Source organism: Hemiscyllium ocellatum, chromosome 13, assembly GCF_020745735.1.
Source record: "Hemiscyllium ocellatum isolate sHemOce1 chromosome 13, sHemOce1.pat.X.cur, whole genome shotgun sequence".
NCBI lineage: Eukaryota > Metazoa > Chordata > Chondrichthyes > Orectolobiformes > Hemiscylliidae > Hemiscyllium > Hemiscyllium ocellatum.
The window spans coordinates 40,810,916-40,919,089 of record NC_083413.1 but is presented as its reverse complement, the minus strand read 5'-3'; the positions used below and the strand labels follow the sequence as shown (position 1 = coordinate 40,919,089).

The following is a 108,174-nucleotide window of genomic DNA, read 5'->3' as shown; positions in this document are numbered from 1 at the left end:
TCAAAGTACCTTTAGCTGAAAATGGCATTTAAGTGCTATATTGTCTGGATCCTTACATTTTCTGTGATCTGAATAAAGACACACAATTTAAACAGTAACATCAGTTTCCACTCCAACCATCCTTATGCTATAACCCCCATTTAACCCTTTGTTCAGTTCTTGCCTGAGTCAACTCTAAACTGTGAGGCCAGTTACCTCAATAAATTTGAGCTCATTGCGGGACCAAAGACTTCAATAACACTGAGACATACCACACATATTTTCCTATCTCAACTTAATTGTTGTTCCTTGATTTCAGAATCGCATGTACTCAGCCACAAACTTCTGCTGTGGGTCTTCATGAGACTGAACAGGCCAATTTTAAACCCACAGATCTTTGAGCACGTGGTGCAGGGTGTCCCATGAGGTGTAGGATCTGTTCTCAGATTTACTTTTTTTCCTTCTTACTCTGTTGCTGCTCTGCCTCCTTGTTACATTGCTGTGACTCAAAGCATGATGCAGCTCGAAAAACTAATTGATGCTATTTTGAACTATTGGTAGCAAGCTCCTGGCAGTCATTAATGTCAATTTGTTTTTTTACCTCAAGAAAAGCTTCAGAATGTGTATGTAACATTATCTCTGACCCCTTGCTCCCAAGACACTGGACATTTGAAAGTTGTAGAAATAGGACCTTGTTGTGTGAGATTTTTTTTGCCATCTGAACACAGCATCCAATTCATTGTAATCGATGTTGGAGGAGGTTTGCATGAATGAATGTGGAGTTGGATCCAAAAAGGATGCTAGTGTTTGTTTGTTGGTCCCCAGTTTGATAATGGTGGATGCAGTGGAGACATTGCTGACAGGATTCCTCTATGCTCTTATGTGTTTCTGGTCCTCACATTTCAGGTCGAACAGCTGTAAAGGAATATGGTGATGCCAATTGCTCTGTACACCAGGACTTTTGTTGACATGAGGATGTTTTTGTTGTCAAGCATGTACTGCCTTAGTTTACAGAAGGCTGGTGCAGCTGATCTGGTGTTGACCCCTTTCTTCAATGGTGATTTTAATGAGAGAGGTGACTAACAAGGTATAGAAATGTTGAAGATACTTCAGAGTCCCTCCAATGTATTTGTGAAGTGAAATATTTAGACCATGTGTTGGTTTTGGCAACATTCAAGGACAGGCCAAATTTCTTGTATGCAGAATTGAAGAGCCTGGCAGTGATTTGAAAACCTGGTGCAAATGTAATGAGAAATGACACGACAGCTCAGTTTTGGCATGGAGTTGACTGAGGTTAAAGAATAAACAAATCAATAGAAGAATAGGTGAAGGAAGTCTACTTTTTTTTACTTTTTTCCAAGTTGCATCGATTTGTTTTGGAGGTTTTATTACTGCAAGGCCTCATGTGTTCTCTCACTGTATTTTGCCAAACTCGCACATCAATTACCCATCAACCCCACCCTTCCCTCCCAAACTGTCTCTCACATCCGATTTCTACACCATTTTACCAGAGGCTATTCCCAGAACAATGCATCACTCAGTGGATATCCACCCACAGACCAGCAGCCCTTGCACCCATGTCATCTTTGAAAGGCTGCTGTGCCAAGTGTTGACAATCTCACATTACCACTCACCAGTAATGTCACGGCACTGCAGCTAAACTGCCCATAACACCTCATTCTCCATCTTAATAGCTGTTGAATCATGCTACACAAGTTACCTGTCCTTAGTTATATCTTGTCTGAACACTCCCTCTATGTCAGTGCGGCCCTCTCCCCACTGTAGACTTGCACTGTGGCATTGTTTAGTAAGGGAACATGATGTAGATGCAAGCAGTTGGACAAATAGAAATACAAACATGAGTTTTATTTACAGAAAGGAAAAGACAATAGAAATGAACAAAGGTTGCACTCGATAGTTGTACTTCTTGAGATGGAATTGATAGGTAATGGAAAACCTCAGGGTCTCCTGGGCATCCCATACCCCTTCCGGCAGTGACCTCTCCCTGAGCAGGGAGCTCCTCATCGTCCTGACAGACCTGCTACTGCTCCAGGTCTTGCTGTCAGCTCTGGTCTTCCGGCATCCACCTTCACCTTCTTAGGTAGGCAGCAACATGCTACCAGTAGCAGGGCTCATCATTCTTGCTGGAAAAGACCTAATTTTGGAGCAGAAGAAAAAAAGGCTTTCTTAGCTTTTGGACGTGATGTGGGTGCCATGCTGACTGAGTGATACCACATGTCAGTGAAAAGGGACTATAACCCAACCTCACCCTTTCAACCTGACACCCACATCAAACCCTGAAGCTCACACTGCAGTCTGCACAGACAATCATTATACTTACATGAGGTCACTTTGGTGGAGACCCAATATTTGAGCTTCATACACAACTGTGCCCAAAGGGACCAACAGCTTCCCTTGACTGGAGTGAGAACTATCAACCACCAATTTCTGATATGGCTGGTTGATTAAATGAACACACACTTGCCACACAGGCAGCTGGCACGTGCTGTAGTCTCTGCGTGTCCTTCATCAAAATGCTTCCTCACCTCAACAAACCCCACTCAAACCCCTCAAAGGACTGTTCAGCACTGACAAGTAATCTGTATATCTGTGCTAAACAGCCCTTTAAACATTAGTGGTTAAAGCGTTTGACTCTGCCTGAAATGTCAATGTGCCAACTGGCAACGCAAGACAAGACATGAAAAGGCAGGCCAAAACTTGGCCTGGATTATGCGCGAATTCAGGCCAGCACAAAACTGAATGAGCACAAAGAGAATAAGCAAGCAGTCCTGAGATGTGGCCTGGTCCAGTTCTTGAGCTGGATGCCTGTTCACACATGTAAATGTAACCCTGCTGCAACCCATCTCAATGCTAGTTGTAAGTGTGCTCTGCACTGAACATCTCTGCCTTGTGTGTGGCCTGTCTATACATCAGAGGTGCCAATATGATCATGATGGGTTGGCAGACGCCAATTTCTGTAGATCAAGGTCAACGCATCTGGTACCCATGGACCGTGCCCTGAAATGTTGCTGCCTAGTGTCCAACACAGAGCTCATTTGGAGCAAACAGTGAGCTGAATTATTCAGGTACCTGCTCTGCTTTCCATGTTGAATTTTCTCAACAGCCAGCTTGTTTGACAAATTTTGATAAAGATTAATGAGGAGAATCGTGACGTTAACCAAGTGTTTATCAAGTGCTAATCCCGGTCAGTGTGCATCTCGCCACTGCCTAGCGAGAATTTCATAACTATGCTTGTGAAAAGCATCAAGGTGGAGTAAAAAGATCTCACATTGGGGTGGGTCTTACTGCACATATCGCTCGATTGTGCCATACACCTCCCCCAAGCCCCTGCCGCTCAGACCCGTGTAAGATTCCATCCTTTGAATCTCTGCAGCTGATTGTTATAAAACATCACAAAAAGACAACAAAGAGTTCAAGGCAGTTTAAACAATCGTAGTTATTTGTATGGACCAAACACAGATACCAAATTCCAAAGCAGATATTTTGAACAGATCAATAACTGTATTGACATTGGAAAAGTTTACATTGTTACAGTAAGTTATATTTTAGCATTTTTATTTAACAAATATACTGTAATGTTTAAAATATGTTAAAATAAGAAGATTAATGGGGACCTTAGAAGCCTGCAGTCTTCTTCCTGAACTAAAGCAATCTTACTCTCTTACTAAGTCTCTCTTTTCATTCAACAGAGGAGGGACCAGCTGCGTCATTCACTAGTGCAAAGTCAGTTTTCAGCAGGAAAGCAATGGCAAAAATGCAACTACTTAAAGATGTTGTTGGGCAAGACACTTTCAAAATAAACAACAAATATGATGACAAACACACACCTTTACCAGTTGATGAAATTGTTAAACGAGCAGAATTTCTGATTGGTCAGGAAGTGTCGTATGATTTGCTTGGAAATAACTGTGAACATTTTGTCACATTACTTCGTTACGGTGAGGGTGTATCTGATCAGGTACGAAAGTTGTTTGAAAAGCCTATTGCATGTATGATTATTTTGTACAATGCCAATATAATATACTCACTTCAGCTAAGAAGACAGATGTAAGGTGCAGAACTCAGACTGATGTAAGAATCATTGCTAATGCCAGTTTCCTTTGGGTTCTTTACTCCACACCTTCAGATTTGTGCAAACACAAAGGAACAGCCGAAATTAACTTTGCCAAAAAATTGCTATTCCTGAATGGGTATCACATTGAAAACTGTACATGAACAAAATGCTCATTAATTCACAAAGAAATTTTGATAAAATGATGTCTGTCAATTTCTAAATAGCTCCAAAGTTGGTTTTGAGAAGATTTGTAGCTCAAGTTTTGGATGTAGGTTTATTCACTGAGCTGCAAGGTTCATTTCTAGACATTTCGTTACCCTACTAGGTAACATCTTCAGTGGGCCTCAGGCGAAGCAATGCTGAAAATTCCTGCTTTCTACTTATATGTTTGGGTTTCTTTGGGTTGGTGACGTCATTTCCTGTGGTGATGTTATTTCCTGTGGTGAAGTCAATTCCTGTTTCTTTTCTCAGGGAGTGGTAGATGGAGTCTAACTCGATGTGTTTGTTGGTAGAGTTCCGGTTGGAATGCCATGCTTCTCAGAATTCTCGTGCGTGTCTTTGTTTGGCTTGTCCTAGGATGAACGTGTTGTCCCAGTCAAAGTGGTGTCCTTCCTCATCCGTATGTGACAATACTAGTGAGAGAGGGGCATGTCTTTTTATGGCTAGTTGGTGTTCATGTATCCTGGTGGTTTGTTTTCGTTCATGGTAGTCCACAAACCCACCAACACACTAAAACAGCAGCTAATGAACTTGAAAGACCCTTTGCAGACAACAAGTAAAACTAATGTCATTTACAAAATACCATGCAAGGACTGTTACAAACACTACATTGGACAAACAGGCAGAAAACTAGCCACCAGGATACATGAACACCAACCACTCACAAAACGACATGACCCTCTCTCACTGGTATCCTCACATACAATAAGGAAGGACACCACTTCGACTGGGACAAACATCCATCTTAGGACAAGCCAAACAGAGACATGCACGAGAATTCCTCGAAGGATGGCATTCCAACCAGAACTCTATCAATAAACACATCGAGTTAGACCCCCATCTACCACCCCCTGAGAAAAGGAACGGGAAGTGACATCACCACAGGAAATGACATCACCAACCCAAAGAAATCCAAATATATAAATAGAAAGCAGGAATTTTCAGCATTGCTTCGCATGAGGCCCACTGTTACCTAGTAGGGTAACAAAAGTTCTAGAAGTGAACTTTGCAGCTCAGTGAGCTCTGAAGTAGATGCCTCTCTCATAAAATGTTTTTGAACCACTATATAATGAAATGATTCTTTAATGTTTATTTTTTAGCATGTTATTGAATTAATGGATTCCCACAATAGCTGACCAGTTCTATTAATGTATTGTTAAATACATTTTTGTTTCCTCAGGCAAACAGAGCTAGAAGTGCCATTTCCTTTGTAACAGCTGCCGCTGGTGCCTTCTCACTGGTTGGACGAATTCAAAGTAGATCAAGGCACAGAAATTATTGAAAGTTGGAAAAGAATTAAGGGAAAGTAATTAAATATGAAAATTGAGACAAATCTAAAATAATTGAGCAAAAATATTACTTCACGTCTTTTGTTGCCATCTTTTCATAAGTTTTAAACCTTTATATTCAACCATCTTTAGCCAAATTGTTGATTTATTTTTTCGAGAAAAATATGGTAATTTTAAGTTTATCAAATCTTCTGTTATATAAAATTAACATGTTAATCCTAAAAATTTAATTGTATAAATTTTAATCAATATTTCCACACATTAATAAATGTTACTGCTGGATTCCATATTTTTGTATATTTAATAAGGTAGTGCACTGAAAACCTAATTTTGTTAGCTGATACGCAACATCAAGTTGTCAAATGTTTGTTTATAAGTAGAGCTATATGAAAAGGTGCCTCGTGTGTTACTATTTCATCCATGCTTCAAAATGCAAATATAGAAGTGAGATAGACAGACTTAAGCAAAAGGATAAAAAATGAGAAGGAAACTCATTGATTCAGTTCCAGAGAGAAAAAAAAAGAACAAAGGCCAGTAAAACGCAAAATAAAATTGAAGCATAGTTGTGGCACTTATCAAGTCTTGTGGTTCACTTTATGGCTAAGTGACACCATTACAATTCATATAATGTGAATAATCCGATGTAAACTGAAATGCAGGATAAAACAACGTGTCTCCCCTGTGGAGGGCTCTCTACGCGGGAGTCCTCCCCCTTTCTCTTGGGGATCTGGGGTGGAGGGTGCTGCATGCAACGGTCCCCTGCAACCGCAGATTGCGGTTGTTCACAGACTCCCAGCCCAACTGTTGGTTCTGTGGTGCTGTGGAGTCTGTGGACCATGTATATATTGGGTGTGTGGGCATGCACTCCCTTTCTGATTTTCTTAAAAACCTCCTCCTCTGATTTTGGTCGCACTTCAGTCCCACGCTCCTGATCTTTGGGCACCCGGTACGGAGGAGGGAGGGCAGGTCTGAAGACCTCCTCATGGGTCTGCTCCTGGGCCTGACCAAACTGGCCGGAGACAGGTCTAGGCAGTGGGCCATGGAGGGGGTCGTTAGGGCCGACTGCCTGCCCCTCTTCCGCGGTTACGTTAGAGCCCGGGTGTCCTTGGAGAAGGAGCACGCGGTGTCCACCAACACCCTGGAGTTGTTCAGGGAGAGGTGGGCGCCACAGGGAGTAGAGTGCATTATTCCCCTTCCAACCCTATTTTGATTTAGTCCCTGCCCTCCCCTTCACTGTTTGATCACACAGCATTGCCCTTTGATGTGAAGGGCACTGCTTGTCACAGGCCAGTCGGGCGTTTCCTTTCTTCTTGGTGGTGGAAATTGAATAAAGATTTGTGCACCTTGTGTCTTTCACTGTGTCCCACACCTGCACACACACACCATGGGTGCTGAGGAAAAAATAAGCAGTACCGCAGTTAGGCGGGAGTGTGGGGGTTCAAAAAAATAAACAGGAGATTCAGGGGTTCTGTTCACTCTGAAAGCTGGCTAAAAATGTAAAACAACGCATCATACAGGGATTGAAAGGAAAGGAGTGATATGATAAATTGGGAACTTTGAAGGAGTGGCAGCGCAGTCAGGATTGATGGAGCTGAGGAGAGAGTGAAATCTGGAATTGAGAGAAGGTAGAGAAAGTTATAAAAAGACGAAAAAAGACTATTGAAGAGGAATACAAATAAAGAAGATGTAGAGAGACAGATTAAGAGGTTCTCCCTTTGAAAGGAAAAAAGACCATGAATTTCTTTGTATGTGCTCTCACTCCATTACAAAATTGTGTGTCTAATTAGGAAAAGGGGACTACTTCTGATGAAACTACTAAAAACAAGAAAGGACAAATATTAAGAATAATGTTTGGGGATAATAATTTCTTTGAGACATTTGAGTCTGAAATGCCAGCTCATCTCTTGTGGCTGTAATTTAACCTATTGTAGAAAATTATACTAGGACAATACTGCGCTGAAATGTTCTACGTTGTATGAACATATATTTACAAAGGTGAAAGGATATTTACAATAAAGTAGCGCTCATGCCACCTTGTGGCCAATTGCTTCATGTACAGGTATGAATGTACTGAAGTACTTGATTCACAATTGCTTTTTGCTGACATTACCTTCCAAATGTAAGGGTTCAGAGATGACTTGGCAAAGGGAGTCCAAACTAAACCATGGAGTCTAAGAGGGCAGCCCCTTGAGACCTAATGCATATTAGCCAAATGGGATTTTACTAAAGGAGTCTTGAGAGCAGATGGATGTTATAGCAGCACTATACGGCTGTTGATGTGGTCAGTGACTGGCTTGCTCAGTCACCAATGGGGAGATCATATAGCATAAAATCATATAACTTGCAGAAACTGCTGATGAAGTTGTTTGTGACATATCAGAGTTAAGTGCAGAAAAACGCAACAGTTTTTGCATATCACAAACATGTTTAGAGGCAGATGCAGCGTGAGTATTGATTTTCAAAAGTACCAGATGAGGTCAAGATGCAGCAGAAGCTTTCTTGGAATGGAAGAAAATACGACATCCCATTACCACCAATATGGTCAGTCTGAAAATGGACGGATCATGGAAAAAAGTGGACTCAACCTGTGAGCCCACCTTCTGGGCAATAAGAGGTACTGAATACATTATCTTAACCACCCACCATACCTTGACCAAGATATGATTAGAGAGAAGGTAAAGGATAATCCAATTATAAATGGCATTGATTTAAAATTGAAACCATTAGCACAGCCAATGTTGGCAAGGAATGTAGCCTATGAGACATTTACCCTGAAGAGGGTATGCATGCCAGTACACACCCGAAGGAAGGAAGATGTATGTGGATGGGTGCAGCTCTGTGGTAGAAGGAGAAAGAAGACTGCTTGTGGGATCTACAACCCTGCTGAGGTACGTAGGGTTGGCTTCAATAATGCCCTCTAGCCCAGCAGTACTCAGCAGGCCAAACTGGAAGCAGTAACATATTTGGTCACCTATCTTCAAGAGTTCCAATGCTGTTCACAAGTTGTTCAAATTGATTGTTCACCTGGAACTTCTGTGCAGGGTACCTGACAAGTTGGGCCAGGAAAGGCTTTACCTCAGTAGAAGGAAAGTCTTTGGTCTTCACACCCATGGTGAAAGCTATATTGGAGGTAGAGACTAAGCCACAATATTTCATCCACAGGTGAAGGCATGTTCTAAGAAGGATGTCAGGTGGGAAAACAAGAAGGCTATTGAGTTGGCAAAAGAAGGGGGTAGAAAGCTAACTGCTGGGATCTTTACAAGTCAGGAATGGTGACAGCTGTATTAGTCAGAACAGAAACAGTGTCTGTACCACTACCATGGATCTAAAGGAAGTAAAATACAAAGACTTAATCATTGGGGCAGCACAGTGGCTCAGCAGGTAGCACTGCTGCCTCACAGTGCTAGGGATCCAGGTTTGATTCCAGTCTCGGGTGACTGTCTGTGTGGAGTTTGCACATTCTCTCCATGTCTGCATGGGTTTCCTCTGGGTGGTCTGGTTTCGTCCCACAATCCAAAGATGTGCAGGTTTGGTGAATTGGCCCTCATGTTCAGGGATGTGTAGGCTTGGTGCATTTTGACAAAGTATCTAATGACCAAAGCAAGGGTTCATCTTTTGCCTGGAGCTGAACAGCTGTTGGGTCTCCAGCGGTCCTCTGGGTGCCAGAGACTTCGTGTACATTTTGTCCTTGATCAGATGCAGAGTCATGTCAGGTAGGTACTGTCCAGATTGTGCTCGTGAGTCTAATGTAGAAAGTATACCCACCGAGGTGAAAGTGTCTGTGCAGGAAGAGGGTTCAAGTAAAAATTGTGCTGATACATCCTTTGAGGGGTCTATTGACTTCCTCTTCAGAGTTAGAGATAGAGAAGGAGTTGCCGGCCTATGGTGATAGCCAGAGGTTTGCTGGAGGTTGCTAAGGCCTGCATGAAACAAGAGAGGAAATTTGTTGTCCAAGAATAACTCTGTGGGTCTTATGGTCCAAAGGCTTAAGCAGATTAAGAATCAGTTCGCAGTGGTAGCATTTGGAGAGCAGTGCAGCACAGCACCATTGCAGTTAATTTCCTTACAAATTCTAGAGGAGGACTCAAGTGTGTAGGTCAATTTTGTGTCTATTCAAACAATCTCACTCTTAGCCTGGCTAAATAGAATTCTGTCTCATATGCTGTCTCACATCTGTCTAATCTTGTTCTGACATCTCACTGTTCATGCTATCTCCCACACCTAGCCCAATACATACAAAAAAAAACTTAAAACCTTTATGTACACATTGCTTACATTTCATTCTTGTATAATAAACAGCAATCTTCCATTCTAGATCTTTCTCTTATCCTGTCTATAGGAATCTGTTTTTACTCTATTTGATCTCAAGGTTGACACAAATCTTAGAGGGTACAAAGTTCCTCAGCAGTCATTTCTGCAAACATGGACCCTTTGGGTTTTAAAAGTTAATGCCTGATTAAATGTGCCTTACACTATGTAGCTTGTAAAGTTTTACCTTAGTCCTTTTATAGAGTCTTAGACTCATAGAGTCAAACAGCACAGAAACAAATCACTGACCAGACATCCCAATCTGACCTAATCCTATTTGCCAGCATTTGGCCCATATCACTCAATACCCTTTGTATTCATATACCCATCTAGATACCTTTTAAATGTTGTAATTGTACCAGTCTTCACCACTTCCTCCAGCAGCTCATTCCACTTGCATGCCATCCTTAGTGTGAAAAAGTTAATCCTCGGGTCATAGAGTCATAGAGATGTACAGCATGGAAACAGACCCTTCGGTCCAACCCATCCATGCCGACCAGATATCCCAACCCAATCTAGTCCCACCTGCCAGCACATGGCCCATATTCCTCCAAACCCTTCCTATTTATTTACCCATCCAAATGCCTCTTAAATGTTGCAATTGTACCAGCCTCCACCACATCCTCTGGTAGCTCATTTCATATTCATAGCACCCTCTGCATGAAAATGTTGTCCCTTAGGTCTCTTTTATATCATTCCCCTCTCACCCTAAACCTATGCCCCCTAGTTCTGGACTCCCCGACCCCAAGGAATAGACTTTACCTATTTACCCTATCCATGCCTCTCATAATTTTGTAAACCTCTATAAGGTCACCCCTCAGCCTCTGACATCCCAGGGAAAACAGCCCCAGCTTGTTCAGCCTCTTCTTGTAACTCAGATCCTCCAACCCTGGCAACATCCTTGTATATCTTTTCTGAACCCTTTCAAGTTTCACAACATCTTTCCGATAGGAAGGAGACCAGAATTGCATGCAATATTCCAACAGTGGCCTAACCAAGTCCTGTACAGCCCAACATGACCTCCCAACTCCTGTACTCAATACTCTGAACAATAAAGGAAAGCAGACCAAACGCCTTCTTCATTATCCTATCTACCGGCGACTCCACTTTCAAGGAGCTGTGAACCTGCACTCCAAGGTCTCTTTGTTCAGCAACAGTCCCGAGAACCTTACCATTAAATGTATAAGTCCTGCTAAGATTTGCTTTCCCAAAATGGAGCACCTTGCATTTATCTGAATTAAACTCCATCTGCCACTTCTCAGCCCATTGACCCATCTGGTCCAGATCCTGTAGTAATCTGAGGTAACTCTCTTCACTGTCCACTACACCTCCAATTTTGGTATCATCTGCAAACTTACTAACTATACCTCTTATGCTCACATCCAAATCATTTATGTAAATTATAAAAAGCATAGGGCCCAGCATCGATCTTTGTGGCACTCCACTGGTCACAGGCATCCAGTCTGAAAACAACCTTCCACCACCACCCTCAATCTTCTACCTTTGAGCCAGTTCAGTATCCAAATGGCTAGTTCTCCCTGTATTCCATGAGATCTAACCTTGCTAATCAGTTTCCCATGGGGAACCTTGTTGAACGCCTTACTGAAGTCCACATAGGTCACATCTACTGCTCTGCCCTCATCTATCTTCTTTGTTACTTCTTCAAAAAACTCAATCAAGTTTGTGAGACATGATTTCCCATGCACAAAGCCATGTTGACTATCCCGAATCAGTCCTTGCCTTTCCAAATACATGCACATCCTGTCCCCCAGGATTCCCTCCAACAACTTGCCCACCACCGAGGCCAGGCTCACTGGTCGATAGTTCCCTGGCTTGTCTTTACCACCTTTCTTAAATAGTGGCACCATGTTTGCCAACCTCCAGTCTTCCGGCACCTCACCTGTGACTATCGATGATACAAATATCTCAGCAAGATGCCCAGCGACCACTTCTCTAGCTTCCCACAGAGCTTTCGGGTACACCTGATCAGGTCCTGGGGATTTATCCACCTTTAACCATTTCAAGACACGTCCTTTTTAAATCTTGCCCCTCTCATCTTAATTCCATTGCTTTAGTATTGGACTCCCCTAAACTGGGGAAATGATCTTGGCTATTCATCCTATCTATCTGACACTCCAGGGAAAAATGCCCCAGCCTATTCAGCCTCTCACTATAATTCAGACCCTTCAGTCCCAGCAACAAACTTGTAAATCTTTCTGTACCATCTCAAATTTAATAACATCTTTCCGATAGAAGAACAATGATAATTGTATGTAGTATTCTAAACATGGCCTCACCAATGGCCTGTACAGCCACAACACAATGTCCCAACTCCTATACTCAATGTTCTGACCAATAAAGGAAATTGTACCAAACACCTTCTGAACCACTCTGCCTACCTAAGACTCCACTTTCAAGGAAATATGCACGTACATTCCTAGCTCTCTTTGTTTGACAACACTCCCCAGGACTCCATTATTAACTGTATAAGTCATGTCATGATTTGCCTTACCAAAATGCAACACCTCACATTTATCTAAATCAAACTGCATCTGCTACTCCTCAGTCCATTGGCGCAACTGATCAAGGTCCCATTGTACTCTGAGATAATTATCTTCACTGTCTACTATACCACCTATTTTGGTGTGGCCCCTTTGTTAAAAAAAAATTAGTTCATTACCACGATAGCACAATGACGCTTCATGGGTTGGTTGACTTATGAGGTCTTCACATGAGCTCTTCTCTGACCAAACTCAAAATGTTGTCCTCATAAGAAATGAGGAACCTGATGTCTACCCCACCCCCTGCCAACCTTGAATTTGTCAGCCAGACTGTAATTATATCCTGCAATGAGACTAAAGTAGGAATTGAATGTGATTGAAATTGATAGATGATCAGTTAATGATAATGCATGAGCAGGAGGTCTGATGAGGGGTCCCCAGTGAGTGAGTAGGATGTGCAGGAAGGGTTAGAAGTTCGGGAGGATGAGGTGGTGACAGCCTTCAATGCACATGATGCAGAAAACAGTGAGAGTTGTAGTGTATGAGCCTTTGTGAAAGTAGTTTGCAGTGACAGAGGTAGCCCTTTGAGTATGAGAAAGCACAGAGAGAAGATGATGATACTTCTTCTTGTGGAGCGCAGAAAATCATTGTCATTATTCTTGCTCTGCTGGGAGTCAGAAAAACTGAAGGGTTTGAAGATAGATAAATCACCTGGACCAGATGGACTCCACCCCAGAGTTCTAAGGGAGATAGTTGAAAAAATAAGGAGGCATTAGTGGTGATCCTTCAGGAATTGTTAGAATCAGGAAGGGTCCCAGATGACTGCAAAATTGCTAACGAGACATGCCTATTTAAAAAAGGAGTAAGGCAAAAGATAGAAAATTATAGAAAATTAGTATAACCTCAGTTGTGGGTGGAATCCATTGTGAAGGATGAGATTTCTGAATACTTGGAAGTGTCTGGTAAAATAGAGCAAAGTCAGCATGGCTTCATCAAGGGTAGGCCATGCCTGACAAATCTTCTCGAATTCTTTGAGTGAGCAGATTAGACCAAGGAGAGCTAATGGATGTTAACTACCTGGCTTTTGACAAGTAAAAAGTGAGGTCTGCAGATGCTGGAGATCAGAGCTGAAAATGTGTTGCTGGTTAAAGCACAGCAGGTTAGGCAGCATCCAAGGAACAGGAAATTCGACATTTCGGGCCAGATTCCTGATGAAGGGCTCTGGCCCGAAACGTCGAATTTCCTGTTCCTTGGATGCTGCCTAACCTGCTGTGCTTTAACCAGCAACACATTTTCGGCTTTTGACAAGTGCCATGCAGGAGGCTACTGTGTAAGATAAGGGCCAATGGTGTTAGAGGCAAGGTGGTAGCATGGATAGAAGCTTGGCTATCAGGCAGAAAGCCGAGACTGTGGATGAAGGAGTCCTTCTCAGGATGGCAGCAAGTGACAAGTGATGTTCCACAAGGCTCAGTGTTGGGACCACAACTTTTCATTTCATAGGTTAACGATCTAGATGTAGGAACTGAGGACACTCTGGCTAAGTTTGCAGATGATACAACGATAGGTAGTGGGGAAGGTAGCATTGAGGAGGAAGGAGGCTGCAGAAGGATTTGGACAGGTTAGGAGAGTGAGCAAAGAAGTAGCAGGTAGGTTACAATGTGGGAAAGTGTGAGGTCATGCACTTTGGTCGGAAGAATAGAGTCATTTTCTATGAAGAATAGAAGAAAATTCAGAAGTCTGAAATGCAAAGAGACTTGGGAATTCTTGTAAACTTGCAGGTTGAGTCAATAGTTAGGAAGGCAAATGGAATGATGGCATTAATTTTGAGAGGATTTGAATATAAAAGCAGGATGTACATCTGAGGCTTTATAAGGCTCTGTTCAGACCACATTTGGAGTATTGTGCACAGGTTTGGGCCCCATATCTCAGAAAGGATGCCCTGGCCTTGGAGTGTGTTCAGAGGAGGTTCACAAGAATGGTCCCAAGAATGAAAAGTATAACATATGAGGTTCATTTGAGGGCTCTGGGTCTCTACTCAATAGAGTTTAGAAGATGAGAGGGGAATCTAATTGAAACATACGAAATAATGAATGGCCTAGACAGAGTAAATGTTGGGAAGATGTTTCTACTGGTAGGAGAAACTAGGACCTGAGGGCACAGCCTTAGAGTAAAGGGAAGACCTTTTAGAACGGAGATAAGGAGAAACTTTGTCAGCTTGGTGTATTTATGGAATTCAGTGCCACAGGAGGCTGTGGAAAACAGACCATGGAGTATATTTAAGACTGAGATAGGTAGGTTCTTGTGTATCAAGGGGATCAAGAGTTATGGGGAGAAAGTGGGAGAATTGGGTTGAGAAATGTATCAGCCATGATCGAATGGCGGAGCAGACTTGATGGGCTGAATAGCCTAATTTCTGCTCTTGTGCCTTATGTCTAATGGTCATGCTTCACTCAGAACTCAGTACTGATCTGGGCTGCAATTTGTATCCAGATTGGCTGTGTCCGGTGCCTGTTTTGGTCAGGTGGGAAAAGAAGTGCCTTTCTCTCCACTATTTTGTCCACCAAGCCCTTCAAGTCCTTGTTCATAAAGCAGGAAGCAAGCTGTCCTTTCTTCTGGGCAATGTCATCATGTAGAGATTTGAACACTACAGTGTGATAGTTATTCCTGGCTTGCAGCATCAGAAATAGTTTGCTTTGAATATCAGAGGCATGTCTGCCAGAAGGCCTCAGCACTTTCATCACCGCGGCCACACAAAACCCTGAAGATGGCACCCACTGCCCAGATCATAAATAACAGATGGAGAGCAGAGGATTGCAAGAGAAGTATTGCCCTGAGCCATTGTGTACTAAATACTGTGAATCTTGTTTGACAAACTGAAAATGGGTAAATATTTCCTAAGGCGATTATACAAGTGTGCTATTAAGGTGTTAAAATATATCTTCTGCTACCACATTGAAAAAGGAAATCAGCACACATTCCATTGTTGGCACATGCACTATGCAGTTTACATCATCTTACGCTCTCATTGGCCATTGAATTTTCTCCACTTGCCACTTGCCTTGCTGCCCATCCCAGTCATGCTGACCCCATGCTCACTGCCCTGCATGCCAACCCCCTTGCTGGCTTACTCACCGCCTTCCTTCACTTCCTCCCCCACTTTACCTGATGGCTGGCATCAGGTGCAAACCAAGAAATAACACATGTTAACATTTTATTGCAACAATACTCTGTACTGGGATAGTTTACTGCCTGGGGCATGATAAATAAACTCTGCAAGTATAAAGATTAGGGATATATTAGCAACACAAACCTGTAAAAATGAAATGTATTATCAATTTAGAGATATTGAAATGAGGGAGTGAGTTATTGTTAACATTTATCTGCTTTCATTCATGAGCTTTTTGAGTGGCGTTTTACAGATATATACTGAATTTAGGATGCTGTTGTTGGCTATTATCACTCTGCATTGAGTCCGTATCAAGCTGTTAGCATTTCTATCAAAAGTGTTGGCTGGACCCAGACACTTTGGCTGGCAGTATACACTACTCATGTGTATTCTCTCCCTCACTCGCCTTAAACTAATTAACTAGGTTGTGAGTACATTGTGGTAAAAACAATGACTGCAGATGCTGGAAACAAGATTCTGGATTAGTGGTGCTGGAAGAGCACAGCAGTTCAGGCAGCATCCAAAGTGCAGCGAAATCGATGTTTTGAGCAAAAGCCCTTCATCAGGAATGATGAAGGACTTTTGCCTGAAACGTCGATTTCACTGCAATTTGGATGCTGCCTGAACTGCTGTGCTCTTCCAGCACCACTAATCCAGAATGTGAGTACCTTGTGCTAACATTCTGGTGGCCCCTGGCAGAATCTGTATTTGCTTTGCTGTCTCTCTCCATATTGTGGTCTGGTGGCCATCTTGTGTGTCAAGCGTCCAACTTATGGCTCAGCCGCCATTTGCGTGTCCGTGTGCTAGTGTCACCCTGCCCTGTGCCATCTCCCACTTCACTCAAGACCTATGTTCTTGGTGGAGTGGGAGGGGGAGTTGAAGTGTTTTGCCACGGGACATTGGGTTGGTTGGTGCGGGTGTCCAATAAGTGTTCTCTGAAACGATCTGCAAGTTGGCGTCCTGTCTCCCTGATGTAGAGGAGACCATATCGGGTGCAATGGATACAATAGATGACCTTTGTGAAGGTACGGGTACATTTCTGTTGCATGTGGAAGGATCCTTTGTAGACAGAAGTGAGAGGGGAGGTGTGGGCGCAGGTTATGCATTTCCTGCGGTGGTAGGGGAAGGTGCTGGGACTAAGGTGAGGGTTGGTGGTGGGGTGTGAATCCCTTGTCAGATCTACGATTGCCACCAACCCTCAGCCCACTCATGCCACCTTCCCCTGCCACTGCAAGAATTGCAAAACCTGCAGCCACACCTGGCCCCTCACCTCCGTCCAAGGCCCTAAAGAATCCTTTCACATCCAACAGAAATTTACCTGTACCTCCACAAAGTATATTTCAATGTTTTAATTAGATTCCCTACAGTGTGGAAACAGGCTCTTCAGCCCAACAAGCCCACACCGACCCTCCGAAGAGTAACCCACCCAGACCTGTTTCCCTCTGACTATAGGTATTAACATGCTAGACAACTTAGCATGGCTAATTCACCTAATCTGCACATCTTTGGATTGTGGGTGGAAACTGGAGCGCCTGGAGGAAACCCATGCAGACACGGGGAGAATGTACAAATTCCACACAGACAGTCACCCGAGGCTGGAATTGAACCTGGGTCCCTGGAGCTGTGAGGCTGCAATGCTAACCACTAAGCCACTGTGCTACCCTATACTCGTTGCACCCGATGTGGTCTCCTCTACGTCGGGGAGACAGGACGCCAACTTGCAGATCATTTCAGAGAACACCTGTGGGACACCCGCACCAACCAACCCCATTGCCCTGCGGTTGAACACTTCAACTCCCCCTCCCACTCCGCCAAGGACATGCAGATCCTGGGTCTTCTCCATCACCAAACCCTAACCATCTAACGCCTGGAGGAAGAACGCCTCATCTTCTGCCTTGTGACCATGCAACCATGTGGGATTAATGTGGATTTTACCAGTATCCTCATTTCTCCTCCCCCACGTTATCCCAGTCCCAAGCCTCCAACTCAGCACCACCCTCGTGATCTATCTATCTGTCTTTCCCATCCATCCGCTACACCCTCCTCTCTGACCTATCACTTTCATCCCCACTTTCACCTACCAAAAGTATTCTCAGCTACCTTCTCCCAGCCATACCCACCTCCCATTTATCTCTCAGCCCCCTGGCCCACAAGCCTCATTCCTGATGAAGGGCTTATGCCTGAAACATCAATTCTCCTGCCCCACGGATGCTGCTTGACCTGCTATGCTTTTCCCACATCACACTCTCGACTCTGATCTCCGGCATCTGCAGCCCTCACTTTCTTTGGGTCAACATAACAGGTAAGGATTGACAAGCTGACTTGCTTTCTTGAGAAAAGAAGGCCAAGAAGTTGCTTACAAGATGTTTTTAAAATGATAAAGTTCTGATAGAGTGGATAGCCCCTCCTCCTCCCTTCCATTCCTCTGACTGACCCTTTCTTCTAGCTACCAACCAGACTCATTCCTCCCATCGACCATCCAGGCCATACACTCTACCTGTGATCACCTAATCCAACCTCCCCACCTCACCCCTCTCCCTACCCACAACCTCCCCCTGCCCCCACCTTTATCTACAGCTCCCCTTACACCCACCCCTTGTCCTGGAGAAGGGTTACACCCAAAACATTGACTTCTCCATCTCTTGATGCTGCCTAACTTGCTGTGTTCTTCCAGCCTCCTGCTTGTCTATCTTGAATTCCAGCATCCACAATTTTTTGGTCCCTAACTTAGTTTCTGCTCGATCTGACAGATTTGTACATGCCTCCTCATCCTGTTGCTAAGAGCAATGAGTCAAGTAACTCTCTTTGATTCAGGGTTTGAAGGGAACCTAAACATCCATGAGCAAGAGGGTATATGATAGATTTAAAAGGGGGAAAATTGTGAGATAATTTAATTGAGTGAAGTATAAACACCTTATGATTGGTTAGGCTGAATACCCTTTTTCCTCTGCCATATATCCCATACAATAGTAATTGTAGGTGCAAATTAAGAATAAAGAACAAAGAAAATTAGAGCACAAGAACAGGCCTTTTGACCCTCCAAGCCTGCGCCAATCCAAGTCCTCTATCTCAACCTGTCACCTATTTCCAAGGATCTGTATCCCTCTGCACTCTGCCATTTCATGTATCTTAAATGATGCTTTCATGCCTCCATCACCTCCGCTTGCAACACATTCCAGGCCCCACCACCCTCTGCGTAAAGAACTTTCCACACATATCTTCCTTAAACTTTTCCCCTCTCACCTTGAACTCATGGCCCCTAGTAGTTGAGTCTCCCACCCTAGGGAAATGCTTCTTGCTATCTACTCTATTAATTCCTCTCATGATTTTGCAGACTTCAATCAGAACCCTCGCCACCTCCCCACCCCCACCTCAACTTCTGTTTTTCTCATGAAAATAATCCTAATCTACTCAACCTCTCTTCATAGCTAGCACCCTCCATAGCAGGGCAACATCCAGGTGAACTTCATCTGCACCCTCTTGAAAGCATCCACATCCTTTTGGTAATGTGGCGACCAGAACTATATGCAGTATTCCAAATGTGCCCAAACCAAAACCCTATACAACTGTAACAGGACCTGCCAACTCTTGTATTCAATACCCGTCTGATGATGGAAAGAATGCCAAATGCTTCCTTGACCACTCTATCAGTCTGTGTTGCCATCTTCAGGCTACAATGGACCTGAACACCCAGAACTATCTGTACACCCGTTTTCCCCAGGGCTTTTCCATTTATTACATAGTTCGCTCTTGAATTCGATCTTCTAAAATACATCACCTTGCATTTGCCCGTATTGAACTCCATTTTCCATTTCTCTTCCCAACTCTCCAATCTATTTATATTCTGCTGCAGTCTCTGACATTCCCATTCACTATCTGCTACTCTACTGATCTAAGTGTCATTTGCAAACTTGCTAATCAGACCACCTATACCTTCCTCCTGCATATCACAAGCAACTATGGTCCCAGCATGGATCCCTGTGGAACTCCACTGGTCAAAGTTCCCCATTTTCAGAAACTCCCTTCCACTATTGCTCTCTGTCTCCTGTTGCTCAGCCAGTTCTTTATCCATCTAGCTAGTACACCCCCATGTGACTTCACTTCCTCCATCAGCCTACCATGGGGAACTTAATCAAATGCCTTACTGAAGTCCATGTGTATGACATCTACAGCCCTCCTCTCTTCAATCAACTTTGTCATTTCCTCAAAGAATTCTGTTAAGTTTGTAAGACATGGCCTTCCCAGCACAAAACCATGCTGCCTATCACTGATAAGCCCAGTTTCTTCCAAATGTAAATAAATCCTATACCTCAGTATCTTCTCCAGCAGCTTCCCTACTACTGATGTCAAGCCCACTGGTCTACAATTACCTGGATAATCTTTGCTACCCTTCTTAAAAAAGGGGCGAACATCAGCAATTCTCCAGTCCTCCAGGACCATGCTGCAAAGATATCTCTTAAGGCGCCAGCTTTTTCCTCTCTTTATTCCCTCAGTGACCCATAATACTAGTTCTCTTACCCTCACAACAAGCAGCCCTCCACTCCCTCTGCTCCAATCCCAACCTCACCATCAAACCAGTGGATAAAGGGAGCGCAGTGGTAGTTTGGTGCACTGACCTCTACACCGTTGAAGCCAGATGCCAACTCAAAGACACCTCCTCCTACCGCCGCCTCGACCATGACCCCACCCCCCCCATCACCAAACCATCATCTCCCAGACCATACACAACCTCATCACCTCAGGAGATCTCCACCCACAGCTTCCAACCTCATAGTCTGGGAACCCTGCACCGCCTGATTCTACCTCCTTCCCAAGATCCACAAGTCTGACCACCCTGGCTGACCCATTGTCTCAGCTGCTCCTGCCTGACCGAACTCATCTCCATCTACCTGGATACTGTCCTATCCCCCCTAGTCCAGGAACACCCCACATACATTCGAGACACCACCCATACCCTCCACCTCCTCTAACACTTCCATTTCCCCGGCCCCCAACGGCTCATCTTCACCATGGACAGCCAATCCCTCTACACCTCCATCCACCATGACCAGGGCCTCCAAGCCCTCCGTTTCTTCCTCTCCCGACATCCCCAACAGGACCCTTCCACTGACACTCTCATTTGTTTGGCCGAACTGGTCCTCACCCTTAACATTTTCTCCTTCGAATCGTCCCACTTCCTCCAGACCAAAGGGGTAGCCATAGGCACCCATATGGGTCCCAGTAATGCCTGTCTCTTTGTTGGCTATGTAGAATAGTCCATCTTCCATAGTTACACAGGCACCACTTCCCACCTCTTCCTCTGCTACATTGATGACTGCATTGGTGCCACCTAGTGCTCCCGTGAGGATGTTGAGCAATTCATCAACTTCACCAACACATTCCGCCCTGACCTTAACTTCACCTGGACCATCTCCGATACCTCCCTCCCCTTCCTGGACCTCTCCATCTCCATCAATGACGACCCACTGAACACTGACATTTTTTTACAAACTCACCAACCCCCACAGCTACCTGGATTACATCTCTTCCCATCCTACCTCCTGCAAAAGTGCTATCTGATATTCCCAATTCTTCTGCCTCCACCGCATCTGCTCCCAGGAGGACCAGTTCCACCACAGAACACACCAGATGGCCTCCTTCTTTAAAGACCATAATTTCCCTTCCCACGTGGTTGAAGATGCCTTCCAACGCATCTCATCCACATCTCGCACCTCCGCCCTCAAACCGCACCCCTCCAACCGTAACAAGGACAGAACCCCCTTGGTGCTCACCTTCCACCCTACCAACCCTTCCACCCTATCATGCGCCGACATTTCCACCACCTCCAAACAGACCCCACCACTAGGGATATATTTCCCCCCACACCTCTTTCCGCTTTCCGCAAAGACCATTCCCTCCGTGACTACCTGGTCAGGTCCATGTCCCCCAACAACCCCCCCTTCCCTCCTGGCACCTTCCCCTGCCACCGCAGGAATTGCAAAACCTGCACCCACACTTCCTCCCTCACCTCCATCCAAGGCCCCAAAGCAATCTTCCACATCCATCAAAGTTTTACCTGCACATCCACCAATGTCATTACTGTATCCGTTGCTCCCGATGCGGTCTCCTCTACACCGGGGGAGACCAGACGCCTTCTTGCAAAGTGCTGTAGGGAACATCTCTGGGACACCCACACCAATGAACCCTGCCACTCTGTGGCCCAACATTTCAACTCCCCCTCCCATTCTGCCGAGGACATGCAAGTCCTGGGACTCCTCCACCGCCACTTCCTCACCGACGCCTGGAGGAAGAACGCCTCATCTTCTGCCTCGGAACATTTCAACCCCAGACCATCAATGTGGACTACACTCATTTCCACATTTCCCCTCCCCCCACCTTACCCCAGTTCCTACCTTCCAGCTCAGCACCATCCTCATGACCTGTCATACCTGCCAATCTTCCTTCACACTTATCTGCTCCACACTCCTCTCCAACCTATCACCTTCATCCCCACCTCCATCCACCTATTGTACTCTTGTTTACCTTCTCACCAGCCCCATCACCCTCCCATTTATCTCTCCACCCAGAGGCTCCCAGCCTCATTCCTGATGAAGGGCTTTTGCCCGAAACGTCGATTTTCCTGCTCCTCAGATGCTGCCTGACCTGCTATGCTTTTCCAGCACCACTCTAATCTGGACCTGGGGTCTTGTTCACCTTCATGCCTTTTAGAGTATCCAACACTTCCTCCCTCCTTTTGCCAATGTGACCTCGAATAATCAAACATATCCTTAACCTCAACATCCGTCATGCCCTCTCTTCGGCGAATACAAACACAAAATATTTATTAAGAATCTCACCCATTTTCGCTGACTCCACGCATAACTTTCTTCCTTTGTCGTTGAGTGGGCCAACCATTTCTCTAGTTATCCTCTTGCTCCTTATATATGAATAAAAGGCTCTGGGATTTTTCTTAACCCTATTTGCTAAAGATATTTCTTGACCCCTTTTACCCCTCTTAATTCCTTGTTTCAGATTAGTCCTACTTCCCTGATATTTTTCCAAAGCTTTGTCTATTTTCAGTCGCCTCAATCTAATGAATGCTTCCTTTTTCCTCTTAGCCGGTCTCACAATTTCACCTGCCATCCATGTTCCCTATCCCTCATTTTCACAGGGACATGTCTGTCCTGCACTCTAATCAACCTCTCTTTGAATGTCTCCCATATATCAAATGTCGATTTACCCTCAAACAACTGTTCCCAATCCACGTTCCCCAGCTCCTGCTGAATTTTGCTATAGTTGGTCTTACCCCAATTTCACACTCTTCCTTTAGAACCACTCTTGTCTTTGTCCATGAATATTCGAAAACTTATGGAATAGTGATCATTATTCCCAAAGTAATCTCCTACTGAAACTTCAACCAACTGGCTAGGCTCATTCCCAAACACCAAGTCCAGTATGGCCCCTTCCTGAGTTGGACTATTTATATTGCTCTATAAAACCTACTGGATGCTCCTTACAAAATCTGCTCCATCTAAACCAATGACACTAAGTAAATGCCAGTCAACGTTGGGAAAATTAAAAACTCCCACCACTACCACCCTGTTGCTCCTACATCTTTCCATAATCTGTCTACATATTTGAACCTCTATATCACGCTCGCTGTTGGGAGACCTGCCCCAACATTGTTACCGCACCCTTCCTATTTCTGAGCTCTGCCCATATTGCCTCATTATTCGAGTCTTCCATTGTGCCCTCCTTCAGCACAGCTGTGACATCCTCTCTGACTAGTAATGCAACTCCTCGACTCATTTTACCTCCCTCTCTATCCTGCCTGAAGCATCTATATCCTGGGATATTTAGTTGCCAATCTTGCCCTTCCATCAACTAAGTCTCAATAATAGCAATAACATCATACTCCCAGGTACTAATCCAAGCCCTAAGTTCATCTGCCTTACCTACTACACTTCCTGCATTAAAGCAAATGCACCTCAGACCACCTGTCCCTTTGCATTAATCATCTGTTCCCTACTTACTCTTCCCCTTAGTCACACAGACTATATTACTTATTTCCTTACAGGCTTTAGTTACTACTTCTTTACTGTCCACTAACCTCCACATTTGGTTCCCATCCCCCTACTACATTAGTTTAAACCCTCCCCAATAGCATTAACAAAAGCATCCCTGGGAAATTGGCTCCAGTCCTGCCCAGGTGTAGAGCATCTGTAATAGTCCCACCTCCCCCAGAACTGGTCTCAATGTTCCAACCCCCCGCACCATCTCTCAAACCACTCATTCATCCTGCCTATTCTTTCATTTCTAGTCTGACTGACATTTGAATATTTTGATTGGAAGCTGAATTGAGTTTGCCCAGATATGTTTCACTGCATCCTTTCAATAATTAAGATTAAATTAAGTTAACCAGGATAATTTGAAACCAGCATATTTCAGAGGTTTAAAATAAAGATTAATCAATGCTTCACTCAAATTACCAACCCCACCAATCCCTGCATCGTTCATCAAATGGAATCATTAGATTTAAAACAAAGTGTAATCAAATAGTTTTCATTATCAGATCAAATTCAACCTGTGAACTGCTAATAATTAATTTCCATCTCTCTCTGCTGACGTAGTTTACACCGCCATGTTATTATTCTGTGTGCCAAAAGACTTTACTTACCTATAGTTCCATTTTGTAAACCCCTCATCAATAATAAAATGTGAACATAGATGTAGTAGAGAAGAAAATTGAACAGGAACTTGAAAAAAATAGTGAATTAAATAAAAATACAAAGGGATTTTATTCTTTAAAATGACTGCTTTCATGTCTAAAATAACTCTGATTTGTACAATTTGCCCAGAAAAGCTACACTCATATATTCCAGAGGATTAATTATTAAAATAGTACACAAAGGGGACTACAGGGGCCATGTCAAGGAACCATGTGGAAATCTGGGGCCACGAGTAAAAATTCCCACTGGGCAGATGACCTGCATACAAACACCGGATCAAAATATTTCAGTATTTAACGATACTGGCAAAAGGGAGCAAGATAGACCCAGCAGATTTGTTACAACATAAATACTGACAGCTGTAGTCTCAGTTTACAAATTACCAACCATTCAACAATGCAGAAACTTAGAAACATGGGGAAGAATAATTTAACATTTAAAAAAAAACTTCTTTGGTATGAACATCATACCAAGGCCAGCATTTTCTGGTCATCCCTAACTCCCATTTGATAGTAATTGGGTAGCAATATTTGAACTGCTACAGTCCATATGGGTAAACTGAGTGACTATTTCAGGGGACAGTTTCAGAGCTGACCATATTACTATGGGTCTGGAGTCACCTATAGGCCAGATCAGGTAAAATGTCAGATTATCTCCCCTGAAGAAATATTCATGAAGTTAATGGGCTTTTACAATAATTCTCTTGCTTTGTGTCATTATTAATGGAGCAAGCAATTCATTCAATATTTAATTATTTGAGTGTGTATTAAAATTGCTCACCATAGAATGAAGATCCATGACATTAAAGGAACAATTTGCTTGAAGGAGGAAGATAACTGATGCAGAGATGTGGTTGTATGTAGGATATGGAGAGTCCAAAATTCCAAGAATTCTTAATTCAGTTCTGTATTCACTATTATGAACAGGAAACTGGGAAAATCACAATGCAAGTGGGATATGTTGCAAGAATGAATTTCCAATGAGATTCCAGATCAAACAATCAAATTCAAACATCCACATTACCTTTTTCAACACATTCCAAAGTACAGATACCAAAATCCCTGTTTATGCTTTTATGTCAGTAAACTGAATGTAATTGATTATTTTGCTTTCTCATTGAAACATATCTAATCATTTTTGTATGAAAAGCTACACAAGCAAGTACATAATGGTGAGATTTCAAACCTTTCAGTGAAAGGCAAGCAGTTATAAATTGAGAGTAAGAATAGGACTGCTGCTTTCTTTATTACAATCAATAAAAACTCTGCTGAATGTTAGATGAGAGTGCTCCCACACGTATGGTTTGACATAACAAGTTACTGAAATTATTAAGCAATGAAAATGAATTATGTAGATTATTTGCTTATTGATTATTAATGGTGTAGGACAGTTTGCAGAAGGGAGTAAAACTTGACTTATTCAGCCCTCCCATCCAATCTGCAAAAGTTCCTTCAGCTTCCAGACAGATTTAAACCTTGTTTCGGAAAAGCAATAGAGAGCTGTAAGCACATAATAATTCTTTCAAAAAGCTCAGGCATACTGGTACTTTTTATTGCCTAGTTTGTAAATAAAATGGAAGGTGCATTTTCACTCTAATAATGACATAAGAGTAATAGCAGTAAACAAAGAGTACCGTATCATAGGGTAAATGAGCAATGTCCGAAGTTCTTAGGTGATTTTCCGATTGTATATATGTAAATTAGGTTAATTGCTTTGAAAATCATTTACATTAATCCCATACTGATTATTGTACTTCATTATTAAAAATGTTTACCAAAAACCATTAGCCAGTTGGAAGTGTTTTGTGGTGGAATGGTATTACCGTTTTGAACTACAAGTTTCTGCAGTGGTGTCAATAACCATTTTAAATGTTATCTTTTTTAGAGCTTCCCTCCTCAATTTGCTTTGAAGTAGTATTTGCAAACCCATTTGAGGCTGTTTTAGAGTCTTTGTCATGTTCATAGTTCATGTTAGAATATGCTTCCAGAGCCACTTCATCCATGGTACAAGATGTTGTATAATCTGTATCATCTTCAGGAGGCCAGTTTGGTTCTTTCGTTATTATTCTTTGCATCTTCTTGTAACATTGTGTAGATTTTACTTTGCAACACTTTGTTAGGAACACCTTGAGGCATCTATTTTCTATTAGAATTTCCTATTAAAATAACATCAACATTATTTTATTAATTACTTTTTCTTCATTTAACCTACAGGTTTAAATTCTTTTGAATTAAGTGACACATCCTTCTGATAAAATGTACAGCAATTGTAATCTAAATAAAATGTCACAATCTCCTAAGTAAAAAGTGAATTTGTGATCACCATGTTTGTGGATGACACAAAAAATAATGGGAGGGACGTGGTGAAGATGACATAAAGAATCTGCAGAGCGATATTGACAGGTCAAGTAAGTGGACAAAAGCTTGGCACCACCCTCTTGATCTGTCCATCACCTTTCCCATCTATCTGCTCCACCCTCCTTTTTGACCTTTCACCTCCGCCCTTACCTTCATCTACCTATTGCATTCTCAACTACCTTTCTCTCAACCTCACCCCATCCCCTTTATCTCTCAGATCCCCGGCTCACAAGCCTCATTCCTGATGAAGGGTTTTTGCCCGAAATATCGATTCTCCTGCTCCTTGGATGCTGCCTGACCTGCTGTGATTTTCCAGCACCACACTCTCAATAAAATTAGGGAGATCTTGCTAAAACTAAACAAAGTACTATTTAGATCACACCCACAATACTGTGAACAGTTTTGGTCCTCTTATCCAAGGAAAGATATATTGGCTTTGGAGGCAGTCCAGAGAAGGTTCACTTGATTGATATAGAGCACGGAGGAATTTTCTTGTGACAAGAGGTTGAGTAGGTTGGGCTTGTACTCATTGAAATTTAGAAGAATGAGAGGTGACTTTATTAAAATATAGGAGTCTGAGGGATTTGAAATGGTAAATACTGAAAGATTGTTTCCTCTTGTGGGAGAGTCGAGGACCAGAGGGTATAATTTCGAGAGTAAGGGGTCACCTTTCTCAAACAGAGATGAGGAGGAATTCTTTTCACGGAAGGCAGGGAATCTGTGGAATTCTTTATCACAGAGGGTTCCAACATCATGTTATTAATGATAGTCAAGGCTGAGATAGATCGAGTAATAAGGAGAAGGCAGGAAAGTGGAGTTGATGAATATCGGATCAGCCATGAACCTACTGAATGGAGGTGAACAGTCAAAGGCTGCATGGCCTATTTTTGCTTCTATGTTTTATAGTCTTATTTAATGTCCAGTGCCATTGCACACAGAAGCCTGTGGCCCTGAGACTTAGCAGTTTGTGACAATGTAACAATTTGAACCAGGTCCAACTTTAAAGTCATCCATTCTGTCCTTAGGACCTCTTTCAAATTTATATATTCACAATTACAATGGAAACATATATAACACCTGCCATGCTGTAACTACAGTGTGTGGCTATTGGTGACACTCGAGCATCTCAACTGGGGCAGGGACCAATTGCAGATTGACAAGTTTTATACATGCAGTTTACAAAACAAAAGTCACTTTTGGAATTTATAATGGAAAAATTCGTGGAGTCAGCATAGGACTGTTTCAGGTCCTGCAATTTAAATGCAATGTTATAAGAATTTTCTTATTCTATGAACAGTTAACACAAATAATTTAGCATACGCATAAGTAGCCCTGCACATAAATTCTTGATTCACGTGCAACCCTCTTATCAGTTTGCAAATTTTAATTACAGCAAATGGTTTCTTATAACATTATAAAGGTTTTAACATATGATTTTCCATTAAGCTAAAGTTGTGCTGTAGCTGGTGCAAACAATCTGCTTTGAGACAGCCTCCTGTGCACTCAGTTGTTAGAGAAATGATGCATTGCTACCACTTTCACTGATGCACATCTGAAACAACCAGCTGCTGTAAAAGTAGGGGGCCCTCTTGTGGCTCAGTGGTAGTGTCCCTATCCCTGAACCAACACACCTGCTCCAGGAGGTTTTTAATAACATCTCTGAATTACTTGATTCGGAAAATATCTAGTCTTAGAGTAGACTGCACTTAGCAGGCTCTGCAATTAAATTGGGTATTAATTAAAAACATGGGTGAGTGGTGGGAGGAAAAATAACTGTTGAGGTGTGCATGAAAGCACCTCTGGATAGCGCAAGGGAAAAAAAAATAGTCTTGGAGTAAGTGGGTTTTGATTTCAGTGGAGCTTGGTACTGAAAGGAAGAAGTAGATTTGAAAGAACACATTTCACAAAAGCCTAAACAGAATGCAATTTGTTTTGCTGGTAAAGACAAAGCATAGGGAGTGATTTAAAAAAAAAGTCTTTCACATCCTGATCACATTTACACTATTAGACACCAAGGCTAGTTGCCATAAGGATATGGAAATCACCAAATAAATCCATGTTTATTGAATTATTTGTAATACATCCATTATGGAAATTAGGAAAAATCTCTTTGCCCAAAGTGTATGAAGCACATGGAGACCACCACCACAACCAATGTTCACTCTTAGCTGAACAAGCATGCAGCTGCTCCAATGTTCCATGCATGATGATTGGAATACTGATCATTGCATTGACTTCAGAAGTCTCTGCTGTGCATTGGAACTTGAAGGCCTGCATGAAAACTACAGGGAACGCATACCAACACAAGCAGTAATTGTAGCAATGTTGCATTTAAAGTGTTTATCTGTTTCAGAGACTTGCATTGCAGACACTAGCATTTGGAGGATTCTCCAAGTACAGTGTTAAGAAAGTCGCTCAAACAGCAATGTCCCCTCCCAAGCCAACATACCCAGCATCAAGGTGCTGGTGACTCCAAGTAAGCTTTGCTGGTCATGATATGGTATATACATGTCTGATATCAAAGTTCAAAAGGAACTGCTCAACTTGAAACATGTTCATGACAGGACAATTCCTGGAGGAAAGCGGAATGCTTTAGGAATGTCCTCAAACATTCCTGAAGAGTTCAATCATTCATATAGACCAGGAGTATCTTGATCCATAACCAAATGAACAAGGTCATTCTGGCAGGCATCATGAGACTTTGCCGGAAACACAAAGAGGTAAGGTTAAGGTAACTCATGTACTCAACACTTCCAGCACCACCTGCAGATCGTATCTTAAATTTATGAGCTTCCTCAGGAAGCATTGAATTACAGTGGGAGCAAGTCATCCTGAATCCCAAGGGATTGCTTAATGTGTAAAGCACAGGGAGTGAAAAGGAAGACAAGGATATATTGATAAGATTCGAATAAGTGGGTGATAGGTGATTCAAGGCATGAGTGCTGACACGAATCTGTCGGACAGAATGGTCTATGCTATAAACTTCCAATAACATTATGGACGTTTCATAAGTATCATGAATACATATGTCTAGCATAAGTAAACAAAAGCAATAGAGTTTCCCTATTTACCTCAATGGCCATTATGACAGCAAAATGAACAAGAACCATAACTAGAAGGTAAACTCTCCAGCTTCTCGGGGTGCAAACAAGCTGAGAAAAGAAAAGTGATATAACATTACAATGATAAAACAAAACATTAATTGGCTCTTTATTCCATTAATTTATCATAAACGTATTGATGGAGTCAGCTTTATTTTCTGCATCTAACTATCTGAGTTTGAGCATATTTGTGGAAATTGTTTGTCAAATGCTATGATTTTTATTACATTTGTTGTATTGCCTAGAAGTCAGGTTGTTAAAGTTTTAATTGATCAAAGTTTCCAAGCTCTTAAGGGGAACATATAGGATGGATGGAAATAAATTACTTCAGCTATATGGGGACCTTCAGATCAGGGAACATTGCATTAAACTTAGCACAAAATGTTTCAAGGATGAAACTTGAAAGACTTTCCAACATATTTTCAACACATAAAGGGTGATCAAAGTTTTGGATATACAATTAATACTGGATCAATTGTTCATTTAGATCTAAGTCTACTTTTTGTTAATAAAAGTTTTAAAGGGTTATGTGGCAAAAGCAAATATAAGGATTTCAGTTGCATGTCAGCCATCAATTGTTGAATGATGGGAAAGACTTGAGAGACTAAGTGGCCTACTCATGTTTTATGGGGGTCCAACAATCCACATTCTCAGTGCATCATGAACAAAGTACTTCAAAGACAACTATATTGTGACAGGACCAGAAAATAATGTAGTTATTTTCCCATGTTGCAAATAATTATTTTTATATTTTAAAATCAATTCTGAACAAATTTCTCTATATTACAGAAGAATATAATGCATGAAAATACTAGGAAATATTTTACACACAGTGGTAAAATACAGTGTTCCTGGAGGTGCAAAGCAAATGGCGAATCTGCAACCATCTATTTTCCATTCCTGCTGAGGTAAAATTTCACATGTGTTGATTTTACATACTTACATCTAGAGCATTGTATAAAGTTTCATGTTTGCCAAAAAGGAAATACAGACATGTTCCGAACTGAGCCAAAAGGACAATCATAAAAATATCTGCAATGAGAAAAGTATTGTCAAGGAATGAAGACGCTAACAAATTAATAAGCTTCTCTTGTTTAGAAATAGATTAACCAGATTTCTGATTCTAACATTATCTGATCTTACCAGCTCCAGCTGGTAAGTGAGCTACCTCCCTTTTAGGATCAATTCAATACTCTCAGTGGAGGATAGCCTTTGTCAAGATCCATCATAGAAAATCATGAGCACACTGAAAACCAAAGGCTGTGCAACCATGGGCCATCCTCTGAGAACAGCATTCTTCAGGAGACTGCATAATATGCCCTTTCAATTCTTCATTGAAGTTGGGAAATGACCAATACTTATTTTTTTATGAATCCTTATGAAGAAAATGATTCAAATGTGTCGGCAACTGAGTAGCGTTTTTAGGATTCTATCAACAACATAAACCACTTAATCAAAATACTGCAGATGCTGGTGATCTGAAATTTAAAAAAAACTGGAAGTGCAAGAGAAAACACAGCAGATCTAGTAGCATCGGTGAAGATAGGAACGGTTCCCATTTCTAGTTCAATATAAGCAGAACTGAAGAGTTTTGAAATCTCGTGGGTTTTTTTTTTAAAATCAAACCACTTAATCAGTATTTCATGCCTTTATAAACCACCAGATCTGTGCTCTTTGAGTTTGTGAAATATTAGATTAAGCTGAACCACAGTAAATCTCTCAATCACATAAACAAAACAAAGTGAGTGAACTAATGCTGATTTTGACTTACAAATTATCAATTTCAAAAATTACAAACATATTTGTACTTGATATATTTTGTTCTTCTTGATTTAACCACATTTTCACAAAGTATTACCTTTTCTCATTATAGAATTCCATAGAATTCCTACAGTGTGGAAACAGGCCATTTGGACCAACAAGTTCACACCGACTCTCCAAAGAGCATTCCACTCAGACTCACCTCCCTACCTATCCCCGTAAGCCTGCATAGCTAATCCACCTAACCTGCATATCCCTGGACACTATGGGCAATTTAGCACAGCCAATTCACCTAACCTGCACATCTTTGAACTGTGGGAGAGAACTGGAACACCCAGTGGAACCCCTTGCATACATGGGGATAATGTGCAGACTTCACACAGACAGTCCCCTGAGACTGGAATTGAACCTGCGTTCCTGGCACTGTGTAGTAACAGTACTAACTACAAAGTCACCATGTCACTTCATAGACACCGGCTTCTTTAAGGCACCTATTCCAGCCAAATTTGCTGACAGTTCTAAGGCAGGTAAGAAATATGCTGGAACTTCAGAAAATTTTGACAGCCTTGTTTTCTTTTACAATAGATGGTGAGCAAACTTACATATACAGCTAGTTAGAGACCTCAAATAGGGATAATGTCAACATCTTGTTCAAAGGTTTCTTTTAGAAGAAATATTGCAAGCAAAACCACTGTTTAACACTTGGTTTACTGACATAAGAAATAGAGCTAGAAGCTGAGAGTGCTAAGTACGGCTAATTTATTGTGGTTGGCAAAGGGAAGGTTTTGTTGAACAAGTGGAGAGCAAGCAAAATGCTTGCTTCAACTCCCTGGAGGACAAGTATGCCAGGACAAGAGTGCAACAAAATGAGAAAGGATTGCTGACCATTGCCCCTAAAAGCAGTGGATATTAGTTCCAGTTATCCTTCTATTTAAATAAGCCTGATTAGAAAATCCGTCCTTGCATGCCAGAAGATTGCATAACCAAGAGAATGCTGAAGCCAATTCTAATCCTGTCACTATATACACTTTTCTAGCAGAGGTTGCTGAATAGTATTGAGTGACAGAAATATTCAAACATTTTATTCTCCCTAGCCAAACAGTACAACAGTCAATTACAATGTCTTATTATTTTCCCAGATGTGATTGGCTCACCAAGCAGAGTTGATATCAAACCTGAAAATGTGCAACCTTGTGTTGCCTAGTTGAAACAATATAACCTTTAGTGGTACTTAGTGTTTAGATGAGAATCAAAATAAAATAAATTAGCACATAAACTACAGTGATAGGGATTTCTATTGAAGATCCACATGCTAATATTAATTTCTAAGGAAAAATCATTTATTAACTTCATGCATCTATAATTAGCTGAGTATCATAGTAAAATATAATTTAATTGATGCCAACTGAAATAACAAATTTCCTTACAGTTAGTATAGATTGGTTTGCGATAGGGCTTTCCTTTACTGAATACAATCGCTGTAGATATACAGTTGAAAAGAGACAAAAGGTACACAGTGGTATTCTCATAACTTTTGTAGCTGTCTTCATTTTTCAGAGCGATGGCAATAGTGTCTGATGTCTTGTTAGATGTGGTTTTGCCGTCACTGGTTAGATTTGTGGGATTGCAAGCTCTACAACAAGAAATTATTAAACAATTTAAACAATTATAAATTCATTGTATTATTGACTGACATTTTATGAAAAATATGCTTTGTATAAAGTTCCCCTCTCCCTTTTTAATGCTCCTACAAGCATTAATGTAGATAGAGAAAGCAAAATGGCCTGACTTAATTCATTTTGGCATACAAAATAATTTTTTTTGTATGATGGTTTACAATAGATTACCAATAGTGCAGTAAGATATTGTTAGTGTCTAAGAACAATTGGTTTCATTATTGAAAAATGCATTTAACTCAAATCCTGGGAAGATAAAATTGTAGGCCGTTGTTTCTTAATTACTAATGTTTTGCACAGAATACAGTTAAAATTAGCCACAATTAGTTTAATCTCCATGTTGGGGAATTTAACAGAAAGCATCATTACAGATGGTGTAAACAAATAATTAGCAGATCTATAATATAAATGATATCCACAAAGCTTGAGAAAGCAAAGAAACATTTTACCATCCTAATGCAATGTTTTGAAGAACTGATGGGAGTGGAAATTATATGAGTGGATATCAGCTCTTGCATTTCCTCAAGGATTTAATAGTGTCACCTGATGCATTGTGCAAAACCAATAGTGCAGAAAATGAAATAAATAAGTTATTTTTAGAAAAGGATGATGAAATGGAGATTTTGATGAGTTATAATGCAATTAATTAATCAATGAAATGTTCAAATATTCTTAGTTTTTTCATAATGTTCTAATAGGAAAGAGTTTGGAGGCAGCACAATAACCACATTTCCTGATGACACCAAAATATGTGGCAGTCACTAGAAACAGAAAATAGATTGAAAGTTGAGATGAATAGTCCGGGGGAGTGGATACACTTTGTGGAGCAAATCTGCTTCGATGTTGAAATGTGAGAAATTATATATCTAGATATTTAAATTAAGGCATAGAATGCACCATGATTTGCATGAATTGTTGTTAATTACAGATGAATGCAAGGGAGAATGTTTTGGAAGTGACCACTATCCATTTCTTCAAACATCGATCTCAGTGTGAAGAAGCCATTATCGCCAATAGGGCTATATTGTCTGACCAAGATACAACAAATCTCAAGAACCATGATTACAAGGTGTGATGTAATGTATATATATGTTTATATATATTTTAAAAATTATATTACATTTTGAACTAGTGGCTTGTGGGAACCTTTCTCTCACTTCCAACACACCCCATCTACCTAGACATCCAGTACTGGCATGTTACCCACCATCAATCTCTTAACCTCTTAACTGCCACTCTGACATTGACTGCCTCAACCTGTCCACCTCCCTCCCCCACTCCAACCACCTGACCTTGCAATGTGAAGGCTTCCATTCCCTTCGCTGTAATCCCAACCTCACTATCAAACCCGCAGACAAGAAGGGTACAGTGGTAGTTTGGTGCACTGACCTCTACAATGCTGAAGCCAGGCACCAACTCACAGACACCCCCTCCTACTGCCCCCTCGACCACGATCTCAACCTCACCACATCTGGGGATCTCCCATGCACAGCCTCCAATTTTATTGTCATGAACCTCGCACAAATCACAAACCTGACATCCCCGGTTGACCCATTGTCTCAGCCTTGAGTGCTTGTGTCCCACTCAACGTATCTCTGCATACTTTGATACAGTCCTGTCTCCCTTAGTCCAGGAAATCTCCACTTATTTTTGGGATACCACCAACACCCTTCACCTTCTCCAAGACTTTCATTTCCCCAGCCCTAACGCCTCGTCTTCAACATGGACATCCAGTCTCTGTATGCATCCATCGTTAAGTCAAAGGTCCCCAAGCTCTGCATTTCTTCCCCTCACGTCGTCCCAAGCTGTACCCTTTCACTGACAGCCTCATCCACCTGGCTGAACTGGTCCTCACCCTTAACAACATCTCCTTCCAATCCTCACACTTACTCTAAACCAAGGAGGTAGCCATGGGCACCCCATAGGCCCAGCTATGTCTGCTTCTTTGTTGGGTACGTGGAACAGTATATCTTCCACAGCGACACTAGTTCATCCGCTACATCGATGACTACACTAACACCTTTCACCTTGACCTCAAATTCACCTGGACAATCTCAGACACTTCCCTCCTCTTCCTGTACCTCTCCATCTCCATCTCCAATGACCAACTAACCATAGATATCTACTACAAGTCCATCAACTCCCACAGCTACCTATACTACACATCCTTCCACACTACCTCCTGTAAAAATGCCATCCCTTATTCCCAATTCCTCTGCCTCTGCCATATCTGTTCCCAGGATGACCAATTCCACCTGAGAAAATCCCATATGACTTCCTTCTTCCAAGATCACAATTTCCCTTTCTGCATGGTTGACAATGCCCTCCAGCATATTTCCTCCACTTCCCACATCTGCTCCCTTGAACCCCTCCTTCCCAACACAGCAAGGACAGAACCCCTGGTCCTCACCTTCCACCCTACCAACCTCTGTATACATCGCATCACCGGCTGCCATTTCTGCCACTTACAAACAGACCCCACCACCAGAGATCGATTTCCCTCCCCATTCTATCAACACTCCGGAGAGACCATTCCCTCTGCAACTCCCTCGTCAGGTTCACGCCCCCGTCCAGTCCACACCCGACTCCCAGCACCTTCCCCTGTCACCGTAAGATGTACAAACCCTGTGCCCACACCTCTCCTCTCACCTCCGTCCAAGGCCCCAAAAGATTCTTTCACATCCAACAGAAATTTACCTGTACCTCCACCAATGTTATTCACAGTATCTGTTGCACTTGATGTGGTCTCCTCTCATTGGAGAGACAGAATGTCAACTTGCAGATAGTTTCAGAGAACATCTCTGGGAGACAAGCACCAACCAACGCCACCACCCTGCAGCTCAACACTTCAACTCCTCCTCCCACTCCACTAAAGATATGCAGGTCCTGGGACTCCTCCATTGTCAAACCCTTAACACCTGACACTTGGAGAAAGAACGCCTCATATTCCACATTGGGACCCTGCAACCACACAGGATCAATATGGATTTCACCAGTTTCCTCATTTCCTCTCCCCGCACATTATCCCAGTCCCAAGCCTCCAACTCGGCACCCCCACTCCTGACCTGTCAACCACCTTTCCCATCTATCTGCTCCACCCTCCTCTCCAACCTATCACCTTCTCCCCCAACTTCATCCACCTATCCCATTATTAGGTACCTTCCCCCCAGCCCCATCGCCACTCCCATTTATTTCTCAGCTCCCCAGCCCACAAGTCTCATTTATGATGAAAGGCTTATGCCCAAAACATCAATTCTCCTGCACCTCGGATGCTGCCTGGCCTGCTGTGCTGTCAACTCTGATCTCCAACATCTACAGTCCTCATTTTCTCCTTATATAAGACTTTGGTATGACCTTATTTATTTCCTATCCTTCAAATTTAGAAAGAACAATATAATACTGGAGAAGATGAAATAAGGTTAGCATGATGATTCTTGGCCTGAGAGTTCTGAGCTACAGCTAGACTTGATATCTTGATTATTACTGCTTAATAGGGCTTGATTATTACTACTTAATTACTGCCAATTGTTCGGTAAAATAATGTGTGATCCTGGAAGCTTCTGGAAATTTCTTAACACGTAGGGATAGAATAGATTTTTTTAAACCAAAAAAATCATGATTTGTTGACAATTCAGTTTTCTTGCCCTTTTTAGGAGGGGAATCAGGATGGCTGACTGATGGCCATGAAATCAGCTGATAGTCTTTCCTACCCTGTATACATTAACAAACACAAAGATGAACCATGCTCATACATTCCTCTAAATGGAATACTAGTGAACAAGCATTCAAAAATTATTTAAGACCAGAATAAAAAGAATGTTTGCAGAAGGTGTGCAAAAATAAGTTGAGAAATATAGAATATATGAATTTGATGAGCAGCACGATACGGGTTCAAATTAACCTACAGTTGCTTTTACATACTGCTTGATTGTTTTTAATGGAACAAACAAAACCTAAGTGAAGTTTAGAATGCATTGCTTATTCTTTACTTTAGTTTAGTTTCTAATTATAGTTATCCAGATTTATTCAATTACAGAATTTAACACACTGTTATGAACAGAAAGAGAAGATGAAAAATTCCAGTCTGAATCAAAACTTTAGATTTAAAAAGTTGAAGATATCAATAAGAATCATGAACCAATAAAATCAGTTTCCTTCATTAATAATTGATTAAAGAATGCATTTTTTCTTCTTTTGCTGATAATTTCTTTTTTGAGAAGTTATCCTGTCACCTGATTAAGCAGGTGATCGAGTGATTATTCAATGTTTTATAATAGTTCTGGAGCAATATTTTAAACTTAACTTTGTGCCAAAATAGAGTCATAGAGACATACAGCATGAAAACAAACCTTTCGGTCCAACTTGTCCATGCTGACCAGATATCCCAACCTAATCTAGTCCCACCTCCCAGCACCCGGCCCATATCCCTCCAAACCCTTCCTATTCATATACCCATCCAGGTGTCTTTTAAATGTTGCAATTGTACTAGCTTCTGCCACTTCCTCTGGCAGCTCATTCCATACCAGCACCACTCTCGGCGTGAAAAAGGTGCCCCTTAGGTCTCTTTTTTATATCTTTCCCATCTCACTCTAAAGCTATAACCTCTAGTTCTGGAATCCCCCAACCCCAGGGAAAAGACTTTATCTACTTATCCTATCCATGTCCTTCATGATTTCATAAACTTCAATAAGGTCACCCCTCAGCCTCCAACACTTCAGGGAAAACAGGCCCAGCCTATTCAACCTCTCCCAATAGCTCAAATCCTTCAACCCTGGCAACATCCTTGTAAATCTTTTCTGAACCCTGTCAAGTTTCATAACATCCTTCTGATAGGAAGGGAACCAGAATTGCATGTAATATTCCTGAAGTGGCCTAACCAATGCCCTGTACAGCTACAACATGACCTCCCGACTCCTGTACTCCAGAACCTGCACTCCAAGGTCTCTTTGTTCAGCAACCCTCCCTAGGACCTTACCATTAAGTGCATGAGTCCTGCTAAGATTTGCTTTCACAAAATGCAACACCAAAATGCAATAACTCTCACAATGGATTGCATCATAATTTATTTTCATTAAAAGTAAAAATATCACAAATACTCATGGCTCTTGAAGTAGTGAAAACATTGGAAAGGCTGTTAATCTAATATAAAATTTAGAATGGTGAGAGTTTTTAACAAAATTAACATTTAGTGTGATTATTGATCATCCAGGTTGTTGCAGTTATTCATTTTTAAACCGAAGGTTAAACCAAACCAGGAATGATATGAAGAGTTCTTGTTTGCTTATTCAAAAAATTACAGGCATTGGAGAAGACACAAAGAAGGTTTTCCAGAATGGCACCACAATTGGGAGGTTACTTTTATCAGGAAAGATTAAAAGAATCTGTGGCTTTATCTCCAGAAAAGGAAAGAGGTGACTGAATAAAAGTCGTAAATATAATGAAAGATAAAACAGATGGACAGATAGAAAATGATGTTTCCATGCAGGTGAGACCAGAACCAATCCATCAAAATTAGATAAACATCAAGAAATGGGAAATTCAAAAGTAATGTCTTTACTCAGATGATGTTTAGAATGTGCAACTCGGAAGGAATTCTCGTGGAAAATAATATCAGTGTCTGTAAAGGGAAAGCTGAATAAGAATCAGATGAAGAAAGAAATAGAAAGATGTTGGGGGTTATATGAAAAAAAGGTGGAAGAAGACTTCTATTGAGTTACTTTGTTCCTATTTTATCTAAAATTTGTTGTAAATACTTTGTAATGCATTCTAAAGCTCTGTACCTGTATATATCTCTGGGTGTGTACCAAGATTGTTGCTGAACCATTATGAATCCAAACACGTGTAAAACCAGGCTTAGAATAACATTAAGAATAACCGACAGCAGCAAAGGTGGAGAGATAAGCTGCCCAGGGGGTTGATTTGGATCCAACTGTGGATAGGCATGATTAAAGCTCACTGAAATACAAACAAAGTTTTGAATTAGCTCCTAGCAGTTCATTTACACCAATATGTGGGACCTGCTGAAAGACACATTGACCTCCTTTAAATATTACTAATAATAGTCTTTAATAAAGAATTATATACAATCAACACAACAACATTAAAAACCTCTAATTGGCTGAACAGGTTTTCTATTATATCTGAGATTGAGTGAAATGACTGCAAGTTATTCAACAGGTCTCAATAGTTTTAAAACAGAAGAACAAAGAATGCACATTTTTGACTCATGACGCAAGCAAGTCAAATTTGAGTTCTTGAGAATTTATCGAGTTAGAACATATTCCTCTGTCACTTCAAAATTGGAGCAAGCTATTGGCTTCATGGTAGCATTCCTATCTCTGAATTTGAAAGGTAAGATTCAAACTCTAATGCAGCCATTCCTGGTGAGTGAAACCCAAAGTATTGGTTTTGAATTCTCGGTTGGCATCTAATGGGATCTCACATCAATGCAGTTGGTGGAGATTTTCCCCTTTGTCTTTCAATATGGGGATAAGTGTGTCAGGTAGTTGGATACCTGCTGCCCCAGTTGGGCAATGACTAACCTGATAAGCCACCAATCAGCTCGCTGAGAGTTGACAACACTGGAGATCTATAACACTAAATGCTGCTGGCCAGTCAAGACTGGCAGCTTTAAGGTACTAAAATCTGCTATTCCTTTCAGGTAAGTGGCAAGAAGAGAAGAGACTTTTGGTTTCTTGGCACAAGGTGGGACTCATGGGTAGAGAGGGGTTGGGGGAGTAGTGGCATGGGCAGTGTTTGACTTTTTGAGAACAATCCTGGCCTACCATTTGTGCCTCTGATTGCCCCATTCTGGGCGCATTTGGTGCCCCTCACAACTCAGCAAGCAGGACACACTGGTTTCCCAGGTCGGAAACTTGCCGCCACCTCTTTAATCTGCTAGGGAGGAAGGTGATGGAGGAGATGGTGAGATGAGACTCTAAAATGCCGTAATTGATCACTATGGACTTTAATTGCAGGAGAGTTGAGAAATGTATCACAAACCTTATTGTGTAGAATTTAATTGGAAAGCTAACGAGAGGGAATGAGTTTCTTTCCAAGGGAAACCTTTTACCTTTTCATCACTTCTTTTGCTACCTCCATGCAGGGGAAATTTCCATCCATTGACTTCCTCACTCATCATGGTAAGGTTTGTAGTTGGTAATAAAATGTAAATCATTCTTAATGTGTATAAGAGGTATTTAAGCCCATTGGTGCAGCATTACACATCATTTAACTGTGATTTTACAACTTCACATTCTCTTCCAAGAGTTGGAAAATAAGAACTAACAACTGCTACATTCTCTATCACTACTCATTCATCTGTGTACTCTGCTCTGAAAGATGAGGCTTTGGTACTTTTCATCTCATAACAGTAAGTATTTGTTAAAATACTTCATACATCATATTTGGATCTCAATTCTGTTAGCACCATTTAATGGGAGGAATAGAGTTGTCTTAAAAATGTATTGTTTGAGATTAGGCTGTAATAGATCTACATATAATACATAATGTCATGTCACAGTTAACAATGTATGCAAATTTAGAAATTTTAAATTAGTAATTTAAAACTATAGTTGATTTAACAATGAACGCACTGTTAAAATCATAAGATGCAATTTGCACAGTAAAAAAGGCTTATTAATATTTCACTTATGTAGTCTGCTTATTCATTTATAGGCTTTCTTGAATGTGGAACCAGGTGAGTGTTGGAAATCAATGGGGCAGGTGAAGTGCTCATCAATTTTCTATGTCGGTTGGCTGAGAGATGCACCTTTCCTCCTTTCACTCCAGGGAGAGTAGTGAGTTCCCAGGAATAAAAGGAGCAAACCATGGAGATGACAGGGCCAACAGTACTTTTTCATGAATTGCACCATTATTTTTCTCGTAAGACTGATCATCACTGGGAGAATTCAGGTCCTTACGATTCCACCATCACAACCAAACAGAATGTTTTGGGTCCAAAAACTGACTAAAACAAAGTACTTTTTAGATACTTAATAAATTCCTTCGAAATCTTTACATCAATATGCTATATTATCACCAAAATTCATACATACCAAAGCAGACAATAATATTTTCTGACAAAACTACTTAAAGTTATTTTCCTTAATAATTTGAATTCAATTTTTTTCCCTCTGTCTTTGGGTATGCAGAAAAGTGCCAACAGTTTCTTTAATTTATACACAGATTTTCTACAGAATTTAGAAGCTGATAAGATGGAGTAGAACTTTCACTTTTTGTGCAATTAATGATTCGGACAAGTTACTCAGAAAGGGAATCAAGGGATATGGGAAAAAGGCAGGAAAGTAAAGTTGAGAATCAGCCATGATCTCATTGAATGGCAGACCAGACTCAATAGGCTGATTGACCTACTTCTGTTCCTATGTTTTATGATCTAAAATATACATTGAAGATGCTATTAACAAAGACCATTATGGAGCATTTTTGTTCAAAATGTTTGGCAAAATGTTTGAAAAGATTCGGTAAATGTGTGGCAAAGCAATCACCTAGACTGTGTTTCATCTCCCTAATATAGAGGACATCACATTGTGAGCAGCAAATATAGTAGATTAGATTGAATGAAGTGCAGGTAAATTGCTGCTTCATCTGTTGGAATACTTACTTGTGATACCAATAACTGTTGCAATAGCTAGATCCTCGAATAAAAATTGATAATTTCCAAATGTATTTGCTTGCTAAATTGAAAGAAATATATATTAATACATTGAATATGTTTAACTTCTATTTAATAGGGAATCTTAGAATAGTGACTACAAACTCTAAAGTTGCGAAGTTGTTATCATGTTGGGAGAACAAATAGGCTGCACATTACATAAGTAAAAGTAATATCAAATGTATTTCTATACCTCATTAAACATGCAGATCACAGCCTTCATTTCAATTGACAAACTAATGATTCAACTTGATTAAAAGCTCATATATGCTGCTTTGTAAAGTATTTGAAATTGTAAAAATACAAAGGGTCAATCTAAGCTCCCCGAGGGCCTAATAGGAGGAAATATATCATTTTGTGGCACTTTGTAGAGTGGAGGTTTCTTTATTTAATTTTTGGGGTATTGGTGTGATTTTTCACCTGATGTTTTCTTCCATTACAGAAGAAACTGAGTGTGGATAATGTGGTATTGAACAATCCAACAGACATTTATTGCAACTAATTATTATGTATAAACATTACTTTCCTCAGGTACATAAATATCTGGCTAATATTGAGCTATGATGTTACAACAGAAGAGCATGCTTCTAGTAGATTGTCATGCTCAACATTATCAGGTCACCATGCTACGATACAGTGATGGTGTCATCAGCATGTCTGTTCAAGGCATACTGACACACTGATTATGACATCTAATGCAACATGCTGAGTTAAAAGATTTTAACTGTTGTGGTCAATCTTGCAGACCTGAGTATTCTTGTTTGAGAGGAAGAAGTCAGCCAATATATGAACTGTTAATCACCTGAACTAGAAAATATATATAATCTATTAAATAAGGACAGCATTGAACTTTGTTTTGATTGAATAACCTGTTCAAATGTAATCTCTGGACTAATACATAAAGACTGGGAAATTGGGTAAGATTACACAAACAGAAAACATTCAATGGAACCATAACATTTCCAAAAATTCAAAGAAATAAAATTGAAGACAATAAACATGTGATTTTTGTAAATTTGAGATTTGCTTTGTGAAATGCATGCATTTTGATAAAGAGATTCCTGATTAGAAATAATACACTTTAAAATTTTAGCATAAGTTTATAAATTGATGTAATTAAGACTTTTAAATAAGTGGATTCAATTTCCTTGGTTAAAGTGTACTCTTTATTTGGAAATAAATACACGTTTGAATTCACAGTGGGGTTGACAGCAGAATTTAGAACAATCAGATTAAAGATGATCAACCTGAAATTTTATCACAGTTTTGTTGTGCATGCCGGTCTTTCCAACATTTCATTTCAGGTTTTCAGCATCTGCTGTATTTTGCAGTTGTTTCAGAAAAATAAATGTTTTTTCTTAACTCAGGAATTTTAAATTTCAATGGATTTGGCACACCCTATAACCAGTGCTCTGAATTTTAACCAAGGTCTTTTGAATCAGCAGAATGAGATGAATATAATACATATTTATATAATTTGACTGACTTGAATTAAAATATGAAAATCTTTAGATCCGTTTTCAAGAAAAATAGTTTTGAAAAATTACTCATACCCAGTACAGACACAAAACCCCAACATACTGGATCATGCTGTAGAGAGCCATATACTTAAATATGCAAAATGAAGACACCAGTGCAGCCCTTCCCTCCCTGTTAGGGAACAAAAAACATTATAAAGACATTTATTGCTAAGTTGTGAGTAAAAGATAAAGTACGTGCCTAACAATTTTCATTCCTAAACCTATCCAGCTTGATTTTATCCACTTCACCAAGGATAATCAGTTTGTGTGTTTCTTCTCTGTATAACATTAGTGAATAATATAAAATGCTTATCCATTGTGTTGTAAGCTGGATGTCATGTAGCTTTCACTGTATTGTGGATCAGATGGTACTTAAACAATGTTGAATTCTACATAAACTCTACATTCTTAATTGACTGAAGTTGAATAACCTAGGTTGAAAACTTAGCTGAATTAATGAGAGTTATCACTCCAAGCTTCCTAGCCCTTGACCTGCTATTGTGACCATTGTATTTATATGGCTAGTCCAGTTCAGTTTCTGATCAATGGTAACTCCTAGGGTGTTAATAGTGGGACTCAGTGTTGATTCTCATTTGTTGGAAATTATCATTGCCTGGGATGTGTATGGCATGGCTGTTCCATGCCACTTGTCAGCCAAACCTGATTGTGCCCAGATCTTGTTGAATTTGAGCACAGACTGCTTCCGTACCTGAGAAGTTGTGAATGATGCTGAACATTGTGCAATTGACTGTGAACATCCCAATTCTGACCTGATGAGAGAGAAAGGTCTTTGATGAAGCTGTTGGAAATGGTTGAGTCTAGGACATTACCCTGAGGAACTCCTTCAGAGATATCCTGGAGCTGAGACGGATGACCTCCAACTACCACAACCATCGTCCTATATGTAGATAAGACTCCAACCTCCGGCGAGTTTTCCCCTGATTTCTTTCGAACTCCAGTTTTCTGAGAGCTCCTTGATTCCACACATGGTTGAATGCTGTCTTGATGTCAAGGGCTGTCACTTTCCCCTTATCTCCAAAATTCAGCTCTTTTATCTACATTTGAGTCAAAGCTGTGATGAGGTCAAGGGCAGAGTGGTCCTGGTGGAACCCAAACTGGGCATCAGTGAGCAGATTATGGCTAAGCAGGTGCTGCTTTAAAGCCCTAGTTTTGACATTTTATATCACTCTACTGACGGTTGAGAGTAGGTTGATGTGGTGGTAATTAGCCAGGTTGGATTTGTCCTGCATTTTGTGTACAGAATGTACCTGGGCAATTTTCCACGTTGTTGAGTAGTTTTAACTGTACAGGGGTGCAGCAAATTTTGCATAGAACATCATTGATAGAATGTTATCTGCAAGCATAGACTTTACAGTATCCAATGCCTCCAAAGTGATTCGAATTAGGTGAACTGACATCCATGATGTGGAAGATCACTGAAGGAGGCCGAAATGGATCATCTGCTTGACACTGCTGGCTGAATATTGTCGCAACTGCTTCAATCAGCCTTTTCTCTTGAACTGATGTGCTGGGCTCCTTCATTATTGAGTTTGGAAACATCTGTGGAGCCTGTTCCTCCAGTGAGTGTTTTAATTTAATTTTCAATCTGATCCATTGTGTATATATATTCGCTTGGCTCTGTCTAATACTTGTAGCTTATGCTATTTGTATTTTGTAGCTTTACCAGGTTGACACCTCATTATTTGATGTGCCTGGTCCTGCTTTTGACATGCCCTCTCACACTGATATTGAACATACAGCCTAGTGCCCCCCACCCCCATTACGATCAGATTTAAATCAAAATTTGTATGTCTCAGCAAGGACTCTTCAATCTGATTTTTAAAGAATGCATACGATTGCTCACCCCATTTGCACTCAATCTCAGGTTCCTATAGCCAGTGTCCCTCAGTTTTCATTCTGTAACTACCATTAATCAATATGCAAATGCCCACTGACTTTTATAGCCATGTTTAAGGACAGCGAATGGGAATTTCACTTTTTACAAAATCTGGGCAGGATGCAGAATCAATTAATTATCTTATTGCTTGGAATCAGTACTCATTAGTGAAAATATAGTTCTTGCTACTTGTTATTAACAATGAAGACAATAAAAATATTTGAATTTGTAATAATAATGAAAACCAGTACACTTGGAAGTTAAATTTGCTGTATCTTAAGTGGGAATAGCACTTGCCCAATGACTGATTGATTGATTTATATGACTGAAATGGCACCCACACTCATGCTTTTAATGATCCAAATGGGGTGATTGTGATTTGAAATGCAGAACAACTCATTATAAAAATACTACAAATAAAACATGCCTTTGATTCATTCAGTTATTGAGAAATGCTATTGAAATGCAAAGCCAAATTCCAACCATGTTTGCTTTGACAATTCTGTACAGTTATATTAATGTTCAATTGTCCTGTTAAATATTTTGACTCAAAGCTATTGCTTTTTATATCCTAGCATTTACATTCTGACCTGCATTAATTAATTTCCATTATGTTGGTTCACTATGAACTTGATTCTTAAATGTTAACTCTGCCCAAGTAAGACTTTTTGAGAAGAATCATACAATAAAATTACTGTTCAAATGATGAATTCTCACATTCTTATATAGATTTTGATGTTGCTGGACTTACTTGATAAGTTGTGGAACGCAGTCAATACTTGGAATTTTTGAGGTAAATGGTGAAGCTACTGAGGCTTCTTGTTCAGACAATGAGATCCCTGCATGAGCAATCTTTAAAGCCTAAAAATAAAAATATTTCACTCTTGCATATCTGCATTGCTTTGTTTTTAACAGTAACAAGGTAAGCCTTTTTGAAATTATGCTTTTATAAACAAGAGACATTACTTCCACTGAGATCATTTCTGTACTAAGCAGCAAATATATTCTTGAGAATTTGGACTCATGATCAAAATGGTCAGCAAGTCAATAAAATTCTTTCTTTGTGTGTTGGTCCTTATTGGCTTGATATCTGATGGAACTTCAATATTGAGCCTCATTTGAACTCATCGGGTGAACTTCAGATGGAACTGGAGTGGTCAATGTTCATCCCCAGTTCTGGGAATTCTGTCATCGAGCCAGTTACAGGTAGGTCCTTAAAGGCCAGGACCAATGAAGGCCATGGGTTCATGAACCCAGATTTCTGCTCCTATCTTTCATTTTTCACTAATAAACAGGCAAAATTATGTGGAATTTCTTAATCAAGCCACATGATATTTTCATTTCTCAACTTTCCTTGATGATATGTATTTTTAATTATAAATATCTAAGCATAAAATCGTGTAAATTAAGTCAGCCCCAACACATGTAAGAGATGTATTAATAGGAAATCCACTAAAGGCTGAAGGTTCATCATTGGTAGCCGTACTGATATTTATTTTTTTCATGGTATATTGTCTTTTCTCTGCGAGTCATAGTTTTTCTCTTCTTTTGTTGACTGTGATATGAATTACCCTGCAGTTGGGAGGGAAGGTGAAAAATACAGATTTTGTGCCAGAAACTAATGATGGCTGTGGAATGATTCTCATTCCACTTTTCCTATGTTTGCTTGTCCACATTACTGAACGGCTTTGAATGTTTTGGGGAGGACTAAAAACTCCAGAGTGACACTCATCTGGGAAGACAGAGATGCAAAGATCTATCTTGAGCTCCTGAATTTAAAAGGCAAATATTTGTTAAAAGAGGATAATTGATTAAATGTATGAAGAAATGAAGAATAATCCCTGCATATCCAATGCAATCAAAATACTATATCAGGTGGATACATTTGGGATCAATACTCTACCAAGAAACATAAGCTGAGAAAAATATTTTGTGTAATAAATTGTCAGCTTGGTCAAAAAAGGGAACATGCTAGATCCAAGTAACTGCCGAGGTTGCAGCGGGAGAAGAAAATGTTGCGAACTAATCATTGCTTAGTTATTTTTCTCAAGGACAAATTTTATTCAAGACTCGCAGTTGCAAAATGAGACAATGGAAAAGATAAAGGTTACAGCTGAAAACAGAAAAACAAGTCTTATTATTATGTCATTAATGAAATCAAGGTGAAATAACAAGACAAAACATCAAGACTTGAGACTTTACAAGAGCAAAATAAGTTGTGGATGAACATCTAATCCCCTCAAATCTTCAAGAGCTAGGACCTAATAATTCCTAGAATTGCATTATGTCCCCAGACACAAACCTATGGCATAGATATCTGCAAAACCATTGTATCTTTATGTCAATAAAATTAGAAGCCAGTTATAAAGTCTCAGTAGATTCTTAATCTGCTGACTTTGTTAATTAAGAAAACCCTACAACTGAATACCATGGCTGTGATTAGGAACTCAAATGATTTAAAAATAAGTCTGCCACACTGTGATGGTATGAGTTTGCAAACTAATATGCTACTTATTTACGTTAATTTACAATTCACAAGTATTGCTGACATATAATTTTGTTACTACAAAGCAAGTTTTCTATCACATTTTCTCACAGAAGAATGGAAATTTACCATCAAAAACAAATCTCTATAGTTTCTCTGAAGATTAGTAATTAATATTGCATCAAGAAGTTGTTCAGATGGAAAAGCATATGTCACTTCTGACTACCAGGTCAAGTGCTATAGTTGCTCTAAGCACCTCAAACTGTAGAAAGAACTCTTGTCAATATTTGCAACTCTTGAGTGCTGTTCAGTCACCTTCATCTGGAAAGTGCACAGGATGACTGGGAGCCGAATGTAGGCTCTAAATTGATATAATGCCCTCACAACGAAAATACCTAAGTTTGCCATCTATTGACTCTATGGAAAGGTCGCAGATCTATTTTAAATAGCTGCACATTAGGTCAGGATTGTAATTTTTGTCTCACATCACAAGACTGATTTAAACTAAATGTTAATTAAGCTGGTGACATTTCTAGCTCCTTTCATTGAGGCTTGAAATAAGCAAAAAAAGGGCAGGCAGTGAAATAGGCCTGAGCTGCACAGCTACCTATCATTTCATAAGATTCTGATATAGCTCACTGTCTCACCAGACGGACATTTAGGGTGTTCAGAAGATGAACCTCAATTTCTGTGTATTTTCATTCGATTACATCTCTGACTTCTTTAATTTCCTCACTCTAGATTGCTATTTTGAATCAGAAGTCCTCAATGTTCTAGTTTTATCTTACTGAAAGAGATTAACAGGATTTGAGAGTGAACTACTACAGCTTCAATTAAGTTATAGGCCTGGGAGCTGGGAGACGAAAGTGTGTGAAAATAGGGAAACCTCTTTCTTTGTCTGGTTTGTTATAATTGATCAGGTCTTACATTACACGTGAGTTCTGTGAAAGATTTCACTTCCTTTCTTTGCAGATTTTCTTTATCCATGGGCAAAAATGGAAATGTTCATTATAGATAAACACTTACATTTACTCAAGGTAATTGTTTCCTCATTTTGAATGGCATTACTTGCGTGAGAGGATTATCTACTCAGTTTTATTTATATCAATGCAAATCATTTTCATCTGAAAAATTGTAAGACTATGATTTAAAAAAAAAATGAAGTTTCACAGTTGTACTAAATCAACTAAATTAAATTATTTCTATATCATAAGTAGGATACAATTCAGTAGCACTGACCTACAAGTTTTGTTGATATTGCACATTAGTTAATGAAATGCAACTATTAAGGTTAAATGTTAATTATAATGTACAGGCTCAGGGTTAGTGTTAGCTCAGCTGTTGTGAATCTTTTCTTTGATTAGATTAGATTTACAGTGTGGAAACAGGCCCTTCGGCCCAACAAGTCCACACCGACCCGCCGAAGCGCAACCCACCCATACCCCTACATTTACCCCTTACCTAACACTACGGGCAATTTAGCTTGGCCAATTCACCTGACCCGCACATCTTTGGACTGTGGGAGGAAACCGGAGCACCCGGAGGAAACCCACGTTTCTTCTTGTTGTTTGCTCTCTCTCATTATGTATTTGAAAACACATTTTAAAGAGATTCTATTGTATATGATCTAAACCAAAAGAAATTTTAAAAAATTGTCTTTTATTCACGGGGTTTAACTGAATTCTACTGATTAGAATTTTAGCCATACTTACCCCACAGTCATTTGCACCATCACCACACATTCCCACAAAATAACTGGAAAATAAACAGAATTATTTCTAAGAAATATCCAATTATAATTCTATGACTCTCAGAAAAGTGGTCCTTTCCTAGCTATTGTTCCTCAAGAGTACATATTAACATTTCTAAACTTCTATTAAACTACACAGAAAGTCTCTTACAAAGTTCTATGTATGCCTTTGAAAGTGCTGTGAGTTTAATTTCTTGCATTGTTCAGAAATTGGCATTTTTCCTGTAATGCATCAATTTAAATGTCAGTGGCCAATATAAACTGCTATCAACAATCTTAAAAACGGAAAAATAATGCTATTGCTTCTACACTGAATTATCAATTAGAACTCAGATCACTATCAAAGTAACTGGGTGACAAATGTGAGATCTTGGCGTTGTAATTTACACAAAGCTTAGCAACAAGGACACTTCCATACTTTGGGGAAGTGTAACAGAGGAAATATTAGGGAATGAAAGAAGTAACTTGATTCTGTGAAGATGGACAGTAGGTTTGCTTTAGGTGGATGAGTGAACATGCAACGTGTGATCTTTTAGGTCTGAATTCATCTTGTGATATAGTTTGTTATTTTTCTTAAATTTATTTTTGGAAAAACAGTTATATTAAAGAAAACTGAAGAACATGGAATAAAATAATGCAAATTTTCAGACTTGTCATGGAAAACCTATTTGCATAAAAGCTTTGAAATAAAATTATTTATTTTTGCTCTGATTTATGATCAGACTGCTGCCAGAAGCTAGGTCAATCGATTTAATTGAAAGGTAATAAGAAAATAAAGTAAACAACATCTATTACAAAGTACTTACTATAATTTACCCATAGATTAGAATCTTTTGTTTTCTCGCATTACAACTCAAAATTTGGAGTTGGTCAAGGCTTACACTGATTTAATTGGAAACCAAATTTTTAAAATCATGGTAAATTAGCATTTATGATTAATGGTGTTCACTGAAGGCAATTCTCATTTGACTTGGTATGCATGTGGTTTATTTAAAACTGTACATTCAAAAAACTTACTCCATTTTTTGAAACTCCTCTATGAGGCTTCCCTTCTGGGCTGGTGACATTCTGGCAAAAACTGTAGCACTTACGAGCAACTGAAATGAAAATACACCAAAGAATGTTTGCTATGAGTAGTGCTTATTTGATAATATTATACATGTACAGGAATATAATTTAAGAAAATTCAATACAATATTATTTTACATGCGTTCGTAGGGCTGATAACTTACCTTAGGTAACAAATGATTGAAGTGCTGCACTAAAATGTTATAAGATTTTCCAGTCATAGCAAAATGGAAGTCTTTCTTCTTTACAAACCCATTGATAGGAATGTTAGTTTCCTTGAACATATAAATACCGGATTTTGTTTATTGCTATATTAAACAAAGTTATAGATTCAAAAATAACATTTCTGTTATATATTTGAATGTGTGTTACAAACTAAAGCTTTCAGATAGTATCAAATGTAATGAAATTAAAGCTCATGGGGCCATGAGTAACATTTGAACAAATGATTCAGATGGAAGCAATGGACTGAAAGCTTTAATTTTACAATCTTGAATTGATTTATTTTATACAGCATAGAATTGCTAAATATAAACATAATACTGAAAAATTATTGTAAGTTTACAATATTTAAACATTATTTCATAAATTACTACCACAATGTACTTGCCAACATACAGACATAATAACTTGAAGTAGCTGACTGAGTTGCAAGGTGACAATTTAAGCATCTGTTTCTGCTGGAAAATTGCTTACTTTTCCCCAAAATATCTGTGAAGCTCCTCAGATGATTATAATTTATAACACATTAAAAACTAATAAGATCTTCATTAAATACAATATTATTGTGAACACCCTGGAACCTAATACTAAATGCTTACATCAGTACAAATCTGACCAGTGTTCTTGCCATTTTCCATTATCTTCCAGGTGATGACAGCTGGACCAGATTCCTTGGCTTTTGAGGCTTCAATTAAAATGATTTTGTGAGTTAAGGGAATCATCCCAGCATTTCTTGCTACGGTCACAGCTGTCTGCAAGTTATCACCTATAGAAAGTCACTGCAATTTAAAAACAATTCATGACAGTCTTACTGCTAATTGTGAAAAATCATTGGCAAACATCCTACTACCACCCAAGCATGCATTTTAAGAACTTCTTCAATATATTCACTTGCAGTATATGTTTTCCAACAAGTCTTTCTGAAAGTAATAAAAACAAAAAAAGGTGGAGTAACACAGCATATGTGGCAGCATACAGCATGGAAACAGACCCTTCGATCTAACTTGTCCATGATATAACTCTGACCAGATACCCCAAACTAACTTAGTCCCACTTGCCAGCACCCAGTCCATATCTCTCCAAACCATTCCAGATGTCTTTTAAATGCTGCAATTGTACCAGCCTCCACCACTTCCTCTGGCAGTTCATTCCAAACACGTACCACCCTCTGCATGAACAAGTTGTCCCTTAGGTCTCTTTTATATCTTTCCCCTCTCACCCTAAACCTATGCCCTCTAGTTCTGGACTCCCCCAACCCAGGGAAAAGACTTTCTTTATTTATCCTATCCATGCCCCTCATGATTTTATAAACCTCTATAAGGTCTCTCCTCATCTTCCAATGCTCCAGAGAAAACTGCCCCAACCAATTCAACCTCTCCTTACAGCTCAAATCCTCCAACCCTTGTAAATCTTTTCTGAACCCTTTCAAGTTTCACATCCTTCCGATAGGAAGGAGACCAGAATTGCATGCAATATTCCAACAGTGACCTAACCAATGTCCAGTACAGCTGAAACATGACCTCCCAAGTCCTGTACTCAATACTCTGACCAATAAAGGAAAGCATACCAAATGCCTTCTTCACTATTCTACCTACCTGAAACTCTACTTTCAAGGAACTATGAACCTGCACTCCAAGGTCTCTTTGTTCAGCAATACTCCCTAAGTACTTACCATTAAGTGTATAAATCCTGCTAAGATTTGCTTTTCCAAAATACAGCACCTCGCATTTATCTGAATTAAAACTCTACCTGCCACTCCTCAGCCCATTGGCCCATCTGATTAAGATTCCATTGTAATCCTGTGGTAATCTTCTTCGCTGTCCACTGCACTTCCAATTTTGGTGTCATTTGCAAACTTACTGACTATACTTCTTATGCTCACTTCCAAATCATTTATGTAAATGACAAAAAGTAGTGGACTCAGCACCGATCCTTGTGACACTTCACTGGTCACAGGCCTCCAGTCTGAAAAACAACCCTCCACCATCATCATCTGTCTTCTACCTTTGAGCATGTTCTGTATCCAAATGGCTAGTTCTCCCTGTATATCATGAGATCTAACCAAGCTAACCAGTCTCCCAAGGGAACCTTGTTGAATGCCTTACTGAAGTCCATACACATCACATCCACCACTCTGCCCTCATCAACATCTTTATTACTTCTTCAAAAATCCAATCAAGGTCATGAGACATGATTTCCCATGCACAAAGCTATGTTCACTATCCCTAATCAGTCCTTGCCTTTCTAAATACCTGTACATCCTGTCCCTCAGGAATCCCTCTCACAATGTGCCCACCACTGACGTCAAGCTCACTGGTCTATAGTGCCCTGGCTTGTCCTTACCACCTTTCTTAAATAGTGGCACCCACGTTAGCCAACCTCCAGTCTTCCGGCACCTCACCTGTGACTATTGATGATACAAATATCTCAGCAAGGGGCACAGCAATCACTTCTCTAGTTTCCTACAGAGTTCGAGGGTACACTTGATCAGATCCTGGGGATTTATCCACTTTTACAGGTTTCAAGACATCCAGCACTTCCTCCTCTGTAGTCACCATCTATTTCCTTACATTCTATATTTTCCATATTCTACTCCACAGAAAATACTGAAGCAAAATGCTTGTTTAGTATCTCCCCATTTCCTGCGGCTCCACATAAAGGCCGTCTTGCTGATCTTTGAGGGATCCTATTCTCTCCCTAGTTACCCCTTTGTCCTTAATGTGTTTGTAAAAACCCTTTGGATCCTCATTAACCCTATTTGCCAAAGCTATCTCATGTCCCCTTCTTTCCCTCCTGATTTCCCTCTTAAGTAAACACCTACGGTCTTTATACTCTTCTAAGGCTTCACTTGATTATCCTGTCTATACCTGACATATGCTCCCTTCTTTTTCTTCGATTTCTCTAGTCATCCAGCAATCCTTACATGTACTGCCCTTACAGGAATATACTTTCTATGGCCTCTCTTTACCTTATTTCTTAAGGCTTCCCATTTTCCAACTGTCCCTTTACCTGCGAATATCTGTCCCCAATCAGCTTTTGAAAGTTCTTGCCTAATACCATCAAAATTGGCCTTTCTGCAATTTAGAACTTCAACTTTTAGATCTTGTCTGTTCTTTTCCATCACTATTTTAAAACTAATAGAATTATAGTCGCTGGCCCCTGTCACAATGCTAGTCCCTATTTTTCTAAAAGCTGTTCCTTGGCTCAAGGATTAGATTAGATTAGACTAGATTCTCTATAGCGTGGAAACAGGCCCATCTGCCCAACAAGTCCACACCGATCCTCTGAAGAGTAACCCGCACAGACCCATTTTTCCTCTGATTAATGCATTGAACACTACGGGCAATTTAGCATAGCCAATTCACCTGACCTGCACATCTTTGGATTGTGGGAGGAAACCGGAGCACCCGAAGGAAACCCACGCAGACATAGGGAGAATGTGCAAACTCCACACAGATAGTTGACCGAGGCTGGAATTGAACCTGGGACCCTGGTGCTGTGAGGTGCAGTGCTAACCACTGTGCCACCGTGATACTCTGTCCTTGACTTTTTTCAGAGGGGCAATAAATTGGGCCGGGCTCCAATCAGTCTGGTTTGGTACAGAGATGAAAAGGATTTTGAGAGGCCTTTTGTTCATATGTAAACAGATGAGACCTCAGGCCAAAGTGGTTATGTTTTAGAAATGACCTGTATAAAGGAAGGGGAGTTGTCATCTCTCTAGCTGAGCTGAGCTGAGCAGTTTAGTTCAGTCTGATCTGGTGAGAAGTTGAACAGTGAGCTGTGTTGGAAACTCTCTCCCTCTGTTTTCTGTCCTTCAACTTCAACCTGTAAGCATGTGTTCCATTTATATTGGCTTTTAAAGGGAGTTTGCTTATTGGAACTGTTGTGTGTGTGTTCAGAGCAGCATACTTAATTCTAGTTCGATAGATAGAGTTCTTTATTCTGCGGTGGTTCCTTATTCTGCTCTTTGTATTTTATTGTGTAACTTTGTGAATAATTATTTTGTCAATTTAAAAACCTAGTAGTCAACTGAGCTAACTTAATCCAGGTTAATTTTTACTGTTCACTTACCAAAACAAATTGCAAAGTTATGGTCTGAGCTGCCTGCTTAAGGATGTTTGTGTGGTCTGGCTTAGTCCATAGCACCCCAAAGTGCTCCCCACTGACACCTCAGTCACCTGCCCTGCCTTATTTCCCAAGAGTAGGTCAAGTTTTGCACCTTCTCTAGTAGGTACATCCATATACTGATTCAGAAAATGTTTTTGTACACACTTAACAAATTCCTCTCCATCTAAATCCTTAACACTACGCCAGTCCCAGTCTATGTTTGGAAAGTTAAAATCCCCTACCATAACCACCCTATTATTCTTGCAGATAATTGAGATCTCCTTCCAAAATTGTTTCTCAATTTCCCGCTGACTATTAGGGGGTCTATAATACAAACCCAATAAGTTGATCATCCCTTCCTTATTTCTCAGGCATCTGTGGTGATTAATCAGAGTTAATATTTCTCCCAGAAAAATTATCACTGGACTCATTACATTATCTCTGTTTTTTTCTCCACAGATGCTGCAAGACCTGATGTTTTTCTCCAGGAATTTCATTTCAGATCTTTAGCATCTGCCGTTCTTTTACTTCATATCTTGGTGCAGTTGTACAGGGCATTAATGAGGCCACAGCTTGAGTATTGTGTGCAGCTTTGGTTTCCCAGTCTGAGGGAAGGACATGCCTGCTATTGAGGGAATCCATCGAAGGTCCATCAGATTGATTCCCAGAAAAGCAGGGCTAACATATGACGAAAGATTGGATTGACTTGGCTTGTACTCACTGGAATGTAGAAGAATGAGGGGGGATCTCATCGAAACATAAAATCCTGATGGGCCTGGACAGGCAAGATTCAGGAAGAAAATTCCCAGTGTTGAAGTCCAGAACTAGGGGTCGCATATATAAGAATAAGGGGTAAACCATTTAAGACTGAGATGAGGAAGAATTTCTTCACCAAGAGAGTTGTGAACTTGTGAAATTCTCTACAACAGGAAGCTGATGAGGCCAGTTCATTTGGTATATGCAAGGTGCAGCATAACGCAGCCCTTGCAGTTAAAGGGATTAAGGGGATGGAGAGAAAGAGAGAACAGGACACAGACACTGCATGATCAGCCACAATCATATTGAATGGTGTGCAAGCTTGAAGAGTTGAATGGCTTATTCCTGCTCCTATTCTGTATGTTTCCATGCCAACTGCATCAACTAAAAATAGAAAAAAAAAACTTTCTCTAATAAGTAAAAATATAATACATTGTAATTGGCAAGTTTTCAGTTCAGCGTAAATTGTACTTCATGTGAGCCAATGAATGGCAATGGCCAACTGGACCATAAAGCCTAATTATGGTTTTAGTGACATCCACCCCAATCACGAGACAATAATTACCAATGGGAGCTTCAGCCAATTTTTTTCTTTATTGCAATATTCCACTGTTTGAGGTTGACTCAGTCCATTTGGATTGAATTTGAGTCTTTCTTTTAGTTGAACGTCTCAATTAAGTCATTGGGCATTCTATAAGCATATGTAAAGTAAATGGAGTAAGGTACAATAAATTTCTCAAGCACCTGTGATCATAACTGTTCGAATCCTGGCTTTGGACAATTCAGAAAGTACAGGGATTGTCTGTGGTTTCAGTTTGTTCTCTAGAATCATTAATCCAAGAAATACGAGATCAGATTCCACATCTTCCCTATGGGAAATTAAGATAAAAATAAAATAGTTATGTCAATTTGTATGCATCTGATGCACGTTCTAATCGGCACCTTTTCAAATATGTGCTTTGACTCAATATTATCTTTATACTTCAGCCAAGAGTGGATTGAGCTATTATATATCCATAAAATGCAGTTCCCACATTCATGCAATATAATAACTACTGATTGAATTTGACATTCTGTTGCAGTGCGTGGGAGTCCAACTCAGGTACATGGTTTGCTGACTCCTACACCTGCTTTGAATAGAACTAGAATTGTCCACTATTAGCAAGTTAACAGGCACTGAGCATGCTTTTGAACAACAGAGCTTCCCAATGGAGAGCTGCTCCTCCAATGGGTGATAGAGGGTAGGATGTGCACTCACTATCCTAGCAGTCCATAAACTGGAAAGAGTTATTTAACTGGGCTTCTAATTCAAGACTGTCAGGTGCCCCAGGTTTGGACCACGAATGAAAAAGCGATAATTTTTAATTATCAATAATGTTGAAAGTATTGATTCTTTCACAGTGAAGACAGCCAGTTTTTACAGATTCCTGTATTCTGTTATGAAAATGTGTCATTCAAAATATTAATGTAGAATATTATCTATTAGACACATACAAAGTTAAATAAACCTGTTGGACTATAACCTGGTGTTGTGTGTGATTTTTAACTTTGCACACCCCAGTCCAACTACGGCATCACCTAATCAACACATACATATCTTGAAACCTTTTAGAGAGCATATTGCAAAGCAAAAGATATTAGGCATGAGCTGGGTCCATGTCCTTGAGCACACAGTGTCCTTTCTGAAGCATTACAGTCATAGTTGCCACTGTACCCCAAGATGCAGCAGTGAAGTGTAGAGATGCTCTGTAAGTGGATTGAAGATATGTCATGAGGGCTCTTGCAGGTTGGCATATGACACATGCCAATGTCTGTGGATCTTAGACACGTATAGAATGTTCTCTAAGGTATTGCTGTCAATTGCCCAACATGGACATCCTTTGGAACAAGCGATGAACTGAAGTTACCAGGTACCTGCTCTGAATTCCATGTCAAGTATTCACTGATTTGTTCACTGCAGATGGTCACATAGAAAGTTGCATATTAATGAGGTGAGATTTGTTCTTATGAAGGTCATTAACAAGTAACAAGTAACAATCTCCCTCTACAGGCAACTCATTGCCTAGAATCTCACCTCAATGCCTGGAACTTGTTTAAAAATTGCAGCAAGTTGTTCCTGATGCTGAGTTTGATCTTGCTGGGTTTTAACCCCATTGCTTACCAGGGTCCATGTCATTCAGGTCCCTATAAGATGCTACCCTTAGACTTCCTCAGTCTGATGCTGGGTAACCTAGACATACATCACATGAGGTCATCTCCTGTTTCATTTACACTTCTCTGGGTGTCAGGGCAGGTATGTCCTGGGGAGATCCCTGTGGTTTCTAAACACCATCAAAAGAACAAATCCCAACATAAATTTCATGGTCCTAACAAAATTGGAACTCCCAGGATACAGGCAGAAAAGTCAAGAACTTATATTTTACCAACCTACAAGCCTCAGCACTTTGCTGGTGTAATTTTATTAAAGAATAATTTTATTCCTTATGTAAGATTGACATTACTGATACATGAATTCAAGAAACAAAAGATTTCTAAATAAAATGCTAGTTTAATGGCAGCTATGCAACTTCTCTTTATTGCCTTAAAAACCCACTGGGTGCATTAATGTTCTTTAGGGATGGAAAACTGTGTTGTCCTTACCTGATCTGGCCTACATGTGACTCCACATCCACCAATAATGTGGTTTAGTCTTAACTACCATATGGGCAATTAGAGATGAGTACAAAATGTTGGACTAGTCACTGATATCCACATTTCATGAACAGAAATAAATAAATTTCCAATAGCACTTGATATTCACATCTATATAATTAAACACTTTGTCATTCGTATGTCTTGGAACACCACATCTTTTATAAAGAAATTAAAAGATTTTTCTGATGAGTCATTTAGAATCTTTTTTAATGTATACACAAGTGTGAGACTTTTACTTGTTATGCATTGGTTGTCTGGTCTTCCAAACGTGTGAACAAATTGCAACAGATGTATTAACATTTATACTGAGGAAGGGTCACTCGACCCAGAACTTTAACTCTGATTTCTCTCCTCAGATGCTGACAGACCTGCTGAGCTTTTCCAGCAATTTCTGTTTTTATTTCTGATTTTCTGCATCTGCAGTTCTTTCGGTTGTATCAACATTTAGAAAGTTGTTTTTGAGAGGTTGCATTCGTGTTCTGTTTCAAACATAAATTACTAAGATTAATGAATTGAAGGAGGAAAATCCTAGCATTTAATAACGGGAGTGCGCTGGTCTGATTTACCTTGTTAAATTGCCGACATTGATATCTCTGCCATTCCAAAGAGACTTAAATGCAAATCCAATAACTCGAAAACCTTGCTTTGTGTAACGCTGCAGTTCAGTTGAAAAAGTTCGTGGAACTGCAAAATATATAAATTATGGTGTAAGCATTATTGCAATCTACTCTTCTTTCTGCCAACAAAAACAATAACTGACAAAAATTCTGATGCACCCCTACCTCACCCAGTCTCATTGAAACTGATAGCATCCACATATCTGCCTGATTTTAGAGTGCAACCCAATGCAACCCACACTGTTGGCTAGTTTCATGCTCAACAGGATTCAAGATTAAGACTTGTTCCAGTTAGATATTGACTCTTAAAGGCAGCCTGGTCCTCTTAAAGGGGAGTGGCCTTGATTAAAATGATGTCACTGCTGACTGCCAACACTACGATTGCATGCAATGTTCGAAATGGCAGTCCCTTACAAAACTGTGTTATTTTAGTATTCCATATTTTGCATGGCATGTAGCACAAGACCTAATTTAACTATATCACAGTATTAACTAACACTGAAAATGCTGGAGAAACTCAGCAGGTGTGGCAACATCTGTGGAGGGAGAAACAGATGGAATTAGAATTAGATTTTATTGTCACGTGTGCTCAAGTATAGGAATACATGAGTACAGTGGAAAGTGTACAAAGTTGGCATTCTCCGGCACCACCTTAGTTACAAAACCAGAATTTAAAAAAACAGGAAAAATAAAAGAAGCAGAACCTAAAGAAGAAAAAAAACATCCAATTTTTCTTAAAGTCCCATGTCAGAAAAGAGATATAGAACACTTAGCCTGTCGTTCCACTCCCCCCTCAGTCAAAGAAAAACACTTAGAGACACGGTGTAGTTTTACCTCCTTCATCTTTATTCTGGGCCCTGGAGGGAGAGAGAACAATTGCCGATGTGCACAGAGACATGGGTTCACGGTTCTCTCTGGAACAGCAGTTTCTCACCACATAGTCATTTTACAAGGACGAACATTAGATAAGGCAATATTGATTGGGTGACTGTTACAATCAGTGAGTTTCAATAGTAAAGATTAAGCGATCTGCTGTTACACAATGAATAACTGGCTTCACATAATGAATACTTTCACCTTGTTAAACTGATCTCACATACTAAATGCTTGCAATATTATTAAATGGCTCTACATAATGACTGCTTTTCCACCTTGTTAACACATTACCTTTGCCTCCATTACTCCATTGTTAATTGTAAGTTATTATCTGATCTGATTCATGCTCAGCTGAACCTCTTGTTTCACAAAACTTAGAACTTCACTCTTTTCTTGCCTGCTTATACCCAATACACATACTCAAGCCAGCCTACTAGTCTTGCATCGATCGCTGGAAGGAGCTGTATTCTTTTTCCGGCTGCTGCCTCCAATCAATAGGAGTTGCGATCTTGCCGTCACTGCTGATTCCACCTTTGACCACTGGGAGGCAACTGCCATTCCACGCATAGCCCTCTCTCACTGCCATGTCAATGCCAATGACTATGTTGCATGGTGTCAGTACCCCATGAATTGGAACCACACCTTCCACACCAATCTTTGAGCAATTCACTCATCGTTCTAATCCGATCTTCCCCCCATTGATTTGCACATGACCCAGGTAATAACCCAGAGGTTCTGCTTCTTAATTTTGTGCCTATCTCCTTGCCCTAACCATGCAGAATGTCTCTCTTTTTCCTGTCTATGTCATTACTACATACGTGGACCGTGACAACTGGATTTTCCCTATCCTACTGTAAGTTTCTTTCCTTTAGCAGATGTTGTAAGTCCTGGCAGTGTGCTGGCTGCACAGCCAACTGGACTTGCATTCTTTGCTGCAGAGATCAAAATCAATCTCACTGACTATGCTGTCCCCTACTATCACTGCATTCTCTTTTTCTTCCCTCCCACTTAAACAGCTTCCTGTATCATGGTGCAGTGTTCAATGAGGTCATCCATCTGTAGCCCTCTCTCAGACAAACAATCTGAAAGAATCTCAAATCTGTTAGACAGTTGTAACTGCTGAGGCCCCTTATCCTGCCCTCTGAGAGCCCTTAAATGCCTCACTCGCAGTTACATGTTCTGCCCTGATCATTGAACAAATCAGGACAGCCTTGACATGACTTAATTGGGAAGTGAGCTGATAATCGTACCCCACTGTTCAACAAGTGATCACAAATGTATAGATGTATGAAATCCTATTTTAATTTATAGTTGATTTTGGCAATGATGATATTCTGTGTCTGAAGATGATATTCATTCTTTAATTCAACGGTTGATCGTGTGGATCCATGTCTTTTCTTGTTTTTGAATTCTTTCTCCTTAAACTCTCTTGGTTTTTCTGTCTTTTTCCCCACACAGAGAGAGGGTGAGATGTATGTTTTCTGTCTGTAAGATCTGCATGTTTCTTTGCTTTGGCTGTTCTTGGTGTATGCAGCATTTTAACGTTTTGCAGCTAAACCAATCAGAGGGCTGTTGTCAGACAGGATTTCCTTAACTCGAAAGATTCTCGTGCCACTTAGTCTTGATTTCTCAAATTCTCTCCCCTACTGTTTGAACATAATACATTGTATTACATAGCTCAATAAAGTGCAGCATTTGATTATAGTGCAAAACTTTCCTGGTTTATCGGTAATAGTAGTTCAACTTCATTTCTGTATATAACTGCAGAAAAGAAGTGGTGTATGAGACAGTATTCCAAAGAGTTGTGCCTGCCTGATTTTTCCCTGCATCACAGTGTCTGCAGTTCAATGTTCTGAGCTAACGCTGCCCAAACATCAAACACATACTGCAGACGTGTTTGCTCTCGATCAAACTGGCATCCAAGAGCCCTCACATACTGCAACTTGATACATCACCAGTCCTATCATCCTGAATGTGTTCAAATTAATGTTCAAATTCACTACTTAATTATTTTATACCATTGTATATTTTCATATATTTGATTGATCTTACCTCCAGTATATCTTTCATTTATGATTTTCTCCTAACATGTTTTACAGAAATATCTATCAAAAACTTTACATATAACACCACTTTATTTCTGGAATTGATCATAATATTGATAAATGATTTTCATTTTCATAGATAGCCATTCAAACCTGTTTCAGGTTTACAAAGTTGAGTAACCATCTCAGGTGCTCCCTTGAGGTAAACAGTCAGTTTTTCTTTTCCAATCACTTGAGTTATAACAGACATCCTCTGCAATGTTGGTGAGAATGGATACTGTTTCAGAACAATGACACCTTCCTTTGATACCTGCAATACACAATAACATTAACATTCAAATATCTCTGATACACTTTAGGTGCCATTAATTTCCTGTTATTAGATCCACAAGACTTTACAGCATAGGATGCGATTGGCCGCCATTTACCACTCTCTCCATATATCAATAACTTCGTCTGCTTCAAACTTTTACTCAGTTTTCCTGAGAGAACAACTTTAAACACTCCTTCTGGCCAAATGTTCCAACATTTCATTGTGTCACCTCGTAAATATAAATTGATATCTTTTTACCATTATGTCCTCAGAGCAAATATTCTACCAAATACTTTGTCAATAGTCTCTACAACATTGTTTTGAAAAACCTTTGTTAAATCTCATTTTACTCATCTTTGCTCTGCAAACCATACAACCATTAAACATAGAAGCAGGGGTAGGGCTTGCAGCCCAGCGAGTCTGCTCTGCCATTCAATGAGATCATGGCTGATCTGATAATTCCTCACTCCATTTTCCTGTCTTTTCCACAAAAGTTCTTGTTTCCCTTACTGATTAAGAATCAGTTTATCTCAGCCTTGAATATATTTAATGATCCATTTTCAACAGCCCTCTGCAGTAAAAAATAATTCCACAGATTCAATTTCCTCTGACAGATAAAATTCCTTCTCATTTCGGTCTTAAATGGACCATACCCTACTCTGAGATGATGCCCTCTATTCTAAACCCTTCCACAAGAGGAAACAACCTTTCCATATCTAACCTGATAAGGCCCATAAGAATCTTGTATGTTTCAAAGAGGTCAGCTCTCATTCTTCTAAATTCCAATAAATACAGGCCCAACTTACATAACATCTCCTCATAAGACAGTTCCTCCATACTTGGTATCAGCCTACCAATCCTACTCTTGACTGCTTCCAGTAAGAGACCCAAACCATTCATATTATTCTGAACAATGTACAGCACAGTTTTAGTAAAATCTCTCTACTTTTCTATTCCATTCTCTTTAAAATAAAGACCAATATTCCATTTGTCTTCCCTGTAACCCACCAGAACTTGGATGCTGGCTTTTAGTGATTCACGGTTGAGGACTCCGAAATCTCTCTGTTCCATAGCTTTTTGCAGTCTTTCTCCATTTAAATAACATTTAGCTCCTCGATTGTTCCTGCCAAAGTGTATAACCTCACATTATATTCAGTCTGAATCATAGAATTCCTACAGTGTGGAAACAGGCTATTCAGCTCAACAAGTCCACACCGCCCCTCCGAAGAATATCCCACCCAGACCCATTACTCCACATTTCCCTGACTAAAGTACCAGACCTACACATCCTTGAACACCATGGGCAATTTTAGCATGTCAGAGGGAATTGATGTGGAATTGAATCTGGATCCCTGGCGTTGTGAGGCAGCAGTGTTAACCGCTGAGACATTGTGCCACCCAGTCTGCCAAAGCTTTGCTCACTTGCTTAACCTGTCAATGCTCCTCTGCAGACTCCGGGTAATCTTCACTACTTGCCTTGCCAATCACATTTTCTCATGAACAAACTTAACTTTGGTACATTCTCTTTCTTCATCTCAGTGTAAATATACAGTGTAAATAATTGTGGCCCCAGCACAAGTTATGATGGCTGTGACGCACCAGTCATTATTAGCTGCTATCCTTAAAATGTCCGCCCTTATCCCAGTTTACTGTGTTCTATTGTTTAGTAAATCGCCTGCTATTGTACTACCTCCAATACTACCTTTCTCTTTAAGTAGAATAACATGTGGTACTTTATCAAGCATTTTCTGAATATCCAAATGTATCACAACCACTGCTTTGCCTTTGCCTCTATCCTGCTTGTAACCACCTCAAAAAAATCCAGTCAATTTGTTTGGGCTTTATTTCCCATTCATGAAGCCATGCTGACTCTGCTGAATAATATTATGGATTTCTAAATGCTCTATTATTTCATCGTGTATGATCCACTCTAACATTTTCTGAATAATAGGCAATAACAATTCAAATGGCCTACAGATACCTACTTTGTTTTTGTCTCCTTCCCTTTTTAAATAAATGTGTTGCTTTGGCAGTTTTCCAATCAACTGGAATTGCTCCACAATCCAAAGATTCCTGGAAGATGATCACCAGTGTGTCCACATCTCTGTTGCTACTTCCTTTAATATCTAGGATGTATCTCATCAAGACCAGGGCACTTATCAGTCATTAGTCCCATTAGTTTTGCCAGCAAATTTTCTTTAGTTATCGTTATTATATTTATTTCCTCTCTTCTTTTTGCCCCTCAAACATTTAGTTACTTTGGAATGCTATTAATGTCTTCTCCAGTGAACAGATATGCAAAACATTTATTCAACACTTCCACTCAATTTGGCTTCTGTCTTCATTTTTATATGTCTGTCTTCATATTGCTTTACTTCAAGTTTCTTTTAGAGTCATAGGGTCATAGAGATGTACAGTACGGAAACAGACCCTTCAGTCCAACCTATTCATTCCGACCAGATATCCTAACCTAATCTAGTCCCATTTGCCAGCACTAGGCCCATATCGCCCTAAACCCTTCCTATTCATATACCCATCCAGATGTCTTTTAAATGCTGTAATTGTGCCAGCCTTCACCACTTCCTTTGACAGCTCATTCCACACACAGACCATCCTCTGTGTGAAAACATTGCCTCTTAGGTCCTTTTTCTATCTTTCCCCTCTCACCCTAAACCTATGCCCTCTAGTTCTGGACTCCCCTACCTCAGGGAAAAGACCTTGTATATATATCCAATTCATGCCCCTCATGATTTTATAAGCCTCTATAAGGTCACCCCTCAGCCTCCGGTGTTTATTCAGCCTCTCTCTATACCTCAAATCCTCCAACTCTGGAAACATCCTTGTAGGTATTTTATGAACCTTTTAAAGTTTCACAACATCTTTCCAATAGGAAGGAGTCCAGAATTGCACGCAATATTCCATTGGCCTAACCAATGTACTGTACAGCCACAACATGACCTCTTAACTTCTATACTCAATGCTCTGACCAATAAAGGAAAGCATACAAATGCCTTCTTCACTATTCTATCTCCCCGCGACTCTATTTTCAAGGAACTATGAATCTGCACTCCAAAGTCTCTTTATTCAGCAACACTCCCCAGGACCTTACCATTAATTTTGTAAATCACTGTCTGATTTGCTTTTCCAAAATGCAGCACTTCATATTTATGTAAATTAAACTCCATCTGCCACTGCTCTGCCCATTGGCCTATCTGATCAAGATCTCGGTATACTCAGAGGTAAGTTTCTTCACTGTCCACTACACCTCCAATTTTGGTGTCATCTGCAAACATATTGACTATACCCCTTATGTTCACATCCAAATCATTTATATAAATGACGAAAAGCAATGGCTATAGTACTGATCCATGTGGCACTCCAGTGGTCACAGGCCTCCAGTCTGAAAAACATCCCGCCACCACCACTCTCTGTCTTCTACCTTTGAACCAGTTTTGTATCCAAGTGGCTAGTTCTCCCTGTATTCCATGAGATCTAACCTTGCTAACTAGCCTCCCATGAGGAACCTTGTTGAATGCATTACTGAAGACCATAGAGATCGCATGTACCGCTCTGCCCTCATCAATCCTCTTTGTTACTTCTTTAAAAAGCTCAATCAAATTCATGAGACATGATTTCCCACACACAAAGATAGCTGACTAACCCTAATCAGTCCTTGTCTTTGTTTGCCTTCAATTTTTTTTATCATCTTTTATTAGTTTTCTAAAACGTCCCCAATCTTCTGTCCTATAAGTACTTTCCCATACTACATGTTTTTTGTTTTCAATTTTATGCTATTCTTAATTTCCTTGGTTAACTATAGTTGGATTATCCCTTTCCTAGAATACTTCTTCCTCACAAGAATATGTCTTTGCCATGAACCTGAACAATATTTTATTAAACATACGCCATTGTTCCTCAGCTGTCTTTGCCATTAAACTCCTTTCCCAGTCCACTCCAGTCAGTTCTGTTCTCATTCATTAGTAATCATCATTGTTTGAGCTTAATTCCAGCATTGTAAATGTTTGCCGACAGTTTCCTCTCCTGAGCTTCAACTTTGTGAATTGGGTGTAAACAGATAAAATGAAAATAATTGATTCGAGAGTGTAAACCACAAATTTTCTGATAAATTGGATTCTGCTTTAGAAGCAGCGTATCGGTTTTTTTTTCCAAAGTAATTTACCTTATCAGCTTTAGGCCCAGGTTTGACAATGAATGAATGTGTTTCCTCATTTTGCAGCTTTAACATTGTATTTTCTTTCAACTCCTGTTATGAGTTCAATAAATATATAGTTTAATGAAACTAGTAATTAATTTAACTCAAAATATATTTTAATATTTGTGTACTCAAATTGTAGTGATGTGGACAAAGACCAATTGCTTATCTGAATAAATCTGATGGCTTCTCTCATTTGTAACAATACTGATAAAAGCATAAGGTGAGATGAAAGGAAATAACTTTTTTTTTCAGAGCAACTTTACATACTCAGAACTTCCCAAAGTGCTTCGCAAGTTATAGAATCCTTACAGTGTGGAAAGAGGCCAATCATACCTTCAAGTCTGCACCTCCAAAGAGCATCCAACCCAGAACCAGTCCCCCATCCTAACTATGTAACCTCACATGTACAAAGGCTAATCTACTTTGCCTGTACATTATGGGGCAATTTAGCATGGCCAATCCACTTAATCTGCATGTCTTTGGTCTGTGGAAGGAAGGCCATGCAGACACAAGTACAATGTGCATACTCCATATACACTGACAGTTGTCCAAGGATGGAATTGAACCTGGATCCCTGGTGTTGTAAGGCAGCATTGAGTCACTGTACCACTCCAAAATAGTAACTGTTTAGAATTGTAGTTACCCCTGAATCAATAGGCAGCCACAATATCCAAACTATATACAAAGTTCCACAAAAAATAAGGAAAATTAATGACCCAATGTTCTGCCTTTAATTACATCAGCTGAGAGATGTTAGTCAGGAAACCTGGGAGATCTTCTATGTCATTTTTTGATCAGTATTATGGGATCTGAAAATATTTACCTAACCCAGTGAAACAGTGACCATTGTTAACAATCTCAGCTAAAAGACGCCAACAGATCAACACATCCTCAGCTATAAAATCCACTTTAAGGCCTATTTTTGCTCGCTGCAATTTTTATCAATATTATTTTGCAAAGGAGCTCATTCACTTTCATTTATAATAAATTCATTTTGAGGTTGTGTATTATACACGCAGAGTAAATTTGTATCAGTTTCACCCACAAGCTGACTTCTTTATTCAGAAAGCCAACTGTGAAGAATAAAATTGAAACCAATCTTTACACATTTGTGTAAGCATTTATTTCAAGAATTATACATTACAACATGTACATTCCAACCCAACAGTAACAGTTTCAATTTTGTGTCTATAAAAGTGAGCTATAAGTGAATACCCAATATCTACATACAATTAGACATAATTAACATGTTATTTTCACAGTTAGACACAAAATCGATTTTCTATCAGCTTGCCTTCCAAACAAGGTAATAATTTGCACTTATAATTCACAAATTTAGGCAAATAGATGAAAAATCAAATTAATAGTATTACCTTGAGAATGGAGGGTTGGGGTTTGGAAGAATTTTCATTTAATCTGCAGGACACGTGAGTTAAAAAATGTGTCCATCCTATTTAATTATACTTCCTACTCACTCTAGTTGAAGTTAAATGCAAGTGGGATTTAAGAGTCAACAGTTTTCCAATTCGAAAGTTAGGTTAAAATTACTCTCAAGGCATCAAAGTAATTTTTAAGTTGCCAGAATTTTCTGGAACATTTGCTTTGTAATCATGTAATACAATACTGAAATAATAACATAAGCAATCACTTATGTTTATGTCGAATACTTAGTACAGAAAAAAACATTCCAATGTATTTTACAGATATCTAATCAATCATGGATGCTGCGATGTTAGGAGAGGAAATCAAAATATTGCTAGAACAGATGAATTTCAGGAAGAACTTGAAGTAGTATAGGTAGGGCTCAAGTAGTTGAAGTCACAATTAGCAACAGTGAACCAAAAGGTACAGGGATATGCACATGAGGTCAGGGGAATGGAGAGTTTAGGAGCAAGGGTTGTAGAGCTAAAGGAATAAATAGGATATAATATAGGTGATGTTTTTGGAAAATGATCACGTAAAGTGCTGACCTGAAGCAATTCATTTGGGTCTTAGTTTGTCAAAATGCAAGCATATAATCCCTTTAAAATATGTAATCTGTCTCTTACCCAACGAGTGATCTCAAACATTTTCAAATCCAGAGGGTCACCTTGAAGAGTGTTGTCTAAGAGGACGAGTGAGTGACAACTGACCATAGCACCAAATAGTGGCCCCCATGGTATAGTATCTCCATTGTTAAACCTTAATATATTCTGTAAACTGGATATTTAGAAAAGTCTTACTAAAAGCATAAAATCAGTCTTAAACTGTGCTCTATTGTTCCTCTTTAATTATCAATTTATAAGTGTCATCATTTTTCATAGGTAAGCTAAAACCATTTTGAAATATCAAAAGTATTATTAACAACAGGAATTGCTATTTCAGTGGTTTCAACTATGAAAATATTTTTCAAAGATATCAAAAAGTAGGATCTGTCTATTTTGTTCAAAAGTCTGGTGTCAGAAATACAATGTAATTTGTACATTTTAAAAATGATCATGGCAAGACGTCCAACAATATACATGAACTGCTAGATTATTGCATTTCCAAAGATGTAAACAAAATGGATAAAGCATAGATGTTCCTCACTACAACAATCCCTGTTCTACTATATGTTCTGATATCACACTTTACATATCGTCCATGACCAGCAGAGATATGTATCTTCCACAAAAGTTGATATGTCAATGCCAAAAACCAATTTTGTAGCAAGAATTTAATATGCATTTAGCAGCTTAATTCATCAATATATTGCTATTACTCTTTTAAACTATGCATCTTCAAACCTTGTTAAATTTTCTGTTGGTATAATTTAAAGGTAACATACCCCTTTCCTTTAGTTGATACTAAGCCCCACAAATCCAGTCCATCCTCAGTCAGAGTTCCAGTCTGTATAAAGTAAAAAATAATATATGTATCTGATAAACAGAACAGTGTGGGGTTAAAAAAAAGCTGCTCATACCACAAACAAAAATTATCCTGTGTTATGCTTTGGTTTCCTGATGCACCAAACCATAACATACTTGAATGAAATTCATCTCTCTGCTACTTTAATTCATATTTTAGTAAATTATTAAAAATAATAGAGAAATGAATTTCATGATGAAAGTGTGGAATGCTGTGCTCTCTACTAAGCAAGAAAAACAAATAAAGAGAATGTATTAGTTTTTGAAAATATTTACAATCAATTAATGCAGCTGAAATATTTATTTTAGCAAGAGTAGACATAAGCTTGTATATCTTCCTGCTACCTTTCTTACTCTTCCAGCTCTTCATTCCTCTCTGTGAGCTGAGCAAGGCCCACTAAAGATTCGATATGGGTTCTCCATTCTTTGTTTCATCATATACATCATCAGATTCTGATTGAAATGGTCTTCTAATGTAGGTCATAGTGATTGGGGATCTCTTAGATCTTCAGTTGTTAATTCTGATATGTTACATCTATGCAGATCTTCATTCCCAATTGCTTAACAATACATCACGGTTTGCTTTCCTACACTGGATGTCCTGAATCCAGAAGCAATAACTCTGAATACTGTTTAAATATTTTAAGCTCTGTTTGGAGATCGACTTAAACCTGGAATTTTTGTGGATACTCTAACAATATAACTTTCATCTTCTTTTCTGGATATTGATCCAGCATATACCTAGATCACTTGTCTTTCTCAAGTGAGTTCAACTGACTTCTCAAACGGAATTTGACTGCTTACCAGCAAGCTAATTTCCTAACATCAAGGACTGATTAACTCCTTAGGTTCCTTTATTTGAAATAGTGAAATACATTACAAGTTATAAAGCAGACAATATAGCAAACCATTTTGAGTGTGCAGCTTACAGAAATAAAGTAGATGAACTGCAAAGCAGAGTTGCAAAACTACATGCACACAGCACATGGGGTCCTTAAAGATGAACTCTCTTGCAGGAAAAGTATACATACAACTCAAACTACACAATGAAATGGTGTAGCATAAACTAGTACCAGGAAGTGAGATCTGGGGGAAATGGTACCTCATTTTATTCATCTTTCCCAACGTCTGTATTTCCTGTACAAAAGATGATATAACTCCAAAGGCTCCAACTTTCAACTATAGTTTTATCAAAGTTTTGCTGAGTCTGGCCCTCCTGTTCCTCACTCTATTCATGGTTCCAAATTCAAGATAAATAAGTGATGCTGTTGTAAAATATAAGTTTAAGCCAGCCTGAAGGGTTGTAGTATTGAAAGGATTACCATGTGACAAAACAATAAGTAGCAAATTCACATAAATATATATCTAAGTTTAAATATAGGTATACCTTGTCAAAGCAGATAAGATTCAACTGTCCACACATATTGATCCTCTGTGGGTTAATACAATAGATTCCTTTCTTTTTCAGTCTTTCTTGAGCATATATTATACCTATGGTCACAGAAGCTGGTAGGGCAGGTGATACAGCAATAGTTATCACATCAAGTGCTTTCCTCACCACTTTTCCTGGTGGAATCTATCAAAGACAAACGTTGTCAATAATCTTTCAGTCAATTAAGCATATTTCAGTATACATATAAAATAAAATATATGCTGTCCAAAAACCTTTGATGATGTCGAAGAGATGATGAATAATCACAATATGTAAATTCTACTGAATGATTCAAATCATTTTGGGCTACAATTTGCTGCAGCTGGGGAATGAATGGTACCTGTTTTTTTATATAGTTCTGACTTTGGTGAGTTTTGAGAAGATTTGTAGCTCAGGTTGAGGTTTTGGATGTAGGTTTGCTCACTGAGTTGGAAGGTTCATTTCCAGATGCTTCATCACCATACTAGGTAACATCTTCAGTGAGCCTTGGGCAAAGCACTGCTGTGAGCAAACCTACATCCAAGTTCTGACTTTGCCAAGAATATAATTTCCATGATCTTTTTCACTGTAGGTTGTTCTGAGATAGTGATTCAAGTATGCTACTCAAGGCATAAACTGTGCAAACAATGGTTTGTCTCCTAACCAATCATTGTTAGTAAACTGGACAGCCCTCTGTATTTTGAGTTTAACAGTACATCTGTACTCACCAATAGATCATTCTAGGAGCTTCATCATTACTTTTGCAACAAATACTAACTCTACATGTAAAAAGCATATATAGGCCTAAACATTTGATGGCTCTGGCCTTCTGGTATAGAAGGCGAGGGTAGGGGTGGGTACATATGTCTGATATAAGTTTGCAAGGTACAGTGAAACTGAAAAAAGCAGTCTTGTACCTCCTGGTTCCATAATCAGATAAAACCATATCTTTTGAGTGGTGGCTTGTCACAGCCCCTTTAAGGATCGATGACTAGATCATAAGCAGATTTGATTAGGTGTACACTTAGGTAAATGTATATTTAACAGGCTATATTAAAATACCAGAGGATTGCAGTGATGCCTTCTGCTTTCTGTGTATAACACAAATAAGATGCATAGATTCTGTTTACTTCAGGATCTCCTATTAGTTTACTTCAAGCTGAAACTAATACAAGCCATACAAGGTAATCTCCATACACTTCCTTGGCCTGACAAGTTGCAATGTAGAGTGACTGTGGCTTATAATTATGTGTTGACATGCTGGTCTTTGACTTATCTGATATTGACTTCTGAAAACAGGTTATATGCATCTGGAACTCTAAGACATAGGTTCCAATCCCATGTGATCCACACGGCTATGACATAGCTCTGTACACACATGCTCAGTAGCTATTCTTAACTATTCTTTACTTTGCTCCACTCTGACTGCACCAAGCCCTTTGCCTGCTGCATCAGGACAATTCAATTATGCAGGAGTGGGCCTCAATCTCATGATAGGCTCTTCACTAAATTATACAAATAATTTGACACCTATTTCACAGAGGTGGCTTTTGACACTTTGATATTGTGCATTAAAATCTGATAGATAATGTACTTCCAATTCATAAAGTCCAGCATATTGGAAGCCTAAGCACCTGCTGACTGTTTAAAATATAACCACATCAAAAAACATTAAAGGATAACTTTTAAAGTCAAAATCCAATCAGGGTATGGGTGGAATGGCAGTAGATTTCATCGTTGGTAACAGAATTGAGGCAAAGTCAAGTTCCACTGAAATTCTACTCGATTCTTCCAATTCTGTGATATTTTTTGTGAGGGAGAAGGAACCAAAATTGACATTTCTCCTCCACCATCTTAGGGTAACACTCCTGGGCTATACCAGTAACTCTGCTTTTTACAACCTCTGTAAGCCTTAGTGGAATTCACAAGAACTTAACTTGGGAGAAATGTTAAACTATAAAGGGACCAGTTATCTTCCACAAGAAGCTTGTTTTCTCAGTTGATTATACAAAAGTACAAACTATTTTCAGCTCCTTGTAGGACTTTCTCTCCATTGTGGTCTAGAGTGGAAATATTAAATCTAGATTAGAGTGGTGCTGGAAAAGCACAGCAGGTCAGGCAGCATCTGAGGAGCAGGAAAATCGACGTTTCGGGCAAAAGCTCTTCATCAGGAATGAAGCATTTGCAATACCCACTTCTGCCGAGTGGAAGTCTTGATGTAACCAGGCTATTCTAATGATCTTGCTTCCATGATTTCAATAAGGCTTTAGGACGGAGTTAGGATGCAATGGTAAATTTGTTCCTGGTTTGAAGTATTTTAGGCCCTGAACAACCAACTATTATTCCACATGGGTTTTATTAGCTTCACTCAGTTCTTATTTGAGTGCATAGTCGGCATATCCAATCTAAACTATAAACTAACTTGATTTAAATACTATTCTTGTTTTGATTTTAAATATTTCCCATGATATCATGTAATTTTTAAAACACTTTTTCTAAAAGATGTGATGCAGAGCATTTTACGAGAGATGGAAATTAAATGGTGACTGTCAATCAGTTTCTGTATGCCTTGTCGAGTCCAATGCATCTGAGTTCAGTCATCCACAAGGAGAGCTTCATCCTCCCAACGTCTTCATCCTTCTCCAGGTCCTGTTTTCCTAGTTTCTCAGCTTCACCTTGTTGCCTGCTCCAATTGTACAGAATGCAGTATACCCAGGAAGGTGCATAGACTGGAGCTCCCCATAGTGCTCCAAGCTGTGGAGCTAGACTTCCATCAGCCCTGATGTCTGCTTCATCACAGCCCTGGTTGCAGCAGGTGCAATCTGCCTTTGACTTGAATTTGATGCATAATCACATTCAATATGCATGTCTTGCATAAGTGAGAGGAAACATGTTTGCATATGAAATGCAGCTGGAGTTTATAAACTCACACTTCATGCATTTGCCCCTGCAATCTTTTAACGCCCATCAGACATCAATCCCCTGCTTTCACCAATCAAAGTGAGATTGACTCTATCCACTCCAGCATTGTCTTAATCAATTTTCAGCGACATTGTGCATCTAAAGAGTGGAAAGTGATGACATGGAATACAACTTTCAGTGGACACCATCAATATAGTCTCTGCCAGGTTATGAGATATCTTTCTCCTTGGATGCTGCCTGGCCTGCTGTATTTTTCCAGCACAACGCTCTCAACTCCAGCATCTGCAGTCCTCACTTTCTCCTCCTCGCTATACTCCTCCTCCAGCCCCACCTCCCATCTTCCCAAATCATGATCCAGGTCCTTTTCGAATAGCACTACGTGTACCTTCACCACACAGGCTGCAGGTAGAAGGCATTGCACTCCTACAATCTCAATAGCAATTAAGGATGGGCAACAAGCAGTTCCCACATGACACAAAAAAGATGAAAAGAGATATGCAGTATTTGGGTTTATGACGAACAGTGGGTACTGGTTGAGATTTTAGCTGGAAAAAATAAGTGCAGGGAAAGTAGACTAAGGAAATGAAATGAAAATAAGGAAAGGAATTTTTTAACCTATCCACCAAGCACACAAACATAAAATAACATAGATTTTGCTACTTCAGGTGCTTTCATATGCACAGTGACTATTATTGACTTACCCCATTTAGCACAAGGATACAAACTGAATATATCATTCCAATTGTTGCAATAGCTGCCAGGCACAACAGGAATCGAAAGGCATCTTGGTACAATTTGAAGTCAATTGGTTTTGGGTACAGAATGGATCTCACTAACTCCCCCTTGGTAGTAGTAAAACCTATTGTGACACAATTTCATTGGTATGAAGGAAGAGAAATCATTAAGGTCATTAAAGGTATAATAATTGATTAAATTATTACTCGGTTCTTCTTTATAACAAGTTTTGGGAGGGATAAAGCAAATATTTTCTGACATACACAGATTGCCATTGATTTAGAAAACTGTTAATTCCATCATAACTGAAGATGCCACATGTATTGCAGACTGCAAACTGTTCTTCGTTCTGACTAACAAGCTTTTATATTAAGCAGATAAAAAAAAATCCTTCGCACAGATCTTGACAGCGATAAGATTAGAACTATTAGAAAGTGAATCAACTCAATCTCAATGAGTTCCTAGCGATATTTCCTTCTCTCCATTGAGGAAGAATGAATACTTTTGCATGTCATCTTCCTTCCCAATAATATCGCTGAACTCATTGTTGAAAATTGAGGAATCAAATTCTTATGCCTCAATAACACAACACTTGCTGTAGCATCAATACCTCTGGTGTCTAATCTTGAAAACACTATTAGGCAGACAGAGTAAGGTCTGTGAGTAAGGTCAGTGTTAATCTTCATATTCAGGGAGGACAGCAAGGAAGATTAGCAAGGTAGGATTGCATGCAAGGAATAAAACCCAGTCAATTTTCCTTCTATTGATTCCTTTCTACATTCTGCCCAGTTGATGATTATCCATAAATAGTGCAAACAAAAAAGCCAATCCTCCTGAGGTGAAGTGCAGCAGGTGGAGACATTAGCATTATGTGGCACATATGGAAACATTTGTGTTCTAAATAATTTATGCTTTTCTCTCATTAGAGACAGACCTGTTCGATAGACAACAGCTCTCACTCCACCCTCGCTAGTTGCCTTTGATTGAATGACTTGAGTCCCACAGAACAGAGTGTGACGTTTGTAATCTTCAGTTGAGCTCTTCCAACTGCTACAGTTAACTGTGCTTGGCAAAGGTGTCTTTGTTACGGGAATACTTTCGCCTTGTATAGTAAAACCAAATAATAAGAACATCAACACAGTTACTGTCAGTTAACAGTAATTCATTGCAGAAGCATAGGATTCTGTATTCCCTAAATGTTCAATGGAGCAAGAAAGCTTTGAAAATGTGGACGCATTTTCTATTTCTGGCATATCCAAAAGTTTACTTTTCAAGATTTTCCGGTTCAGTATTCACACAAGGCAGGCTGTTGAAGTAATTTTGGCTTACAGGTGGAATGCACTGCAGTCTGTGGTGATGGTAGATGGTGAGGGCTGGCTGGTGGGGGTTTGGGAGGCTGGGTATTGGGAGGTGGTGGTGGGGTGGTGGTTGGTGTGCTGAATAGTATGCAAAACAATGTGCTGCGTCATTATTGCTGTAGTCTACAATTGAAAGTATGACAGTGAATCACAGAATCCCTACAGTGTGAAAACAGGCCTTTCGGCCCAACAAGTCCACACTGACCCTCCGAAGAGTAACCTATTCAGATCTATTGCCCTATCTTATATTTATCCTTGACCAATGTACCTAATCTACACATTCCTGAACACTGTGGGCAATTTAACTAGGCTAATTCACCTAACCTGCACATCCTTTGATTGTGGCAGGAAACTGGAGCACCCTGAAAAAACTCACATGGACATGGGGAGAACATGGAAACTCAATAAAGACAGTCGCCCGAGGCTGGAATCAAAACCAGGTCACTGACACTGTGAGGCAGCAGTGCTAACCACTGAGCTACTGTACTGCCTCATATGCAATAATATAGACAACTAATGTTTTAGGAAAGGGATCCTTAACTCCAAATGTGTCATTTGCACGTGACTCTGGGCCTCCATTATGTGGTTGACTCAAGAAAACTCGAGATGACCAAATCCTGCTGACGTTCGAGAATCACACACCTCAGAGGCAAAAAAAGAAAATTATCCAAGAAGAGAAAGAAACAAATTTACACTGAACAAAATCCATTCCAACATCCACACCATAAGTGAGATGTTTCTGTCTATCTACTCTGTTTGTTGGTAGATTCCTGCTACTTGTGAAATTGGTCTGGAGATAACTCTCTTCTCCAAGTTTCATTTTTCAAATTTCTCTTATTTCCCAGGGAGAAATGAACACAAGGACATATGCAAGAGGAATATAAATAAACCATATAAATGCTACAGAATCTTCAACCATTCAACGTGATCAAGGCTGATCTTTTGCCTTACCATCACTTTCCTACTGTCCCTTGATTCTCTAGATCAGTCTATCTTTCAGAAAAGATGTTTAATTTACAGAAGAAGGAATTTCCTCATTCAGTTAGGTTATTGTTCTGGGTTACCCAAAGATCCAAAGATGTGCAGGTAAGGTGCATTGGCCGCTGTAAATTGTCCATATTGTCTAGGGATGTGCAGGCTAAGGTGAGTTAGCCATAGTAGATGTGAGACTATGGGGATATTGTGGGGGTCTGGGTCTGAGTGGGATGCTCTTTGGAGAGTCACTGTGGACTCGATGGGCTAAAAGGCATCTTTCTGCATTGTAGGGATTCTATGATTCTATGATTCTAACCAGCAAAGCACTCATCCTGTCAGTGAATCAAAAAAAATGAAGGACACTTGATTCCTATATTTTCCACATTCCCAGCATATGTGCAAGTGTCAATGAATTTTTTTTGAATTGTCACTTTTCTTTCAAATGCAAATGAAAATGAGATTCTTACCTGTAAGCATGCTCTCATTGACAATGCAGCCCCCATGGATCAGTATGGCATCACAGGACAATACTTGCTTATTTCCTGTAACTATAAATACATCACCAGGCACCAGTTCACTTGATGGCACTTTCGCATATCCTGCAAATATAAACCATAACCTGCAATCTAGTGAATCCACTTGTTTTTCATCATCTTCCAGGGTGAATAGAAAAATTTTCATTTAAGACTAAAGCTTTGCTGCTAGTATTTTGAATTGGAACACAGAACTAGAAGGGAGCTATGCATGCTGTACAACATCATAATTGTCATAGTTGTGGGTATGTTCACCCACAACTGCGTGCTTGTTGATGGAGTCTGTGGATACATGCCATGCATCCAGAAATTCTCTGACTGCCCTCTGTTTAGCTTGTCCTCTGATCATTGTGCTGTCCCAGTCAAATCTGTGGTCCTTGTCATCTGTGTGTGTGGCTATTAGGGACTGCTGGGTGTGGCGTTTAGTGGCTAGCTAGTGTTCATGTCCATCAACAAGCGCATGTACCTAGACCCAATATACCGGCATCCACAACAAACAACTGGAATCAGAAACAGGAAGCATCAGGAATGGAACTGAATAAATTCCAGAAGACACAGTACAGCAGGGCTTCACAGCAGGTTCCAAAACACTGAAGATGTCACCTAGACAGAGGACAAAATGTCTGTAAATCAACTTCCCAGCTCAGCATACATACCCACAACTATGACAACTGGCACCCGAGCGACAAATCTTTATGCGAACCTTGAAAGTCATAATTCACAGACCACTTTGTGGACATGGTCAGTTTGTTTGCATCACTGTGCACCAAGCCAATTTTACTGTGCTCATTTTTCACGTGCCTTGAGCTTAAAATAAATATAAGAAGGGGGTTACATTGTAATAATTAATGTAATTCTGTGCTTAACCTAAAGATTTCATTTTGCCTCCCCCACAAAATCAAAGGGAAAATACAAAATAACAACAATACAAAAGTTCGCTTTTGATGTCTAGGCTTAGATGTGGAGATACAGATTAGGAAAATGCATGGAAAAAGTATGTTCCCTGTAAGTTTTAGTCCATTTCTTTTACGTGTGTGTGTGTGTGTGTGTGTGTGTGTGTGTGTGTGTGTGTGTGTGTGTGTGTGTGTGTGTGTGTGTGTGTGTGTGTGTGTGTGTGTGTGTGTGTGTGTGTATGCATGCAAAAGGATTGGAAAGTGGTACTGTTCAATGTTCAGATAACAGAATAAAACTGGGGAAGGATGGGTTCTGCACCTCAGGCTCCAATGTTTTCTCACCCTGCCACAGGTATGTAATCTTGATTGAGTGAGCAGCTTCTGCAAAGGGTTGGTGTGTGGCCTCTCCATCACCCTGAAGCCTACTACTTTGCAGCTGGAAACGTTTTGCCCAACCTGTCAGGTGATTTTCAATTGTCGATACGGTAAAGCAGCATGTATTAATATTTTAGGCATTATGACAATCAGAATGAATTGTGTTGAATTTTACTAAAAATAGGATTATGAATTCATGACTTAGCTTCATACTTCCCAACTGACGAAAGGTTGAAATGTTCTTCAGTTATTCATTAGGAAAATGTAAATGAGCTTACCTGGGAATGTTTAAATACTATTATCCATGACTATTACATGATTCAATACCAAGTTATTGAAATATTTGTCTAAATGTGTCAAAAGATAGTGTTGATGCTGAACTGGAGAAAACATGCAACAAATTTCTATATCTGATTACAGAAATACAATTCCCTTTCTTTCTATACTACTATAGGAAAATGAAAGAATTCCTGAGACACAGAGTACATAATAACCTGAGATACCACACTGCCCTTTCTCTCCTGGTGGAAGTTTCAAGCCCCTTCTGCTATATGGCTGTAAAAGTGCAAAATGACATAAATTTATTAGTTTCATCCAGTTACTTGGGATTAGTTTGCTTGAAATTTCTGCACATTAAGTTGCAAATGGTCCTGCAAAAATCAGAACGGTGTAGTTCAGGATGTTGTTTGGAAGCTTTTACTGGATATATTGCTGACAAAATTTTTCAATGAAAAGAAACAAGTAATGAAGAATTTAAAGGAATGAGTGATGAATTGTGAAGCAAAAGCAAACCAGACAATGCGATTACACATGATGGTGAAGGCTTTCCTAATACAGCTCCAGCTACCAAGCAGAATATAGTTACAAAATTATAGCATTAGCTCACCTCCACCTTTTCTGCAGATGGTGACCATCATGTTATTGTGAGATTCTACAAGTCTGTACAACTTTATCGATTGCTGCAAACGGTAAAGTAACATAAGAATTTACTCTGCTTATTTTATTATCTTTCCCAATAAAATTAAATCCTTGCATTTCATTTGTCAAATCTCAGGAGGTGAAATGTAAATTTAAGTGCAAATGAAACATATGTCTTCTTCACAAATTTAAAATTGAAAATTTAGAAATTTAGACATGGTTGGAATCAGAAAGTAGGCAATTTAATTGTTTACTGCACTGTAAATATTGATGAAGATAAGACCAAACAAACCTTTAAATGTAACCTCTGTTTTAGCACTCACCTGACGCACATCATAGACAGAAAAGGCAATGGAAATGAATGACATAATTATGAGTGCAACTGAATATTCAGTATAATCCTCAGAAAGCCACAAACACACACTGAATATTTGAAATGTATAAAATGGATTTAAAACCTGTGAAGAAAAGAAAACCAAAATTATAATGTTAGATTTACATTTAAAGTGAGAAATGTGATTTTAAAAAAATCACATAAAATAAAACTTACCTCTTTACAAAGTAGCTTCCAAATGGGAGAAATTCGGATGTCAATGACATTGGGTCCAAATATCAATCTCCTACATTTAAACATTATAGTGTTTTTGGATGCAAAACAAAACTACATTTCATTGCCATTTAAAATTATGTAATAAAGATTTTAGGAATTTACATAAATAACTATATTACTATAACTGTTCTGTCAGTGAAATGATTAGATTACTTACAGTGTGGAAACAGGCCCTTCGGCCCAACAAGTCCACACCGACCCGCCGAAGCGCAACACACCCATACCCCTTACCTAACACTATGGGCAATTTGACATGGCCAATTCACCTGACCCGCACATCTTTGGACTGTGGGAGGAAACCGGAGCACCCGGAGGAAATCCACGCAGACACGGGGAGAACGTGCAAACTCCACACAGTCAGTCGCCTGAGGTGGGAATTGAACCCAGGTCCCTGGCGCTGTGAGGCAGCAGTGCTAACCACTGTGCTACCGTGCCGCCTTCCACTGTGCTACCGTGCCGCCTTCCACTGTGCTACCGTGCCGCCTTAAGAGAAATTTAAATCTCAGCATATTAGAGATAGAAGCTCACGATTTGAAAAATAAATATTCAAAATTGAGACAAACATAAGTACAACCAATAATTGAACAGGTATAACTTTAATTCTCTGCTGTCCAATAAAAGATAAAGAATAAAAACAACACATGTAGTTTTACAGAACTAAGAAATCATAGGAAATAGGAATGTGTTGTTAAAATGTGTTGAGCTTGCACTCAATGAAAAACATGAGAATGCCAAATTTTAAATAATCTCAACAATTTATATTTCAGAAGAAGATGGTGGTGGTTAGTTGACAGGTCAATTCTGATTGATAGTGGCATTGCCTTAGAGAACAAAAAAGGAAACATAAGCTACTCAAGCTCCTGGTATCTCAAAGGAGCTTGAATACATTCTTTTTGTTTGCAGAAAATGAAATTCCTGCATATGAATGTATGTCACTTCCAATAAGCTTTAAGAAGAAATGTTACAAGCTTGACTAATTATCTTAAATTTATTGTTAGTGTGGCTGTTAATGCACTCAGGATTGCTCTGCAAGTTCTGCCCAACTACAGGGGGACAGCAGCTGCTGTTATGTTTTGGGTTGAACATGTTATAGCTAGTTGAGTACCATCTGCTATTCAGTGCTTTGCATTGAAACAATTAACATCTGTTTTATTTACTTCATCCATCATTATGAGAGTTATCACTGACAAGATTTCAAAATTTTAACAAATGAAACCAAAGTTAGCTTCAAGAATTTTTATCCAAGGGTCATGGACGAAAAATATTTTGCTTCTACAGATGCTGCCTGACCTTCTGAGTTCCTCTCTTTTGGTTTCAGACTTCCAGCATCCTCAGTTCTTTCTTTTTTTTCTGAAATGAATTAAGTTCCTTCTCCTCTGGCCCATTGCTGGCATACTAATCAATTTCTGAATGGACTGCACACAGTCTATTCTTAGTGATTGTTGAAATGAAATTGCTATGTGATTGTCAGTTTTGTCCCAAATATTGGTTGGGTTATATCCTAAATCTATCTGCTCCCATGGGGAGTTATGTATGGAGGTGTGTGGGTACAAATATTTCTGCAACTAGGAGAAAGTGAGGACTGCAGATGCTGGAGATCAGAGCTAAAAAATGTGCTGCTGGAAAAGTACAGCAGGTCAAGCAGCATCAAATGAGCAGGAGAATTGACATTTCGGGCATAAGCCCTTCTTCAGGAATGAGGAGGGTGTGCCAAGCAGACTAAGATAAAAAGTAGGGAGGAGGGACTTGGGGGAGGGGCATTGGGAATACGATAGGTGGAAGGAGTTTAAGGTGAGGATGATAGGCCGGAGAGGGGGTGGGGGCGGAGAGGTCGGGAAGAAGATTGCAGGTCAAGAAGGCAGTGCTGACTCTGAGAGTTGGGACTGAGAAAAATTGGGGGGAGGGAAAATGAGGAAGCTGGAGAAATCTGCATTCATCCCTTGTGGTTGCAGGGTTCCTAGGCGGAAGATGAGGCGCTCTTCCTCTAGGCGTCGTGTTGTCATGGTCTGGCGATGGAGGAGGCCAAGGACCTGCATGTCCTTGGCAGAGTTGGAGGGGGAGTTAAAGGGTTCAGCCATGGGGCGGTTGGGTTGGTTGGTGCGGGTGTCCCAGAGGTGTTCTCTGAAACATTCCGCAAGTAGACGGCCTGTCTCCCCAATGTAGAGGAGGCTACATTGGGTGCAGTGGATGCAGTACATGATGTGTGTGGAGGTGCAGGTGAATTTGTGACTGATATGGAAGGATCCCTTGGGGCCTTGGAGGGAAATTAGGGGGGAGGTGTGGCGTAAGCTTTGTATTTCTTGTGGTTGCAGGGGAAGGTGCCGGGAGTGGAGGTTGGGTTGGTGGGGGGTGTGAATCTGACGAGGGAGTCGCGGAGAGAGTGGTCTTTCTGGAACGCTGGTAGGGATGGGGAGGGAAATATATCTTGGTGGTGGGGTCTGTTTGGAAGTAGCAGAAATGACGAAGGATGGTACGATGTATCTGGAGGTTGGTGGGGTGGTAGGTGAGGACCATTGGCGTTCTGTGCTGGTGGCGATTGGAGAGGCAGAGTTCAAAGATGGAGGAGCGGGAAGTGGAGGAGATGTGGTGGAGAGCATCGTCAACCACGTCTGAGGTAAAATTGTGGTCTTTGAAGAAGGACGCCATCTGGGTTGTTCGGTATTGGAACTGGTATCCTGGGAGCAGATGCGGCAAAGGCAGAGGAAATGGGAATATGGGATGGCGTTTTTACAGGGGGCAGGTGGGAGGAGGTGTAATCTAGATAGCTGTGTGAGTCAGTCGGTTTATACTAAACGTCCGTGTTGAGTCGGCCTTCCGAGATAGAAATGGAAAGGTCTAGGAAGGGGAGGGAGGAGTCTGAGACAGTCCAGGTAAATTTGAGGTCGGGGTGGAAGGTGTTAGTAAAGTGGATGAACTGTTCAACCTCCTCGTGGGAGCATGAGGTAGCGCTGATACAGGCATCGATGTAGCGGAGAAAATGGTGGGAGGTGGTGCCAGTGTAGCTGCGGAAGATGGACTGTTCCACATATCCGATGAAGAGGCAGACATAGCAGGGGCCCATGCAGGTGCCCATGGCTACTCCTTTGGTTTGGAGGAAGTGGGAGGATTGGAAAGAGAAGTTGTTCAGAGTGAGGACCAGTTGAGTCAGTTGAAGGAGGGTGTCAGTGGAAGGGTACCGGTTGGTAGGGCGGGAAAGGAAGAAGCGGAGAGTTTTAAGGCCTTCGTGATGGGGAATGGAGGTGTATAAGGACTGGATGTCCATGGTAAAGATAAGGCATTGGGGGCCGGGGAAGCGAAAATCATGGAGGAGGTGGAGGGCAAGGGTAGTGTCCCGAACGTAGGTGGGGAGTTCTTGGACTAAGGGCGACAGGACCGTGTCAAGGTATGCAGAAATGAGTTCAGTGGGACAGGAGCAGGCTGAGACAATCGGTCGGTCGGGGCAGTCAGGTTTGTGGATTTTGGGCAGGAGGTAGAAATGGGCGGTGCGGGGTTGTCCATGGTCAACCAGGACTCCCACCCATCCTCTGACGATCCCTTCTCCCGGCTCCAACACACCCCATCCACCTGGACACCCCGTGCTGGTCTCTTACCCGTCCTCGATCTCTTCATAGCCAACTGCCGCTGCAACATTGACCGCCTCAACATGTCCACCCATCTCATCCACTCCAAATCTCACTCTCGGAACGTGCAACCCTCCACTCCCTCCACTCCAACCCCAATCTCACCATCAAACCGGCAGGCAAAGAAGGCACGGTGGTAGTTTGGCGCATCGATCTTTATATTGCTGAAGCTAAACACCAGCTCGCGGACACCTTCTCCTACTGGCCCCTTGACCATGACCCCACCTCCCACCACCAAACCATCATCTCCCAGACCATCCATAACCTCATTACCTCAGGGGATCTCCCATCCAACGCCTCCAACCTCATAGTCCTACAACCCCACAACATCCGTTTCTACCTCCTGCCCAAAACCCACAAACCTGACTGCCCCAGCCTACCCATTGTCTCAGCCTGCTCCTGCCCCACCGAACTCATTTCTGCATACCTTGACATGGTCCCGTCCCCCTTAGTCCAAGAACTCCCCACCTACATTTGGGACACCACCCACCTCCTCTATGATTTTCGCTTCCCCGGCCCCCAATGCCTTATCTTCAACATGGACATCCAGTCCCTATGCACCTCCATCCCCCATCATGAAGGCCTCAAAGCCCTCCGCTACTTCCTTTCCCACCGAACCAACTAGTACCCTTCCACTGGCAGCCTCCTTCGACTGACTGGACTGGTCCTCACTCTGAACAACTTCTCTTTCCAATCCTCCCACTTCCTCCAAACCAAAGGAGTAGCCATGGGGACCTGGATGGGCCACAGCTATGCCTGCCTCTTCGTTGGATGTGTGGAACAGTCCATCTTCCGCAGCTACACTGGCACCACCCCCAACTTTTTCCTCCGCTACATCGATGCCTGTATCGGCGCTACCTTGTGCTCCCACGAGGAGGTTGAACAGTTCATCCACTTTACTAACACCTTCCACCTCAAATATACCGGGATTGTCTCAGACTCCTCCCTCCCCTTCCTAGACCTCTCCATTTCTATCTCGGATGACCGACTCAACACGGACGTTTACTATAAACCAACAGACTCCCACAGCTAATTAGGTTACACCTCCTCCCACCTGCCCCCTGTGAAAACACCATCCCATATTCCCAATTCCTTCGCCTTCGCCACATCTGCTCCCAGGAGGACCAGTTCCAATACCGAACAACCCAGATGGCGTCCTTCTTCGAAGATCACAATTTCCCCTCAGACGTGGTTGACGATGCTCTCCACCACATCTCCTCCACTTCCCGCTCCTCCATCCTTGCACCCCGCCCCTCCAATCGCCATCAGGACAGAACGCCACTGGTCTTCACCTACCACCCCACCAACCTCCAGATACATCGTATCATCCTTCGTTATTTCCGCCACCTCCAAACAGACCCCCACCACCAGGCTATATTTCCCTTCCCACCCCATCAACGTTCCAGAAAGACCACTCCCTCTGCAACTCCCTCATCAGATCCACACCCCCCACCAACCCAACCTCCATTCCAGGCACCTTCCCCTGCAACCGCAAGAAATGCAAAGCTTGTGCCCACACCTCCCCCTCACTTCCCTCCAAGGTCCCAATGGATCCTTCCATATCCGTCACAATTCACCTGCACCTCCACACACATCATTTACTGTATCCGCTGCACCCGATGTAGCCTCCTCTACATTGGGGAGACAGGCCGCCTACTTGCGGAACATTTCAGAGAACGCCTCTGGGACACCCACACCAACCAACCCAACCGCCCCGTGGCTGAACACTTTAACTCCCCCTCCCACTCCGCCAAGGACATGCAAGTCCTTGGCCTCTTCCATCGCCAGACCGTAGCAACATGACGCCTGGAGAGAGAGTACCTCATCTTCCGCCTAGGAACCCTTCAACCACAAGGGATGAATGCAGATTTCTCCAGCTTTCTCATTTCCCCTCCCTCCCACCTTTTCTCAGTCCCAACCCTCAGACTCAGCACCACCTTCTTGACCTGCAATCTTCTTTGCGACCTCTCAGCCTCCACCCCCTCGCCGGCCTATCATCCTCACCTTAACCTCCTTCCACCTAATATATTCCCAATGCCCCTCCCCCAAGTCCCTCCTCCCTACCTTTTATCTTAGTCTGCTTGGCACACCCTCTTCATTCCTGAAGAAGGACTTATGCCCGAAACGTCGATTCTCCTGCTCCTTTGATACTGTCTGACCTGCTGCGTTTTTCCAGCAACACGTTTTTAAGCACAAACATTTCTACAGTCAGTTGACATGCCTCTTTGCTGGCAAATTGTTAATATCCCATCCCTTAACATTACTGAACACAAAAGATGCACCTAAACTTCTTTGCTTTCATGCAAATGTCAGGAATGTCATCATATGGTGTAATTAGATTGCATGATATTTTTCCATTTTGCAATGAAATGCACTCATCCTAAATCCTCCAAAGAAATTTGATGAATGGAAAAGTGGTAGGGATCTAGTGAAACCAGGACCAATCCTGATTCCCAGTCCTATCCATTAAAATTCTCTTCATATTGGGATGAGAATGCAACCCTAAGATGTTTGGATCTCTGCAATTTGTTTTGAAAATGTTATAAATTAAGAACATCTCATCGTTGTTAACTCACGTGTACTTCCAATATACATTTATTTATTAAATTCAAGCAGAATATTTTCGTAGACATTCAAATTACTTGAGTTTTGAGCACTCAGGAGAACCTCTTTGAAGAAAAAGGGAAAATTACTGTTCATTTTCATCTCAAAAGTTGACCTTTTAAATCAACTCTTTCAAAATAGCTCAAAAAATGGGCATACAACCAGGCAGAATTAATAGGCCATAAAAACAAATTAAAGTGTATTCTATCTTTCTCTGTCTCATAACAGAATGCACTCTCAGACAAAATAATTATTTTTACTAATTACCTGGTAGCTTCTTCTGTGGTTGTCAGTCCAGATCCAAATTTATAACGAGTATCAGCACAGGAATATCTGTCTTCCAGTACTCTGAAAAGAATAATGAGTTAAAGAAAATATTTCAAAAAGTCTTAAAATTGCCATCATCCCAGAAATTCAGTTGGATTTGCAAAAACTTACTCAGCTCTAATAAATTGCTTTTCATAAAGGTCCCAGATGTATCTGATCTTTTGAATTTCAATAAAACGCACCTATAAAGATCAGTTAAGAGGATATATATATTTTAAAGGCAGGAATTTAATATTTAAATAGACAGTATTAAATAAAATATTCTCGACAGTTGTAACTAAATTACGAGCTTCAGATATGGTGCTGCAGATATACTTTTAACTATATAAAATAACTTGCTGTAGCAAAAGGAGGATTCTTACTTTTAAATCAGGTTTAGTGACAATCCTGTGCAGCAATGATGTCTCATCAGAGAAAAGTGAATGTTGTTGAGCAGCCCTTGCTGTGCTACTAGGAAAAGACAGCTGAACCCACATTACTTTCTTCTTAGTCCAGATTTTAAATTCATCCTCAACCAAAAAGAAATGAAAGTATAATTATTAAAGATTTTGTGCATTCAATTTATTTGTATGTAATAGCAAAACCAAATTCCAACAATAGAACTGTGAACAAATTGTTTCAGGACTCGCTCCAACTCACCAGTTGTTCCAACTCACTCAAAACATGGGAGCATGTAATATCCAGCATGTGACTATCCCACTACCTGCCTCCCTACCCCAGACCTGTCTAAATTTTTAAGGCGGCAAAAAAGGTGTTGGGTGGCATGCCTACCCAAGGCCTATTGAGGTGACCAATTAACGGGCACTTTAAAAGCGTCACCTTGTCACTCCTGTTATTTTTCCCACAGCAGGCAGAGTCTACACCTGAAAATCTGAGGGCTCCACATGTCGACTGAAGGGAAAGGAACCACATTTGGTGACCCCAGTGCTCATCAAAGCATCCCACTTCCCCCGACACAAAACGGTTATCCCTTAGTTTTAAAACTTGCTCCAACATTTTAAACTCAGCTCCAGTTCTCCACACAGTTCCAATCAGCACCGCCAACATTGCACCTGAGCCTGGATTCCACGTCTTTTCAGCAATTGGGAGAATTTTTAGACTCAACTGTGGCCACTACTGGTACTACTGCGATGTCAGAATCATCAACAAATTGGAGTGACTACCATCTCTCTAAACTGGAATTTGGCCCTGGCTTCTCTCCTCACCTCCAAGTCACTAATCCTGCTCTCAGCAATAAACTGCTATGGCACAACTGTTGGACTGTTTAGCTCAGGATGTAGGGGTAGAGTGCAGGTGTCTAGAGTGCTCTTTGGAATCCATCCCAAAGAACTTAACTCATATTTGGAAACCTACTTCACACAGACACAATGAAACAAGAGGCTGAGTTTAAAGTAAGAGTGGTAACTGGCAGGGAAAAAACTATGGTGAGTTAACTTCCCTCTGACAAAAAGAGAATGAAATTTGCATCAAATTTAATTGTTGAAGATCACCTTGGGATGATGTGAAGAAGGTTGAGAGGAATCAAATTAGCTCAATGTGGCAGTACACTCATTCAACCTGTGTTCACATTTGGGTCACTGCTTAATTAATCAAGCCCATTAACTTGGTCATGCCCATTGAATAAACCTTTATGAACATGTAAAGCTAAGGGCCTATCCTAAACTTGTTTGGTGATAGATAGGACAAGAAGGGAGAAAGTGAGGACTGTATATGCTGGAGATCAGAGTTGAGAGTATGGTGCTGGAAAAGCACAGCCGGTCAGGCAGCATCTGATGAGGAGGAGAATAGATATTCTGGGCAAAAGACCTTCATCAGGAATGAGGTTTGTGAGCCAAGGAGGTGGAGAGATAAATGGGAGGGGTGGTGGGGCTGGGGGGAATGTAGCTGTGAATGTGATAGCTGAATGGAGGTGGGGGTATTGGTGATAGGTTGGAGAGGAGTGTGGAATGGATAGGTGGAAAGGAAGGTGGATAGATAGGACAGGTCATGAGGGCAGTGCCATGTTAGAAGGTTGGATCTGGGATAAGGTAGGGGAAGGGGAAATGAGGAAACTGGTGAAATCCACATTGATCCCATGTGGTTGGAGGGTCCCAAGGCAGAAGATGAGGTGTTCTTCCTCCAGGCGTCAGGTGGTTAGGGTTTAGCGATGGAGGAAGCCCAGGATCTGCATGTCCCTGGCAGAGTAGGAGGGGGAGTTGAAGTGTTCAGCCATGGGGCAGTGGGATTGGTTGGTGTGGGTGTCATGGAGTCTTCTCCAACTGAGATGCCCAGCACCCTTTGCAGCTGTCAATGAAAGGCTTTTTCTTAAATTTAGATGATCTTGCTGTGAAGTCAGTAATGAGACAGCAGTGCTCTCTTCATTTACAATTTTCATGGTCAAAATCAACCATCACTTTTCCTGATACTACCTGTCAAATTAGCTCAATACGGCAGTACACTCATTCAACCTGTCATCATTGTCGCTGCAATCTGCGATGAATGGTGACATTGCAAATTTATAAAACTTTGGTTAGGCTACGCTTAGAGTATTACATTCAATTCTGTTTGCCACATTACAGGAAGGATGTGGAGGCTTTGGAGAGGGTGCTGTAAAGGCTTACCAGATGCTGACTGGATGAGACGGCATGAGCTAGAAAGCCTTCAAAAGTGAGATCATGGGAGTCCAGAAACAGTACTTTCCTGTTAGTGTGAAGGGCAAAGCTGGTAGGCGTTAGGAATACTGGATGACTGGAGAAATTGAGGTTTTGGTCAAGTATAAGAAGGAAGCATATGTCATGTATAGACAGAAGAAATAGAGTGATTCCTGAGAAGAGTATAAAAGCAGTAGAGTATAAGAGCGAAATCAGGAGAGCAAAAAGGAGAAATAAGATAGCTTTGGCAAGTAGGGTTAAGGAAAATCTAAAGGGATTCTACAAATACATTAAGGACTAAAGAGTAACTAGGGAGAGAATGGAGTCCCTTAAAGATCAGCAAGGCTAACTATATGTGTGGAACATAGGAGTTGGTGGAGATACTAAACAAGTATTTTGTATCAGTATTTACTGTAGAGAAGAATATGGAAGATAAAGAACTTGGGGATATAAATAGCAACCTCTTGAAAAATGCTCATATTATACAGGAGGAGGTGTTGGACATCTTAAAACACATAAAGGTGGATAAATCCCCAGGACCTGATCAAGTCATAGAGTCATGGAGTCATTGAGATGTACAGCATGGAAACAGACCCTTTGCTCCACCCATCCATGCCGACCAGATATCACAACCCAATCTAGTCCCACCTGCCAGCACGTGACCCATATCCCTCCAAACCCTTCCTATTCATATTCCCATCCAAATGCCTTTTGTACCCAAGGACTGTGTAGGAGGCTAGGGAAGTGATTGCTGGGCCCCTTGCTGAGATAATTCTATCATTGATAGCAACAGGTGAGGTTCTGGAAGATAAGGGTGACTAATGTGGTGTCACTGTTTAGTAAAGGTGGTAAGGAAAAGCCAGGAACTATAGACCAGTGAGCCTGACATCGGTGATGGGCACGTTGTTGGAGGGAATTCTGAGGGATAGGATTTACATGTATTTGGAATGGCCAGGACCGATTCGGGGATAGTCCACATGGTTTTGTGTGTGGGAAATCATGTCTCACAAACTTGATTGAGTTTTTTGAAGAAGTAACAAAGAGGATTGATGAGGGCAAAGCTGTAGATGTGATCTACATGGACTTCAATAAGGCATTCGACAAGATTCCCCATGGGAGACTGGTTAGCAAGGTTAGATCTTATGGAATGCAGGGAAAACTAACCACTTGGATACAGAACTGGCTCAAAGGTAGAAGGCAGAGGGTGGTGGTTATTTTTCAGACTGGAGGCTTGTGACCAGTGGAGTACCACAAGGATCGATGCTGGGTCCTCTACTTTTTTCCATTTACATAAATGATTTAGATGTGAGCATGAGAGGTACAGTTAGTAAGTTTGCAGATGACACCAAAATTGGACAGCGAAGAGGGTTACCTCAGATTACAGGATCTTGACCAGATGGTCCAATGGGCTAGGAAGTGGCAGATGGAGCTTAATTTAGATAAATGCATATGCGCCAAATGCTGCCAAATTGGACTAGATTAATTTAGGATATCTGGTCAGAATAGATGAGTTGGATTAAAGGGTCTGATTCCATGCTGTATAACTATTTGACTCTATGACTTGAGGAGAGTTTGGGAAACTCGGTTTGTTTTCTCTGGAGTAGCAGAGGCTGAGGGGAGACCCGATAGAAGTCTGTAACATTATGAGATGAATAGATAGGGTTGACAGTCAGAATTTTTTCTCAGAGTTGAAAGGTCTAATACTAGGGTGCATGCATTTAAGGTGAGAGGGAAAGAGTTTAAAGGAGCTTGGGGACAAATATTTTACACAGAGAGTGGTAGGTGCCTGGAACACATTGCAATGGGAGTGGTGGAGGCAGATACAATAGGGGCATTTAAGGAACTTTTAGGTAAGAACATAATAAGCAAGGAATGGAGGGATATAGACGATGTACAGGCAGAAGGGTTTAGTTTTGTTTGGCGTCATGTTTGACACAACATTATGGACTGTAGGACCTGTCCCTGTCCTGTACTGTTCTATGTTCTATGAATTTGAAATAAGGCCTGTCTGACTGCAATTTTCAAGCAACTGACCCAGGGTATCCAACCATACAGCATTTTATGGGAACATTCTATAATTTCACCAATTTTCCCATGTCATATTTGTTGATGTCATTTGTACCATATTTCCTGGGCAGCGGTTGGAAGATTGCAGGGGAGTCTCCCCTTGCTGCTGCCCTTGTATCTTTGGTTTTGGTGTATGTCCGTTTTACGGCCGTGCATGAACTGCCATTGGCAGAAAAACATATGACTGTAACCAGATTCAGGAGTTGGGCCAGTATTTGGCTGGTGCAGAGATTACTTCTACAAAAGGTGCTTACTGTATTATCAGAGCCAAAGTGTTTGCTTATTACTTTGGGCAAGGAAATGTAATCTCCTAATTCTTTTAACCAAATTAATGTAGATTTTTAGCCTTTTTGCTTTGCATTCCTCCCAGACCATCACATAGAATTGCAAATTATAACAAATGTGTATAACAATTGAATGAACCGGATATTCTTTTAATTTCTGACACTGACATTAAGTGGATCAACACATTTACTTCTGAACCTTTCCTCCCAATCTGCTTCTCCATGTCTCTATTGCTGTTGGGGGATCTGTAGAAATAGTGTGGGGTCTAGTTGGCACAATGGCACAGTAGTTAGCATTGCTGCCTCACCATGCCAGGGACCCGGGGTTCGATTCCAGCCTTGGTCAACTGTCTATGTGGAGTTTGCACATTCTCCCGTGTCTGCATGGGTTTCCTCCGGGTACATCAGTTTCCTCCCATGATCCAAAGATGCGCAGGTCAGGGTAACTGGCTGTGCTAAATTGCCCATTGTGTTCACGGAGGTGTAGATTAGGTGCATTAGTCAGTGATAAATGTAGTGTAGTAGGGGAATAGGTCTGGGTGGGTTACTCTTCGGAGGGTCAATGTGGACTTGTTGGGCCAAATGGCTTGTTTCCACACTGTAGAGATTTGATGATTCTATGATTTAGGAGAAGGTGGTGGTGGCAAGAGGTGTTTGCCTGATAGTGGTGGGTAATTGTGGCTGATTGCTCAGTGATGACATTGCTGGTTATATTCTGGGGACCCAGGTTTGAAAACCATTTGATGGTGGAGTTTGAATTCGATAAAATCTAGAATTAAAAATCTAAAGATGACCATGAAATAGATAGCAGTAAATTTGGAAGCTACAACACTGGCATTTATCTGACAATGCGGAAAATAGCCCAGGTGTTTTCTGTACACAAAAAAAGGACAAATCTAACCCAGAAAATTCCAGTCCCGTCAGTGTACTTTTGACTATGAGTGTCATCAACAGCACTATAAAGCAGCACCTGGTGATAATAACCTGCTCAGTGATGCACAGTTTCAGTTTCATTCAGATCACTCAGCTCCTGGCCTCTTTACAACCTTGATTCAAGCGTGTAAGGAAGAGATGATGACTGCCTTTGACATCAAGTGTGGCATCAAAAAGTCTTGGCAAAATTATGTTAATCAGAATCTGTGTGAAAATTCTTTGCTGGTTGTAGCCAAAACTAGCGCAAAAGAATATGGTTGTGGTTGTTGGAGGTCAGTCATCTCAGCTCCGTGAGTTATAGGCCTAGTATCCCAGGCCCAATCACTTTCATTTGCTTTATCAATGATTTCTTCCATCATAAGGACAGAAATGGGGTTGTTTGCTAGTAGTTGTATAATGTTCAGCACCATTCAAAATTCCTCAGATACTGAAGCCATGCATTTTCAAATGCTTGAAGACCTGAACAATATTCAGCTTGGTCTGACACGTAACAAGTAACATTCATACCACATAACTATCGGGCAATGAGCATTTTCAACGAGAGACAATTTAACCATCACCTTCACATTCAATGGTGTTAGCAGTGCTGAATTCTTCACTGCATCTGGATTCTAGGGACGATGTTGTGGCACTGAAATTTTCTGTGACTTTTCTCGATATCTGGTTATGTCTTCATATTGGCATCCACCACTGATGAGAAGTTGAACCCTAGATTGCTGAATTCCTGATCAATTAGTATCTCCACCACTGAGTCAGAGATCTTTGGAGACTAGTTGAATTAATCTTGTTTTATCTTCTGCTGACAGATAAACTGTCAAACAAAAGAGATGATTGGACACAGATTTTATGGGTTGGAAATAAATTCCCAGGACAGCAAAATTTTTAAGGTCAGAAATCCAGATTTCAATTAAATTATCTTACACAGTTTGTGATTTATAGCACAGATGACATGCTTCTTTTTGTCAACAGGTGATTATTTTTACTTCAATAGTTGGTCTGGTGGACTAACTTTTCTTGATCTAATTCTCTTTCTTGATGTTTCTGTCTTTTTCCCATGTGGAGAGGGATGGTTGCCTTCAGTTCACTGGCTCTGGATGTTTCTGCTACCCTTGCAGCTACAGCTTTGTAACAAACTGCAGTTCAACAAACTACTTGGCTGTCATCAGGCAGAATTTCCTGAACCAAAAATGTTTTTGATGTTGCTCAGCTCAAATGATCTCCCTCAGTGAGAAAAACAACATTGACTGGTACAGATTAAAATATGCAGCACTTGATATTTCCAAGTTACAAATATTTTTGGTATTTCAGTTACAGAGCAGTCCAACCTCCGTTTCAGTATATAGACCCAAAAATAAAAATATATGGTCTTTTGTTTCTGAAAATATGTTGCTGGAAAAGCGCAGCAGGTCAGGCAGCATCTAAGGAGCAGGAGAATCGAATTCCTGAAGAAGGGCTCATGCCCGAAATGCGATTCTCCTGCTCCTTGGAGGCTGCCTGACCTGCTGCGCTTTTCCAGCAACACATTTTCAGCTCTGATCTCCAGCATCTGCAGTCCTCACTTGCTCCTTTTATGTTTCTGTCCAAGTATTTTAATGAAACAGATCAGCATCATGGTGGAAAGAAGCAGCAAACACAGCCAAAATGAAAAAGTTAGATTGAGTGCAGTAACAAGCTTTGAATATTTCAGTTTAAAAAGGAATAATGCACAGTAAAGTATTCCATGTTACCTTATGTAGACCTATAGTAGGCAGGAAAAAGGAAAAGCTAGGTACTACTGAGTTTAAAGTAAGATTTTAAAGTAGGCTTGTACAGAGAATGTAAAAGATGTGAACGGGGCCCTGACACTACTTGTCAGATTATTACGTTTTTCTCTGCACTATATCTGGATTCTGGGTGACAATGTTGTTGGCAGTCAAATTTTCTGTAATTTCTCTCCATGTCTGGTTATACCTTTATCTTGGCACCCACCATCGATGAGAAATTAAACCGCTATCTTACTGATTTCTTGATCAATTTATGTCTCCACCACTGAGTCAGAGATCTTTGGGGCCCTGTTGGAATTCACTTCATTTTTTATCTGCTGACAATCGCTGTGCCTTACAATAGAACACACAGTCCCTGAAGATTCTCCTTTGAAAATTTAAGTTGAAGCTGCCTTCCTAGTCAGCAAATGGCGAGTGTGCTGCCCAGCATCTGCAGTCCTCACTATCTCCGAGTGTGCTAAGTGTTGACCATGCTGAATTAATTGAAAGTTAATTGAAATTCATTGGAATTTGTATTGGGTTGAGGACTTTTGCTGAATAATGCTAATGTTCCTACCTCTGACATAGGAGGCCCATGATCAAGTGTCTCCTGCTCTAAAGGTTTGGAGTAACTTTCCTAAACAGGTTGATTAGAAAATATTTTGAAGTGAATTGAAAATGCACTAAAGCAGCTTCGACAACAGATGTTCACCACTTATGAGATTTGTGTTCCACTCAAAGGTCTGAAAATTAACAATAAAAACAAATCATGAGCAATGTTAAATAAAAAGAAAGAGTTAATATGAGTTACTGTCACCTACCTTTATTGTACTTCTGGAAATTAAATGCCTTGTGTTTCCTACAAAATGATCAATTTGTGCATTTGTTGTTTTTGTGCACAGTCTACTCTGACTGTACTTTATATCACTTCACAGCTCAACAAAGTAGTGGTTGTTTCTGTCCCTGATGTGGTCACAGACGACGTTTTACACAAAGCTTAGCCATGTCCTTGATATTGCAGTTTATATTTAACCAACTGATAGTTCATACATCTCCAGTGAAGGCCTGAACGCAATCAGTAGCATGGAAATTTCCTTTTTTAGCAGGTTGACCAATGGTTTAGTGGAAATATTCCTGCCTCTAAGTAAGAGGGATTATGGTCATACTGATCAGAATACTGAAAACCAGCTCTGAATGCTGAAGTGGTGATCATTGGGGCTGCTTGTGTCAAATTGATGCCAAGTGACAAAAGTATACTGGTTCCATTGCTCAAACATCTCAGTGAGACTTTGTTTAGGACCTGCTCCAGGATAGAATACAATGGATGGATTATCTTTAGTTCTGCAGATGGAATGGTTCTAAAAGCTAACCACATTTGTAGGTTCTAGTGCAACAAGTAGCATAAGTCAGTAAATGTGGCTTTCTTGAATTAGAACATCCTGAATCATTGTTCTTCAGTAAAGTCCAGCAATCCGTCAGGAGCAAGGATGGTAGGTCTGCTCTTTCACAGAACCCTGAGCAGATCTATTTGAAGCACAATGGCAAAAATGGTTATAACTGGTACCTGAACATTCTGTCAGTGATTATTACATTATTTATTGCAAATTTTTTTTTCAAGAACATGGAGTTTACATCAAATGAATTTGGTGATATCTAGTATTATTGCTTAGTCAAATGTAATGGCTCTAAACTGGGTAAATGTCCCTCATGTATTGCATCAATATGCAATGCATGGTCCTTGCAAAAGTGCTAGATTCCTTTTGTTCTTTGGATTGAAGCCAGGGATCAAACTTATTATGCATATGTTATTGAGCCACTTTTATATATGTTTCTTTAGCTCTTTTGATCCCACAAGTTTTGGAACCTGTTAGAAAATAAACACTTAATGATTGAGAAAATCTTAATCTGGTTTTGTGGGCCTTGTTAAGTGTAAATAGCATGTTAATTTCTCAGGGCATCTTATCAAAGAACATATAATTCTATAATCTTTTGAACTGTAATTATTTTAATCAGTGAAGAACAGAATATGGTACTGTGATCACAACATTCCATTATTGAGACCATTGCTTGCGTGAACCAGTGCTGAGTAATTTGTAGATGACTATATAGTAGAGATGCAGACAGTAGAAGCAGCAACTATTGAATAAAGCTGTTAAGAGAAATGTAGCATTGCAGCACATTATGTCTATGGGTTAGGTATGTAGTAGATGTGATAGCCCTGAATAGCCATACTGGTTTGTGCTGATAATTCCATTGAAGAGCCTGTAGGTATGTTTTTGTTTCACTAGAGCTAAATTTGTGTCACCCAAAACAAGTTTTTAATTTAAGCAATATTGTATTATGATAGGATAACACTTACTGTTGTTCTAAGCAGGACAATATCAGCTTCCTGCAAGGTGCACTGAATACACTTGGACCAGACATCCCACTCGGGCCTCCAGTAAAACAGAAGCAGCAGAAATCCACAGGTTAGGATGGATCCTATGACAAATAGTACACTGCGGCATCGACTGGATTTATAACCAAATATGTCCTTTACAAAACAGAAAGTGTAACATTCCATCAATAATTCTTATTAATGAAGAAACTGTACAGCATAATAATAGAGTATAAAACTTCAGTGCATACAAATTAGTCTGCTATGGCAATGCACATGGTAAATCAGATATCTTGCTAGTTTATCATGGTGAAATATTACAACTGAAGACTGAGTAGATTCAATTGTTGGGTAAGAAAGACTAACTCTTGATTTGTATAAAGCTAATTTTGCCTAATTTAGTTTGCGCTTTGTAGTGGTATTAAACTGAAATCGACATTTAAATTCTGTATTTGGAAACCTTAAGCAGGTGTTTCCCTCGGGTTCCAATGAAAGGTAGCTTTAAGAACCTGCTGAAACTTGATTCTTCGGTTGATCATTCGGTTGGGAGCATATATAAGTTTCAATTTTGTGTGAATTAGCATTTCAACATGATTTACAATAGAGTGCAAGAGTTGAGCACCTCAAGGATTTAATAGGAGGAAGGAGAGGAGTTTGATTGTTTTTGCTGAAACAAAGCATGACATTTCTAATTTTAGTTTGTGTTCAAGTTGCTAGTTTTTTTTTCCTTTTTGGTATAAGAGGCTTATTAGATATAAATGATCCTGATGTAAAATGCTTATTGCAATAAAGTGTAAAGACTAGGGGATTCTTCAAGTGCAGAGAACAGTGATAATCAAGTAAATAATTAATAAATTAAATTAAATATGATAGTGATGGCAGGACGGATGATATGTTGCAAATGTGAGAGTTACTGGATACAAATGCAATCCAAAGTGAAGTAAATGTTTGTTTAATGTTTTTAATCTGTATTAAGTGTTGGCAGCTCAAGGAACTGAGTTGTGGAGATGGAGTCTGAACTGCAGACAATTTAACACAGCAAGGACGAAGAAGCCAACCTGATGTTTTATCCGAGGAAGCAGTCACAGTCCTCAGGTTAAGCTTTTGAAATTTCTGTGAGTAGAAATGGGAGCATGTGACTACAGATGAGGCAGATACAAGAACACAAGTTGTAGTATTTGAGGAACTTTGGTTCCTGTAAGTGTCTAACTGCTTTGAGATTCTTGCAAGTGGCGTAGACAAGAGTGAGGACAGCAGTGAAGATAAGCAAACTGACCAACAGGGAGGAAATAGGAACATTGTCATGGTAGGAATCAGTAATAATGAGGAGATATACGTTGATCCTTGCAGTTTCGTGTGTGAGCTCTGAAGACTACATTATTTGCCTGGTGCCAAGAATAAGGACATCTCCATGAAGACCTGTAAAGTTTGAGCTGTTAAGAATATTCAAGGCTACAATAGACAGCTTTTTATTCAGTAAGGAAATCAGGGGTTATGGGGAAATGCAGGAACATGGAGTTGAGGATTACCAGATGAGCCATGATCTCATTGAGTGGAATAGACTCATGGGCTGATTGGCCTACTTCTGTTCCTTCATCTTATAATCTTATGGCCTTGCAACATATAAGGTGAAAAATGCAATTTTGCCATTAAACTGTAATTGTATTTCAGTTTGATTGTTCCTAAAAAGCTGTTAGGCTTTGTTTCCATAAATAATGAAGAGACTAAATGGAGTCACAGAGTCAGAGATGTACAGAACGGAAACAGACCCTTCACACCAGCTTGTCCATGTTGACCAGATATCCTAACTTAATCTAGTCCCATTTGCCAGCATTTCACCCATATCTCTGTAAACCGTTCCTATTCATATACCCATCCAAATGCCTTTTAAATGCTGTAATTGTACCAGACTCCACTACTATCTCTGGCAGCTCATTCCATACATGTACTATCCTTTGCATGAAAATGTTGCCCCTTAGGTCCCTTTCAGATATTTCCCCTCTCACCCTAAACCTATGCCTTCTAGTTATGCATTCCCCCACCCAGGGAAAAGACCTTGTTTACTTATACTATCCATGCCCCTCATGATTTTATAAACCTCTATAAGGTCACCCATCAGTCTCTGACACTCCAGGGAAAATAGCCCCAACCTGTTCAGCCTTTCCCTTTAGCTTAAATCCACCAACCCTGGCAACATCCTTGTAAATCTTGTCTGAACCCTTTCAAGTTTCACAACATCCTTCCGATAGGAAGGAGACCAGAATTGCATGCAATATCCCAAAAGTGGCCTAACCAATGCCCTGTACAGCCACAACATGACCTCTCAACATCTATACTCAATGCTCTGACCAATAAAGGAAAGCATTCCAACCACCTTCTTCACAAGCCGAGACTGTAGTGTTGGAAATGCACAACAGGTCAGGCAGCATCCGAGGAATAGGAGAAGCGATGTTTCGGGCATAAGCCCTTCATCAGGAATGAGGTTTGTGGGTTGGGACTGAGAGATAAATGGGACGGGGGTGGGGTTTTGGGTTAGGTAGCTGAGAAAATGATAGGTGGATGAAGGTGAGGGAGAAGGTGATAGGTCAGAAGAGGGGGGTGATGGACAGGTCCAGAGGGCGGTGCTGAGTTGGAGGCTTGGGACTGGGATAAGGTGGAGGGGGTGGGGAAATGAGGAAGCTGTTGAAACCAACATTTATCTCGTGTGGTTGCAAGGTCCCAAGGCGGAATATGTGGCGTTCCTCCTCCAGGCGCCGGGTGGTAATGGTTGGGCAGTGGAAAGGCCCAGGACCTGCATGGCCTTAACGGAGTGGGAGGGAGAATTGAAGTGTTCAGCTATGGGGTGGTGGGCTTGGTGGATGCGGGTGTCCCAGAGATGTTCTCTGAAACGATCTGCAAGTAGGTGTCCTGTCACCCCGATGAAGACAAGATTGTTTCAGAGAACATCTCTGCGACACGCACACCCACTAACCCCATTGCTCTGTGACTGAACACTTCAAATCCCCCTCCCTCTCCATCAAGGACATGCGGATCTTGGGCGCCCTTTACTGCCAAACTGTTACCACCCGGCGCCTGGAGGAGGAACACCTCATATTCTGCTTTGGGACCCTGCAGCCACACAGGATAAATGTGGATTTAAACAGCCTCCTCATTTCGCCTCCCCCCACATTATCCCAGTCCCAAGTCTCCAACTTGGCACCGCCTTCTGGACCTGTCCATCATGCCCCCCTTCTGACCTATCACTTTCTCCCTCACCTTCATCCACCTATCATTTTGTCAGCTACGTTCCCCCAAACCCCACCCCCTATCATTTATCTCTCAGACCCCCCAGCCCACAAGCTTCACTCCTGGTGAAGATCTAACACCCGAAACATCAATTCTCCTGCTCTTCGGATGCTCCCTGACCTGCTGTGCTTTTCCAGCACTACACTCTCGACTCCGATCTCCAGCATCTGCAGTCCTCACTTTCTCCTACCTTCTTCACTATCCTCTCTGTCCATGACTCCACTTTCAGGGAACTATGAACCTGCACTCTTTGTTCAACAACGCCACCTACGAAGATCTGCTTTTCCAAAATGCAGCACCTCACATTTATCTAAATTAAACTCTATCTGCAATCCTCAGCCCATTGGCCCAACTGATCAAGATCCTGTTATACTCAGAGGCAAGTTTCATAACTGTCCACTACACCTCCAATTTTGGTGTCATCTGCAAACTTATTAACTACCTCCTATACTCACATCCAAATCATTTATATGAATGATGAAAAATAGTGGACCCAGCACCAATCCTGTGGCACTCCACTGGTCACAGGTCTCCAGTCTGAAAGCAACCTTCCACTATCATCTTCTGTCTTCTATCTTTGAGCCAGTTCTGTATCCAAATGGCTAGTTCTCCCTTCATTTTGATTTCTATACATGAGAGTGAGAGTACAAATTGTTAGATGTTCAGGAACAGAGAAACACAGGAGCTGGAGTTAGCCTTTGGCCCATCGAGCCTGCTGTGTGATTCAACTATGTCATGATATGCTAGTAATCTGCATGTCATTACCTTGCACTGTCCTATACGCCTTGATATATTTATTAGCAAGAAATCTATCAATCTATTTTCAGAATACACTCAATAACTTAGTCCCTAAAGCCCTCCAGAGAATTTCACGATTCACTATGGAAGAGGAGGTATTCATTCCCATCTCAATCCTAAATGGCTGACCTCATGCTGAGAATGTGTACCGGGCTTCTACATCCCCCAGCCAGGGAAATCATTCTTCTGTCAACAACTCCATGAATTTGTATCATTCAGTGAGAACATCTCTCATTCTTCTAAGATCTAGATAATAAATGTACAGTTTTATCAATCTCTCCTTGAAGGGAAGATGGTGACACATTGACCTGCAATCCAGAGGCTCAGAGTAATAATTTCAGGATGTGGGTATCCATTGTGGAATATGAAATTTAAATACAATTAATAAATCTGGAATTAAAAATTTAATCCTCTGGCGACCATTAACCATTGTTGATTGTTGTAAAAACCCTCTAGTTTTCTAATTCTTGTTCAGGAAGAAAAACTTACTAGTGTCACCTTGTATGGCCTACACATGACTCCAGACTATCAGCAATGTGGTTGACTTTTAAATGCATTTTTAACTCTCCTAACAAAACACTTAGTTGTATCCATAGCACAGGAAATCTGCTGATATTGAAAAGACCTCCTTACTAACATTTGGGTATTTGAGCCAAAATTGGGATTACTGTCTCTCAGACTAGTCAAACTAAAGTCTGAACTAGTCATGCTCACAAAAAAAATACCTTTCAATATCCCAGATACCACCAACATCACCACTGAGTATATCCTGCCCCATTAACAGAGGTGATGGCTTTGTGACAGACAGTCAGGAGAAGATTGCCCTGGGAATCCTCAATATTGATTCTGGGCTCAATGAAGTCCCATCAGCTCAAACACAGGCAAGAAACTGCCTGCTGATTATAACTTGTGAGATCTTCTTCAAATGATTAAACAGTTTTCTTCCGTGCTGAACACAAATGAGCAAAACTGTGGATGGTGTGGATACAATGGATACCGAATCTGGGTGGAGGACCGTAATGTTAATCATCAAAAGTGACTCAGTAGCATTGCTACTGATTGAGCTAACTGCTAGACTGAATCTGATGGTAAGAGAACTGACAAGAGAGATAAATATATTTGACCTCATCCACAATAATCTACTAATATGCAGATATTCATAATAGCATCCTTTGGAAAGACCACTGCACAATGTAGACAACATCTCATCTACACATTGTTAGTAAGGAGCTGCAGAGAAACAGAGAGAGGGATACAAGCTGCTGATGTGCTGCAGGGAATACTAAGTGCAAAACTGCTGACACACAGGAAAAGAGACAAAAACCCGTAGATGCAGGAATTCAAAGTCGATAAGCAGGAGACTGGAGGAACACAGCAAGCCAGGCCACATATGGAGGTGGAGAAGTCAACATTTTGGGTGTAATTCTTCTTCAGGAATAGCAGCCTGTGAACAAAAATGACCTGAAACCAGGTACTGGTCTGAGCCGATCAGAACCGGTTTGTAACAAGTAAGTTCTGCGAAAAGTAAGGTAGCTGAGGTAATGCAATTTATTTAGACAAAGAGCAATGAGGTAATGCAATCTATGTACCTAGGCCAGGGACAATAAGGTAAAGGTCTGCTATAACTGAACGGGCCTGAGCCAACAGGAAAGAGACAGCATGACACCTCAAAAGAGGGAAGGAAAAGAACAAGAAGGAGACTCTTGGGTGCACAGCCAGTAAAAAGTCTGAAGACCAACCATCATGGAAGGACGTGGTGATGACATCGGGAGAGATAGAGAGAGAGAATGTTGCAGCTGGCCAGCATCAGCCCTCACCAGCATCAGCAGCTATCCTGATCAGGTAATAGCTTCATATTCACTAACTATTCTGGGAGTGCTAGAGGACCCTAGTGGGTGTTCAAATAGATTCTAGCTGGTGGGAAAACATGTAAAGTTCTAGTTTGTGGTAAAATGTATCAGCTATATGTGTATTATCCAATACATTAATAAAGTGACTTCTGAGTGAATTGACTTTTCTCCTCTCTGTACAAGCCGATAGCCATAGCCAATTAGTGCCAGGCTCCAATAACATTGAGGATATCCTCTGTCATGTTGTGTGGCACCACCACGCTGAATGGAATAGTCCAGAAAAAGCTAGTAACTCAGAACTGGGAATTTATGAGCTGCTACCAGCAGCTACCAGGCTATGAGCAGTAGCAGCAGAATGTATTCAATCACAACTTGTATCCACAATGTTCGAGCATATCCCCCACTACCCAGCCATGCAATCTATCTTGGTTCAATGATGAGTGGAGGATGTCATGCTAGGAGCAATACGAGCGTTTCTAAAAATGAGGTATTAACTTATTGTGGCTACAATATATAATTTTTACAATCCAAGTATTACAAGCAACATGTGATAGACCAAGCAAAGTGATTTCATAATCAATGGATCAGTTGTGAACTTTACAGTGCTGCCACATTGAGGTGTGGTGGGCATTTGAAGAAACTATAAGTAGAAGAGGCTTCACAAATATACCCATTCTAAATGATGAGGAGCCCAGCACAATTGTGTAAAAGATAGCATTTGTAATATCTTCAGCTGCAAGTGCCAATTGATGATCCTCAGCCTACTCTTATTAAAGAACAGCTGAATTAATTAGACACTTCAAAGCTGTGGGCTCTGACAACTTTCTAACAATACTGCTGAAGACTTTCACTCCAGAACTAGCTGTAGTCCCAGCCAAGTTATTCCAGTGCAGTAACAATACTGACAATGATCTGGGAGAACAGAAAATTACTCAGATATGTCTTGTGCACAGAAAGAAGGACAATCCAACCCATTCAATTACCTCTCCAGTCGATCTCGATCATTAATGAAGTGATGGAAGGGGTCATTGATATCGAGTGGCATTTAACTCAGCAATAACCTGGTTACTGACTCTTAATTCAGGGGGGTCCCCCAGGCTTACTCAGCTCCTGATCTCATTAATGTTTGGACCAGACATGAAAAAAGAATTGAAGTCAAGACAGGTAATGATGGTGACTGCCTCAGACATCACGTCAGCAGTTGACCAAGTACATCATGAAGGAGCTCTCGCAAACCTGGAGTCTGTGGTAATTTCTCTGAAGCAGGGACACAATCTCAGAAAATCAGGCAGGGCATTTAGGACTGAAATGAAACATTTCTTTGCACCAGGGGTAGGGAATTCTCTATAGAATTCTCTATCACAGAAGGCTATGGAGGCCAAGTCACTGAATATAGGGTATATTCAAGAACTATAGATTTTTTTTATATTTTGAAATCATCAAGGAGTATGTTAACTAAGCAGGAATATGCATTGAAATGGAAGGTTAACAATGATCATACAGATGCTGGAAGGGCCAAATATCCTAATCCTGCTCTTTGTTTGTTTCTATGAATTGGGGGAATCTCTCTGCTGGTAGATGACATACATAACACAATTGATGATGGTTACAACTATTGGAGGTTAATCTTTTCCGCCACAGAGCATCTGCGCAGGAGTTCCTCAGTCAAGTGTCCTAGGGCCGAGGTCGAATGTCAATAGCTGCTTCATAAATGACATTCCTCCAGAAAAATTGGAGGTGCTTGCTGAATATTTTAAAATGTTCAGCACCATTCATGACTCCTCAGATATTGAAACAGTCTGTGTCCAAATGCAGAAAGACCTCAACAACATTCAGGCTTAGATTACAAAAATGTCAGGCAATGACCACCTCCAACAAAATTCACACTCTTCATTACCAGTACACAGTGGCAATAGTGTGTACACTCGATAAGGTGCACTGCAATAATTCACCAAGGCGCTTTCAACTGCATCTTTGAAACCTGCTCCGAAAGCTTGAGTGATTTCAAATAAACCTGTTGGACTATAACCTGGTGTCGTGTGACTTCTGACTTTGTCCACCACAGTTCAACAGTGGCTCCTCTACATCATGCAATCTTTCCCACCTAGAGTGACACGGGTAGTAGATGGAATACCATCACTTGCAAGTTCCCATTCAAGTCATGCACTATCCTGATTTGCAATGCATATCATTGCTCCTTTGATCAAAGTTCTGGATCTCTTTTTCTCGTGCCGATGTAGGTGTCCTTACACCACAACGACTGCAGATGACCAAGAAGGCAGCTCACCATCACTTTCCCCAGGATAGTTAAAATTAAGTAATAAATGCTGGATAGCATTACCCACAAGCCATGAGCAAATAAAGAAATGAATGTAACGGTACAATTTAAAAAAAGAGGTTCAGATAGAGAGTAGGTTCTCTCTCATCACCTGAAAAGAATGGGCAAACAAATAGTGTTCCCTGGATGATGACAGAGACTGAGACTAAAATAAAACAGTAAAGAGTGAATTTGACAGATGGATATGACAATAAGAATCAGCCTGAATATAAAAAAAAACTCAGGGTGCAGGGAAAAGTATAAAAAGGATAAAGGGAAGAACAGAGATAGAAAGGCAAAAGAATAACACAGGATTCTATCGGCAGATGAAAAGTAAAAAGGTAGGTGGAAGGTGGATAGAGCTCATGAGGGAATACAAGTTCTGATGAAGGGTCACTGACCTGAAAAATGAATGCTGATTTTCATTCCCAAGTTGAATGGGCAGCTAGAAATCTTCTAGGAAAGTATGCCCCAAATTATGGGATCTTCACCTGGGGGTAAAGGTATGGATTTAATTGGGTCCACCAAACCCAGCTGCAGATCAGAGGCAACCATAAGGGCTGTAGGATGACAAGAAGGACACAGTGTCCACCTCATTTTTCTAGGACATTTTCCCAGTTGCTTTTATTAGATATTAGGACTTCAAGGTGTAATCATTCATTAATCCCCTCCCTCAAATCCCCACCCATGTTCATACACGCCAACTCATGCATCCATGCACGCCTAGGCTTTATAATACTCTCTTTCAACTTATATCTCGCCAGCTACTTCAAGGCCCCTTGAAGCCTCAGTGGCCAAATGCATCCCAATTCATATCAAGCCACCCTCCTGGCATCAGTGAGCCTTTATGCCACTCCTGTGCCAATGCATACCTCCATTAACTACCCTTCATCGTATACTTTTCATGCCAGTACATACAGTATTCACTATGGGCAGACCTCAAGAGCCATTCTGAAATGAAGTAAAATAAAGTTCTTAATATCTAATATAGACCTCACTAAATATAATCTTTCTCATCCATGAAAGCCCATTCAATACATTTAAATCTCCTCAAGTACATGATCCTTCATAAAAATAGGCATTTGTTTGAATAATCTCATCTCAAATCTCTTTGATGTATAAAACAAGCTGAACTTACAACAAGGATACTGAAAATAATATGTTAAGGAAAGCATTAACAATAGTCATTCTGCAATGATATCAAATAAGGTTATGGCAACGAACAGTTTTTGAAATTGCAAGCACAGATTTATTTTGAAAATCTCAGACCCATGCAGGCTATTTTTCCTTAATTTTTAAAAGCGAAATGATTTAAATAACTTGACCTTCTTGCCATTCCACTAACACTAGCTTATCTCTGTGAGCATTTACATCTGTTCTTATGGTGCAAATTAAGAATCCTGCTCCAGCAAAAAATGTGATTTGTTTGAATTCAACATTAGATTCAATGGCAAATTCTGAGTTTGTCCCATGTGAATCACAATCCATTCTTCTTTCCTCTTAGGCTGGAGGTGAGACTTGAACCCCTGGGCCCTGCCCACTGTAGTGATTGTAATGATTGGGGCTGTTAATCTGGTCCAAGCAAAGAGCCCTAGCTGACAGATAAAGAGACAGAGATACTGACACTGATACCTGGCTCTGAATGAGGCAGCACTAAAATCAAGAACTGTTCATGTGTAAATAAAAGGTGACTTGATAATAAGCCCCTGGATTCTCTGACTCAGCAAAGGTATAGACTATTATCTCTGTTTTTTTTTAATTCACAGATCCTGCCAGATCTGCTGGTTGTTTCCAGAACTTTCTGTTGTCATATCACATCTCTGGTATTTGCAGCATTTTACTTTCGTAGAAGAAATATTATTATGCATCTAAATCATGTCAACTTGACCTGGGATTATTAACACTACCATTGGACACAACGGAAAAGATTGACAATTCCAATACTAACATTAATTACGTCAATGAATACTACGCTTGCCAAATCTATAAAAATGATAGCCTAAATTCCTTTGTCACCAGCATAATAGAACATGATGAGTTTATGAAGTAAAGAATCATAGAATCAATAAATACAGGAGACCTCTCTGTTCATTAAATCTGTATTAACAAGAAATAGCACTAAATCCACACTCTCCAAATTCACAGTAGTCCCACTTTCCAGCACATGGCCCACAGCCTTGAATGTTGAGACATTTCAAGTGCTCATCCAAGTACTTTTTAAAGCTTGCCATGTTTCCCAGCTCAACTATCCTCCCAGGGATTCACATCACACCAGGCTCTGGGTGAAAGTTTTTCCCCCTCAAATCCCATCTAAATAGGCTGCTTTACATCTTTAAATTATGTCCCCTTGTTATTGACCCTTCATCTAAGGGGAACAGCTGCTTCCCATCCAGCATGTCCATGTTCCTCAGAACCTTATTCACTTCAGTCAGGTCCCCTTTCAGACTTCTCTGCTCTAAAGAAAACATCCTGAACTTTTCTAGCCTCTCTTCACAGCTAAATTGCTCCATGCCAGGCAATGTCCTGGTGAATCACCTTTGCACCTCCTCTAGTTGGATCACATTCATCCTAAAGTGTGGTGACTCATGACACCAACTGTGGCTTAACGAAAGTCCTGTACAGCTCCAACTTAACTTTCATGCTCTTATATTCTATGCCATGACTGATAAAGCCGAGTGTCCTATCTGCCCTATTAGCCTGTCCTCTTGCTGTCAGGGATATGTGGACAACCATACCAAGGTCCCTCTGTTCTTCTGAACTTCCTAATGTTTTGCCATCCATTGAATACTGCCTTGTCTTGCTACTTCTTCCAAAGTGTATAACTTCACACTTATCAGCATTAAATTCCATTATGCCATCAGCTTCTGTTTCAAGTGCTTGTCTGTAATTCATTACTGTTAGTTTAGCAAAGTCAAACCCCATAGATTTCAAATTGATTATAATCACAGCAAAAATAGGAAGACAATGTGAAAATAAAATAAAGAACTGTGGATTCTGGAGATCTGAAACAAACAAAAATAGGAAGTGCTAGAGAAACTCAGCAGGTCTGGCAGCATCTGTGAAAAGAAAACAGAGTTAAGGTTTGAAAATCAGTGACCTGATTCTGAAATAGGGTCACTGGACTCACACCTTTCATGCTGCTTTCTCTCCACAGATGCTACCAGACGTGTGGAGTTTTTCCAGCGCTTTCTGTTTTTGTTTGCAGCAAAGATAGGGAGTGCATGGGCATCATCTATTATGATTGCAGTTGGTCATAATACCAGATAAGTCAGACTCCAGAGTAATAAACCATCAGGCTTGATAGACCATATGTTTTTTTGTTTCTTTCTTTACTGTGGAGGCCAG

At 40.4% G+C, this 108,174-nt stretch overlaps 2 protein-coding genes across 3 annotated transcripts in view; one reads left to right on the top strand and one right to left on the bottom strand.

The window, feature by feature from the left end:
• plaat1 (phospholipase A and acyltransferase 1) overlaps positions 1-5,739 on the top strand; it is a 10,006-nt gene extending 4,267 nt beyond the window's left edge. Inside the window, exons 3-4 of one of the 2 annotated variants that reach the window (XM_060834128.1) lie at positions 3,690-3,958; positions 5,454-5,739. In XM_060834128.1, the coding sequence (XP_060690111.1) occupies positions 3,690-3,958; positions 5,454-5,555 (371 nt within the window). In that variant the 3' untranslated portion in view covers positions 5,556-5,739. The remainder of the gene's footprint in view (positions 1-3,689; positions 3,959-5,453) is intronic. The other variant, XM_060834129.1, reaches the window with a different exon arrangement.
• A 20,370-nt stretch (positions 5,740-26,109) lies between these two features.
• On the bottom strand, positions 26,110-107,751 carry LOC132821326 (probable cation-transporting ATPase 13A4). The gene is made up of 30 exons (XM_060833909.1): positions 107,464-107,751; positions 96,562-96,735; positions 86,909-87,055; positions 86,658-86,728; positions 86,487-86,567; positions 79,936-80,005; positions 79,709-79,843; positions 79,354-79,426; positions 77,134-77,265; positions 75,268-75,435; positions 74,300-74,457; positions 70,653-70,841; positions 69,187-69,248; positions 68,429-68,579; positions 66,345-66,428; positions 62,005-62,161; positions 58,880-58,997; positions 56,364-56,488; positions 51,356-51,522; positions 50,699-50,809; positions 50,484-50,563; positions 49,429-49,471; positions 45,983-46,092; positions 43,368-43,464; positions 41,764-41,836; positions 38,921-39,095; positions 32,892-33,097; positions 30,647-30,735; positions 29,674-29,754; positions 26,110-26,400 (listed from the first exon to the last, which is right to left on the bottom strand). Exons 1-30 carry the CDS (start codon positions 107,749-107,751, stop codon positions 26,110-26,112), a joined length of 3,906 nt encoding a protein of 1,301 aa, XP_060689892.1.
• Between the last annotated feature and the right edge of the window lie 423 nt (positions 107,752-108,174).

Bases quoted from the DNA above. Each gene is read 5' to 3' on its own strand.
- LOC132821326 (XM_060833909.1), bottom strand. From the start codon at position 107,751: ATGGGGTTTGACTTTGCTAAACTAACAGTAATGAATTACAGACAAGCA. The intron at 49,472-50,483 runs GTAAGTTTTTTG...TTTATTTTCCAG, and splicing joins GAGGAGTTTCAAAAAATGGA to TTATTTTGTGGGAATGTGTG. The intron at 33,098-38,920 runs GTACAGAGCTTT...TTCTTGTTGTAG, and splicing joins ACACCCAGAGATATATACAG to AGCTTGCAATCCCACAAATC.